This window comes from Sesamum indicum, linkage group LG8 (genome assembly GCF_026168435.1).
Source record: "Sesamum indicum cultivar Baizhima isolate 11 linkage group LG8, ASM2616843v1, whole genome shotgun sequence".
NCBI lineage: Eukaryota > Viridiplantae > Streptophyta > Magnoliopsida > Lamiales > Pedaliaceae > Sesamum > Sesamum indicum.
The window spans coordinates 12,077,210-12,221,388 of record NC_142664.1 but is presented as its reverse complement, the minus strand read 5'-3'; positions in this window follow the sequence as shown (position 1 = coordinate 12,221,388).

The following is a 144,179-nucleotide window of genomic DNA, read 5'->3' as shown; positions in this document are numbered from 1 at the left end:
CTATTTACCAGTTATTCCACCCACCAGGACCGAAAGTAGGCTGGTCTCCACTACTTTCGGGATCACTTAAAATCGCACGTCACATATTTATTCTATGGCTTGCCATCCAAGGCAAGCTGGCTACGACAGATAAACAATGGCTTGCTCACCTTGGCACATGTATCTTATGCAATGAAGGAATGACAGAGACACATGCACATTTATTCTTCCAATGCAGATTTAGTCGAAGATGTCTCATAGAAATTCGAAGAACAATACGGTTCGTGTGGCCCAATAGAGAGTGGAAAGATGACATTACATGGGCTTCACGGAGATGGAGGGGTAAACACATCATCAACATGTCTTATAGAGCACTACTTGCATCATGTGTATACCACATTTGGAAGGAAAGAAACCTTAGACGATTCGATCACACCGAGAGGACGCCTACCACCATAGCATTACTGATCATTGAGGACATTAGACAGCGAATCCATAGCATCACACTAACTAGATCAGTCAGCACACGTGCTTTATATCGATTATGGCGAATCCCTTGGCCTGTCGAGGGATAAACCATTTGGGGACCACATTGTTGTTGTACTGTACCATTTTTACTTAATGAAACTTACTTTTACCAAAAAAAAAAAAAACTGTGCAAAACAGCTAAATTTTGAACGTTTTCAGAATACGAAAAAACCTGTCCCAAACGTTGGTCTAGACCCAAGCATTTGTGTGGTAAATTTGCTAAGCGTAATAATAACTACAGGTTAGTATAAAAGGGAAACAAACTTGTTTTAATAAAACCGTGCACAACAGCTAAATTTTGAGCATTCTCAGAATTCGACGAAAATTGATCCAAACGTAGGTCTAGACCCAAGAATTTGTTTTTTAAATTTCCTAAATGTAATAATAACTACAAGTTAATATAAATGGGAAACAAACTTGTTTTAATAAAACCGTGTAAAACAGCTAACTTATGAACGTTCTCAGAATTCGATGAAACTTGACCCAGTCGCAAGTCTAGACCCAAGCATTTGTGTTGTAAATTTGCTAATCGTAATAATAACTACAAGTTAGTATAAAAGGAAAACAAACTTGTTTTAATAAACCCGTGCAAACCAGCTAAATTTTGAACGGTCTCAGAATTCGACGAAACTTGACCCAAACGTTGGTCTAGACCCAAACATCTATGTTGTAATTTGCTAAGCGTAATAATGACTCAAAGTTAGTATAAAAGGGAAACAAACTTGTTTTAATAAAACCGTGCAAAACAGCTAAATTTTGAGCATTCTCACAATTCGACAGAACTTGACCCAAACGTAGGTCTAGATCCAAGAATTTGTGTGTTAAATTTCTAAGCGTAATAATAATTACAAGTTAGTATAAAAGGGAAACAAAATTGCTTTAATAAACCGTGCAGAACAGCTAAATTTTGAACGTTCTCAAAATTTTACGAAATTTGACCCAAACATAGATCGAGACCCAAGCGTTTGTGTTATACATTTGCTAATCGTAATAATAAGTACAAGTTAGTATAAAAGGGAAACAAACTTGTTTTAATAAAACCGTGCAAAATAGCTAACTTTTGAAACGTTCTCAGGATTCGACGAAACTTTACCCAATCGTAGGTCTAGACCCAAGAATATATGTGGTAAAATTTCTAAGCGTAATAATACCTACAAGTTAGTATAATAGAGAAACAAACTTGATTTAATAAAGCCGTGCAAAACAGCTAAATTTTGAACGTTCTTAGAATTCGACGAAACCTGTCTCAAACGTTGGACTAGACCCAAGCATTTGTGTGGTAAATTTGCTAAGCGTAATAATAACAACAAGTTAGCGTAAAAGGGAAACAAACTTGTTTTAATAATGTCGTGCAAAACAGCTAATATTTGAACGTTCTCAGAATTCAACGAAACTTGACCCAATCCCAGGTCTAGACCCAAGCATTTTTATTGGAGAATTGCCAAACGTAATAATAACTACAAGTTAGTATAAAAAGGAAAAAAACTTGTTTCAATAAAACCGTCCAAAACAGCTAATTTTTGAACGTTCTCAAAATTCGACGATAAAAAGACCCAATCGTAGGTCTAGACCCTAGAATATCTGTGGTAAATTTTCTAAGCGTAATAATAACTACAAGTTAGTATAAAAGGGAAACAAACTTGTTTTAATAAAACCGTGCAAAACAGCTAAATTTTAAGCATTCTCAGAATTCGACTAAATTTGATCCAAACATAGGTCTAGACCCAAGAATTTGTGTGTTAAATTTCCTAAGTGTAATAATAACTACAAGTTAATATAAAAGGGAAACAAACTTGATTTAATAAAACCGTGCAAAACAGCTAAATTTTGGACGGTATCAGAATTCGACGAAACTTGACCCAAACGTTGGTCTAGACCAAAGCATTTGTGTTGTAAATTTGCTAAGCATAATAATAACTACAAGTTAGTATAAAAGGGAAACAAAATTGTTTTAATAAAACCGTTCAAAACAGCTAAATTTTGAGCATTCTCAGAATTCGACGAAACTTGACCCAAACGTAGGTCTAGATCCAAGAATTTGTGTGTTAAATTTCTAAGCATAATAATAAGAACAACTTAGTATAATAGGGAAACAAACTTACTTTAATAAAACCGTGCAGAACACCTAAATTTTGAACGTTCTCAAAATTTTACGAAACTTGAACCAAACATAGATCTAGACCCAAGCATTTCTGTTATACATTTGCTAAGCGTTATAATAACTACAAGTTAGTATAAAAGGAAAACAAACTTGCTTTAATAAAACCGTGCAAAACATCGATCTGGGTTGAATGGCTGTACCAGGGACGCCTACAATGCACCTCTATATGGACGATTACGGACCAAGGCGGCTCATGGGGATGGAGGAAAATCCTCCGATTACGGATGTTTCTCCGAACCATGGTGGACTACCGGATTGGAGATGGATGAATTTCTTCTTGTGGCATGATCCGTGGCACTACCTTGGCCCTCTTTGTGACTCTTTCCCACGAGGACCGAGGCTACTTGGACTAGATGAATCATCCAGACTCAGCACGGTGATTCATGAAGGAGTATGGCAATGGCCGCTTATCACAGATCTAGAGTGTTTGGAGATTACACATGTAGTACCCACTATTCTTGGAGGGGAAGACCGTATAATTTGGAGATTTGAAAATGGTCGACCAACAACACAGGCTATTTACCAGTTATTCCACCCACCAGGACCGAAAGTAGGCTGGTCTCCACTACTTTCGGGATCACTTAAAATCGCACGTCACATATTTATTCTATGGCTTGCCATCCAAGGCAAGCTGGCTACGACAGATAAACAATGGCTTGCTCACCTTGGCCCATGTATCTTATGCAATGAAGGAATGACAGAGACACATGCACATTTATTCTTCCAATGCAGATTTAGTCGAAGATGTCTCACAGAAATTCGAAGAACAATACGGTTCGTGTGGCCCAATAGAGAGTGGAAAGATGACATTACATGGGCTTCACGGAGATGGAGGGGTAAACACATCATCAACATGTCTTATAGAGCACTACTTGCATCATGTGTATACCACATTTGGAAGGAAAGAAACCTTAGACGATTCGATCACACCGAGAGGACGCCTACCACCATAGCATTACTGATCATTGAGGACATTAGACAGCGAATCCATAGCATCACACTAACTAGATCAGTCAGCACACGTGCTTTATATCGATTATGGCGAATCCCTTGGCCTGTCGAGGGATAAACCATTTGGGGACCACATTGTTGTTGTACTGTACCATTTTTACTTAATGAAACTTACTTTTACCAAAAAAAAAAAAAAACTGTGCAAAACAGCTAAATTTTGAACGTTTTCAGAATACGAAAAAACCTGTCCCAAACGTTGGTCTAGACCCAAGCATTTGTGTGGTAAATTTGCTAAGCGTAATAATAACTACAGGTTAGTATAAAAGGGAAACAAACTTGTTTTAATAAAACCGTGCACAACAGCTAAATTTTGAGCATTCTCAGAATTCGACGAAAATTGATCCAAACGTAGGTCTAGACCCAAGAATTTGTGTGTTAAATTTCCTAAATGTAATAATAACTACAAGTTAATATAAATGGGAAACAAACTTGTTTTAATAAAACCGTGTAAAACAGCTAACTTATGAACGTTCTCAGAATTCGATGAAACTTGACCCAGTCGCAAGTCTAGACCCAAGCATTTGTGTTGTAAATTTGCTAATCGTAATAATAACTACAAGTTAGTATAAAAGGAAAACAAACTTGTTTTAATAAACCCGTGCAAACCAGCTAAATTTTGAACGGTCTCAGAATTCGACGAAACTTGACCCAAACGTTGGTCTAGACCCAAACATCTATGTTGTAATTTGCTAAGCGTAATAATGACTCAAAGTTAGTATAAAAGGGAAACAAACTTGTTTTAATAAAACCGTGCAAAACAGCTAAATTTTGAGCATTCTCACAATTCGACAGAACTTGACCCAAACGTAGGTCTAGATCCAAGAATTTGTGTGTTAAATTTCTAAGCGTAATAATAATTACAAGTTAGTATAAAAGGGAAACAAAATTGCTTTAATAAACCGTGCAGAACAGCTAAATTTTGAACGTTCTCAAAATTTTACGAAACTTGACCCAAACATAGATCGAGACCCAAGCGTTTGTGTTATACATTTGCTAATCGTAATAATAAGTACAAGTTAGTATAAAAGGGAAACAAACTTGTTTTAATAAAACCGTGCAAAATAGCTAACTTTTGAAACGTTCTCAGGATTCGACGAAACTTTACCCAATCGTAGGTCTAGACCCAAGAATATATGTGGTAAAATTTCTAAGCGTAATAATACCTACAAGTTAGTATAATAGAGAAACAAACTTGCTTTAATAAAGCCGTGCAAAACAGCTAAATTTTGAACGTTCTTAGAATTCGACGAAACCTGTCTCAAACGTTGGACTAGACCCAAGCATTTGTGTGGTAAATTTGCTAAGCGTAATAATAACAACAAGTTAGCGTAAAAGGGAAACAAACTTGTTTTAATAATGTCGTGCAAAACAGCTAATATTTGAACGTTCTCAGAATTCAACGAAACTTGACCCAATCCCAGGTCTAGACCCAAGCATTTTTATTGGAAAATTGCCAAGCGTAATAATAACTTCAAGTTAGTATAAAAAGGAAAAAAACTTGTTTCAATAAAACCGTCCAAAACAGCTAATTTTTGAACGTTCTCAAAATTCGACGATAAAAAGACCCAATCGTAGGTCTAGACCCTAGAATATCTGTGGTAAATTTTCTAAGCGTAATAATAACTACAAGTTAGTATAAAAGGGAAACAAACTTGTTTTAATAAAACCGTGCAAAACAGCTAAATTTTGAGCATTCTCAGAATTCGACTAAATTTGATCCAAACATAGGTCTAGACCCAAGAATTTGTGTGTTAAATTTCCTAAGTGTAATAATAACTACAAGTTAATATAAAAGGGAAACAAACTTGATTTAATAAAACCGTGCAAAACAGCTAAATTTTGGACGGTATCAGAATTCGACGAAACTTGACCCAAACGTTGGTCTAGACCAAAGCATTTGTGTTGTAAATTTGCTAAGCATAATAATAACTACAAGTTAGTATAAAAGGGAAACAAAATTGTTTTAATAAAACCGTTCAAAACAGCTAAATTTTGAGCATTCTCAGAATTCGACGAAACTTGACCCAAACGTAGGTCTAGATCCAAGAATTTGTGTGTTAAATTTCTAAGCATAATAATAAGAACAACTTAGTATAATAGGGAAACAAACTTACTTTAATAAAACCGTGCAGAACACCTAAATTTTGAACGTTCTCAAAATTTTACGAAACTTTAACCAAACATAGATCTAGACCCAAGCATTTCTGTTATACATTTGCTAAGCGTTATAATAACTACAAGTTAGTATAAAAGGAAAACAAACTTGCTTTAATAAAACCGTGCAAAACATCGATCTGGGTTGAATGGCTGTACCAGGGACGCCTACAATGCACCTCTATATGGACGATTACGGACCAAGGCGGCTCATGGGGATGGAGGAAAATCCTCCGATTACGGATGTTTCTCCGAACCATGGTGGACTACCGGATTGGAGATGGAGGAATTTCTTCTTGTGGCATGATCCGTGGCACCACCTTGGCCCTCTTTGTGACTCTTACCCACGAGGACCGAGGCTACTTGGACTAGATGAATCATCCAGACTCAGCACGGTGATTCATGAAGGAGTATGGCAATGGCCGCTTATCACAGATCTAGAGTGTTTGGAGATTACACATGTAGTACCCACTATTCTTGGAGGGGAAGACCGTATAATTTGGAGATTTGAAAATGGTCGACCAACAACACAGGCTATTTACCAGTTATTCCACCCACCAGGACCGAAAGTAGGCTGGTCTCCACTACTTTCGGGATCACTTAAAATCGCACGTCACATATTTATTCTATGGCTTGCCATCCAAGGCAAGCTGGCTACGACAGATAAACAATGGCTTGCTCACCTTGGCCCATGTATCTTATGCAATGAAGGAATGACAGAGACACATGCACATTTATTCTTCCAATGCAGATTTAGTCGAAGATGTCTCACAGAAATTCGAAGAACAATACGGTTCGTGTGGCCCAATAGAGAGTGGAAAGATGACATTACATGGGCTTCACGGAGATGGAGGGGTAAACACATCATCAACATGTCTTATAGAGCACTACTTGCATCATGTGTATACCACATTTGGAAGGAAAGAAACCTTAGACGATTCGATCACACCGAGAGGACGCCTACCACCATAGCATTACTGATCATTGAGGACATTAGACAGCGAATCCATAGCATCACACTAACTAGATCAGTCAGCACACGTGCTTTATATCGATTATGGCGAATCCCTTGGCCTGTCGAGGGATAAACCATTTGGGGACCACATTGTTGTTGTACTGTACCATTTTTACTTAATGAAACTTACTTTTACCAAAAAAAAAAAAACTGTGCAAAACAGCTAAATTTTGAACGTTTTCAGAATACGAAAAAACCTGTCCCAAACGTTGGTCTAGACCCAAGCATTTGTGTGGTAAATTTGCTAAGCGTAATAATAACTACAGGTTAGTATAAAAGGGAAACAAACTTGTTTTAATAAAACCGTGCACAACAGCTAAATTTTGAGCATTCTCAGAATTCGACGAAAATTGATCCAAACATAGGTCTAGACCCAAGAATTTGTGTGTTAAATTTCCTAAATGTAATAATAACTACAAGTTAATATAAATGGGAAACAAACTTGTTTTAATAAAACCGTGTAAAACAGCTAACTTATGAACGTTCTCAGAATTCGATGAAACTTGACCCAGTCGCAAGTCTAGACCCAAGCATTTGTGTTGTAAATTTGCTAATCGTAATAATAACTACAAGTTAGTATAAAAGGGAAACAAACTTGTTTTAATAAAACCGTGCAAAACAGCTAACTTTTGAAACGTTCTCAGGATTCGACGAAACTTTACCCAATCGTAGGTCTAGACCCAACAATATATGTGGTAAAATTTCTAAGCGTAATAATACCTACAAGTTAGTATAAAAGAGAAACAAACTTGCTTTAATAAAGCCGTGCAAAACAGCTAAATTTTGAGCATTCTCACAATTCGACAGAACTTGACCCAAACGTAGGTCTAGATCCAAGAATTTGTGTGTTAAATTTCTAAGCGTAATAATAATTACAAGTTAGTATAAAAGGGAAACAAAATTGCTTTAATAAACCGTGCAGAACAGCTAAATTTTGAACGTTCTCAAAATTTTACGAAACTTGACCCAAACATAGATCGAGACCCAAGCGTTTGTGTTATACATTTGCTAATCGTAATAATAACTACAAGTTAGTATAAAAGGGAAACAAACTTGTTTTAATAAAACCGTGCAAAACAACTAACTTTTGAAACGTTCTCAGGATTCGACGAAACTTTACCCAATCGTAGGTCTAGACCCAAGAATATATGTGGTAAAATTTCTAAGCGTAATAATACCTACAAGTTAGTATAAAAGAGAAACAAACTTGCTTTAATAAAGCCGTGCAAAAGAGCTAAATTTTGAACGTTCTTAGAATTCGACGAAACCTGTCTCAAACGTTGGACTAGACCCAAGCATTTGTGTGGTAAATTTGCTAAGCGTAATAATAACAACAAGTTAGCGTAAAAGGGAAACAAACTTGTTTTAATAATGTCGTGCAAAACAGCTAATATTTGAACGTTCTCAGAATTCAACAAAACTTGACCCAATCCCAGGTCTAGACCCAAGCATTTTTATTGGAAAATTGCCAAGCGTAATAATAACTACAAGTTAGTATAAAAAGGAAAAAAACTTGTTTCAATAAAACCGTCCAAAACAGCTAATTTTTGAACGTTCTCAAAATTCGACGATAAAAAGACCCAATCGTAGGTCTAGACCCTAGAATATCTGTGGTAAATTTTCTAAGCATAATAATAACTACAAGTTAGTATAAAAGGGAAACAAACTTGTTTTAATAAAACCGTGCAAAACAGCTAAATTTTGAGCATTGTCAGAATTCGACTAAATTTGATCCAAACATAGGTCTAGACCCAAGAATTTGTGTGTTAAATTTCCTAAGTGTAATAATAACTACAAGTTAATATAAAAGGGAAACAAACTTGATTTAATAAAACCGTGCAAAACAGCTAAATTTTGGACGGTATCAGAATTCGACGAAACTTGACCCAAACGTTGGTCTAGACCAAAGCATTTGTGTTGTAAATTTGCTAAGCATAATAATAACTACAAGTTAGTATAAAAGGGAAACAAAATTGTTTTAATAAAACCGTTCAAAACAGCTAAATTTTGAGCATTCTCAGAATTCGACGAAACTTGACCCAAACGTAGGTCTAGATCCAAGAATTTGTGTGTTAAATTTCTAAGCATAATAATAAGAACAACTTAGTATAATAGGGAAACAAACTTACTTTAATGAAACCGTGCAGAACAGCTAAATTTTGAACGTTCTCAAAATTTTACGAAACTTGAACCAAACATAGATCTAGACCCAAGCATTTCTGTTATACATTTGCTAAGCGTTATAATAACTACAAGTTAGTATAAAAGGAAAACAAACTTGCTTTAATAAAACCGTGCAAAACATCGATCTGGGTTGAATGGCTGTACCAGGGACGCCTACAATGCACCTCTATATGGACGATTACGGACCAAGGCGGCTCATGGGAATGGAGAAAAATCCTCCGATTACGGATGTTTCTCCGAACCATGGTGGACTACCGGATTGGAGATGGAGGAATTTCTTCTTGTGGCATGATCCGTGGCACCACCTTGGCCCTCTTTGTGACTCTTTCCCACGAGGACCGAGGCTACTTGGACTAGATGAATCATCCAGACTCAGCACGGTGATTCATGAAGGAGTATGGCAATGGCCGCTTATCACAGATCTAGAGTGTTTGGAGATTACACATGTAGTACCCACTATTCTTGGAGGGGAAGACCGTATAATTTGGAGATTTGAAAATGGTCGACCAACAACACAGGCTATTTACCAGTTATTCCACCCACCAGGACCGAAAGTAGGCTGGTCTCCACTACTTTCGGGATGACTTAAAATCGCACGTCACATATTTATTCTATGGCTTGCCATCCAAGGCAAGCTGGCTACGACAGATAAACAATGGCTTGCTCACCTTGGCCCATGTATCTTATGCAATGAAGGAATGACAGAGACACATGCATATTTATTCTTCCAATGCAGATTTAGTCGAAGATGTCTCACAGAAATTCGAAGAACAATACGGTTCGTGTGGCCCAATAGAGAGTGGAAAGATGACATTACATGGGCTTCACGGAGATGGAGGGGTAAACACATCATCAACATGTCTTATAGAGCACTACTTGCATCATGTGTATACCACATTTGGAAGGAAAGAAACCTTAGACGATTCGATCACACCGAGAGGACGCCTACCACCATAGCATTACTGATCATTGAGGACATTAGACAGCGAATCCATAGCATCACCCTAACTAGATCAGTCAGCACACGTGCTTTATATCGATTCTGGCGAATCCCTTGGCCTGTCGAGGGATAAACCATTTGGGGACCACATTGTTGTTGTACTGTACCATTTTTACTTAATGAAACTTACTTTTACCAAATAAAAAAAAAAACTGTGCAAAACAGCTAAATTTTGAACGTTTTCAGAATACGAAAAAACCTGTCCCAAACGTTTGTCTAGACCCAAGCATTTGTGTGGTAAATTTGCTAAGCGTAATAATAACTACAGGTTAGTATAAAAGGGAAACAAACTTGTTTTAATAAAACCGTGCACAACAGCTAAATTTTGAGCATTCTCAGAATTCGACGAAAATTGATCCAAACGTAGGTATAGACCCAAGAATTTGTGTGTTAAATTTCCTAAATGTAATAATAACTACAAGTTAATATAAATGGGAAACAAACTTGTTTTAATAAAACCGTGTAAAACAACTAACTTATGAACGTTCTCAGAATTCGATGAAACTTGACCCAGTCGCAAGTCTAGACCCAAGCATTTGTGTTGTAAATTTGCTAATCGTAATAATAACTACAAGTTAGTATAAAAGGAAAACAAACTTGTTTTAATAAACCCGTGCAAACCAGCTAAATTTTGAACGGTCTCAGAATTCGACGAAACTTGACCCAAACGTTGGTCTAGACCCAAACATCTATGTTGTAATTTGCTAAGCGTAATAATGACTCAAAGTTAGTATAAAAGGGAAACAAACTTGTTTTAATAAAACCGTGCAAAACAGCTAAATTTTGAGCATTCTCACAATTCGACAGAACTTGACCCAAACGTAGGTCTAGATCCAAGAATTTGTGTGTTAAATTTCTAAGCGTAATAATAATTACAAGTTAGTATAAAAGGGAAACAAAATTGCTTTAATAAACCGTGCAGAACAGCTAAATTTTGAACGTTCTCAAAATTTTACGAAACTTGACCCAAACATAGATCGAGACCCAAGCGTTTGTGTTATACATTTGCTAATCGTAATAATAACTACAAGTTAGTATAAAAGGGAAACAAACTTGTTTTAATAAAACCGTGCAAAACAGCTAACTTTTGAAACGTTCTCAGGATTCGACGAAACTTTACCCAATCGTAGGTCTAGACCCAAGAATATATGTGGTAAAATTTCTAAGCGTAATAATACCTACAAGTTAGTATAAAAGAGAAACAAACTTGCTTTAATAAAGCCGTGCAAAAGAGCTAAATTTTGAACGTTCTTAGAATTCGACGAAACCTGTCTCAAACGTTGGACTAGACCCAAGCATTTGTGTGGTAAATTTGCTAAGCGTAATAATAACAACAAGTTAGCGTAAAAGGGAAACAAACTTGTTTTAATAATGTCGTGCAAAACAGCTAATATTTGAACGTTCTCAGAATTCAACAAAACTTGACCCAATCCCAGGTCTAGACCCAAGCATTTTTATTGGAAAATTGCCAAGCGTAATAATAACTACAAGTTAGTATAAAAAGGAAAAAAACTTGTTTCAATAAAACCGTCCAAAACAGCTAATTTTTGAACGTTCTCAAAATTCGACGATAAAAAGACCCAATCGTAGGTCTAGACCCTAGAATATCTGTGGTAAATTTTCTAAGCATAATAATAACTACAAGTTAGTATAAAAGGGAAACAAACTTGTTTTAATAAAACCGTGCAAAACAGCTAAATTTTGAGCATTGTCAGAATTCGACTAAATTTGATCCAAACATAGGTCTAGACCCAAGAATTTGTGTGTTAAATTTCCTAAGTGTAATAATAACTACAAGTTAATATAAAAGGGAAACAAACTTGATTTAATAAAACCGTGCAAAACAGCTAAATTTTGGACGGTATCAGAATTCGACGAAACTTGACCCAAACGTTGGTCTAGACCAAAGCATTTGTGTTGTAAATTTGCTAAGCATAATAATAACTACAAGTTAGTATAAAAGGGAAACAAAATTGTTTTAATAAAACCGTTCAAAACAGCTAAATTTTGAGCATTCTCAGAATTCGACGAAACTTGACCCAAACGTAGGTCTAGATCCAAGAATTTGTGTGTTAAATTTCTAAGCATAATAATAAGAACAACTTAGTATAATAGGGAAACAAACTTACTTTAATAAAACCGTGCAGAACACCTAAATTTTGAACGTTCTCAAAATTTTACGAAACTTGAACCAAACATAGATCTAGACCCAAGCATTTCTGTTATACATTTGCTAAGCGTTATAATAACTACAAGTTAGTATAAAAGGAAAACAAACTTGCTTTAATAAAACCGTGCAAAACATCGATCTGGGTTGAATGGCTGTACCAGGGACGCCTACAATGCACCTTTATATGGTCGATTACGGACCAAGGCGGCTCATGGGGATGGAGGAAAATCCTCTGATTACGGATGTTTCTCCGAACCATGGTGGACTACCGGATTGGAGATGGAGGAATTTCTTCTTGTGGCATGATCCGTGGCACCACCTTGGCCCACTTTGTGACTCTTTCCCACGAGGACCGAGGCTACTTGGACTAGATGAATCATCCAGACTCAGCACGGTGATTCATGAAGGAGTATGGCAATGGCCGCTTATCACAGATCTAGAGTGTTTGGAGATTACACATGTAGTACCCACTATTCTTGGAGGGGAAGACCGTATAATTTGGAGATTTAAAAATGGTCGACCAACAACACAGGCTATTTACCAGTTATTCGACCCACCAGGACCGAAAGTAGGCTGGTCTCCACTACTTTCGGGATCAATTAAAATCGCACGTCACATATTTATTCTATGGCTTGCCATCCAAGGCAAGCTGGCTACGACAGATAAACAATGGCTTGCTCACCTTGGCCCATGTATCTTATGCAATGAAGGAATGACAGAGACACATGCACATTTATTCTTCCAATGCAGATTTAGTCGAAGATGTCTCACAGAAATTCGAAGAACAATACGGTTCTTGTGGCCCAATAGAGAGTGGAAAGATGACATTACATGGGCTTCACGGAGATGGAGGGGTAAACACATCATCAACATGTCTTATAGAGCACTACTTGCATCATGTGTATACCACATTTGGAAGGAAAGAAACCTTAGACGATTCGATCACACCGAGAGGACGCCTACCACCATAGCATTACTGATCATTGAGGACATTAGACAGCGAATCCATAGCATCACACTAACTAGATCAGTCAGCACACGTGCTTTATATCGATTATGGCGAATCCCTTGGCCTGTCGAGGGATAAACCATTTGGGGACCACATTGTTGTTGTACTGTACCATTTTTACTTAATGAAACTTACTTTTACCAAAAAAAAAAAAACTGTGCAAAACAGCTAAATTTTGAACGTTTTCAGAATACGAAAAAACCTGTCCCAAACGTTGGTCTAGACCCAAGCATTTGTGTGGTAAATTTGCTAAGCGTAATAATAACTACAGGTTAGTATAAAAGGGAAACAAACTTGTTTTAATAAAACCGTGCACAACAGCTAAATTTTGAGCATTCTCAGAATTCGACGAAAATTGATCCAAACGTAGGTCTAGACCCAAGAATTTGTGTGTTAAATTTCCTAAATGTAATAATAACTACAAGTTAATATAAATGGGAAACAAACTTGTTTTAATAAAACCGTGTAAAACAGCTAACTTATGAACGTTCTCAGAATTCGATGAAACTTGACCCAGTCGCAAGTCTAGACCCAAGCATTTGTGTTGTAAATTTGCTAATCGTAATAATAACTACAAGTTAGTATAAAAGGAAAACAAACTTGTTTTAATAAACCCGTGCAAACCAGCTAAATTTTGAACGGTCTCAGAATTCGACGAAACTTGACCCAAACTTTGGTCTAGACCCAAACATCTATGTTGTAATTTGCTAAGCGTAATAATGACTCAAAGTTAGTATAAAAGGGAAACAAACTTGTTTTAATAAAACCGTGCAAAACAGCTAAATTTTGAGCATTCTCACAATTCGACAGAACTTGACCCAAACGTAGGTCTAGATCCAAGAATTTGTGTGTTAAATTTCTAAGCGTAATAATAATTACAAGTTAGTATAAAAGGGAAACAAAATTGCTTTAATAAACCGTGCAGAACAACTAAATTTTGAACGTTCTCAAAATTTTACGAAACTTGACCCAAACATAGATCGAGACCCAAGCGTTTGTGTTATACATTTGCTAATCGTAATAATAACTACAAGTTAGTATAAAAGGGAAACAAACTTGTTTTAATAAAACCGTGCAAAACAGCTAACTTTTGAAACGTTCTCAGGATTCGACGAAACTTTACCCAATCGTAGGTCTAGACCCAACAATATATGTGGTAAAATTTCTAAGCGTAATAATACCTACAAGTTAGTATAAAAGAGAAACAAACTTGCTTTAATAAAGCCGTGCAAAACAGCTAAATTTTGAGCATTCTCACAATTCGACAGAACTTGACCCAAACGTAGGTCTAGATCCAAGAATTTGTGTGTTAAATTTCTAAGCGTAATAATAATTACAAGTTAGTATAAAAGGGAAACAAAATTGCTTTAATAAACCGTGCAGAACAGCTAAATTTTGAACGTTCTCAAAATTTTACGAAACTTGACCCAAACATAGATCGAGACCCAAGCGTTTGTGTTATACATTTGCTAATCGTAATAATAACTACAAGTTAGTATAAAAGGGAAACAAACTTGTTTTAATAAAACCGTGCAAAACAGCTAACTTTTGAAACGTTCTCAGGATTCGACGAAACTTTACCCAATCGTAGGTCTAGACCCAAGAATATATGTGGTAAAATTTCTAAGCGTAATAATACCTACAAGTTAGTATAAAAGAGAAACAAACTTGCTTTAATAAAGCCGTGCAAAAGAGCTAAATTTTGAACGTTCTTAGAATTCGACGAAACCTGTCTCAAACGTTGGACTAGACCCAAGCATTTGTGTGGTAAATTTGCTAAGCGTAATAATAACAACAAGTTAGCGTAAAAGGGAAACAAACTTGTTTTAATAATGTCGTGCAAAACAGCTAATATTTGAACGTTCTCAGAATTCAACAAAACTTGACCCAATCCCAGGTCTAGACCCAAGCATTTTTATTGGAAAATTGCCAAGCGTAATAATAACTACAAGTTAGTATAAAAAGGAAAAAAACTTGTTTCAATAAAACCGTCCAAAACAGCTAATTTTTGAACGTTCTCAAAATTCGACGATAAAAAGACCCAATCGTAGGTCTAGACCCTAGAATATCTGTGGTAAATTTTCTAAGCATAATAATAACTACAAGTTAGTATAAAAGGGAAACAAACTTGTTTTAATAAAACCGTGCAAAACAGCTAAATTTTGAGCATTGTCAGAATTCGACTAAATTTGATCCAAACATAGGTCTAGACCCAAGAATTTGTGTGTTAAATTTCCTAAGTGTAATAATAACTACAAGTTAATATAAAAGGGAAACAAACTTGATTTAATAAAACCGTGCAAAACAGCTAAATTTTGGACGGTATCAGAATTCGACGAAACTTGACCCAAACGTTGGTCTAGACCAAAGCATTTGTGTTGTAAATTTGCTAAGCATAATAATAACTACAAGTTAGTATAAAAGGGAAACAAAATTGTTTTAATAAAACCGTTCAAAACAGCTAAATTTTGAGCATTCTCAGAATTCGACGAAACTTGACCCAAACGTAGGTCTAGATCCAAGAATTTGTGTGTTAAATTTCTAAGCATAATAATAAGAACAACTTAGTATAATAGGGAAACAAACTTACTTTAATAAAACCGTGCAGAACACCTAAATTTTGAACGTTCTCAAAATTTTACGAAACTTGAACCAAACATAGATCTAGACCCAAGCATTTCTGTTATACATTTGCTAAGCGTTATAATAACTACAAGTTAGTATAAAAGGAAAACAAACTTGCTTTAATAAAACCGTGCAAAACATCGATCTGGGTTGAATGGCTGTACCAGGGACGCCTACAATGCACCTTTATATGGTCGATTACGGACCAAGGCGGCTCATGGGGATGGAGGAAAATCCTCCGATTACGGATGTTTCTCCGAACCATGGTGGACTACCGGATTGGAGATGGAGGAATTTCTTCTTGTGGCATGATCCGTGGCACCACCTTGGCCCTCTTTGTGACTCTTTCCCACGAGGACCGAGGCTACTTGGACTAGATGAATCATCCAGACTCAGCACGGTGATTCATGAAGGAGTATGGCAATGGCCGCTTATCACAGATCTAGAGTGTTTGGAGATTACACATGTAGTACCCACTATTCTTGGAGGGGAAGACCGTATAATTTGGAGATTTGAAAATGGTCGACCAACAACACAGGCTATTTACCAGTTATTCGACCCACCAGGACCGAAAGTAGGCTGGTCTCCACTACTTTTGGGATCACTTAAAATCGCACGTCACATATTTATTCTATGGCTTGCCATCCAAGGCAAGCTGGCTACGACAGATAAACAATGGCTTGCTCACCTTGGCCCATGTATCTTATGCAATGAAGGAATGACAGAGACACATGCACATTTATTCTTCCAATGCAGATTTAGTCGAAGATGTCTCACAGAAATTCGAAGAACAATACGGTTCTTGTGGCCCAATAGAGAGTGGAAAGATGACATTACATGGGCTTCACGGAGATGGAGGGGTAAACACATCATCAACATGTCTTATAGAGCACTACTTGCATCATGTGTATACCACATTTGGAAGGAAAGAAACCTTAGACGATTCGATCACACCGAGAGGACGCCTACCACCATAGCATTACTGATCATTGAGGACATTAGACAGCGAATCCATAGCATCACACTAACTAGATCAGTCAGCACACGTGCTTTATATCGATTATGGCGAATCCCTTGGCCTGTCGAGGGATAAACCATTTGGGGACCACATTGTTGTTGTACTGTACCATTTTTACTTAATGAAACTTACTTTTACCAAAAAAAAAAAAACTGTGCAAAACAGCTAAATTTTGAACGTTTTCAGAATACGAAAAAACCTGTCCCAAACGTTGGTCTAGACCGAAGCATTTGTGTGGTAAATTTGCTAAGCGTAATAATAACTACAGGTTAGTATAAAAGGGAAACAAACTTGTTTTAATAAAACCGTGCACAACAGCTAAATTTTGAGCATTCTCAGAATTCGACGAAAATTGATCCAAACGTAGGTCTAGACCCAAGAATTTGTGTGTTAAATTTCCTAAATGTAATAATAACTACAAGTTAATATAAATGGGAAACAAACTTGTTTTAATAAAACCGTGTAAAACAGCTAACTTATGAACGTTCTCAGAATTCGATGAAATTTGACCCAGTCGCAAGTCTAGACCCAAGCATTTGTGTTGTAAATTTGCTAATCGTAATAATAACTACAAGTTAGTATAAAAGGAAAACAAACTTGTTTTAATAAACCCGTGCAAACCAGCTAAATTTTGAACGGTCTCAGAATTCGACGAAACTTGACCCAAACGTTGGTCTAGACCCAAACATCTATGTTGTAATTTGCTAAGCGTAATAATGACTCAAAGTTAGTATAAAAGGGAAACAAACTTGTTTTAATAAAACCGTGCAAAACAGCTAAATTTTGAGCATTCTCACAATTCGACAGAACTTGACCCAAACGTAGGTCTAGATCCAAGAATTTGTGTGTTAAATTTCTAAGCGTAATAATAATTACAAGTTAGTATAAAAGGGAAACAAAATTGCTTTAATAAACCGTGCAGAACAACTAAATTTTGAACGTTCTCAAAATTTTACGAAACTTGACCCAAACATAGATCGAGACCCAAGCGTTTGTGTTATACATTTGCTAATCGTAATAATAACTACAAGTTAGTATAAAAGGGAAACAAACTTGTTTTAATAAAACCGTGCAAAACAGCTAACTTTTGAAACGTTCTCAGGATTCGACGAAACTTTACCCAATCGTAGGTCTAGACCCAACAATATATGTGGTAAAATTTCTAAGCGTAATAATACCTACAAGTTAGTATAAAAGAGAAACAAACTTGCTTTAATAAAGCCGTGCAAAACAGCTAAATTTTGAACGTTCTTAGAATTCGACGAAACCTGTCTCAAACGTTGGACTAGACCCAAGCATTTGTGTGGCAAATTTGCTAAGCGTAATAATAACAACAAGTTAGCGTAAAAGGGAAACAAACTTGTTTTAATAATGTCGTGCAAAACAGCTAATATTTGAACGTTCTCAGAATTCAACAAAACTTGACCCAATCCCAGGTCTAGACCCAAGCATTTTTATTGGAAAATTGCCAAGCGTAATAATAACTTCAAGTTAGTATAAAAAGGAAAAAAACTTGTTTCAATAAAACCGTCCAAAACAGCTAATTTTTGAACGTTCTCAAAATTCGACGATAAAAAGACCCAATCGTAGGTCTAGACCCTAGAATATCTGTGGTAAATTTTCTAAGCGTAATAATAACTACAAGTTAGTATAAAAGGGAAACAAACTTGTTTTAATAAAACCGTGCAAAACAGCTAAATTTTGGACGGTATCAGAATTCGACGAAACTTGATCCAAACGTTGGTCTAGACCAAAGCATTTGTGTTGTAAATTTGCTAAGCATAATAATAACTACAAGTTAGTATATAAAAGGGAAATAAAATTGTTTTAATAAAACCGTTCAAAAATGCTAAATTTTGAGCATTCTCAGAATTCGACGAAACTTGACCCAAACGTAGGTCTAGATCCAAGAATTTGTGTGTTAAATTTCTAAGCATAATAATAAGAACAACTTAGTATAATAGGGAAACAAACTTACTTTAATGAAACCGTGCAGAACAGCTAAATTTTGAACGTTCTCAAAATTTTACGAAACTTGAACCAAACATAGATCTAGACCCAAGCATTTCTGTTATACATTTGCTAAGCGTTATAATAACTACAAGTTAGTATAAAAGGAAAACAAACTTGCTTTAATAAAACCGTGCAAAACATCGATCTGGGTTGAATGGCTGTACCAGGGACGCCTACAATGCACCTCTATATGGACGATTACGGACCAAGGCGGCTCATGGGGATGGAGGAAAATCCTCCGATTACGGATGTTTCTCCGAACCATGGTGGACTACCGGATTGGAGATGGAGGAATTTCTTCTTGTGGCATGATCCGTGGCACCACCTTGGCCCTCTTTGTGACTCTTTCCCACGAGGACCGAGGCTACTTGGACTAGATGAATCATCCAGACTCAGCATGGTGATTCATGAAGGAGTATGGCAATGGCCGCTTATCACAGATCTAGAGTGTTTGGAGATTACACATGTAGTACCCACTATTCTTGGAGGGGAAGACCGTATAATTTGGAGATTTGAAAATGGTCGACCAACAACACAGGCTATTTACCAGTTATTCCACCCACCAGGACCGAAAGTAGGCTGGTCTCCACTACTTTCGGGATGACTTAAAATCGCACGTCACATATTTATTCTATGGCTTGCCATCCAAGGCAAGCTGGCTACGACAGATAAACAATGGCTTGCTCACCTTGGCCCATGTATCTTATGCAATGAAGGAATGACAGAGACACATGCACATTTATTCTTCCAATGCAGATTTAGTCGAAGATGTCTCACAGAAATTCGAAGAACAATACGGTTCTTGTGGCCCAATAGAGAGTGGAAAGATGACATTACATGGGCTTCACGGAGATGGAGGGGTAAACACATCATCAACATGTCTTATAGAGCACTACTTGCATCATGTGTATACCACATTTGGAAGGAAAGAAACCTTAGACGATTCGATCACACCGAGAGGACGCCTACCACCATAGCATTACTGATCATTGAGGACATTAGACAGCGAATCCATAGCATCACACTAACTAGATCAGTCAGCACACGTGCTTTATATCGATTATGGCGAATCCCTTGGCCTGTCGAGGGATAAACCATTTGGGGACCACATTGTTGTTGTACTGTACCATTTTTACTTAATGAAACTTACTTTTACCAAAAAAAAAAAAAACTGTGCAAAACAGCTAAATTTTGAACGTTTTCAGAATACGAAAAAACCTGTCCCAAACGTTGGTCTAGACCCAAGCATTTGTGTGGTAAATTTGCTAAGCGTAATAATAACTACAGGTTAGTATAAAAGGGAAACAAACTTGTTTTAATAAAACCGTGCACAACAGCTAAATTTTGAGCATTGTCAGAATTCGACGAAAATTGATCCAAACGTAGGTCTAGACCCAAGAATTTGTGTGTTAAATTTCCTAAATGTAATAATAACTACAAGTTAATATAAATGGGAAACAAACTTGTTTTAATAAAACCGTGTAAAACAGCTAACTTATGAACGTTCTCAGAATTCGATGAAACTTGACCCAGTCGCAAGTCTAGACCCAAGCATTTGTGTTGTAAATTTGCTAATCGTAATAATAACTACAAGTTAGTATAAAAGGAAAACAAACTTGTTTTAATAAACCCGTGCAAACCAGCTAAATTTTGAACGGTCTCAGAATTCGACGAAACTTGACCCAAACGTTGGTCTAGACCCAAACATCTATGTTGTAATTTGCTAAGCGTAATAATGACTCAAAGTTAGTATAAAAGGGAAACAAACTTGTTTTAATAAAACCGTGCAAAACAGCTAAATTTTGAGCATTCTCACAATTCGACAGAACTTGACCCAAACGTAGGTCTAGATCCAAGAATTTGTGTGTTAAATTTCTAAGCGTAATAATAATTACAAGTTAGTATAAAAGGGAAACAAAATTGCTTTAATAAACCGTGCAGAACAACTAAATTTTGAACGTTCTCAAAATTTTACGAAACTTGACCCAAACATAGATCGAGACCCAAGCGTTTGTGTTATACATTTGCTAATCGTAATAATAACTACAAGTTAGTATAAAAGGGAAACAAACTTGTTTTAATAAAACCGTGCAAAACAGCTAACTTTTGAAACGTTCTCAGGATTCGACGAAACTTTACCCAATCGTAGGTCTAGACCCAACAATATATGTGGTAAAATTTCTAAGCGTAATAATACCTACAAGTTAGTATAAAAGAGAAACAAACTTGCTTTAATAAAGCCGTGCAAAACAGCTAAATTTTGAACGTTCTTAGAATTCGACGAAACCTGTCTCAAACGTTGGACTAGACCCAAGCATTTGTGTGGTAAATTTGCTAAGCGTAATAATAACAACAAGTTAGCGTAAAAGGGAAACAAACTTGTTTTAATAATGTCGTGCAAAACAGCTAATATTTGAACGTTCTCAGAATTCAACAAAACTTGACCCAATCCCAGGTCTAGACCCAAGCATTTTTATTGGAAAATTGCCAAGCGTAATAATAACTTCAAGTTAGTATAAAAAGGAAAAAAACTTGTTTCAATAAAACCGTCCAAAACAGCTAATTTTTGAACGTTCTCAAAATTCGATGATAAAAAGACCCAATCGTAGGTCTAGACCCTAGAATATCTGTGGTAAATTTTCTAAGCGTAATAATAACTACAAGTTAGTATAAAAGGGAAACAAACTTGTTTTAATAAAACCGTGCAAAACAGCTAAATTTTGAGCATTCTCAGAATTCGACTAAATTTGATCAAACATAGGTCTAGACCCAAGAATTTGTGTGTTAAATTTCCTAAGTGTAATAATAACTACAAGTTAATATAAAAGGGAAACAAACTTGATTTAATAAAACCGTGCAAAACAGCTAAATTTTGGACGGTATCAGAATTCGACGAAACTTGACCCAAACGTTGGTCTAGACCAAAGCATTTGTGTTGTAAATTTGCTAAGCATAATAATAACTACAAGTTAGTATATAAAAGGGAAACAAAATTGTTTTAATAAAACCGTTCAAAACAGCTAAATTTTGAGCATTCTCAGAATTCGACGAAACTTGACCCAAACGTAGGTCTAGATCCAAGAATTTGTGTGTTAAATTTCTAAGCATAATAATAAGAACAACTTAGTATAATAGGGAAACAAACTTACTTTAATGAAACCGTGCAGAACAGCTAAATTTTGAACGTTCTCAAAATTTTACGAAACTTGAACCAAACATAGATCTAGACCCAAGCATTTCTGTTATACATTTGCTAAGCGTTATAATAACTACAAGTTAGTATAAAAGGAAAACAAACTTGCTTTAATAAAACCGTGCAAAACATCGATCTGGGTTGAATGGCTGTACCAGGGACGCCTACAATGCACCTCTATATGGACGATTACGGACCAAGGCGGCTCATGGGGATGGAGGAAAATCCTCCGATTACGGATGTTTCTCCGAACCATGGTGGACTACCGGATTGGAGATGGAGGAATTTCTTCTTGTGGCATGATCCGTGGCACCACCTTGGCCCTCTTTGTGACTCTTTCCCACGAGGACCGAGGCTACTTGGACTAGATGAATCATCCAGACTCAGCACGGTGATTCATGAAGGAGTATGGCAATGGCCGCTTATCACAGATCTAGAGTGTTTGGAGATTACACATGTCGTACCCACTATTCTTGGAGGGGAAGACCGTATAATTTGGAGATTTGAAAATGGTCGACCAACAACACAGGCTATTTACCAGTTATTCCACCCACCAGGACCGAAAGTAGGCTGGTCTCCACTACTTTCGGGATCACTTAAAATCGCACGTCACATATTTATTCTATGGCTTGCCATCCAAGGCAAGCTGGCTACGACAGATAAACAATGGCTTGCTCACCTTGGCCCATGTATCTTATGCAATGAAGGAATGACAGAGACACATGCACATTTATTCTTCCAATGCAGATTTAGTCGAAGATGTCTCACAGAAATTCGAAGAACAATACGGTTCTTGTGGCCCAATAGAGAGTGGAAAGATGACATTACATGGGCTTCACGGAGATGGAGGGGTAAACACATCATCAACATGTCTTATAGAGCACTACTTGCATCATGTGTATACCACATTTGGAAGGAAAGAAACCTTAGACGATTCGATCACACCGAGAGGACGCCTACCACCATAGCATTACTGATCATTGAGGACATTAGACAGCGAATCCATAGCATCACACTAACTAGATCAGTCAGCACACGTGCTTTATATCGATTATGGCGAATCCCTTGGCCTGTCGAGGGATAAACCATTTGGGGACCACATTGTTGTTGTACTGTACCATTTTTACTTAATGAAACTTACTTTTACCAAAAAAAAAAAAAACTGTGCAAAACAGCTAAATTTTGAACGTTTTCAGAATACGAAAAAACCTGTCCCAAACGTTGGTCTAGACCCAAGCATTTGTGTGGTAAATTTGCTAAGCGTAATAATAACTACAGGTTAGTATAAAAGGGAAACAAACTTGTTTTAATAAAACCGTGCACAACAGCTAAATTTTGAGCATTCTCAGAATTCGACGAAAATTGATCCAAACGTAGGTCTAGACCCAAGAATTTGTGTGTTAAATTTTCTAAATGTAATAATAACTACAAGTTAATATAAATGGGAAACAAACTTGTTTTAATAAAACCGTGTAAAACAGCTAACTTATGAACGTTCTCAGAATTCGATGAAACTTGACCCAGTCGCAAGTCTAGACCCAAGCATTTGTGTTGTAAATTTGCTAATCGTAATAATAACTACAAGTTAGTATAAAAGGAAAACAAACTTGTTTTAATAAACCCGTGCAAACCAGCTAAATTTTGAACGGTCTCAGAATTCGACGAAACTTGACCCAAACGTTGGTCTAGACCCAAACATCTATGTTGTAATTTGCTAAGCGTAATAATGACTCAAAGTTAGTATAAAAGGGAAACAAACTTGTTTTAATAAAACCGTGCAAAACAGCTAAATTTTGAGCATTCTCACAATTCGACAGAACTTGACCCAAACGTAGGTCTAGATCCAAGAATTTGTGTGTTAAATTTCTAAGCGTAATAATAATTACAAGTTAGTATAAAAGGGAAACAAAATTGCTTTAATAAACCGTGCAGAACAACTAAATTTTGAACGTTCTCAAAATTTTACGAAACTTGACCCAAACAAAGATCGAGACCCAAGCGTTTGTGTTATACATTTGCTAATCGTAATAATAACTACAAGTTAGTATAAAAGGGAAACAAACTTGTTTTAATAAAACCGTGCAAAACAGCTAACTTTTGAAACGTTCTCAGGATTCGACGAAACTTTACCCAATCGTAGGTCTAGACCCAACAATATATGTGGTAAAATTTCTAAGCGTAATAATACCTACAAGTTAGTATAAAAGAGAAACAAACTTGCTTTAATAAAGCCGTGCAAAACAGCTAAATTTTGAACGTTCTTAGAATTCGACGAAACCTGTCTCAAACGTTGGACTAGACCCAAGCATTTGTGTGGTAAATTTGCTAAGCGTAATAATAACAACAAGTTAGCGTAAAAGGGAAACAAACTTGTTTTAATAATGTCGTGCAAAACAGCTAATATTTGAACGTTCTCAGAATTCAACAAAACTTGACCCAATCCCAGGTCTAGACCCAAGCATTTTTATTGGAAAATTGCCAAGCGTAATAATAACTTCAAGTTAGTATAAAAAGGAAAAAAACTTGTTTCAATAAAACCGTCCAAAACAGCTAATTTTTGAACGTTCTCAAAATTCGACGATAAAAAGACCCAATCGTAGGTCTAGACCCTAGAATATCTGTGGTAAATTTTCTAAGCGTAATAATAACTACAAGTTAGTATAAAAGGGAAACAAACTTGTTTTAATAAAACCGTGCAAAATAGCTAAATTTTGAGCATTCTCAGAATTCGACTAAATTTGATCCAAACATAGGTCTAGACCCAAGAATTTGTGTGTTAAATTTCCTAAGTGTAATAATAACTACAAGTTAATATAAAAGGGAAACAAACTTGATTTAATAAAACCGTGCAAAACAGCTAAATTTTGGACGGTATCAGAATTCGACGAAATTTGACCCAAACGTTGGTCTAGACCAAAGCATTTGTGTTGTAAATTTGCTAAGCATAATAATAACTACAAGTTAGTATAAAAGGGAAACAAAATTGTTTTAATAAAACCGTTCAAAACAGCTAAATTTTGAGCATTCTCAGAATTCGACGAAACTTGACCCAAACGTAGGTCTAGATCCAAGAATTTGTGTGTTAAATTTCTAAGCATAATAATAAGAACAACTTAGTATAATAGGGAAACAAACTTACTTTAATGAAACCGTGCAGAACAGCTAAATTTTGAACGTTCTCAAAATTTTACGAAACTTGAACCAAACATAGATCTAGACCCAAGCATTTCTGTTATACATTTGCTAAGCGTTATAATAACTACAAGTTAGTATAAAAGGAAACCATACTTGCTTTAATAAAACCGTGCAAAACATCGATCTGGGTTGAATGGCTGTACCAGGGACGCCTACAATGCACCTCTATATGGACGATTACGGACCAAGGCGGCTCATGGGGATGGAGGAAAATCCTCCGATTACGGATGTTTCTCCGAACCATGGTGGACTACCGGATTGGAGATGGAGGAATTTCTTCTTGTGGCATGATCCGTGGCACCACCTTGGCCCTCTTTGTGACTCTTTCCCACGAGGACCGAGGCTACTTGGAATAGATGAATCATCCAGACTCAGCACGGTGATTCATGAAGGAGTATGGCAATGGCCGCTTATCACAGATCTAGAGTGTTTGGAGATTACACATGTAGTACCCACTATTCTTGGAGGGGAACACCGTATAATTTGGAGATTTGAAAATGGTCGACCAACAACACAGGCTATTTACCAGTTATTCCACCCACCAGGACCGAAAGTAGGCTGGTCTCCACTACTTTCGGGATCACTTAAAATCGCACGTCACATATTTATTCTATGGCTTGCCATCCAAGGCAAGCTGGCTACGACAGATAAACAATGGCTTGCTCACATTGGCCCATGTATCTTATGCAATGAAGGAATGACAGAGACACATGCACATTTATTCTTCCAATGCAGATTTAGTCGAAGATGTCTCACAGAAATTCGAAGAACAATACGGTTCTTGTGGCCCAATAGAGAGTGGAAAGATGACATTACATGGGCTTCACGGAGATGGAGGGGTAAACACATCATCAACATGTCTTATAGAGCACTACTTGCATCATGCGTATACCACATTTGGAAGGAAAGAAACCTTAGACGATTCGATCACACCGAGAGGACGCCTACCTTCATAGCATTACTGATCATTGAGGACATTAGACAGCGAATCCATAGCATCACACTAACTAGATCAGTCAGCACACGTGCTTTATATCGATTATGGCGAATCCTTTGGCCTGTCGAGGGATAAACCATTTGGGGACCACATTGTTGTTGTACTGTACCATTTTTACTTAATGAAACTTACTTTTACCAAAAAAAAAAAAAACTGTGCAAAACAGCTAAATTTTGAACGTTTTCAGAATACGAAAAAACCTGTCCCAAACGTTGGTCTAGACCCAAGCATTTGTGTGGTAAATTTGCTAAGCGTAATAATAACTACAGGTTAGTATAAAAGGGAAACAAACTTGTTTTAATAAAACCGTGCACAACAGCTAAATTTTGAGCATTCTCAGAATTCGACGAAAATTGATCCAAACGTAGGTCTAGACCCAAGAATTTGTGTGTTAAATTTCCTAAATGTAATAATAACTACAAGTTAATATAAATGGGAAACAAACTTGTTTTAATAAAACCGTGTAAAACAGCTAACTTATGAACGTTCTCAGAATTCGATGAAACTTGACCCAGTCGCAAGTCTAGACCCAAGCATTTGTGTTGTAAATTTGCTAATCGTAATAATAACTACAAGTTAGTATAAAAGGAAAACAAACTTGTTTTAATAAACCCGTGCAAACCAGCTAAATTTTGAACGGTCTCAGAATTCGACGAAACTTGACCCAAACGTTGGTCTAGACCCAAACATCTATGTTGTAATTTGCTAAGCGTAATAATGACTCAAAGTTAGTATAAAAGGGAAACAAACTTGTTTTAATAAAACCGTGCAAAACAGCTAAATTTTGAGCATTCTCACAATTCGACAGAACTTGACCCAAACGTAGGTCTAGATCCAAGAATTTGTGTGTTAAATTTCTAAGCGTAATAATAATTACAAGTTAGTATAAAAGGGAAACAAAATTGCTTTAATAAACCTTGCAGAACAGCTAAATTTTGAACGTTCTCAAAATTTTACGAAACTTTACCGAAACATAGATCGAGACCCAAGCGTTTGTGTTATACATTTGCTAATCTTAATAATAACTACAAGTTAGTATAAAAGGGAAACAAACTTGTTTTAATAAAACCGTGCAAAACAGCTAACTTTTGAAACGTTCTCAGGATTCGACGAAACTTTACCCAATCGTAGGTCTAGACCCAAGAATATATGTGGTAAAATTTCTAAGCGTAATAATACCTACAAGTTAGTATAAAAGAGAAACAAACTTGCTTTAATAAAGCCGTGCAAAACAGCTAAATTTTGAACGTTCTTAGAATTCGACGAAACCTGTCTCAAACGTTGGACTAGACCCAAGCATTTGTGTGGTAAATTTGCTAAGCGTAATAATAACAACAAGTTAGCGTAAAAGGGAAACAAACTTGTTTTAATAATGTCGTGCAAAACAGCTAATATTTGAACGTTCTCAGAATTCAACAAAACTTGACCCAATCCCAGGTCTAGACCCAAGCATTTTTATTGGAAAATTGCCAAGCGTAATAATAACTTCAAGTTAGTATAAAAAGGAAAAAAACTTGTTTCAATAAAACCGTCCAAAACAGCTAATTTTTGAACGTTCTCAAAATTCGACGATAAAAAGACCCAATCGTAGGTCTAGACCCTAGAATATCTGTGGTAAATTTTCTAAGCGTAATAATAACTACAAGTTAGTATAAAAGGGAAACAAACTTGTTTTAATAAAACCGTGCAAAACAGCTAAATTTTGAGCATTCTCAGAATTCGACTAAATTTGATCCAAACATAGGTCTAGACCCAAGAATTTGTGTGTTAAATTTCTAAGTGTAATAATAACTACAAGTTAATATAAAAGTGAAACAAACTTGATTTAATAAAACCGTGCAAAACAGCTAAATTTTGGACGGTATCAGAATTCGACGAAACTTGACCCAAACGTTGGTCTAGACCAAAGCATTTGTGTTGTAAATTTGCTAAGCATAATAATAACTACAAGTTAGTATAAAAGGGAAACAAAATTGTTTTAATAAAACCGTTCAAAACAGCAAAATTTTGAGCATTCTCAGAATTCGACGAAAGTTGACCCAAACGTAGGTCTAGATCCAAGAATTTGTGTGTTAAATTTCTAAGCATAATAATAAGAACAACTTAGTATAATAGGGAAACAAACTTACTTTAATGAAACCGTGCAGAACAGCTAAATTTTGAACGTTCTCAAAATTTTACGAAACTTGAACCAAACATAGATCTAGACCCAAGCATTTCTGTTATACATTTGCTAAGCGTTATAATAACTACAAGTTAGTATAAAAGGAAAACAAACTTGCTTTAATAAAACCGTGCAAAACATCGATTTGGGTTGAATGGCTGTACCAGGGACGCCTACAATGCACCTCTATATGGACGATTACGGACCAAGGCGGCTCATGGGGATGGAGGAAAATCCTCCGATTACGGATGTTTCTCCGAACCATGGTGGACTACCGGATTGGAGATGGAGGAATTTCTTCTTGTGGCATGATCCGTGGCACCACCTTGGCCCTCTTTGTGACTCTTTCCCACGAGGACCGAGGCTACTTGGAATAGATGAATCATCCAGACTCAGCACGGTGATTCATGAAGGAGTATGGCAATGGCCGCTTATCACAGATCTAGAGTGTTTGGAGATTACACATGTAGTACCCACTATTCTTGGAGGGGAAGACCGTATAATTTGGAGATTTGAAAATGGTCGACCAACAACACAGGCTATTTACCAGTTATTCCACCCACCAGGACCGAAAGTAGGCTGGTCTCCACTACTTTCGGGATCACTTAAAATCGCACGTCACATATTTATTCTATGGCTTGCCATCCAAGGCAAGCTGGCTACGACAGATAAACAATGGCTTGCTCACCTTGGCCCATGTATCTTATGCAATGAAGGAATGACAGAGACACATGCACATTTATTCTTCCAATGCAGATTTAGTCGAAGATGTCTCACAGAAATTCGAAGAACAATACGGTTCTTGTGGCCCAATAGAGAGTGGAAAGATGACATTACATGGGCTTCACGGAGATGGAGGGGTAAACACATCATCAACATGTCTTATAGAGCACTACTTGCATCATGTGTATACCACATTTGGAAGAAAAGAAACCTTAGACGATTCGATCACACCGAGAGGACGCCTACCACCATAGCATTACTGATCATTGAGGACATTAGACAGCGAATCCATAGCATCACACTAACTAGATCAGTCAGCACACGTGCTTTATATCGATTATGGCGAATCCCTTGGCCTGTCGAGGGATAAACCATTTGGGGACCACATTGTTGTTGTACTGTACCATTTTTACTTAATGAAACTTACTTTTACCAAAAAAAAAAAAAAACTGTGCAAAACAGCTAAATTTTGAACGTTTTCAGAATACGAAAAAACCTGTCCCAAACGTTGGTCTAGACCCAAGCATTTGTGTAGTAAATTTGCTAAGCGTAATAATAACTACAGGTTAGTATAAAAGGGAAACAAACTTGTTTTAATAAAACCGTGCACAACAGCTAAATTTTGAGCATTCTCAGAATTCGACGAAAATTGATCCAAACGTAGGTCTAGACCCAAGAATTTGTGTGTTAAATTTCCTAAATGTAATAATAACTACAAGTTAATATAAATGGGAAACAAACTTGTTTTAATAAAACCGTGTAAAACAGCTAACTTATGAACGTTCTCAGAATTCGATGAAACTTGACCCAGTCGCAAGTCTAGACCCAAGCATTTGTGTTGTAAATTTGCTAATCGTAATAATAACTACAAGTTAGTATAAAAGGAAAACAAACTTGTTTTAATAAACCCGTGCAAACCAGCTAAATTTTGAACGGTCTCAGAATTCGACGAAACTTGACCCAAACGTTGGTCTAGACCCAAACATCTATGTTGTAATTTGCTAAGCGTAATAATGACTCAAAGTTAGTATAAAAGGGAAACAAACTTGTTTTAATAAAACCGTGCAAAACAGCTAAATTTTGAGCATTCTCACAATTCGACAGAACTTGACCCAAACGTAGGTCTAGATCCAAGAATTTGTGTGTTAAATTTCTAAGCGTAATAATAATTACAAGTTAGTATAAAAGGGAAACAAAATTGCTTTAATAAACCGTGCAGAACAGTTAAATTTTGAACGTTCTCAAAATTTTACGAAACGTGACCGAAACATAGATCGAGACCCAAGCGTTTGTGTTATACATTTGCTAATCTTAATAATAACTACAAGTTAGTATAAAAGGGAAACAAACTTGTTTTAATAAAACCGTGCAAAACAGCTAACTTTTGAAACGTTCTCAGGATTCGACGAAACTTTACCCAATCGTAGGTCTAGACCCAAGAATATATGTGGTAAAATTTCTAAGCGTAATAATACATACAAGTTAGTATAAAAGAGAAACAAACTTGCTTTAATAAAGCCGTGCAAAATAGCTAAATTTTGAACGTTCTTAGAATTCGACGAAACCTGTCTCAAACGTTGGACTAGACCCAAGCATTTGTGTGGTAAATTTGCTAAGCGTAATAATAACAACAAGTTAGCGTAAAAGGGAAACAAACTTGTTTTAATAATGTCGTGCAAAACAGCTAATATTTGAACGTTCTCAGAATTCAACAAAACTTGACCCAATCCCAGGTCTAGACCCAAGCATTTTTATTGGAAAATTGCCAAGCGTAATAATAACTTCAAGTTAGTATAAAAAGGAAAAAAACTTGTTTCAATAAAACCGTCCAAAACAGCTAATTTTTGAACGTTCTCAAAATTCGACGATAAAAAGACCCAATCGTAGGTCTAGACCCTAGAATATCTGTGGTAAATTTTCTAAGCGTAATAATAACTACAAGCTAGTATAAAAGGGAAACAAACTTGTTTTAATAAAACCGTGCAAAATAGCTAAATTTTGAGCATTCTCAGAATTCGACTAAATTTGATCCAAACATAGGTCTAGACCCAAGAATTTGTGTGTTAAATTTCCTAAGTGTAATAATAACTACAAGTTAATATAAAAGGGAAACAAACTTGATTTAATAAAACCGTGCAAAACAGCTAAATTTTGGACGGTATCAGAATTCGACGAAACTTGACCCAAACGTTGGTCTAGACCAAAGCATTTGTGTTGTAAATTTGCTAAGCATAATAATAACTACAAGTTAGTATAAAAGGGAAACAAAATTGTTTTAATAAAACCGTTCAAAACAGCTAAATTTTGAGCATTCTCAGAATTCGACGAAACTTGACCCAAACGTAGGTCTAGATCCAAGAATTTGTGTGTTAAATTTCTAAGCATAATAATAAGAACAACTTAGTATAATAGGGAAACAAACTTACTTTAATGAAACCGTGCAGAACAGCTAAATTTTGAACGTTCTCAAAATTTTACGAAACTTGAACCAAACATAGATCTAGACCCAAGCATTTCTGTTATACATTTGCTAAGCGTTATAATAACTACAAGTTAGTATAAAAGGAAAACAAACTTGCTTTAATAAAACCGTGCAAAACATCGATCTGGGTTGAATGGCTGTACCAGGGACGCCTACAATGCACCTCTATATGGACGATTACGGACCAAGGCGGCTCATGGGGATGGAGGAAAATCCTCCGATTACGGATGTTTCTCCGAACCATGGTGGACTACCGGATTGGAGATGGAGGAATTTCTTCTTGTGGCATGATCCGTGGCACCACCTTGGCCCTCTTTGTGACTCTTTCCCACGAGGACCGAGGCTACTTGGACTAGATGAATCATCCAGACTCAGCACGGTGATTCATGAAGGAGTATGGCAATGGCCGCTTATCACAGATCTAGAGTGTTTGGAGATTACACATGTAGTACCCACTATTCTTGGAGGGGAAGACCGTATAATTTGGAGATTTGAAAATGGTCGACCAACAACACAGGCTATTTACCAGTTATTCCACCCACCAGGACCGAAAGTAGGCTGGTCTCCACTACTTTCGGGATCACTTAAAATCGCACGTCACATATTTATTCTATGGCTTGCCATCCAAGGCAAGCTGGCTACGACAGATAAACAATGGCTTGCTCACCTTGGCCCATGTATCTTATGCAATGAAGGAATGACAGAGACACATGCACATTTATTCTTCCAATGCAGATTTAGTCGAAGATGTCTCACAGAAATTCGAAGAACAATACGGTTCTTGTGGCCCAATAGAGAGTGGAAAGATGACATTACATGGGCTTCACGGAGATGGAGGGGTAAACACATCATCAACATGTCTTATAGAGCACTACTTGCATCATGTGTATACCACATTTGGAAGGAAAGAAACCTTAGACGATTCGATCACACCGAGAGGACGCCTACCACCATAGCATTACTGATCATTGAGGACATTAGACAGCGAATCCATAGCATCACACTAACTAGATCAGTCAGCACACGTGCTTTATATCGATTATGGCGAATCCCTTGGCCTGTCGAGGGAAAAACCATTTGGGGACCACATTGTTGTTGTACTGTACCATTTTTACTTAATGAAACTTACTTTTACCAAAAAAAAAAAAAACTGTGCAAAACAGCTAAATTTTGAACGTTTTCAGAATACGAAAAAACCTGTCCCAAACGTTGGTCTAGACCCAAGCATTTGTGTGGTAAATTTGCTAAGCGTAATAATAACTACAGGTTAGTATAAAAGGGAAACAAACTTGTTTTAATAAAACCGTGCACAACAGCTAAATTTTGAGCATTCTCAGAATTCGACGAAAATTGATCCAAACGTAGGTCTAGACCCAAGAATTTGTGTGTTAAATTTCCTAAATGTAATAATAACTACAAGTTAATATAAATGGGAAACAAACTTGTTTTAATAAAACCGTGTAAAACAGCTAACTTATGAACGTTCTCAGAATTCGATGAAACTTGACCCAGTCGCAAGTCTAGACCCAAGCATTTGTGTTGTAAATTTGCTAATCGTAATAATAACTACAAGTTAGTATAAAAGGAAAACAAACTTGTTTTAATAAACCCGTGCAAACCAGCTAAATTTTGAACGGTCTCAGAATTCGACGAAACTTGACCCAAACGTTGGTCTAGACCCAAACATCTATGTTGTAATTTGCTAAGCGTAATAATGACTCAAAGTTAGTATAAAAGGGAAACAAACTTGTTTTAATAAAACCGTGCAAAACAGCTAAATTTTGAGCATTCTCACAATTCGACAGAACTTGACCCAAACGTAGGTCTAGATCCAAGAATTTGTGTGTTAAATTTCTAAGCGTAATAATAATTACAAGTTAGTATAAAAGGGAAACAAAATTGCTTTAATAAACCGTGCAGAACAGTTAAATTTTGAACGTTCTCAAAATTTTACGAAACGTGACCGAAACATAGATCGAGACCCAAGCGTTTGTGTTATACATTTGCTAATCTTAATAATAACTACAAGTTAGTATAAAAGGGAAACAAACTTGTTTTAATAAAACCGTGCAAAACAGCTAACTTTTGAAACGTTCTCAGGATTCGACGAAACTTTACCCAATCGTAGGTCTAGACCCAAGAATATATGTGGTAAAATTTCTAAGCGTAATAATACATACAAGTTAGTATAAAAGAGAAACAAACTTGCTTTAATAAAGCCGTGCAAAATAGCTAAATTTTGAACGTTCTTAGAATTCGACGAAACCTGTCTCAAACGTTGGACTAGACCCAAGCATTTGTGTGGTAAATTTGCTAAGCGTAATAATAACAACAAGTTAGCGTAAAAGGGAAACAAACTTGTTTTAATAATGTCGTGCAAAACAGCTAATATTTGAACGTTCTCAGAATTCAACAAAACTTGACCCAATCCCAGGTCTAGACCCAAGCATTTTTATTGGAAAATTGCCAAGCGTAATAATAACTTCAAGTTAGTATAAAAAGGAAAAAAACTTGTTTCAATAAAACCGTCCAAAACAGCTAATTTTTGAACGTTCTCAAAATTCGACGATAAAAAGACCCAATCGTAGGTCTAGACCCTAGAATATCTGTGGTAAATTTTCTAAGCGTAATAATAACTACAAGCTAGTATAAAAGGGAAACAAACTTGTTTTAATAAAACCGTGCAAAATAGCTAAATTTTGAGCATTCTCAGAATTCGACTAAATTTGATCCAAACATAGGTCTAGACCCAAGAATTTGTGTGTTAAATTTCCTAAGTGTAATAATAACTACAAGTTAATATAAAAGGGAAACAAACTTGATTTAATAAAACCGTGCAAAACAGCTAAATTTTGGACGGTATCAGAATTCGACGAAACTTGACCCAAACGTTGGTCTAGACCAAAGCATTTGTGTTGTAAATTTGCTAAGCATAATAATAACTACAAGTTAGTATAAAAGGGAAACAAAATTGTTTTAATAAAACCGTTCAAAACAGCTAAATTTTGAGCATTCTCAGAATTCGACGAAACTTGACCCAAACGTAGGTCTAGATCCAAGAATTTGTGTGTTAAATTTCTAAGCATAATAATAAGAACAACTTAGTATAATAGGGAAACAAACTTACTTTAATGAAACCGTGCAGAACAGCTAAATTTTGAACGTTCTCAAAATTTTACGAAACTTGAACCAAACATAGATCTAGACCCAAGCATTTCTGTTATACATTTGCTAAGCGTTATAATAACTACAAGTTAGTATAAAAGGAAAACAAACTTGCTTTAATAAAACCGTGCAAAACATCGATCTGGGTTGAATGGCTGTACCAGGGACGCCTACAATGCACCTCTATATGGACGATTACGGACCAAGGCGGCTCATGGGGATGGAGGAAAATCCTCCGATTACGGATGTTTCTCCGAACCATGGTGGACTACCGGATTGGAGATGGAGGAATTTCTTCTTGTGGCATGATCCGTGGCACCACCTTGGCCCTCTTTGTGACTCTTTCCCACGAGGACCGAGGCTACTTGGACTAGATGAATCATCCAGACTCAGCACGGTGATTCATGAAGGAGTATGGCAATGGCCGCTTATCACAGATCTAGAGTGTTTGGAGATTACACATGTAGTACCCACTATTCTTGGAGGGGAAGACCGTATAATTTGGAGATTTGAAAATGGTCGACCAACAACACAGGCTATTTACCAGTTATTCCACCCACCAGGACCGAAAGTAGGCTGGTCTCCACTACTTTCGGGATCACTTAAAATCGCACGTCACATATTTATTCTATGGCTTGCCATCCAAGGCAAGCTGGCTACGACAGATAAACAATGGCTTGCTCACCTTGGCCCATGTATCTTATGCAATGAAGGAATGACAGAGACACATGCACATTTATTCTTCCAATGCAGATTTAGTCGAAGATGTCTCACAGAAATTCGAAGAACAATACGGTTCTTGTGGCCCAATAGAGAGTGGAAAGATGACATTACATGGGCTTCACGGAGATGGAGGGGTAAACACATCATCAACATGTCTTATAGAGCACTACTTGCATCATGTGTATACCACATTTGGAAGGAAAGAAACCTTAGACGATTCGATCACACCGAGAGGACGCCTACCACCATAGCATTACTGATCATTGAGGACATTAGACAGCGAATCCATAGCATCACACTAACTAGATCAGTCAGCACACGTGCTTTATATCGATTATGGCGAATCCCTTGGCCTGTCGAGGGAAAAACCATTTGGGGACCACATTGTTGTTGTACTGTACCATTTTTACTTAATGAAACTTACTTTTACCAAAAAAAAAAAAAACTGTGCAAAACAGCTAAATTTTGAACGTTTTCAGAATACGAAAAAACCTGTCCCAAACGTTGGTCTAGACCCAAGCATTTGTGTGGTAAATTTGCTAAGCGTAATAATAACTACAGGTTAGTATAAAAGGGAAACAAACTTGTTTTAATAAAACCGTGCACAACAGCTAAATTTTGAGCATTCTCAGAATTCGACGAAAATTGATCCAAACGTAGGTCTAGACCCAAGAATTTGTGTGTTAAATTTCCTAAATGTAATAATAACTACAAGTTAATATAAATGGGAAACAAACTTATTTTAATAAAACCGTGTAAAACAGCTAACTTATGAACGTTCTCAGAATTCGATGAAACTTGACCCAGTCGCAAGTCTAGACCCAAGCATTTGTGTTGTAAATTTGCTAATCGTAATAATAACTACAAGTTAGTATAAAAGGAAAACAAACTTGTTTTAATAAACCCGTGCAAACCAGCTAAATTTTGAACGGTCTCAGAATTCGACGAAACTTGACCCAAACGTTGGTCTAGACCCAAACATCTATGTTGTAATTTGCTAAGCGTAATAATGACTCAAAGTTAGTATAAAAGGGAAACAAACTTGTTTTAATAAAACCGTGCAAAACAGCTAAATTTTGAGCATTCTCACAATTCGACAGAACTTGACCCAAACGTAGGTCTAGATCCAAGAATTTGTGTGTTAAGTTTCTAACGTAATAATAATTACAAGTTAGTATAAAAGGGAAACAAAATTGCTTTAATAAACCGTGCAGAACAGTTAAATTTTGAACGTTCTCAAAATTTTACGAAACTTGACCGAAACATAGATCGAGACCCAAGCGTTTGTGTTATACATTTGCTAATCTTAATAATAACTACAAGTTAGTATAAAAGGGAAACAAACTTGTTTTAATAAAACCGTGCAAAACAGCTAACTTTTGAAACGTTCTCAGGATTCGACGAAACTTTACCCAATCGTAGGTCTAGACCCAAGAATATATGTGGTAAAATTTCTAAGCGTAATAATACATACAAGTTAGTATAAAAGAGAAATAAACTTGCTTTAATAAAGCCGTGCAAAACAGCTAAATTTTGAACGTTCTTAGAATTCGACGAAACCTGTCTCAAACGTTGGACTAGACCCAAGCATTTGTGTGGTAAATTTGCTAAGCGTAATAATAACAACAAGTTAGCGTAAAAGGGAAACAAACTTGTTTTAATAATGTCGTGCAAAACAGCTAATATTTGAACGTTCTCAGAATTCAACAAAACTTGACCCAATCCCAGGTCTAGACCCAAGCATTTTTATTGGAAAATTGCCAAGCGTAATAATAACTTCAAGTTAGTATAAAAAGGAGAAAAACTTGTTTCAATAAAACCGTCCAAAACAGCTAATTTTTGAACGTTCTCAAAATTCGACGATAAAAAGACCCAATCGTAGGTCTAGACCCTAGAATATCTGTGGTAAATTTTCTAAGCGTAATAATAACTACAAGCTAGTATAAAAGGGAAACAAACTTGTTTTAATAAAACCGTGCAAAATAGCTAAATTTTGAGCATTCTCAGAATTCGACTAAATTTGATCCAAACATAGGTCTAGACCCAAGAATTTGTGTGTTAAATTTCCTAAGTGTAATAATAACTACAAGTTAATATAAAAGGGAAACAAACTTGATTTAATAAAACCGTGCAAAACAGCTAAATTTTGGACGGTATCAGAATTCGACGAAACTTGACCCAAACGTTGGTCTAGACCAAAGCATTTGTGTTGTAAATTTGCTAAGCATAATAATAACTACAAGTTAGTATAAAAGGGAAACAAAATTGTTTTAATAAAACCGTTCAAAACAGCTAAATTTTGAGCATTCTCAGAATTCGACGAAACTTGACCCAAACGTAGGTCTAGATCCAAGAATTTGTGTGTTAAATTTCTAAGCATAATAATAAGAACAACTTAGTATAATAGGGAAACAAACTTACTTTAATGAAACCGTGCAGAACAGCTAAATTTTGAACGTTCTCAAAATTTTACGAAACTTGAACCAAACATAGATCTAGACCCAAGCATTTCTGTTATACATTTGCTAAGCGTTATAATAACTACAAGTTAGTATAAAAGGAAAACAAACTTGCTTTAATAAAACCGTGCAAACCATCGATCTGGGTTGAATGGCTGTACCAGGGACGCCTACAATGCACCTCTATATGGACGATTACGGACCAAAGGCGGCTCATGGGGATGGAGGAAAATCCTCCGATTACGGATGTTTCTCCGAACCATGGTGGACTACCGGATTGGAGATGGAGGAATTTCTTCTTGTGGCATGATCCGTGGCACCACCTTGGCCCTCTTTGTGACTCTTTCCCACGAGGACCGAGGCTACTTGGACTAGATGAATCATCCAGACTCAGCACGGTGATTCATGAAGGAGTATGGCAATGGCCGCTTATCACAGATCTAGAGTGTTTGGAGATTACACATGTAGTACCCACTATTCTTGGAGGGGAAGACCGTATAATTTGGAGATTTGAAAATGGTCGACCAACAACACAGGCTATTTACCAGTTATTCGACCCACCAGGACCGAAAGTAGGCTGGTCTCCACTACTTTCGGGATCACTTAAAATCGCACGTCACATATTTATTCTATGGCTTGCCATCCAAGGCAAGCTGGCTACGACAGATAAACAATGGCTTGCTCACCTTGGCCCATGTATCTTATGCAATGAAGGAATGACAGAGACACATGCACATTTATTCTTCCAATGCAGATTTAGTCGAAGATGTCTCACAGAAATTCGAAGAACAATACGGTTCTTGTGGCCCAATAGAGAGTGGAAAGATGACATTACATGGGCTTCACGGAGATGGAGGGGTAAACACATCATCAACATGTCTTATAGAGCACTACTTGCATCATGTGTATACCACATTTGGAAGGAAAGAAACCTTAGACGATTCGATCACACCGAGAGGACGCCTACCACCATAGCATTACTGATCATTGAGGACATTAGACAGCGAATCCATAGCATCACACTAACTAGATCAGTCAGCACACGTGCTTTATATCGATTATGGCGAATCCCTTGGCCTGTCGAGGGAAAAACCATTTGGGGACCACATTGTTGTTGTACTGTACCATTTTTACTTAATGAAACTTACTTTTACCAAAAAAAAAAAAAACTGTGCAAAACAGCTAAATTTTGAACGTTTTCAGAATACGAAAAAACCTGTCCCAAACGTTGGTCTAGACCCAAGCATTTGTGTGGTAAATTTGCTAAGCGTAATAATAACTACAGGTTAGTATAAAAGGGAAACAAACTTGTTTTAATAAAACCGTGCACAACAGCTAAATTTTGAGCATTCTCAGAATTCGACGAAAATTGATCCAAACGTAGGTCTAGACCCAAGAATTTGTGTGTTAAATTTCCTAAATGTAATAATAACTACAAGTTAATATAAATGGGAAACAAACTTGTTTTAATAAAACCGTGTAAAACAGCTAACTTATGAACGTTCTCAGAATTCGATGAAACTTGACCCAGTCGCAAGTCTAGACCCAAGCATTTGTGTTGTAAATTTGCTAATCGTAATAATAACTACAAGTTAGTATAAAAGGAAAACAAACTTGTTTTAATAAACCCGTGCAAACCAGCTAAATTTTGAACGGTCTCAGAATTCGACGAAACTTGACCCAAACGTTGGTCTAGACCCAAACATCTATGTTGTAATTTGCTAAGCGTAATAATGACTCAAAGTTAGTATAAAAGGGAAACAAACTTGTTTTAATAAAACCGTGCAAAACAGCTAAATTTTGAGCATTCTCACAATTCGACAGAACTTGACCCAAACGTAGGTCTAGATCCAAGAATTTGTGTGTTAAGTTTCTAACGTAATAATAATTACAAGTTAGTATAAAAGGGAAACAAAATTGCTTTAATAAACCGTGCAGAACAGCTAAATTTTGAACGTTCTCAAAATTTTACGAAACTTGACCGAAACATAGATCGAGACCCAAGCGTTTGTGTTATACATTTGCTAATCTTAATAATAACTACAAGTTAGTATAAAAGGGAAACAAACTTGTTTTAATAAAACCGTGCAAAACAGCTAACTTTTGAAACGTTCTCAGGATTCGACGAAACTTTACCCAATCGTAGGTCTAGACCCAAGAATATATGTGGTAAAATTTCTAAGCGTAATAATACATACAAGTTAGTATAAAAGAGAAATAAACTTGCTTTAATAAAGCCGTGCAAAACAGCTAAATTTTGAACGTTCTTAGAATTCGACGAAACCTGTCTCAAACGTTGGACTAGACCCAAGCATTTGTGTGGTAAATTTGCTAAGCGTAATAATAACAACAAGTTAGCGTAAAAGGGAAACAAACTTGTTTTAATAATGTCGTGCAAAACAGCTAATATTTGAACGTTCTCAGAATTCAACAAAACTTGACCCAATCCCAGGTCTAGACCCAAGCATTTTTATTGGAAAATTGCCAAGCGTAATAATAACTTCAAGTTAGTATAAAAAGGAGAAAAACTTGTTTCAATAAAACCGTCCAAAACAGCTAATTTTTGAACGTTCTCAAAATTCGACGATAAAAAGACCCAATCGTAGGTCTAGACCCTAGAATATCTGTGGTAAATTTTCTAAGCGTAATAATAACTACAAGCTAGTATAAAAGGGAAACAAACTTGTTTTAATAAAACCGTGCAAAATAGCTAAATTTTGAGCATTCTCAGAATTCGACTAAATTTGATCCAAACATAGGTCTAGACCCAAGAATTTGTGTGTTAAATTTCCTAAGTGTAATAATAACTACAAGTTAATATAAAAGGGAAACAAACTTGATTTAATAAAACCGTGCAAAACAGCTAAATTTTGGACGGTATCAGAATTCGACGAAACTTGACCCAAACGTTGGTCTAGACCAAAGCATTTGTGTTGTAAATTTGCTAAGCATAATAATAACTACAAGTTAGTATAAAAGGGAAACAAAATTGTTTTAATAAAACCGTTCAAAACAGCTAAATTTTGAGCATTCTCAGAATTCGACGAAACTTGACCCAAACGTAGGTCTAGATCCAAGAATTTGTGTGTTAAATTTCTAAGCATAATAATAAGAACAACTTAGTATAATAGGGAAACAAACTTACTTTAATGAAACCGTGCAGAACAGCTAAATTTTGAACGTTCTCAAAATTTTACGAAACTTGAACCAAACATAGATCTAGACCCAAGCATTTCTGTTATACATTTGCTAAGCGTTATAATAACTACAAGTTAGTATAAAAGGAAAACAAACTTGCTTTAATAAAACCGTGCAAAACATCGATCTGGGTTGAATGGCTGTACCAGGGACGCCTACAATGCACCTCTATATGGACGATTACGGACCAAGGCGGCTCATGGGGATGGAGGAAAATCCTCCGATTACGGATGTTTCTCCGAACCATGGTGGACTACCGGATTGGAGATGGAGGAATTTCTTCTTGTGGCATGATCCGTGGCACCACCTTGGCCCTCTTTGTGACTCTTTCCCACGAGGACCGAGGCTACTTGGACTAGATGAATCATCCAGACTCAGCACGGTGATTCATGAAGGAGTATGGCAATGGCCGCTTATCACAGATCTAGAGTGTTTGGAGATTACACATGTAGTACCCACTATTCTTGGAGGGGAAGACCGTATAATTTGGAGATTTGAAAATGGTCGACCAACAACACAGGCTATTTACCAGTTATTCGACCCACCAGGACCGAAAGTAGGCTGGTCTCCACTACTTTCGGGATCACTTAAAATCGCACGTCACATATTTATTCTATGGCTTGCCATCCAAGGCAAGTTGGCTACGACAGATAAACAATGGCTTGCTCACCTTGGCCCATGTATCTTATGCAATGAAGGAATGACAGAGACACATGCACATTTATTCTTCCAATGTAGATTTAGTCGAAGATGTCTCACAGAAATTCGAAGAACAATACGGTTCTTGTGGCCCAATAGAGAGTGGAAAGATGACATTACATGGGCTTCACGGAGATGGAGGGGTAAACACATCATCAACATGTCTTATAGAGCACTACTTGCATCATGTGTATACCACATTTGGAAGGAAAGAAACCTTAGACGATTCGATCACACCGAGAGGACGCCTACCACCATAGCATTACTGATCATTGAGGACATTAGACAGCGAATCCATAGCATCACACAAACTAGATCAGTCAGCACACGTGCTTTATATCGATTATGGCGAATCCCTTGGCCTGTCGAGGGATAAACCATTTGGGGACCACATTGTTGTTGTACTGTACCATTTTTACTTAATGAAACTTACTTTTACCAAAAAAAAAAAAAACTGTGCAAAACAGCTAAATTTTGAACGTTTTCAGAATACGAAAAAACCTGTCCCAAACGTTGGTCTAGACCCAAGCATTTGTGTGGTAAATTTGCTAAGCGTAATAATAACTACAGGTTAGTATAAAAGGGAAACAAACTTGTTTTAATAAAACCGTGCACAACAGCTAAATTTTGAGCATTCTCAGAATTCGACGAAAATTGATCCAAACGTAGGTCTAGACCCAAGAATTTGTGTGTTAAATTTCCTAAATGTAATAATAACTACAAGTTAATATAAATGGGAAACAAACTTGTTTTAATAAAACCGTGTAAAACAGCTAACTTATGAACGTTCTCAGAATTCGATGAAACTTGACCCAGTCGCAAGTCTAGACCCAAGCATTTGTGTTGTAAATTTGCTAATCGTAATAATAACTACAAGTTAGTATAAAAGGAAAACAAACTTGTTTTAATAAACCCGTGCAAACCAGCTAAATTTTGAACGGTCTCAGAATTCGACGAAACTTGACCCAAACGTTGGTCTAGACCCAAACATCTATGTTGTAATTTGCTAAGCGTAATAATGACTCAAAGTTAGTATAAAAGGGAAACAAACTTGTTTTAATAAAACCGTGCAAAACAGCTAAATTTTGAGCATTCTCACAATTCGACAGAACTTGACCCAAACGTAGGTCTAGATCCAAGAATTTGTGTGTTAAATTTCTAAGCGTAATAATAATTACAAGTTAGTATAAAAGGGAAACAAAATTGCTTTAATAAACCGTGCAGAACAGCTAAATTTTGAACGTTCTCAAAATTTTACGAAACATGACCCAAACATAGATCGAGACCCAAGCGTTTGTGTTATACATTTGCTAATCGTAATAATAACTACAAGTTAGTATAAAAGGGAAACAAACTTGTTTAAATAAAACCGTGCAAAACAGCTAACTTTTGAAACGTTCTCAGGATTCGACGAAACTTTACCCAATCGTAGGTCTAGACCCAAGAATATATGTGGTAAAATTTCTAAGCGTAATAATACCTACAAGTTAGTATAAAAGAGAAACAAACCTGCTTTAATAAAGCCGTGCAAAACAGCTAAATTTTGAACGTTCTTAGAATTCGACGAAACCTGTCTCAAACGTTGGACTAGACCCAAGCATTTGTGTGGTAAATTTGCTAAGCGTAATAATAACAACAAGTTAGCGTAAAAGGGAAACAAACTTGTTTTAATAATGTCGTGCAAAACAGCTAATATTTGAACGTTCTCAGAATTCAACAAAACTTGACCCAATCACAGGTCTAGACCCAAGCATTTTTATTGGAAAATTGCCAAGCGTAATAATAACTTCAAGTTAGTATAAAAAGGAAAAAAACTTGTTTCAATAAAACCGTCCAAAACAGCTAATTTTTGAACGTTCTCAAAATTCGACGATAAAAAGACCCAATCGTAGGTCTAGACCCTAGAATATCTGTGGTAAATTTTCTAAGCGTAATAATAACTACAAGTTAGTATAAAAGGGAAACAAACTTGTTTTAATAAAACCGTGCAAAACAGCTAAATTTTGAGCATTCTCAGAATTCGACTAAATTTGATCCAAACATAGGTCTAGACCCAAGAATTTGTGTGTTAAATTTCCTAAGTGTAATAATAACTACAAGTTAATATAAAAGGGAAACAAACTTGATTTAATAAAACCGTGCAAAACAGCTAAATTTTGGACGGTATCAGAATTCGACGAAACTTGACCCAAACGTTGGTCTAGACCAAAGCATTTGTGTTGTAAATTTGCTAAGCATAATAATAACTACAAGTTAGTATAAAAGGGAAACAAAATTGTTTTAATAAAACCGTTCAAAACAGCTAAATTTTGAGCATTCTCAGAATTCGACGAAACTTGACCCAAACGTAGGTCTAGATCCAAGAATTTGTGTGTTAAATTTCTAAGCATAATAATAAGAACAACTTAGTATAATAGGGAAACAAACTTACTTTAATGAAACCGTGCAGAACAGCTAAATTTTGAACGTTCTCAAAATTTTACGAAACTTGAACCAAACATAGATCTAGACCCAAGCATTTCTGTTATACATTTGCTAAGCGTTATAATAACTACAAGTTAGTATAAAAGGAAAACAAACTTGCTTTGATAAAACCGTGCAAAACAAGTTAGGTGAGAATCTAAAAACAATGGAGGCAAAAAATTCTCTCTCTAAAAATTCTCTCGCTAGCTTGTCACTTGCAAATGCTTCATCTTCCTCACTCCCGGCCGGCGACGGGGAGACCGCCGGCGAAGCTCCGGCGGACAGTGACGGTGACGGAACAGTGGCTGGCTGTCGAACGAACAACCATGGACGAAGGGTTGGAAACCAAGCTGTGCGTGGTGAAGATGAGAGGTCGGGTTTTCCGCTGCCGGCTGAAACGGCCGTTGTTCCGCCGGCTGAGGGTAGCCCAAGGGTCCCTATGGGCGTAGAAGGACCGACGACGGAGAAAGGAGGGCGTTTGAGAGCTGAAATCGTGATTTCAGATCCGACCGTTGGAGGCGACGCGAGCTCGAATAACGTCAATGGCGGACCGTCTTCCTCGTCGTTCAACCTGGACGAGTTCTTGAATCTGGCCTGCCGCGTCATTGACCATGGAGATGAGGCAGCCATGGATGCGCTGAACGAGCTCAAAAACCGATGGAAAAAACGACTCGGAGACAACACGAAGCCGCGGCTAACGACGACAATGGAGGGCGGCCGTGAACGACCTGTCACCGGTGGTCTGCGCAAGGCCTTGCGATGCCTTATCCCACCAGATCCAGCGCAAGCCACGGGCAGAAATTCTGGTAAGGCTCCGGCGTCGCTCCAACTCCCCGCGACCGTGACTGTGCGAGCTCCAACGACGGCGAGTGGCGGAAATGGAGTTTCTTCTTGTCGTCCGGCCAACCTCGAGGGTCGGAAAGTTGCAGGGAACGCGTCCGCAGCTGCGAGACCCCCAGGCGCATTTTTCCGGCGGTTAGGTGAGCGGACAAAACCTCCTCCGGCGACCGGTGACGTGTGCCGGAAACCTGACGTGGATGCCGAGGTGGACACGCCTGGTGCCGATGTGGCGGCGGATGTGGGTGACAAGGAGGGTGAGGTGGAACATGAGAGGGCAGCTTACATCAGCCCTAGTAGGGCTGATGTCATCCTTGATGCATCCAGGGCTGATGTCACCCATGATGATAGGGCTGAGGTCATCCATGAGGCTAGGGTTGATGTCATCCTTGAAGCTAGGGCTGATGTCATCCATCCTAGGGCTGACATCACCAATTTTATGGGGGAAAAAAAGAGCAACCTGGGGAAAAAATCGACGCCAGTTCCCCTGTTTATTGGGAACATTCCGCTCCACACTGGTTCTAATGGGATTACTACTGACAAAATTGCTGATGCATTCAACAATTCGTCCCGGAAAACGCTATCTTTCATTGCCCCAACGATACAAAATGGGGAGGTTGTAGTTCGTCCTTCACTTGATACTGTGCGTGACGGAGCCAAATGATGGAAATCTACGGCAGTGGGATATTTTATGGGTAAGCGGCCGTTCTATCACCATTTAAAGGAGTTTGCCCATTCGATTTGGCCGGCGCTACAAGAAGTCACAGCAACTGCTAATGGATTCTTTTTCTTCCGATTCAAAACGGAAATCGATATGGAGGAGGTCATAGAAGGGGGGCCATGGCTATTTCAGGGACAACCAATTGTGTTGCAAAAGTGGGAACCGGGTATGGCTATGAGAAAGTTGAAGCATACACAAGTGCCGGTCTGGATAAAAATGCGACACCTTCCGTTGGAATTCTGGACGACGGAAGGATTGAGCACTGTGGCTAGCGGTGTGGGTAAGCCTCTATACCCTGATGCGATAACAAGGGCATGCACGAGACTGGACTTCGCTCGTGTATGCGTGATGATTGATGTTACTCAGAAATTGGAAAAACATATTATTATAATGACGCCAGATGAAGATGGTGGGGAAACCCCATGCAAGGTTGATATTGAGTATGAATGGCTTCCCCCTAAATGCACAGGATGCATGACGTTGGGTCACTCGGTGAAGGAGTGTTCGTTAACAAATCCTCAGAAACAGACAAAGCCTCCGGTGAAAGTGTATGTACCGAAAGCCAACGTCCCTCCCCCTCCACCAATTACCGAGGAGAGAGTAAAGAAACATAAGACCGTGGTTGTGGTGGAGGATAAAGAGAAAGGAGATGAAGGTACAAAACAGAATAAACGCTTCAACTCATCGCAGAAAGAGAAGGGAAAGGAAGTGGTTACTTTTAATCCTTTTGATGCTCTGAACTCACTGGACGACGCAGAAGAGAACACTAGGGGTCCTATCACATGCAGCCCCTCTAGTAGTGATCCATGTTGAATCTCGCAGTGTGGAATGTCCAGGGGCTGAATAAGAGAGACCATCAGCTCGCATTAAAGGACCTTATCTCGGAATACAGGTTAGACTTTATGGGCATCTTAGAAACTCGTGTGCGTTTTAACAACGTCATGCATATTCAGTCTGTTTTGCTTCCGCATTGGAAATGGTTTGTTGATTATGCAACTGTGGGCAATCGTATTTGGATAGCGTGGGATGATAATGTTGTGGACGTTCATATTCTTGATTTGGGGAACCAATTTATGCACTGTCGTGTCACTCATAGGACAGATAGTGAATCCCTCATAATCACTATTGTTTATGGTGCCTCTGAGATGATAGATCGTAGAAATTTATGGAATACCTTGGAATCATTAGCTCAAGAGCACTCGGATGAGCCCTGGCTGGTGGGGGGGGACTTCAACGCGGTCCGAGACATGAATGAGGTGTGTGGAGCTTCTGGGGATATAAGGATGGCCATGGAAGAATTCAATGCTGGTATTCAGGAGGCCGGGCTAATACCCATGCCTATGCAGGGGGAATGGTATACTTGGCACAACTGCAGCACGAACTCGCGAAGTCTATGGAAGAGATTGGATCGTTTCCTTATTAATGATAGATGGCTTGCGAGGTTCCCCTCCTCATACTATCATAGCCTTCTACCGCGGACTTCTGACCACTCGCCGCTCCTTCTGCATAGGGACAGGCAAAATCAAACAGGAGGTATGTTTCGATTTGACAACTACCTAACACTCTCACCTGAATTCATCCCCAGTGTGCAAAATATCTGGCAGAATACAATCGTTGGGGTGCCTATGTTTGCGGTAACACGTAAACTCAAGGCACTGAAACCGGTCTTCAGAGAGCAAAGGAGGAAGAAGGGGGATTTGACCCTCAACGTGCAATTAGCAAAAGGCTTTCTAGATGAGGCACAACAACTGGTGAGTTCAGATAGACAAAATGAGGCCTTTCTACTATTAGAACACTGTTGCCGCCTGGTTTATGCTAAAGCGGCAAAACTGGAACAAATCATGCTGCAACAGCGAGCCAAGATGCAATGGATGAAGGGGGGTGACCAATGCTCCCGAATTTTCTTTCGTAAAATTGCCAAGAGAAGGGTGGCAAGGAGGATACTGCAGATAAATGATGACAACGGGACCATCCACACTGAACCAGAAGAGATCATCAATGAATTTGTCTGTTACTATCAAAATCTTCTGGGCGGTAACCGACGTCAGATAGCGCTAGATATTGGCTTTCTCAGACCGTGGGCAAGACATATTCTTTCTAATGAAGAGGCTGGCCATCTTATATTGGCGTTTACACCGGATGATGTGAAGCAAGCAGTATTTGACATTGCAGATGACAAGGCCCCGGGACCTGATGGATACTCATCAGGATTCTTTAAAGCAGCCTGGCCAGTGGTGGGACAGGAAGTTACAAAGGCGGTACTGGAATTCTTTAGTACCGGTAAGCTACTCAAACAAGTCAACTCCACACTTTTGGCACTAATCCCAAAGGTACACACTCCTATGACTGTTGGTGACTTTAGACCTATTTCATGATGTAATGTGTTATACAAAATTATTGCAAAACTACTCGTCCAGCGGTTGAGTGTGGTTCTGGACAAGATTATTAGCCCCTGTCAGGGAGCATTTATCCCAGGGCGTAGCATTGGGGACAACATTTTGTTGGCACAGGAACTGCTCACGGGATACAACCAGGTGAGGCTCCCACCTCGTTGTACCCTAAAAGTTGATATCAGGAAGACATATGATACTGTTGAGTGGGATTTCCTACTTGCGGTCTTGCAACTATTTGGATTCCCCCAAACGTTCACCAGGTGGATTGAGGAGTGTGTAACGACGGCGGCTTTTTCGATTGGTCTGAATGGAAACCCTCACGGTTTCTTTGCAGGAGCACGTGGACTAAGACAGGGAGACCCTCTATCGCCCTATCTCTTTGTTCTTGTTATGGAAGTTTTGCATTTGGGATTACTGCAACTTATTGAGCAGGATTCGCAATTCTCTTTTCACTGGAAATGTGAGCCGGCCAAAGTCTTCCAGCTGGGATTCGCAGACGACCTCCTGCTCTTTTGTAGAGCTGACTTGAATTCACTCGGGACCCTCAAGAGGGGGTTGGACCGATTTGCTGAATGGTCGGGACTTCGGCTGAATGTACAAAAAAGTCATGTCATTATCTCTCGATCGGCACAAGCCTGGAAGGATCAGATTTTAACAATCATGGGTTTCCAAGAGGGCCAACTACCAATGAGGTACTTGGGTCTCCCTCTACTGTCCTCTAGATTGTCTATATCCGATTGCCAACCACTTCTATTGAAAATTGATGCTCGCATTAATGGCTGGGAAGGAATTTCACTATCATATGCTGGACGTATTCAAATCATTAAATCGGTACTTTCAGCAATGAGCATCTATTGGGCGTCTGCATTCATCTTACCAAAGGCTATCATTAAACAAATTGAGAAACGGCTCAGAACTTTTCTTTGGAAAGGCACTTCTACATCGGGATACGCCAAGGTAGCGTGGAAGGATGTGTGTAAACCTATTAATGAAGGAGGCCAAGGAATTAAGGATATTGGAATCCTTAACCGCTCATTAATGGCAAAGAAGTTATGTGATGTTATTAGATGTGACCGAACATCTATATGGGTTGAATGGTTGAAGCAGACTCGATTGCACAACACCTCAATTTGGACAATTAATGAGAAGGGAGGATCATGGGGATGGCGAAAACTACTCCGACTTTGCAGCTCTATACGACCTATGACAGAGTTCCTTATTGGAGATGGGAGGTCATTCTACTTGTGGAAGGACCCGTGGCACCACTTGGGCCCACTTATTACTAGATTCCCTAGGGGACCGAGCCTCTTAGGACTTGATGAATCCACCAAACTACAAGTGGTCATTAATGAGGGACAATGGCAGTGGCCCTTCATTACCGATTTGGAATGTATGGAGATTACTTACATATTACCCCAGATTCATGGAGGAGATGACAGGATAAACTGGCGGTTCTCAGAGGGACGACCCACCACACAATCCCTTTATAGATTTTTTTGCCCACCTGGACCGAAAGTAGGCTGGTCTTCACTACTTTCGGGTTCTTTGAAGATTCCCCGCCATAACTTCATTCTTTGGTTAGCAATTCAGGAGAAGCTACCGACAACTGATAAACCTTGGATGACACATCTAGGGGGATGTATACTCTGTGACGAGGGTGCAGCGGAGACACACAATCACATGTTCTTCAGATGTCGATATAGCAGAGGATGCCTTGCAGCTATACGACACCATATTCGATTTGCTTGGCCCAATCGTGAGTGGACAAGAGACGTGGAATGGGCATCGAGGAAGTGGAGGGGGAAGCATATTGTTAATGTCGCTTATCGAGCATTACTTAGTGCATGCATTTACCATATTTGGCGAGAGAGGAATCTGAGACGATTTGAGCACACTCATCGGCCGGAAGCTATATTAGCTACCTGCATCATTGAAGACGTCAGACAGAGGATAATTAGTATTAATCTTTCCAGTTCTATTAGTACATGTGCACTCTATAGACTTTGGCGTATCCCTTGGTCTGTTGGGGGTACCACCATTTAACCGTTTGATTGTTGTACTCTGTACTCTGTACTTGTACTCTGTACTCTTTACCTATTTTTTTAATGAAACTTACACTTACCCAAAAAAAAAACCGTGCAAAACATCGATCTGGGTTGAATGGCTGTACCAGGGACGCCTACAATGCACCTCTATATGGACGATTACGGACCAAGGCGGCTCATGGGGATGGAGGAAAATCCTCCGATTACGGATGTTTCTCCGAACCATGGTGGACTACCGGATTGGAGAATGAGGAATTTCTTCTTGTGGCATGATCCGTGGCACCACCTTGGCCCTCTTTGTGACTCTTTCCCACGAGGACCGAGGCTACTTGGACTAGATGAATCATCCAGACTCAGCACGGTGATTCATGAAGGAGTATGGCAATGGCCGCTTATCACAGATCTAGAGTGTTTGGAGATTACACATGTAGTACCCACTATTCTTGGAGGGGAAGACCGTATAATTTAGAGATTTGAAAATGGTCGACCAACAACACAGGCTATTTACCAGTTATTCGACCCACCAGGACCGAAAGTAGGCTGGTCTCCACTACTTTCGGGATCACTTAAAATCGCACGTCACATATTTATTCTATGGCTTGCCATCCAAGGCAAGCTGGCTACGACAGATAAACAATGGCTTGCTCACCTTGGCCCATGTATCTTATGCAATGAAGGAATGACAGAGACACATGCACATTTATTCTTCCAATGCAGATTTAGTCGAAGATGTCTCACAGAAATTCGAAGAACAATACGGTTCTTGTGGCCCAATAGAGAGTGGAAAGATGACATTACATGGGCTTCACGGAGATGGAGGGGTAAACACATCATCAACATGTCTTATAGAGCACTACTTGCATCATGTGTATACCACATTTGGAAGGAAAGAAACCTTAGACGATTCGATCACACCGAGAGGACGCCTACCACCATAGCATTACTGATCATTGAGGACATTAGACAGCGAATCCATAGCATCACACTAACTAGATCAGTCAGCACACGTGCTTTATATCGATTATGGCGAATCCCTTGGCCTGTCGAGGGATAAACCATTTGGGGACCACATTGTTGTTGTACTGTACCATTTTTACTTAATGAAACTTACTTTTACCAAAAAAAAAAAAAAAAACTGTGCAAAACAACTAAATTTTGAACGTTTTCAGAATTCGAAAAAACCTGTCCCAAACGTTGGTCTAGACCCAAGCATTTGTGTGGTAAATTTGCTAAGGGTAATAATAACTACAGGTTAGTATAAAAGGGAAACAAACTTGTTTTAATAAAACCGTGCACAACAGCTAAATTTTGAGCATTCTCAGAATTCGACGAAAATTGATCCAAACGTAGGTCCAGACCCAAGAATTTGTGTGTTAAATTTCCTAAATGTAATAATAACTACAAGTTAATATAAATGGGAAACAAACTTGTTTTAATAAAACCGTGTAAAACAGCTAACTTATGAACGTTCTCAGAATTCGATGAAACTTGACCCAGTCGGAAGTCTAGACCCAAGCATTTGTGTTGTAAATTTGCTAATCGTAATAATAACTACAAGTTAGTATAAAAGAAAAACAAACTTGTTTTAGTAAACCCGTGCAAACCAGCTAAATTTTGAACGGTCTCAGAATTCGACGAAACTTGACCCAAATGTTGGTCTAGACCCAAACATCTATGTTGTAATTTGCTAAGCGTAATAATGACTCAAAGTTAGTATAAAAGGGAAACAAACTTGTTTTAATAAAACCGTGCAAAACAGCTAAATTTTGAGCATTCTCACAATTCGACAAAACTTGACCCAAACGTAGGTCTAGATCCAAGAATTTGTGTGTTAAATTTCTAAGCGTAATAATAATTACAAGTTAGTATAAAAGGGATACAAAATTGCTTTAATAAACCGTGCAGAACAGCTAAATTTTGAACGTTCTAAAAATTTTAAGAAACTTGACCCAAACATAGATCGAGACCCAAGCGTTTGTGTTATACATTTTTTTTTCGGTAAATGTAAATTTCATTAATAAAGAGTAATGGTACAGTACAACATGGTACAACATGGGATTATCAACTGGTTTCTCCCTCTACCAAGGGATACGCCATAATCTATACAATGCTCGTGTACTGACTGACGATGCTAAGTCAACGCTAAGAATCCTCTGTCTGACGTCATTGATGATTAGTATGCTCAATGTGGCCGGTGTCCGCTCAGTATGATCAAATCTCCTCAAGTTCCTCTCCTTCCATATGTGGTAGACGCACGCTGCCAGTAGTGTACGGTAAGCTCTATTAATAATGTGCTCCCCTCTCCATTTCCGTGTCGCCCATTCAATATCAGTTGCCCAATCTCTATTGGGCCAGTGAAAGCGAATCCTTCTGCGAATCTCATAAAGGCACTGACGACTAAATCTGCATTGGAAGAATAAATGTGGATGAGTTTCCGTAGCGCCCTCATCGCACAGTATGCACACCCCCAGGTGGGATAGCCATGATTTGTCTGTGGTAGGAAGTTTGCCAAGGATTGCTAGCCATAAGATGAACGAATGGCGAGGAATCTTCAAGGAGCCCAAAAGTAGTGAAGACCATCCTACTTTCGGCTCGGGGTGAGTGAATAATCGGTAGAGGGCCTGAGTAGTAGGTTGCCCTTCGTCACATCTCCACACCACCCTATCCTCTCCTCCGAAAATAAGCGGTAGGTTATGTGTGATTTCCAAACATTCAAAGTCAGTGATGGTAGGCCATTGCCATTCTCCTGCTGAAATCACCAAGCTGAGTTTTGCTGATTCTTCAAGTCTAAGATGGCGGGGACCTTGAGGGAATCGCTCGATAAGTGGACCCAAGTGATGCCACGGGTCCTGCCAAACAAAGAATCTGTCTCCATTTCCAATCTGGTAATCCACGATAGCGCGAAGGAAAGGACGTAGCCTGAGTATTTTTCGCCATCCCCAAGAACCTCCATGTTCACGGATAGTCCAAATCGATCTCTCACGTAATCGGTCTTGGTAGAGCCACTGAACCCATATGGATGTCCTGTCACACTGGATAACATCACATAGTTTCTTGCTCATTAATGCGCGATTCAAGGTGGAGATATCCTTGAACCCAAGTCCCCCCTCATCCATCGGTCGACACACATCTTTCCAGGCTACCTTAGCGTACCCACTGGACGTCGTACCCTTCCATAGGAAAGTCCTCAACCTCTTCTCAATTTCATTGATGACTTTCTTAGGTAATATGAATGCAGAAGCCCAATATAAGCTCAATGCTGAAAGCACAGATTTGATGATTTGTACCCGCCCAGCATATGATAATGAAATCCCTTCCCATCCATTAATACGTGCATCAATTTTTGAGATAAGCGGTTGGCAATCAGAGATGGTCAGCCTAGACGAGATTAAGGGAAGACCCAGGTACCTCATTGGAAGGTGGCCCTCCTGAAAGCCCAAAATATCCAACATCTGGTCCTTCAAATTTTGAGCCGAACGTGAAATGATTAAGTGACTTTTTTGGACATTCAGCCGAAGGCCCTACAACTCCGCAAACCAGTCCAATCCCTCTTTGAAGACTCTGATGGAGTCTAAGTCAGCTTTGCACAGTAAGAGGAGGTCGTCTGCAAATCCCATCTGAAAAACCTTAGAACTCTCACACTTCCAATGATAAGTGAATTGGATGTCCTGTTCAATTCGTTGCAAGAATCCCAGATGTAAGGCTTCCATAACAAGAACAAACAGATAAGGAGAAAGTGGGTCTCCCTGTCGTAGTCCTCTCGCTCCAGCAAAGAACCCATGAGGTTTTCCATTGAGCCCAATCGAGAATGATGTCGTGGAAACACACTCCTCAATCCACCTTGTAAACGTAGGTGGAAACCCGAACAGCTGCAAAACTGCTAACAGGAAGTCCCACTCCACCGTATCATAGGCCTTCCTGATATCCACTTTAAGTGCGCATCTCGGGGGTAGACGCATCTGGTTATATCTGGAGAATAATTCCTGGGCTAACATAATGTTGTCCCCAATGCTTCTTCCCGGAATAAAAGCTGTCTGACATGGGCTAACTATCTTGTCTAGTAGCACACTAATTTTTTGGACAAGAAGTTTCGCAATGATCTTGTATAAAACATTGCAGCATGAAATTGGTCTAAAATCATTAACCGACATAGGCGTATGTACCTTTGGGATCAGGGCCAAGATCGTGGAGTTGATCTGCTTCAGAAGTTTTCCGGTAGAAAAGAAGTCTAGTACCGCCCTCGTAACTTCTTCCCCAACCACAGGCCAAGCCGCCTTGAAAAACCTTGACGAGTAGCCATCAGGTCCCGGTGCCTTGTCATCAGCAATATCGAACACTGCTTGCTTCACATCATCCACCGAGAGTGGAAGGAGTAATTGATTAGCTTCCTCATCAGTGATACAGTGCCTTGCCCACGGTCTAAGATAACGAATATCCACTGACAGCCGTCTTCTGGTGCCTCCTAAGAGGTTCTGATAGTATGAGACAAACTCATGGGCGATTTCCCCTAGATCCGTGTGTGTGAAACCATTCTCATCATTAATCTGTAAGATTCTCCTCATTACTCGTCTCTGTGCAATTTTACGAAAGAAAACCCGGGAACATTGGTCTCCGTCTTTCATCCACTGCATTTTGGCTCTCTGCTGCAGCATAATTTGTTCAAGTTTTTCCGCTTTAGCATAAACGACTCGACAACAATGCTCCAGAAGTAAATATAGCTCATTTTGTCTATCAGAGCTCACCAACTGTTGTGCCTCATCAAGAAAACCTTTGGCTAGTTGGACATTCATCGTCAGATCTCCCTTATTTCTCCTTTGTAGTCTAAAGACTTGTTTAAGTGCCTTTAGTTTACGTGTCACAGCATACATAGGAATACCCACAATCTCATGATGCCAAATATTCTGCACATTGTGGATAAACTCATGTGAATGGGCCAGATAGTTATCAAATCGAAACATGCCTCCATTATGTTGTTGTATATCCCCATGTAAAACCAGTGGAGAGTGGTCAGATGTCCGTGGAGTAAGGCTGTGATAATATGCGCTCGGGAACCTTGCCAGCCAGCGGTCATTAATAAGAATCCGATCCAGCCGCTTCCATAAACTCCTCATAGACGTACTGCAATTATGCCACGTGAACCATTCACCTTGCATAGGAAGTGGGATCAGCCCCGCCTCCAGAATACCAGCATTAAATTCTTCGGTGGCCATCCTTATATCTCCTGAGATGCCACATACTTCGTTAAGGTCACGTACTGCATTAAAATCCCCTCCCACCATCCACGGGATGTCAGAGCATTGCTGAGATAGCATCTCCAGTGCCGTCCATAAATTCCGACGATCAATCACCTCAGATGCCCCATAAACAACAGTGATAATAACAGATTCATTGTCAGCCATATTAGTAACCCGACAGTGAATAAATTGATCTGCCGAGTCTAAGATATGGACATCAACAATATTCTCGTCCCAAGCTATCCAGATGCGATTACCAACAGAAGAATGATCGACAAACCATTTCCAATGTGGAAGTAAAAACGATTGAATATGCATAACATTATTCAAACGAACACGAGTTTCAAGAATGCCTAGGAAGTGTAACCTGTATTCAGAGACCAAGTCCTTCAAAGCGAGCTGATGGTCTCGTTTGTTCAGCCCACGGACATTCCACACAGCGATGTTCAACATGGATCATCGACCATGGGGCTGCTTGTGTTAGGACCCCCTGAATGCTCACCTGCATCATCAATTAAATGCAAAGCGTCAAAAGCATTATAAATAACAATTGCCTTACCTCTCTCTTCTTGCTTGGAGTGGTTCTGGTCCACATGTCTATCTCCCGCATCTGCTTTGGGTATATCTTCAACCACTGGTTTCATCGTCTTACGTCCCTTAGTCAGAAGTTGCGGTTGTGCTACATTGACTTTCGGCACATACACGTTTACTGTTGGCTTCGTCGGTTTGCGGGTTTTGTTTAGTGCACAATCCTTGTTCGAATGTCCCAATGACATGCATGCTGTGCACTTTGGCGGTAGCCATTCATAGTCAATGTCAACTTTGCAAGGTGTCTCCCCTCCTTCTTCATCAGGTGCCATGACAATAATATGTTTATGCAACTTTTGTGTGGCATCAATCATCACACATACACGAGCAAAGTCCAGTCTCGTGCATGCTCTTGTAATCGCGTCGGGGTAAAGGGGCTTCCCCACACCACTTGCTACAGTGCTCAATCCTTCTGTCGTCCAAAATTCCATCGGAAGGTGTCGTAGTTTAATCCAGACGGGCACTTGTGTATGCTTCAGCTTTCTCATGGCCATCCCCGGTTCCCACTTTTGAAGAACTATCGGCTGCCCTTGGAACAACCACGGGCCTCCCTCAATTATCTCCTCCATATCAAAAACTGTTTTAAACTGAAAAAAGAAGAATCCGTTTGTGGTCGCTGTCACCTCCTTTAGTGCTGGCCAGACCGAATGTGCAAACTCCTTAAGGTGATGATAATATGGCCGTTTGCCCAAGAAATAGCCAACTGCAGTAGATTTCCAACGTTTAGACCCATTACGTACCGCATCTAAAGAAGGTCGCACGACAACCTCTCCGTTCTGCATTGTTGGGGCAATGAATGATAAGGTTTTCCGGGTCGAATGATTAAATGCATGCGCTATTTTGTCGTCGATAATTGTATCCGGGTATGCGTGCAACGGGATGTTTCCAACGTACAATCCTGTTGGAAGAGGAGCATCATGCATAGCTTGATTTCTTTCCACAGAATTGCTGACATCAGCCCTATTTTTGCATATGTCCGTGCTGATGTCAACCCTAGCTTTCCTTGTATCATCGATGATGTCAGCCCTAGATTTGATAGTGTAATTGCTGACATCAGCCCTAGATGCACCTGTGTCATCAGCCCTAGGAGCAGCGATGATGTCAGCCCTAGCAGCAGTGATGATGTCAGCCCTAGAAGCAGCGATGATGTCAGCCCTAGAAGCAGCGATGATGTCAGCCCTAGCTGCAGCGATGATGTCAGCCCTAGCAGCAGCGATGATGTCAGCCCTAGCATCAGTGATGATGTCAGCCCTAGCAGCAGCGATGATGTCAGCCCTACTAGGGCTGATGTCAGCATTATCTTCCAAGCAAGCCTCCATGTCACTCACCTTCCCCGCCACATCAGCTCCGACATTGTCCACCGTGGCGTCCATGTCAGCAATATTGCACACGTCATTCTTCGTCGGAATTCCAACGGTCGCCGGCGAGAGCTGGTTCTCGTCGCTGTTGTGCAAAGCCGCCGGCGAAGGCAGGTTCGCGATGCTGCTGTGCAAAGCCGCCGGCGAAGGCAGGTTCGCGTTGCTGCTGTGCAAAACCTCCGGCGAGGTCTGGTTCGTGTTACTCAAAGCCGCCGCCGAGAAATGGTTTAGGTTGTTGCTGTGCAAAGCCGCCGGCGGAGGAGGAGGAGGAGTGATTATTCTCCCACGCACAGCCGATCGACGCTGAAATGTCGCTGCCATTCCGGTTCCAAGACTCGTCGTCGCCTGTGTTGTGCGTCTCCGGCATACCTGTTTCAGCTCGCGAGCAAACGGGTGTTCATCCAAGCTTTCCGCCGGCAGCCGCGACTTCTCAATCCCGAATCGAGCCTCCCATCGTCGTTTCAGTTCGTTCAAAGCCTCCATGGCTTGTGGGTCGCCATGGTCGAGTACCTTGTGTGCGAGAGTGAGGAACTCGTCCAAGTTGAAGTCGCGTGGAGACGAAGACGAAGACCCATTTCCGCCATTGTTGACGGCGCGAGACCTCAGTTCCAGATCCGGCTGTTCACCGCCCATTTCTTCTCCATTTCTCGTCACCGACGTTCCTTCCACCTCCACAGGTGATGGGCTGCCATGGGAGACACCTTCAGTCGCCGGATCGGAGGCGGCCGGCTCTTCTTCTTCCATGGCGAGTTCTTCTTCGCGCAGCAACTTTTCATCTTCCTCCCCTCCATCTCCGGCCACCGGACGGCTGTCGTCGTCCTCACCACCAAAGTCGTCGCCGGCCGGCGCTTCTCCACCATCGCCGGTCGGAGTTTTCATGGGGAAGACAATAGTGTGTGTTATTGGTGGTGTAGTAGTGTGTGTAGTAGGGAGAGAATTTTTAGTGAGAGAATTTTTTTGTGTTATACATTTGCTAATCGTAATAATAAGTACAAGTTAGTATAAAAGGGAAACAAACTTGTTTTAATAAAACCGTGCAAAACAGCTAACTTTGAAACGTTCTCAGGATTCGACGAAACTTTACCCAATCGTAGGTCTAGACCCAAGAATATATGTGGTAAAATTTCTAAGCGTAATAATACCTACAAGTTAGTATAATAGAGAAACAAACTTGCTTTAATAAAGCCGTGCAAAACAGCTAAATTTTGAACGTTCTTAGAATTCGACGAAACCTGTCTCAAACGTTGGACTAGACCCAAGCATTTGTGTGGTAAATTTGCTAAGCGTAATAATAACAACAAGTTAGCGTAAAAGGGAAACAAACTTGTTTCAATAATGTCGTGCAAAACAGCTAATATTTGAACGTTCTCAGAATACAACGAAACTTGACCCAATCCCAGGTCTAGACCCAAGCATTTTTATTGGAAAATTGCCAAGCGTAATAATAACTACAAGTTAGTATAAAAAGGGAAAAAACTTGTTTCAATAAAACCGTCCAAAACAGCTAATTTTTGAACGTTCTCAAAATTCGACGATAAAAAGACCCAATCGTAGGTCTAGACCCTAGAATATCTGTGGTAAATTTTCTAAGCGTAATAATAACTACAAGTTAGTATAAAAGGGAAACAAACTTGTTTTAATAAAACCGTGCAAAACAGCTAAATTTTGAGCATTCTCAGAATTCGACTAAATTTGATCCAAACATAGGTCTAGACCCAAGAATTTGTGTGTTAAATTTCCTAAGTGTAATAATAACTACAAGTTAATATAAAAGGGAAACAAACTTGATTTAATAAAACCGTGCAAAACAGCTAAATTTTGGACGGTATCAGAATTCGACGAAACTTGACCCAAACGTTGGTCTAGACCAAAGCATTTGTGTTGTAAATTTGCTAAGCATAATAATAACTACAAGTTAGTATAAAAGGGAAACAAAATTGTTTTAATAAAACCGTTCAAAACAGCTAAATTTTGAGCATTCTCAGAATTCGACGAAACTTGACCCAAACGTAGGTCTAGATCCAAGAATTTGTGTGTTAAATTTCTAAGCATAATAATAAGAACAACTTAGTATAATAGGGAAACAAACTTACTTTAATAAAACCGTGCAGAACAGCTAAATTTTGAACGTTCTCAAAATTTTACGAAACTTGAACCAAACATAGATCTAGACCCAAGCATTTCTGTTATACATTTGCTAAGCGTTATAATAACTACAAGTTAGTATAAAAGGAAAACAAACTTGCTTTGATAAAACCGTGCAAAACATCGATCTGGGTTGAATGGCTGTACCAGGGACGCCTACAATGCACCTCTATATGGACGATTACGGACCAAGGCGGCTCATGGGGATGGAGGAAAATCCTCCGATTACGGATGTTTCTCCGAACCATGGTGGACTACCGGATTGGAGAATGAGGAATTTCTTCTTGTGGCATGATCCGTGGCACCACCTTGGCCCTCTTTGTGACTCTTTCCCACAAGGACCGAGGCTACTTGGACTAGATGAATCATCCAGACTCAGCACGGTGATTCATGAAGGAGTATGGGAATGGCCGCTTATCACAGATCTAGAGTGTTTGGAGATTACACATGTAGTACCCACTATTCTTGGAGGGGAAGACCGTATAATTTGGAGATTTGAAAATGGTCGACCAACAACACAGGCTATTTACCAGTTATTCGACCCACCAGGACCGAAAGTAGGCTGGTCTCCACTACTTTCGGGATCACTTAAAATCGCACGTCACATATTTATTCTATGGCTTGCCATCCAAGGCAAGCTGGCTACGACAGATAAACAATGGCTTGCTCACCTTGGCCCATGTATCTTATGCAATGAAGGAATGACAGAGACACATGCACATTTATTCTTCCAATGCAGATTTAGTCGAAGATGTCTCACAGAAATTCGAAGAACAATACGGTTCTTGTGGCCCAATAGAGAGTGGAAAGATGACATTACATGGGCTTCACGGAGATGGAGGGGTAAACACATCATCAACATGTCTTATAGAGCACTACTTGCATCATGTGTATACCACATTTGGAAGGAAAGAAACCTTAGACGATTCGATCACACCGAGAGGACGCCTACCACCATAGCATTACTGATCATTGAGGACATTAGACGGCGAATCCATAGCATCACACTAACTAGATCAGTCAGCACACGTGCTTTATATCGATTATGGCGAATCCCTTGGCCTGTCGAGGGATAAACCATTTGGAGACCACATTGTTGTTGTACTGTACCATTTTTACTTAATGAAACTTACTTTTACCAAAAAAAAAAAAAACTGTGCAAAACAGCTAAATTTTGAACGTTTTCAGAATTCGAAAAAACCTGTCCCAAACGTTGGTCTAGACCCAAGCATTTGTGTGGTAAATTTGCTAAGCGTAATAATAACTACAGGTTAGTATAAAAGGGAAACAAACTTGTTTTAATAAAACCGTGCACAACAGCTAAATTTTGAGAATTCTCAGAATTCGACGAAAATTGATCCAAACGTAGGTCTAGACCCAAGAATTTGTGTGTTAAATTTGCTAAATGTAATAATATCTACAAGTTAATATAAATGGGAAACAAACTTGTTTTAATAAAACCGTGTAAAACAGTTAACTTATGAACGTTCTCAGAATTCGATGAAACTTGACCCAGTCGCAAGTCTAGACCCAAGCATTTGTGTTGTAAATTTGCTAATCGTAATAATAACTACAAGTTAGTATAAAAGGAAAACAAACTTGTTTTAATAAACCCGTGCAAACCAGCTAAATTTTGAACGGTCTCAGAATTCGACGAAACTTGACCCAAACGTTGGTCTAGACCCAAACATCTATGTTGTAATTTGCTAAGCGTAATAATGACTCAAAGTTAGTATAAAAGGGAAACAAACTTGTTTTAATAAAACCGTGCAAAACAGCTAAATTTTGAGCATTCTCACAATTCGACAAAACTTGACCCAAACGTTGGTCTAGATCCAAGAATTTGTGTGTTAAATTTCTAAGCGTAATAATAATTACAAGTTAGTATAAAAGGGAAACAAAATTGCTTTAATAAACCGTGCAGAACAGCTAAATTTTGAACGTTCTAAAAATTTTACAAAACTTGACCCAAACATAGATCGAGACCCAGGCGTTTGTGTTATACATTTGCTAATCGTAATAATAAGTACAAATTAGTATAAAAGGGAAACAAACTTGTTTTAATAAAACCGTGCAAAACAGCTAACTTTGAAACGTTCTCAGGATTCGACGAAACTTTACCCAATCGTAGGTCTAGACCCAAGAATATATGTGGTAAAATTTCTAAGCGTAATAATACCTACAAGTTAGTATAATAGAGAAACAAACTTGCTTTAATAAAGCCGTGCAAAACAGCTAAATTTTGAACGTTCTTAGAATTCGACGAAACCTGTCTCAAACGTTGGACTAGACCCAAGCATTTGTGTGGTAAATTTGCTAAGCGTAATAATAACAACAAGTTAGCGTAAAAGGGAAACAAACTTGTTTTAATAATGTCGTGCAAAACAGCTAATATTTGAACGTTCTCAGAATTCAACGAAACTTGACCCAATCCCAGGTCTAGACCCAAGCATTTTTATTGGAAAATTGCCAAGCGTAATAATAACTACAAGTTAGTATAAAAAGGGAAAAAACTTGTTTCAATAAAACCGTCCAAAACAGCTAATTTTTGAACGTTCTCAAAATTCGACGATAAAAAGACCCAATCGTAGGTCTAGACCCTAGAATATCTGTGGTAAATTTTCTAAGCGTAATAATAACTACAAGTTAGTATAAAAGGGAAACAAACTTGTTTTAATAAAACCGTGCAAAACAGCTAAATTTTGAGCATTCTCAGAATTCGACTAAATTTGATCCAAACATAGGTCTAGACCCAAGAATTTGTGTGTTAAATTTCCTAAGTGTAATAATAACTACAAGTTAATATAAAAGGGAAACAAACTTGATTTAATAAAACCATGCAAAACAGCTAAATTTTGGACGGTATCAGAATTCGACGAAACTTGACCCAAACGTTGGTCTAGACCAAAGCATTTGTGTTGTAAATTTGCTAAGCATAATAATAACTACAAGTTAGTATAAAAGGGAAACAAAATTGTTTTAATAAAACCGTTCAAAACAGCTAAATTTTGAGCATTCTCAGAATTCGACGAAACTTGACCCAAACGTAGGTCTAGATCCAAGAATTTGTGTGTTAAATTTCTAAGCATAATAATAAGAACAACTTAGTATAATAGGGAAACAAACTTACTTTAATAAAACCGTGCAGAACAGCTAAATTTTGAACGTTCTCAAAATTTTACGAAACTTGAACCAAACATAGATCTAGACCCAAGCATTTCTGTTATACATTTGCTAAGCGTTATAATAACTACAAGTTAGTATAAAAGGAAAACAAACTTGCTTTGATAAAACCGTGCAAAACATCGATCTGGGTTGAATGGCTGTACCAGGGACACCTACAATGCACCTCTATATGGACGATTACGGACCAAGGCGGCTCATGGGGATGGAGGAAAATCCTCCGATTACGGATGTTTCTCCGAACCATGGTGGACTACCGGATTGGAGAATGAGGAATTTCTTCTTGTGGCATGATCCGTGGCACCACCTTGGCCCTCTTTGTGACTCTTTCCCACAAGGACCGAGGCTACTTGGACTAGATGAATCATCCAGACTCAGCACGGTGATTCATGAAGGAGTATGGCAATGGCCGCTTATCACAGATCTAGAGTGTTTGGAGATTACACATGTAGTACCCACTATTCTTGGAGGGGAAGACCGTATAATTTGGAGATTTGAAAATGGTCGACCAACAACACAGGCTATTTACCAGTTATTCGACCCACCAGGACCGAAAGTAGGCTGGTCTCCACTACTTTCGGGATCACTTAAAATCGCACGTCACATATTTATTCTATGGCTTGCCATCCAAGGCAAGCTGGCTACGACAGATAAACAATGGCTTGCTCACCTTGGCCCATGTATCTTATGCAATGAAGGAATGACAGAGACACATGCACATTTATTCTTCCAATGCAGATTTAGTCGAAGATGTCTCACAGAAATTCGAAGAACAATACGGTTCTTGTGGCCCAATAGAGAGTGGAAAGATGACATTACATGGGCTTCACGGAGATGGAGGGGTAAACACATCATCAACATGTCTTATAGAGCACTACTTGCATCATGTGTATACCACATTTGGAAGGAAAGAAACCTTAGACGATTCGATCACACCGAGAGGACGCCTACCACCATAGCATTACTGATCATTGAGGACATTAGACGGCGAATCCATAGCATCACACTAACTAGATCAGTCAGCACACGTGCTTTATATCGATTATGGCGAATCCCTTGGCCTGTCGAGGGATAAACCATTTGGGGACCACATTGTTGTTGTACTGTACCATTTTTACTTAATGAAACTTACTTTTACCAAAAAAAAAAAAAAACTGTGCAAAACAGCTAAATTTTGAACGTTTTCAGAATTCGAAAAAACCTGTCCCAAACGTTGGTCTAGACCCAAGCATTTGTGTGGTAAATTTGCTAAGCGTAATAATAACTACAGGTTAGTATAAAAGGGAAACAAACTTGTTTTAATAAAACCGTGCACAACAGCTAAATTTTGAGAATTCTCAGAATTCGACGAAAATTGATCCAAACGTAGGTCTAGACCCAAGAATTTGTGTGTTAAATTTGCTAAATGTAATAATATCTACAAGTTAATATAAATGGGAAACAAACTTGTTTTAATAAAACCGTGTAAAACAGCTAACTTATGAACGTTCTCAGAATTCGATGAAACTTGACCCAGTCGCAAGTCTAGACCCAAGCATTTGTGTTGTAAATTTGCTAATCGTAATAATAACTACAAGTTAGTATAAAAGGAAAACAAACTTGTTTTAATAAACCCGTGCAAACCAGCTAAATTTTGAACGGTCTCAGAATTCGACGAAACTTGACCCAAACGTTGGTCTAGACCCAAACATCTATGTTGTAATTTGCTAAGCGTAATAAAGACTCAAAGTTAGTATAAAAGGGAAACAAACTTGTTTTAATAAAACCGTGCAAAACAGCTAAATTTTGAGCATTCTCACAATTCGACAAAACTTGACCCAAACGTTGGTCTAGATCCAAGAATTTGTGTGTTAAATTTCTAAGCGTAATAATAATTACAAGTTAGTATAAAAGGGAAACAAAATTGCTTTAATAAACCGTGCAGAACAGCTAAATTTTGAACGTTCTAAAAATTTTACAAAACTTGACCCAAACATAGATCGAGACCCAGGCGTTTGTGTTATACATTTGCTAATCGTAATAATAAGTACAAGTTAGTATAAAAGGGAAACAAACTTGTTTTAATAAAACCGTGCAAAACAGCTAACTTTGAAACGTTCTAAGGATTCGACGAAACTTTACCCAATCGTAGGTCTAGACCCAAGAATATATGTGGTAAAATTTCTAAGCGTAATAATACCTACAAGTTAGTATAATAGAGAAACAAACTTGCTTTAATAAAGCCGTGCAAAACAGCTAAATTTTGAACGTTCTTAGAATTCGACGAAACCTGTCTCAAACGTTGGACTAGACCCAAGCATTTGTGTGGTAAATTTGCTAAGCGTAATAATAACAACAAGTTAGCGTAAAAGGGAAACAAACTTGTTTTAATAATGTCGTGCAAAACAGCTAATATTTGAACGTTCTCAGAATTCAACGAAACTTGACCCAATCCCAGGTCTAGACCCAAGCATTTTTATTGGAAAATTGCCAAGCGTAATAATAACTACAAGTTAGTATAAAAAGGGAAAAAACTTGTTTCAATAAAACCGTCCAAAACAGCTAATTTTTGAACGTTCTCAAAATTCGACGATAAAAAGACCCAATCGTAGGTCTAGACCCTAGAATATCTGTGGTAAATTTTCTAAGCGTAATAATAACTACAAGTTAGTATAAAAGGGAAACAAACTTGTTTTAATAAAACCGTGCAAAACAGCTAAATTTTGAGCATTCTCAGAATTCGACTAAATTTGATCCAAACATAGGTCTAGACCCAAGAATTTGTGTGTTAAATTTCCTAAGTGTAATAATAACTACAAGTTAATATAAAAGGGAAACAAACTTGATTTAATAAAACCGTGCAAAACAGCTAAATTTTGGACGGTATCAGAATTCGACGAAACTTGACCCAAACGTTGGTCTAGACCAAAGCATTTGTGTTGTAAATTTGCTAAGCATAATAATAACTACAAGTTAGTATAAAAGGGAAACAAAATTGTTTTAATAAAACCGTTCAAAACAGCTAAATTTTGAGCATTCTCAGAATTCGACGAAACTTGACCCAAACGTAGGTCTAGATCCAAGAATTTGTGTGTTAAATTTCTAAGCATAATAATAAGAACAACTTAGTATAATAGGGAAACAAACTTACTTTAATAAAACCGTGCAGAACAGCTAAATTTTGAACGTTCTCAAAATTTTACGAAACTTGAACCAAACATAGATCTAGACCCAAGCATTTCTGTTATACATTTGCTAAGCGTTATAATAACTACAAGTTAGTATAAAAGGAAAACAAACTTGCTTTGATAAAACCGTGCAAAACATCGATCTGGGTTGAATGGCTGTACCAGGGACGCCTACAATGCACCTCTATATGGACGATTACGGACCAAGGCGGCTCATGGGGATGGAGGAAAATCCTCCGATTACGGATGTTTCTCCGAACCATGGTGGACTACCGGATTGGAGAATGAGGAATTTCTTCTTGTGGCATGATCCGTGGCACCACCTTGGCCCTCTTTGTGACTCTTTCCCACGAGGACCGAGGCTACTTGGACTAGATGAATCATCCAGACTCAGCACGGTGATTCATGAAGGAGTATGGCAATGGCCGCTTATCACAGATCTAGAGTGTTTGGAGATTACACATGTAGTACCCACTATTCTTGGAGGGGAAGACAGTATAATTTGGAGATTTGAAAATGGTCGACCAACAACACAGGCTATTTACTAGTTATTCGACCCACCAGGACCGAAAGTAGGCTGGTCTCCACTACTTTCGGGATCACTTAAAATCGCACGTCACATATTTATCTATGGCTTGCCATCCAAGGCAAGCTGGCTACGACAGATAAACAATGGCTTGCTCACCTTGGCCCATGTATCTTATGCAATGAAGGAATGACAGAGACACATGCACATTTATTCTTCCAATGCAGATTTAGTCGAAGATGTCTCACAGAAATTCGAAGAACAATACGGTTCTTGTGGCCCAATAGAGAGTGGAAAGATGACATTACATGGGCTTCACGGAGATGGAGGGGTAAACACATCATCAACATGTCTTATAGAGCACTACTTGCATCATGTGTATACCACATTTGGAAGGAAAGAAACCTTAGACGATTCGATCACACCGAGAGGACGCCTACCACCATAGCATTACTGATCATTGAGGACATTAGACAGCGAATCCATAGCATCACACTAACTAGATCAGTCAGCACACGTGCTTTATATCGATTATGGCGAATCCCTTGGCCTGTCGAGGGATAAACCATTTGGGGACCACATTGTTGTTGTACTGTACCATTTTTACTTAATGAAACTTACTTTTACCAAAAAAAAAAAAAAACTGTGCAAAACAGCTAAATTTTGAACGTTTTCAGAATTCGAAAAAACCTGTCCCAAACGTTGGTCTAGACCCAAGCATTTGTGTGGTAAATTTGCTAAGCGTAATAATAACTACAGGTTAGTATAAAAGGGAAACAAACTTGTTTTAATAAAACCGTGCACAACAGCTAAATTTTGAGCATTCTTAGAATTTGACGAAAATTGATCCAAACGTAGGTCTAGACCCAAGAATTTGTGTGTTAAATTTCCTAAATGTAATAATAACTACAAGTTAATATAAATGGAAAACAAACTTGTTTTAATAAAACCGTGTAAAACAGCTAACTTATGAACGTTCTCAGAATTCGATGAAACTTGACCCAGTCGCAAGTCTAGACCCAAGCATTTGTGTTGTAAATTTGCTAATCGTAATAATAACTACAAGTTAGTATAAAAGGAAAACAAACTTGTTTTAATAAACCCGTGCAAACCAGCTAAATTTTGAACGGTCTCAGAATTCGACGAAACTTGACCCAAACGTTGGTCTAGACCCAAACATCTATGTTGTAATTTGCTAAGCGTAATAATGACTCAAAGTTAGTATAAAAGGGAAACAAACTTGTTTTAATAAAACCGTGCAAAACAGCTAAATTTTGAGCATTCTCACAATTCGACAAAACTTGACCCAAACGTTGGTCTAGATCCAAGAATTTGTGTGTTAAATTTCTAAGCGTAATAATAATTACAAGTTAGTATAAAAGGGAAACAAAATTGCTTTAATAAACCGTGCAGAACAGCTAAATTTTGAACGTTCTAAAAATTTTACAAAACTTGACCTAAACATAGATCGAGACCCAAGCGTTTGTGTTATACATTTGCTAATCGTAATAATAAGTACAAGTTAGTATAAAAGGGAAACAAACTTGTTTTAATAAAACCGTGCAAAACAGCTAACTTTGAAACGTTCTCAGGATTCGACGAAACTTTACCCAATCGTAGGTCTAGACCCAAGAATATATGTGGTAAAATTTCTAAGCGTAATAATACCTACAAGTTAGTATAATAGAGAAACAAACTTGCTTTAATAAAGCCGTGCAAAACAGCTAAATTTTGAACGTTCTTAGAATTCGACGAAACCTGTCTCAAACGTTGGACTAGACCCAAGCATTTGTGTGGTAAATTTGCTAAGCGTAATAATAACAACAAGTTAGCGTAAAAGGGAAACAAACTTGTTTTAATAATGTCGTGCAAAACAGCTAATATTTGAACGTTCTCAGAATTCAACGAAACTTGACCCAATCCCAGGTCTAGACCCAAGCATTTTTATTGGAAAATTGCCAAGCGTAATAATAACTACAAGTTAGTATAAAAAGGGAAAAAACTTGTTTCAATAAAACCGTCCAAAACAGCTAATTTTTGAACGTTCTCAAAATTCGACGATAAAAAGACCCAATCGTAGGTCTAGACCCTAGAATATCTGTGGTAAATTTTCTAAGCGTAATAATAACTACAAGTTAGTATAAAAGGGAAACAAACTTGTTTTAATAAAACCGTGCAAAACAGCTAAATTTTGAGCATTCTCAGAATTCGACTAAATTTGATCCAAACATAGGTCTAGACCCAAGAATTTGTGTGTTAAATTTCCTAAGTGTAATAATAACTACAAGTTAATATAAAAGGGAAACAAACTTGATTTAATAAAACCGTGCAAAACAGCTAAATTTTGGACGGTATCAGAATTCGACGAAACTTGACCCAAACGTTGGTCTAGACCAAAGCATTTGTGTTGTAAATTTGCTAAGCATAATAATAACTACAAGTTAGTATAAAAGGGAAACAAAATTGTTTTAATAAAACCGTTCAAAACAGCTAAATTTTGAGCATTCTCAGAATTCGACGAAACTTGACCCAAACGTAGGTCTAGATCCAAGAATTTGTGTTAAATTTCTAAGCATAATAATAAGAACAACTTAGTATAATAGGGAAACAAACTTACTTTAATAAAACCGTGCAGAACAGCTAAATTTTGAACGTTCTCAAAATTTTACGAAACTTGAACCAAACATAGATCTAGACCCAAGCATTTTTGTTATACATTTGCTAAACGTTATAATAACTACAAGTTAGTATAAAAGGAAAACAAACTTGCTTTGATAAAACCGTGCAAAACATCGATCTGGGTTGAATGGCTGTACCAGGGACGCCTACAATGCACCTCTATATGGACGATTACGGACCAAGGCGGCTCATGGGGATGGAGGAAAATCCTCCGATTACGGATGTTTCTCCGAACCATGGTGGACTACCGGATTGGAGATGGAGGAATTTCTTCTTGTGGCATGATCCGTGGCACCACCTTGGCCCTCTTTGTGACTCTTTCCCACGAGGACCGAGGCTACTTGGACTAGATGAATCATCCAGACTCAGCACGGTGATTCATGAAGGAGTATGGCAATGGCCGCTTATCACAGATCTAGAGTGTTTGGAGATTACACATGTAGTACCCACTATTCTTGGAGGGGAAGACCGTATAATTTGGAGATTTGAAAATGGTCGACCAACAACACAGGCTATTTACCAGTTATTTGACCCACCAGGACCGAAAGTAGGCTGGTCTCCACTACTTTCGGGATCACTTAAAATCGCACGTCACATATTTATTCTATGGCTTGCCATCCAAGGCAAGCTGGCTACGACAGATAAACAATGGCTTGCTAACCTTGGCCCATGTATCTTATGCAATGAAGGAATGACAGAGACACATGCATATTTATTCTTCCAATGCAGATTTAGTCGAAGATGTCTCACAAAAATTCGAAGAACAATACGGTTCTTGTGGCCCAATAGAGAGTGGAAAGATGACATTACATGGGCTTCACGGAGATGGAGGGGTAAACACATCATCAACATGTCTTATAGAGCACTACTTGCATCATGTGTATACCACATTTGGAAGGAAAGAAACCTTAGACGATTCGATCACACCGAGAGGACGCCTACCACCATAGCATTACTGATCATTGAGGACATTAGACAGCGAATCCATAGCATCACACTAACTAGATCAGTCAGCACACGTGCTTTATATCGATTATGGCGAATCCCTTGGCCTGTCGAGGGATAAACCATTTGGGGACCACATTGTTGTTGTACTGTACCATTTTTACTTAATGAAACTTACTTTTACCAAAAAAAAAAAAAAAACTGTGCAAAACAGCTAAATTTTGAACGTTTTCAGAATTCGAAAAAACCTGTCCCAAACGTTGGTCTAGACCCAAGCATTTGTGTGGTAAATTTGCTAAGCGTAATAATAACTACAGGTTAGTATAAAAGGGAAACAAACTTGTTTTAATAAAACCGTGCACAACAGCTAAATTTTGAGCATTCTTAGAATTTGACGAAAATTGATCCAAACGTAGGTCTAGACCCAAGAATTTGTGTGTTAAATTTCCTAAATGTAATAATAACTACAAGTTAATATAAATGGGAAACAAACTTGTTTTAATAAAACCGTGTAAAACAGCTAACTTATGAACGTTCTCAGAATTCGATGAAACTTGACCCAGTCGCAAGTCTAGACCCAAGCATTTGTGTTGTAAATTTGCTAATCGTAATAATAACTACAAGTTAGTATAAAAGGAAAACAAACTTGTTTTAATAAACCCGTGCAAACCAGCTAAATTTTGAACGGTCTCAGAATTCGACGAAACTTGACCCAAATGTTGGTCTAGACCCAAACATCTATGTTGTAATTTGCTAAGCGTAATAATGACTCAAAGTTAGTATAAAAGGGAAACAAACTTGTTTTAATAATGTCGTGCAAAACAGCTAATATTTGAACGTTCTCAGAATTCAACGAAACTTGACCCAATCCCAGGTCTAGACCCAAGCATTTTTATTGGAAAATTGCCAAGCGTAATAATAACTACAAGTTAGTATAAAAAGGGAAAAAACTTGTTTCAATAAAACCGTCCAAAACAGCTAATTTTTGAACGTTCTCAAAATTCGACGATAAAAAGACCCAATCGTAGGTCTAGACCCTAGAATATCTGTGGTAAATTTTCTAAGTGTAATAATAACTACAAGTTAGTATAAAAGGGACACAAACTTGTTTTAATAAAACAGTGCAAAACAGCTAAATTTTGAGCATTTTCAGAATTCGACTAAACTTGATCCAAACATAGGTCTAGACCCAAGAATTTGTGTGTTAAATTTCCTAAGTGTAATAATAACTACAAGTTAATATAAAAGGGAAACAAACTTGATTTAATAAAACCGTGCAAAACAGCTAAATTTTGGACGGTATCAGAATTCGACGAAACTTGACCCAAACGTTGGTCTAGACCAAAGCATTTGTGTTGTAAATTTGCTAAGCATAATAATAACTACAAGTTAGTATAAAAGGGAAACAAAATTGTTTTAATAAAACCGTTCAAAACAGCTAAATTTTGAGCATTCTCAGAATTCGACGAAACTTGACCCAAACGTAGGTCTAGATCCAAGAATTTGTGTGTTAAATTTCTAAGCATAATAATAAGAACAACTTAGTATAATAGGGAAACAAACTTACTTTAATAAAACCGTGCAGAACAGCTAAATTTTGAACGTTCTCAAAATTTTACGAAACTTGAACCAAACATAGATCTAGACCCAAACATTTCTGTTATACATTTGCTAAGCGTTATAATAACTACAAGTTAGTATAAAAGGAAAACAAACTTGCTTTAATAAAACCGTGCAAAACATCGATCTGGGTTGAATGGCTGTACCAGGGACGCCTACAATGCACCTCTATATGGACGATTACGGACCAAGGCGGCTCATGGGGATGGAGGAAAATCCTCCGATTACGGATGTTTCTCCGAACCATGGTGGACTACCGGATTGGAGAATGAGGAATTTCTTCTTGTGGCATGATCCGTGGCATCACCTTGGCCCTCTTTGTGACTCTTTCCCACGAGGACCGAGGCTACTTGGACTAGATGAATCATCCAGACTCAGCACGGTGATTCATGAAGGAGTATGGCAATGGCCGCTTATCACAGATCTAGAGTGTTTGGAGATTACACATGTAGTACCCACTATTCTTGGAGGGGAAGACCGTATAATTTGGAGATTTGAAAATGGTCGACCAACAACACAGGCTATTTACCAGTTATTCGACCCACCAGGACCGAAAGTAGGCTGGTCTCCACTACTTTCGGGATCACTTAAAATCGCACGTCACATATTTATTCTATGGCTTGCCATCCAAGGCAAGCTGGCTACGACAGATAAACAATGGCTTGCTCACCTTGGCCCATGTATCTTATGCAATGAAGGAATGACAGAGACACATGCACATTTATTCTTCCAATGCAGATTTAGTCGAAGATGTCTCACAGAAATTCGAAGAACAATACGGTTCTTGTGGCCCAATAGAGAGTGGAAAGATGACATTACATGGGCTTCACGGAGATGGAGGGGTAAACACATCATCAACATGTCATATAGAGCACTACTTGCATCATGTGTATACCACATTTGGAAGGAAAGAAACCTTAGACGATTCGATCACACCGAGAGGACGCCTACCACCATAGCATTACGGATCATTGAGGACATTAGACGGCGAATCCATAGCATCACACTAACTAGATCAGTCAGCACACGTGCTTTATATCGATTATGGCGAATCCCTTGGCCTGTCGAGGGATAAACCATTTGGGGACCACATTGTTGTTGTACTGTACCATTTTTACTTAATGAAACTTACTTTTACCAAAAAAAAAAAACTGTGCAAAACAGCTAAATTTTGAACGTTTTCAGAATTCGAAAAAACCTGTCCCAAACGTTGGTCTAGACCCAACCATTTGTGTGGTAAATTTGCTACGCGTAATAATAACTACAGGTTAGTATAAAAGGGAAACAAACTTGTTTTAATAAAACCGTGCACAACAGCTAAATTTTGAGCATTCTCAGAATTCGACGAAAATTGATCCAAACGTGGGTCTAGACCCAAGAATTTGTGTGTTAAATTTCCTAAATGTAATAATAACTACAAGTTAATATAAATGGGAAACAAACTTGTTTTAATAAAACCGTGTAAAACAGCTAACTTATGAACGTTCTCAGAATTCGATGAAACTTGACCCAGTCGCAAGTCTAGACCCAAGCATTTGTGTTGTAAATTTGCTAATCGTAATAATAACTACAAGTTAGTATAAAAGGAAAACAAACTTGTTTTAATAAACCTGTGCAAACCAGCTAAATTTTGAACGGTCTCAGAATTCGACGAAACTTGACCCAAACGTTGGTCTAGACCCAAACATCTATGTTGTAATTTGCTAAGCGTAATAATGACTCAAAGTTAGTATAAAAGGGAAACAAACTTGTTTTAATAAAACCGTGCAAAACAGCTAAATTTTGAGCATTCTCACAATTCGACAAAACTTGACCCAAACGTAGGTCTAGATCCAAGAATTTGTGTGTTAAATTTCTAAGCGTAATAATAATTACAAGTTACTATAAAAGGGAAACAATATTGCTTTAATAAACCGTGCAGAACAGCTAAATTTTGAACGTTCTAAAAATTTTACGAAACTTGACCCAAACATAGATCGAGACCCAAGCGTTTGTGTTATACATTTGCTAATCGTAATAATAAGTACAAGTTAGTATAAAAGGGAAACAAACTTGTTTTAATAAAACCGTGCAAAACAGCTAACTTTTGAACGTTCTCAGGATTCGACGAAAATTTACCCAATCGTAGGTCTAGACCCAAGAATATATGTGGTAAAATTTCTAAGCGTAATAATACCTACAAGTTAGTATAATAGAGAAACAAACTTGCTTTAATAAAGCCGTGCAAAACAGCTAAATTTTGAACGTTCTTAGAATTCGACGAAACCTGTCTCAAACGTTGGACTAGACCCAAGCATTTGTGTGGTAAATTTGCTAAGCGTAATAATAACAACAAGTTAGCGTAAAAGGGAAACAAACTTGTTTTAATAATGTCGTGCAAAACAGCTAATATTTGAACGTTCTCAGAATTCAACGAAACTTGACCCAATCCCAGGTCTAGACCCAAGCATTTTTATTGGAAAATTGCCAAGCGTAATAATAACTACAAGTTAGTATAAAAAGGGAAAAAACTTGTTTCAATAAAACCGTCCAAAACAGCTAATTTTTGAACGTTCTCAAAATTCGACGATAAAAAGACCCAATCGTAGGTCTAGACCCTAGAATATCTGTGGTAAATTTTCTAAGCGTAATAATAACTACAAGTTAGTATAAAAGGGAAACAAACTTGTTTTAATAAAACCGTGCAAAACAGCTAAATTTTGAGCATTCTCAGAATTCGACTAAATTTGATCCAAACATAGGTCTAGACCCAAGAATTTGTGTGTTAAATTTCCTAAGTGTAATAATAACTACAAGTTAATATAAAAGGGAAACAAACTTGATTTAATAAAACCGTGCAAAACAGCTAAATTTTGGACGGTATCAGAATTCGACGAAACTTGACCCAAACGTTGGTCTAGACCAAAGCATTTGTGTTGTAAATTTGCTAAGCATAATAATAACTACAAGTTAGTATAAAAGGGAAACAAAATTGTTTTAATAAAACCGTTCAAAACAGCTAAATTTTGAGCATTCTCAGAATTCGACGAAACTTGACCCAAACGTAGGTCTAGATCCAAGAATTTGTGTGTTAAATTTCTAAACATAATAATAAGAACAACTTAGTATAATAGGGAAACAAACTTACTTTAATAAAACCGTGCAGAACAGCTAAATTTTGAACGTTCTCAAAATTTTACGAAACTTGAACCAAACATAGATCTAGACCCAAGCATTTCTGTTATACATTTGCTAAGCGTTATAATAACTACAAGTTAGTATAAAAGGAAAACAAACTTGCTTTAATAAAACCGTGCAAAACATCGATCTGGGTTGAATGGCTGTACCAGGGACGCCTACAATGCACCTCTATATGGACGATTACGGACCAAGGCGGCTCATGGGGATGGAGGAAAATCCTCCGATTACGGATGTTTCTCCGAACCATGGTGGACTACCGGATTGGAGAATGAGGAATTTCTTCTTGTGGCATGATCCGTGGCACCACCTTGGCCCTCTTTGTGACTCTTTCCCACGAGGACCGAGGCTACTTGGACTAGATGAATCATCCAGACTCAGCACGGTGATTCATGAAGGAGTATGGCAATGGCCGCTTATCACAGATCTAGAGTGTTTGGAGATTACACATGTAGTACCCACTATTCTTGGAGGGGAAGACCGTATAATTTGGAGATTTGAAAATGGTCGACCAACAACACAGGCTATTTACCAGTTATTCGACCCACCAGGACCGAAAGTAGGCTGGTCTCCACTACTTTCGGGATCACTTAAAATCGCACGTCACATATTTATTCTATGGCTTGCCATCCAAGGCAAGCTGGCTACGACAGATAAACAATGGCTTGCTCACCTTGGCCCATGTATCTTATGCAATGAAGGAATGACAGAGACACATGCACATTTATTCTTCCAATGCAGATTTAGTCGAAGATGTCTCACCGAAATTCGAAGAACAATACGGTTCTTGTGGCCCAATAGAGAGTGGAAAGATGACATTACATGGGCTTCACGGAGATGGAGGGGTAAACACATCATCAACATGTCTTATAGAGCACTACTTGCATCATGTGTATACCACATTTGGAAGGAAAGAAACCTTAGACGATTCGATCACACCGAGAGGACGCCTACCACCATAGCATTACTGATCATTGAGGACATTAGACGGCGAATCCATAGCATCACACTAACTAGATCAGTCAGCACACGTGCTTTATATCGATTATGGCGAATCCCTTGGCCTGTCGAGGGTTAAACCATTTGGGGACCACATTGTTGTTGTACTGTACCATTTTTACTTAATGAAACTTACTTTTACCAAAAAAAAAAAAACTGTGCAAAACAGCTAAATTTTGAACGTTTTCAGAATTCGAAAAAACCTGTCCCAAACGTTGGTCTAGACCCAACCATTTGTGTGGTAAATTTGCTAAGCGTAATAATAACTACAGGTTAGTATAAAAGGGAAACAAACTTGTTTTAATAAAACCGTGCACAACAGCTAAATTTTGAGCATTCTCAGAATTCGACGAAAATTGATCCAAACGTGGGTCTAGACCCAAGAATTTGTGTGTTAAATTTCCTAAATGTAATAATAACTACAAGTTAATATAAATGGGAAACAAACTTGTTTTAATAAAACCGTGTAAAACAGCTAACTTATGAACGTTCTCAGAATTCGATGAAACTTGACCCAGTCGCAAGTCTAGACCCAAGCATTTGTGTTGTAAATTTGCTAATCGTAATAATAACTACAAGTTAGTATAAAAGGAAAACAAACTTGTTTTAATAAACCCGTGCAAACCAGCTAAATTTTGAACGGTCTCAGAATTCGACGAAACTTGACCCAAACGTTGGTCTAGACCCAAACATCTATGTTGTAATTTGCTAAGCGTAATAATGACTCAAAGTTAGTATAAAAGGGAAACAAACTTGTTTTAATAAAACCGTGCAAAACAGCTAAATTTGAGCATTCTCACAATTCGACAAAACTTGACTCAAATGTAGGTCTAGATCCAAGAATTTGTGTGTTAAATTTCTAAGCGTAATAATAATTACAAGTTAGTATAAAAGGGAAACAAAATTGCTTTAATAAACCGTGCAGAACAGCTAAATTTTGAACGTTCTAAAAATTTTACGAAACTTGACCCAAACATAGATCGAGACCCAAGCGTTTGTGTTATACATTTGCTAATCGTAATAATAAGTACAAGTTAGTATAAAAGGGAAACAAACTTGTTTTAATAAAACCGTGCAAAACAGCTAACTTTGAAACGTTCTCAGGATTCGACGAAAATTTACCCAATCGTAGGTCTAGACCCAAGAATATATGTGGTAAAATTTCTAAGCGTAATAATACCTACAAGTTAGTATAATAGAGAAACAAACTTGCTTTAATAAAGCCGTGCAAAACAGCTAAATTTTGAACGTTCTTAGAATTCGACGAAACCTGTCTCAAACGTTGGACTAGACCCAAGCATTTGTGTGGTAAATTTGCTAAGCGTAATAATAACAACAAGTTAGCATAAAAGGGAAACAAACTTGTTTTAATAATGTCGTGCAAAACAGCTAGTATTTGAACGTTCTCAGAATTCAACGAAACTTGACCCAATCCCAGGTCTAGACCCAAGCATTTTTATTGGAAAATTGCCAAGCGTAATAATAACTACAAGTTAGTATAAAAAGGGAAAAAACTTGTTTCAATAAAACCGTCCAAAACAGCTAATTTTTGAACGTTCTCAAAATTCGACGATGAAAAGACCCAATCGTAGGTCTAGACCCTAGAATATCTGTGGTAAATTTTCTAAGCGTAATAATAACTACAAGTTAGTATAAAAGGGAAACAAACTTGTTTTAATAAAACCGTGCAAAACAGCTAAATTTTGAGCATTCTCAGAATTCGACTAAATTTGATCCAAACATAGGTCTAGACCCAAGAATTTGTGTGTTAAATTTCCTAAGTGTAATAATAACTACAAGTTAATATAAAAGGGAAACAAACTTGATTTAATAAAACCGTGCAAAACAGCTAAATTTTGGACGGTATCAGAATTCGACGAAACTTGACCCAAACGTTGGTCTAGACCAAAGCATTTGTGTTGTAAATTTGCTAAGCATAATAATAACTACAAGTTAGTATAAAAGGGAAACAAAATTCTTTTAATAAAACCGTTCAAAACAGCTAAATTTTGAGCATTCTCAGAATTCGACGAAACTTGACCCAAACGTAGGTCTAGATCCAAGAATTTGTGTGTTAAATTTCTAAGCATAATAATAAGAACAACTTAGTATAATAGGGAAACAAACTTACTTTAATAAAACCGTGCAGAACAGCTAAATTTTGAACGTTCTCAAAATTTTACGAAACTTGAACCAAACATAGATCTAGACCCAAGCATTTCTGTTATACATTTGCTAAGCGTTATAATAACTACAAGTTAGTATAAAAGGAAAACAAACTTGCTTTAATAAAATCGTGCAAAACATCGATCTGGGTTGAATGGCTGTACCAGGGACGCCTACAATGCACCTCTATATGGACGATTACGGACCAAGGCGGCTCATGGGGATGGAGGAAAATCCTCCGATTACGGATGTTTCTCCGAACCATGGTGGACTACCGGATTGGAGAATGAGGAATTTCTTCTTGTGGCATGATCCGTGGCACCACCTTGGCCCTCTTTGTGACTCTTTCCCACGAGGACCGAGGCTACTTGGACTAGATGAATCATCCAGACTCAGCACGGTGATTCATGAAGGAGTATGGCAATGGCCGCTTATCACAGATCTAGAGTGTTTGGAGATTACACATGTAGTACCCACTATTCTTGGAGGGGAAGACCGTATAATTTGGAGATTTGAAAATGGTCGACCAACAACACAGGCTATTTACCAGTTATTCGACCCATCAGGATCGAAAGTAGGCTGGTCTCCACTACTTTCGGGATCACTTAAAATCGCACGTCACATATTTATTCTATGGCTTGCCATCCAAGGCAAGCTGGCTACGACAGATAAACAATGTCTTGCTCACCTTGGCCCATGTATCTTATGCAATGAAGGAATGATAGAGACACATGCACATTTATTCTTCCAATGCAGATTTAGTCGAAGATGTCTCACAGAAATTCGAAGAACAATACGGTTCTTGTGGCCCAATAGAGAGTGGAAAGATGACATTACATGGGCTTCACGGAGATGGAGGGGTAAACACATCATCAACATGTCTTATAGAGCACTACTTGCATCATGTGTATACCACATTTGGAAGGAAAGAAACCTTAGACGATTCGATCACACCGAGAGGACGCCTACCACCATAGCATTACTGATCATTGAGGACATTAGACGGCGAATCCATAGCATCACACTAACTAGATCAGTCAGCACACGTGCTTTATATCGATTATGGCGAATCCCTTGGCCTGTCGAGGGATAAACCATTTGGGGACCACATTGTTGTTGTACTGTACCATTTTTACTTAATGAAACTTACTTTTACCAAAAAAAAAAACTGTGCAAAACAGCTAAATTTTGAACGTTTTCAGAATTCGAAAAAACCTGTCCCAAACGTTGGTCTAGACCCAACCATTTGTGTGGTAAATTTGCTAAGCGTAATAATAACTACAGGTTAGTATAAAAGGGAAACAAACTTGTTTTAATAAAACCGTGCACAACAGCTAAATTTTGAGCATTCTCAGAATTTGACGAAAATTGATCCAAACGTGGGTCTAGACCCAAGAATTTGTGTGTTAAATTTCCTAAATGTAATAATAACTACAAGTTAATATAAATGGGAAACAAACTTGTTTTAATAAAACCGTGTAAAACAGCTAACTTATGAACGTTCTCAGAATTCGATGAAACTTGACCCAGTCGCAAGTCTAGACCCAAGCATTTGTGTTGTAAATTTGCTAATCGTAATAATAACTACAAGTTAGTATAAAAGGAAAACAAACTTGTTTTAATAAACCCGTGCAAACCAGCTAAATTTTGAACGGTCTCAGAATTCGACGAAACTTGACCCAAACATTGGTCTAGACCCAAACATCTATGTTGTAATTTGCTAAGCGTAATAATGACTCAAAGTTAGTATAAAAGGGAAACAAACTTGTTTTAATAAAACCGTGCAAAACAGCTAAATTTTGAGCATTCTCACAATTCGACAAAACTTGACCCAAACGTAGGTCTAGATCCAAGAATTTGTGTGTTAAATTTCTAAGCGTAATAATAATTACAAGTTAGTATAAAAGGGAAACAAAATTGCTTTAATAAACCGTGCAGAACAGCTAAATTTTGAACGTTCTAAAAATTTTACGAAACTTAACCCAAACATAGATCGAGACCCAAGCGTTTGTGTTATACATTTGCTAATCGTAATAATAACTACAAGTTAGTATAAAAGGGAAACAAACTTGTTTAAATAAAACCGTGCAAAACAGCTAACTTTTGAACGTTCTCAGGATTCGACGAAACTTTACCCAATCGTAGGTCTAGACCCAAGAATATATGTGGTAAAATTTCTAAGCGTAATAATACCTACAAGTTAGTATAATAGAGAAACAAACTTGCTTTAATAAAGCCGTGCAAAACAGCTAAATTTTGAACGTTCTTAGAATTCGACGAAACCTGTCTCAAACGTTGGACTAGACCCAAGCATTTGTGTGGTAAATTTGCTAAGCGTAATAATAACAACAAGTTAGCGTAAAAGGGAAACAAACTTGTTTTAATAATGTCGTGCAAAACAGCTAATATCTGAACATTCTCAGAATTCAACGAACCTTGACCCAATCCCAGGTCTAGACCCAAGCATTTTTATTGGAAAATTGCCAAGCGTAATAATAACTACAAGTTAGTATAAAAAGGGAAAAAACTTGTTTCAATAAAACCGTCCAAAACAGCTAATTTTTGAACGTTCTCAAAATTCGACGATAAAAAGACCCAATCGTAGGTCTAGACCCTAGAATATCTGTGGTAAATTTTCTAAGCGTAATAATAACTACAAGTTAGTATAAAAGGGAAACAAACTTGTTTTAATAAAACCGTGCAAAACAGCTAAATTTTGAGCATTCTCAGAATTCGACTAAATTTGATCCAAACATAGGTCTAGACCCAAGAATTTGTGTGTTAAATTTTCTAAGTGTAATAATAACTACAAGTTAATATAAAAGGAAAACAAACTTGATTTAATAAAACCGTGCAAAACAGCTAAATTTTGGACGGTATCAGAATTCGACGAAACTTGACCCAAACGTTGGTCTAGACCAAAGCATTTGTGTTGTAAATTTGCTAAGCATAATAATAACTACAAGTTAGTATAAAAGGGAAACAAAATTCTTTTAATAAAACCGTTCAAAACAGGTAAATTTTGAGCATTCTCAGAATTCGACGAAACTTGACCCAAACGTAGGTCTAGATCCAAGAATTTGTGTGTTAAATTTCTAAGCATAATAATAAGAACAACTTAGTATAATAGGGAAACAAACTTACTTTAATAAAACCGTGCAGAACAGCTAAATTTTGAACGTTCTCAAAATTTTACGAAACTTGAACCAAACATAGATCTATACCCAAGCATTTCTGTTATACATTTGCTAAGCGTTATAATAACTACAAGTTAGTATAAAAGGAAAACAAACTTGCTTTAATAAAACCGTGCAAAACATCGATCTGGGTTGAATGGCTGTACCAGGGACGCCTACAATGCACCTCTATATGGACGATTACGGACCAAGGCGGCTCATGGGGATGGAGGAAAATCCTCCGATTACGGATGTTTCTCCGAACCATGGTGGACTATCGGATTGGAGAATGAGGAATTTCTTCTTGTGGCATGATCCGTGGCACCACCTTGGCCCTCTTTGTGACTCTTTCCCACGAGGACCGAGGCTACTTGGACTAGATGAATCATCCAGACTCAGCACGGTGATTCATGAAGGAGTATGGCAATGGCCGCTTATCACAGATCTAGAGTGTTTGGAGATTACACATGTAGTACCCACTATTCTTGGAGGGAAAGACCGTTTAATTTGGAGATTTGAAAATGGTCGACCAACAACACAGGCTATTTACCAGTTATTCGACCCACCAGGACCGAAAGTAGGCTGGTCTCCACTACTTTCGGGATCACTTAAAATCATACGTCACATATTTATTCTATGGCTTGCCATCCAAGGCAAGCTGGCTACGACAGATAAACAATGGCTTGCTCACCTTGGCCCATGTATCTTATGCAATGAAGGAATGACAGAGACACATGCACATTTATTCTTCCAATGCAGATTTAGTCGAAGATGTCTCACAGAAATTCGAAGAACAATACGGTTCTTGTGGCCCAATAGAGAGTGGAAAGATGACATTACATGGGCTTCACGGAGATGGAGGGGTAAACACATCATCAACATGTCTTATAGAGCACTACTTGCATCATGTGTATACCACATTTGGAAGGAAAGAAACCTTAGACGATTCGATCACACCGAGAGGACGCCTACCACCATAGCATTACTGATCATTGAGGACATTAGACGGCGAATCCATAGCATCACACTAACTAGATTAGTCAGCACACGTGCTTTATATCGATTATGGCGAATCCCTTGGCCTGTCGAGGGATAAACCATTTGGGGACCACATTGTTGTTGTACTGTACCATTTTTACTTAATGAAACTTACTTTTACCAAAAAAAAAAAAACTGTGCAAAACAATTTTGAACGTTTTCAGAATTCGAAAAAACCTGTCCCAAACGTTGGTCTAGACCCAACCATTTGTGTGGTAAATTTGCTACGCGTAATAATAACTACAGGTTAGTATAAAGGAGAAACAAACTTGTTTTAATAAAATCGTGCACAACAGCTAAATTTTGAGCATTCTCAGAATTCGACGAAAATTGATCCAAACGTGGGTCTAGACCCAAGAATTTGTGTGTTAAATTTCCTAAATGTAATAATAACTACAAGTTAATATAAATGGGAAACAAACTTGTTTTAATAAAACCGTGTAAAACAGCTAACTTATGAATGTTCTCAGAATTCGATGAAACTTGACCCAGTCGCAAGTCTAGACCCAAGCATTTGTGTTGTAAATTTGCTAATCGTAATAATAACTACAAGTTAGTATAAAAGGAAAACAAACTTGTTTTAATAAACCTGTGCAAACCAGCTAAATTTTGAACGGTCTCAGAATTCGACGAAACTTGACCCAAACGTTGGTCTAGACCCAAACATCTATGTTGTAATTTGCTAAGCGTAATAATGACTCAAAGTTAGTATAAAAGGGAAACAAACTTGTTTTAATAAAACCGTGCAAAACAGCTAAATTTTGAGCATTCTCACAATTCGACAAAACTTGACCCAAACGTAGGTCTAGATCCAAGAATTTGTGTGTTAAATTTCTAAGCGTAATAATAATTACAAGTTAGTATAAAAGGGAAACAAAATTGCTTTAATAAACCGTGCAGAACAGCTAAATTTTGAACGTTCTAAAAATTTTACGAAACTTGACCCAAACATAGATCGAGACCCAAGCGTTTGTGTTATACATTTGCTAATCGTAATAATAAGTACAAGTTAGTATAAAAGGGAAACAAACTTGTTTTATTAAAACCGTGCAAAACAGCTAACTTTTGAACGTTCTCAGGATTCGACGAAACTTTACCCAATCGTAGGTCTAGACCCAAGAATATATGTGGTAAAATTTCTAAGCGTAATAATACCTACAAGTTAGTATAATAGAGAAACAAACTTGCTTTAATAAAGCCGTGCAAAACAGCTAAATTTTGAACGTTCTTAGAATTCGACGAAACCTGTCTCAAACGTTGGACTAGACCCAAGCATTTGTGTGGTAAATTTGCTAAGCGTAATAATAACAACAAGTTAGCGTAAAAGGGAAACAAACTTGTTTTAATAATGTCGTGCAAAACAGCTAATATTTGAACGTTCTCAGAATTCAACGAAACTTGACCCAATCCCAGGTCTAGACCCAAGCATTTTTATTGGAAAATTGCCAAGCGTAATAATAACTACAAGTTAGTATAAAAAGGGAAAAAACTTGTTTCAATAAAACCGTCCAAAACAGCTAATTTTTGAACGTTCTCAAAATTCGACGATAAAAAGACCCAATCGTAGGTCTAGACCCTAGAATATCTGTGGTAAATTTTCTAAGCGTAATAATAACTACAAGTTAGTATAAAAGGGAAACAAACTTGTTTTAATAAAACCGTGCAAAACAGCTAAATTTTGAGCATTCTCAGAATTCGACTAAATTTGATCCAAACATAGGTCTAGACCCAAGAATTTGTGTGTTAAATTTCCTAAGTGTAATAATAACTACAAGTTAATATAAAAGGGAAACAAACTTGATTTAATAAAACCGTGCAAAACAGCTAAATTTTGGACGGTATCAGAATTCGACAAAACTTGACCCAAACGTTGGTCTAGACCAAAGCATTTGTGTTGTAAATTTGCTAAGCATAATAATAACTACAAGTTAGTATAAAAGGGAAACAAAATTGTTTTAATAAAACCGTTCAAAACAGCTAAATTTTGAGCATTCTCAGAATTCGACGAAACTTGACCCAAACGTAGGTCTAGATCCAAGAATTTGTGTGTTAAATTTCTAAGCATAATAATAAGAACAACTTAGTATAATAGGGAAACAAACTTACTTTAATAAAACCGTGCAGAACAGCTAAATTTTGAACGTTCTCAAAATTTTACGAAACTTGAACCAAACATAGATCTAGACCCAAGCATTTCTGTTATACATTTGCTAAGCGTTATAATAACTACAAGTTAGTATAAAAGGAAAACAAACTTGCTTTAATAAAACCGTGCAAAACATCGATCTGGGTTGAATGGCTGTACCAGGGACGCCTACAATGCACCTCTATATGGACGATTACGGACCAAGGCGGCTCATGGGGATGGAGGAAAATCCTCCGATTACGGATGTTTCTCCGAACCATGGTGGACTATCGGATTGGAGAATGAGGAATTTCTTCTTGTGGCATGATCCGTGGCACCACCTTGGCCCTCTTTGTGACTCTTTCCCACGAGGACCGAGGCTACTTGGACTAGATGAATCATCCAGACTCAGCACGGTGATTCATGAAGGAGTATGGCAATGGCCGCTTATCACAGATCTAGAGTGTTTGGAGATTACACATGTAGTACCCACTATTCTTGGAGGGGAAGACCGTATAATTTGGAGATTTGAAAATGGTCGACCAACAACACAGGCTATTTACCAGTTATTCGACCCACCAGGACCGAAAGTAGGCTGGTCTCCACTACTTTCGGGATCACTTAAAATCATACGTCACATATTTATTCTATGGCTTGCCATCCAAGGCAAGCTGGCTACGACAGATAAACAATGGCTTGCTCACCTTGGCCCATGTATCTTATGCAATGAAGGAATGACAGAGACACATGCACATTTATTCTTCCAATGCAGATTTAGTCGAAGATGTCTCACAGAAATTCGAAGAACAATACGGTTCTTGTGGCCCAATAGAGAGTGGAAAGATGACATTACATGGGCTTCACGGAGATGGAGGGGTAAACACATCATCAACATGTCTTATAGAGCACTACTTGCATCATGTGTATACCACATTTGGAAGGAAAGAAACCTTAGACGATTCGATCACACCGAGAGGACGCCTACCACCATAGCATTACTGATCATTGAGGACATTAGACGGCGAATCCATAGCATCACACTAACTAGATCAGTCAGCACACGTGCTTTATATCGATTATGGCGAATCCCTTGGCCTGTCGAGGGATAAACCATTTGGGGACCACATTGTTGTTGTACTGTACCATTTTTACTTAATGAAACTTACTTTTACCAAAAAAAAAAAAACTGTGCAAAACAATTTTGAACGTTTTCAGAATTCGAAAAAACCTGTCCCAAACGTTGGTCTAGACCCAACCATTTGTGTGGTAAATTTGCTAAGCGTAATAATAACTACAGATTAGTATAAAAGGGAAACAAACTTGTTTTAATAAAACCGTGCACAACAGCTAAATTTTGAGCATTCTCAGAATTCGACGAAAATTGATCCAAACGTGGGTCTAGACCCAAGAATTTGTGTGTTAAATTTCCTAAATGTAATAATAACTACAAGTTAATATAAATGGGAAACAAACTTGTTTTAATAAAACCGTGTAAAACAGCTAACTTATGAACGTTCTCAGAATTCGATGAAACTTGACCCAGTCGCAAGTCTAGACCCAAGCATTTGTGTTGTAAATTTGCTAATCGTAATAATAACTACAAGTTAGTATAAAAGGAAAACAAACTTGTTTTAATAAACCCGTGCAAACCAGCTAAATTTTGAACGGTCTCAGAATTCGACGAAACTTGACCCAAACGTTGGTCTAGACCCAAACATCTATGTTGTAATTTGCTAAGCGTAATAATGACTCAAAGTTAGTATAAAAGGGAAACAAACTTGTTTTAATAAAACCGTGCAAAACAGCTAAATTTTGAGCATTCTCACAATTCGACAAAACTTGACCCAAACGTAGGTCTAGATCCAAGAATTTGTGTGTTAAATTTCTAAGCGTAATAATAATTACAAGTTAGTATAAAAGGGAAACAAAATTGCTTTAATAAACCGTGCAGAACAGCTAAATTTTGAACGTTCTAAAAATTTTACGAAACTTGACCCAAACATAGATCGAGACCCAAGCGTTTGTGTTATACATTTGCTAATCGTAATAATAAGTACAAGTTAGTATAAAAGGGAAACAAACTTGTTTTAATAAAACCGTGCAAAACAGCTAACTTTTGAACGTTCTCAGGATTCGACGAAACTTTACCCAATCGTAGGTCTAGACCCAAGAATATATGTGGTAAAATTTCTAAGCGTAATAATACCTACAAGTTAGTATAATAGAGAAACAAACTTGCTTTAATAAAGCCGTGCAAAACAGCTAAATTTTGAACGTTCTTAGAATTCGACGAAACCTGTCTCAAACGTTGGACTAGACCCAAGCATTTGTGTGGTAAATTTGCTAAGCGTAATAATAACAACAAGTTAGCGTAAAAGGGAAACAAACTTGTTTTAATAATGTCGTGCAAAACAGCTAATATTTGAACGTTCTCAGAATTCAACGAAACTTGACCCAATCCCAGGTCTAGACCCAAGCATTTTTATTGGAAAATTGCCAAGCGTAATAATAACTACAAGTTAGTATAAAAAGGGAAAAAACTTGTTTCAATAAAACCGTCCAAAACAGCTAATTTTTGAACGTTCTCAAAATTCGACGATAAAAAGACCCAATCGTAGGTCTAGACCCTAGAATATCTGTGGTAAATTTTCTAAGCGTAATAATAACTACAAGTTAGTATAAAAGGGAAACAAACTTGTTTTAATAAAACCGTGCAAAACAGCTAAATTTTGAGCATTCTCAGAATTCGACTAAATTTGATCCAAACATAGGTCTAGACCCAAGAATTTGTGTGTTAAATTTCCTAAGTGTAATAATAACTACAAGTTAATATAAAAGGGAAACAAACTTGATTTAATAAAACCGTGCAAAACAGCTAAATTTTGGACGGTATCAGAATTCGACGAAACTTGACCCAAACGTTGGTCTAGACCAAAGCATTTGTGTTGTAAATTTGCTAAGCATAATAATAACTACAAGTTAGTATAAAAGGGAAACAAAATTGTTTCAATAAAACCGTTCAAAACAGCTAAATTTTGAGCATTCTCAGAATTCGACGAAACTTGACCCAAACGTAGGTCTAGATCCAAGAATTTGTGTGTTAAATTTCTAAGCATAATAATAAGAACAACTTAGTATAATAGGGAAACAAACTTACTTTAATAAAACCGTGCAGAACAGCTAAATTTTGAACGTTCTCAAAATTTTACGAACTTGAACCAAACATAGATCTAGACCCAAGCATTTCTGTTATACATTTGCTAAGCGTTATAATAACTACAAGTTAGTATAAAAGGAAAACAAACTTGCTTTAATAAAACCGTGCAAAACATCGATCTGGGTTGAATGGCTGTACCAGGGACGCCTACAATGCACCTCTATATGGACGATTACGGACCAAGGCGGCTCATGGGGATGGAGGAAAATCCTCCGATTACGGATGTTTCTCCGAACCATGGTGGACTATCGGATTGGAGAATGAGGAATTTCTTCTTGTGGCATGATCCGTGGCACCACCTTGGCCCTCTTTGTGACTCTTTCCCACGAGGACCGAGGCTACTTGGACTAGATGAATCATCCAGACTCAGCACGGTGATTCATGAAGGAGTATGGCAATGGCCGCTTATCACAAATCTAGAGTGTTTGGAGATTACACATGTAGTACCCACTATTCTTGGAGGGGAAGACCGTATAATTTGGAGATTCGAAAATGGTCGACCAACAACACAGGCTATTTACCAGTTATTCGACCCACCAGGACCGAAAGTAGGCTGGTCTCCACTACTTTCGGGATCACTTAAAATCATACGTCACATATTTATTCTATGGCTTGCCATCCAAGGCAAGCTGGCTACGACAGATAAACAATGGCTTGCTCACCTTGGCCCATGTATCTTATGCAATGAAGGAATGACAGAGACACATGCACATTTATTCTTCCAATGCAGATTTAGTCGAAGATGTCTCACAGAAATTCGAAGAACAATACGGTTCTTGTGGCCCAATAGAGAGTGGAAAGATGACATTACATGGGCTTCACGGAGATGGAGGGGTAAACACATCATCAACATGTCTTATAGAGCACTACTTGCATCATGTGTATACCACATTTGGAAGGAAAGAAACCTTAGACGATTCGATCACACCGAGAGGACGCCTACCACCATAGCATTACTGATCATTGAGGACATTAGACGGCGAATCCATAGCATCACACTAACTAGATCAGTCAGCACACGTGCTTTATATCGATTATGGCGAATCCCTTGGCCTGTCGAGGGATAAACCATTTGGGGACCACATTGTTGTTGTACTGTACCATTTTTACTTAATGAAACTTACTTTTACCAAAAAAAAAAAAACTGTGCAAAACAATTTTGAACGTTTTCAGAATTCGAAAAAACCTGTCCCAAACGTTGGTCTAGACCCAACCATTTGTGTGGTAAATTTGCTAAGCGTAATAATAACTACAGGTTAGTATAAAAGGGAAACAAACTTGTTTTAATAAAACCGTGCACAACAGCTAAATTTTGAGCATTCTCAGAATTCGACGAAAATTGATCCAAACGTGGGTCTAGACCCAAGAATTTGTGTGTTAAATTTCCTAAATGTAATAATAACTACAAGTTAATATAAATGGGAAACAAACTTGTTTTAATAAAACCGTGTAAAACAGCTAACTTATGAACGTTCTCAGAATTCGATGAAACTTGACCCAGTCGCAAGTCTAGACCCAAGCATTTGTGTTGTAAATTTGCTAATCGTAATAATAACTACAAGTTAGTATAAAAGGAAAACAAACTTGTTTTAATAAACCCGTGCAAACCAGCTAAATTTTGAACGGTCTCAGAATTCGACGAAACTTGACCCAAACGTTGGTCTAGACCCAAACATCTATGTTGTAATTTGCTAAGCGTAATAATGACTCAAAGTTAGTATAAAAGGGAAACAAACTTGTTTTAATAAAACCGTGCAAAACAGCTAAATTTTGAGCATTCTCACAATTCGACAAAACTTGACCCAAACGTAGGTCTAGATCCAAGAATTTGTGTGTTAAATTTCTAAGCGTAATAATAATTACAAGTTAGTATAAAAGGGAAACAAAATTGCTTTAATAAACCGTGCAGAACAGCTAAATTTTGAACGTTCTAAAAATTTTACGAAACTTGACCCAAACATAGATCGAGACCCAAGCGTTTGTGTTATACATTTGCTAATCGTAATAATAAGTACAAGTTAGTATAAAAGGGAAACAAACTTGTTTTAATAAAACCGTGCAAAACAGCTAACTTTTGAACGTTCTCAGGATTCGACGAAACTTTACCCAATCGTAGGTCTAGACCCAAGAATATATGTGGTAAAATTTCTAAGCGTAATAATACCTACAAGTTAGTATAATAGAGAAACAAACTTGCTTTAATAAAGCCGTGCAAAACAGCTAAATTTTGAACGTTCTTAGAATTCGACGAAACCTGTCTCAAACGTTGGACTAGACCCAAGCATTTGTGTGGTAAATTTGCTAAGCGTAATAATAACAACAAGTTAGCGTAAAAGGGAAACAAACTTGTTTTAATAATGTCGTGCAAAACAGCTAATATTTGAACGTTCTCAGAATTCAACGAAACTTGACCCAATCCCAGGTCTAGACCCAAGCATTTTTATTGGAAAATTGCCAAGCGTAATAATAACTACAAGTTAGTATAAAAAGGGAAAAAACTTGTTTCAATAAAACCGTCCAAAACAGCTAATTTTTGAACGTTCTCAAAATTCGACGATAAAAAGACCCAATCGTAGGTCTAGACCCTAGAATATCTGTGGTAAATTTTCTAAGCGTAATAATAACTACAAGTTAGTATAAAAGGGAAACAAACTTATTTTAATAAAACCGTGCAAAACAGCTAAATTTTGAGCATTCTCAGAATTCGACTAAATTTGATCCAAACATAGGTCTAGACCCAAGAATTTGTGTGTTAAATTTCCTAAGTGTAATAATAACTACAAGTTAATATAAAAGGGAAACAAACTTGATTTAATAAAACCGTGCAAAACAGCTAAATTTTGGACGGTATCAGAATTCGACGAAACTTGACCCAAACGTTGGTCTAGACCAAAGCATTTGTGTTGTAAATTTGCTAAGCATAATAATACTACAAGTTAGTATAAAAGGGAAACAAAATTGTTTTAATAAAACCGTTCAAAACAGCTAAATTTTGAGCATTCTCAGAATTCGACGAAACTTGACCCAAACGTAGGTCTAGATCCAAGAATTCGTGTATTAAATTTCTAAGCATAATAATAAGAACAACTTAGTATAATAGGGAAACAAACTTACTTTAATAAAACCGTGCAGAACAGCTAAATTTTGAACGTTCTCAAAATTTTACGAAACTTGAACCAAACATAGATCTAGACCCAAGCATTTCTGTTATACATTTGCTAAGCGTTATAATAACTACAAGTTAGTATAAAAGGAAAACAAACTTGCTTTAATAAAACCGTGCAAAACATCGATCTGGGTTGAATGGCTGTACCAGGGACGCCTACAATGCACCTCTATATGGACGATTGCGGACCAAGGCGGCTCATGGGGATGGAGGAAAATCCTCCGATTACGGATGTTTCTCCGAACCATGGTGGACTACCGGATTGGAGAATGAGGAATTTCTTCTTGTGGCATGATCCGTGGCACCACCTTGGCCCTCTTTGTGACTCTTTCCCACGAGGACCGAGGCTACTTGGACTAGATGAATCATCCAGACTCAGCACGGTGATTCATGAAGGAGTATGGCAATGGCCGCTTATCACAGATCTAGAGTGTTTGGAGATTACACATGTAGTACCCACTATTCTTGGAGGGGAAGACCGTATAATTTGGAGATTTGAAAATGGTCGACCAACAACACAGGCTATTTACCAGTTATTCGACCCACCAGGACCGAAAGTAGGCTGGTCTCCACTACTTTCGGGATCACTTAAAATCGCACGTCACATATTTATTCTATGGCTTGCCATCCAAGGCAAGCTGGCTACGACAGATAAACAATGGCTTGCTCACCTTGGCCCATGTATCTTATGCAATGAAGGAATGACAAAGACACATGCACATTTATTCTTCCAATGCAGATTTAGTCGAAGATGTCTCACAGAAATTCGAAGAACAATACGGTTCTTGTGGCCCAATAGAGAGTGGAAAGATGACATTACATGGGCTTCACGGAGATGGAGGGGTAAACACATCATCAACATGTCTTATAGAGCACTACTTGCATCATGTGTATACCACATTTGGAAGGAAAGAAACCTTAGACGATTCGATCACACCGAGAGGACGCCTACCACCATAGCATTACTGATCATTGAGGACATTAGACGGCGAATCCATAGCATCACACTAACTAGATCAGTCAGCACACGTGCTTTATATCGATTATGGCGAATCCCTTGGCCTGTCGAGGGATAAACCATTTGGGGACCACATTGTTGTTGTACTGTACCATTTTTACTTAATGAAACTTACTTTTACCAAAAAAAAAAAAAACTGTGCAAAACAGCTAAATTTTGAACGTTTTCAGAATTCGAAAAAACCTGTCCCAAACGTTGGTCTAGACCCAACCATTTGTGTGGTAAATTTGCTAAGCGTAATAATAACTACAGGTTAGTATAAAAGGGAAACAAACTTGTTTTAATAAAACCGTGCACAACAGCTAAATTTTGAGCATTCTCAGAATTCGACGAAAATTGATCCAAACGTGGGTCTAGACCCAAGAATTTGTGTGTTAAATTTCCTAAATGTAATAATAACTACAAGTTAATATAAATGGGAAACAAACTTGTTTTAATAAAACCGTGTAAAACAGCTAACTTATGAACGTTCTCAGAATTCGATGAAACTTGACCCAGTCGCAAGTCTAGACCCAAGCATTTGTGTTGTAAATTTGCTAATCGTAATAATAACTACAAGTTAGTATAAAAGGAAAACAAACTTGTTTTAATAAACCCGTGCAAACCAGCTAAATTTTGAACGGTCTCAGAATTCGACGAAACTTGACCCAAACGTTGGTCTAGACCCAAACATCTATGTTGTAATTTGCTAAGCGTAATAATGATTCAAAGTTAGTATAAAAGGGAAACAAACTTGTTTTAATAAAACCGTGCAAAACAGCTAAATTTTGAGCATTCTCACAATTCGACAAAACTTGACCCAAACGTAGGTCTAGATCCAAGAATTTGTGTGTTAAATTTCTAAGCGTAATAATAATTACAAGTTAGTATAAAAGGGAAACAAAATTGCTTTAATAAACCGTGCAGAACAGCTAAATTTTGAACGTTCTAAAAATTTTACGAAACTTGACCCAAACATAGATCGAGACCCAAGCGTTTGTGTTATACATTTGCTAATCGTAATAATAAGTACAAGTTAGTATAAAAGGGAAACAAACTTGTTTTAATAAAACCGTGCAAAACAGCTAACTTTTGAACGTTCTCAGGATTCGACGAAACTTTACCCAATCGTAGGTCTAGACCCAAGAATATATGTGGTAAAATTTCTAAGCGTAATAATACCTACAAGTTAGTATAATAGAGAAACAAACTTGCTTTAATAAAGCCGTGCAAAACAGCTAAATTTTGAACGTTCTTAGAATTCGACGAAACCTATCTCAAACGTTGGACTAGACCCAAGCATTTGTGTGGTAAATTTGCTAAGCGTAATAATAACAACAAGTTAGCGTAAAAGGGAAACAAACTTGTTTTAATAATGTCGTGCAAAACAGCTAATATTTGAACGTTCTCAGAATTCAACGAAACTTGACCCAATCCCAGGTCTAGACCCAAGCATTTTTATTGGAAAATTGCCAAGCGTAATAATAACTACAAGTTAGTATAAAAAGGGAAAAAACTTGTTTCAATAAAACCGTCCAAAACAGCTAATTTTTGAACGTTCTCAAAATTCGACGATAAAAAGACCCAATCGTAGGTCTAGACCCTAGAATATCTGTGGTAAATTTTCTAAGCGTAATAATAACTACAAGTTAGTATAAAAGGGAAACAAACTTGTTTTAATAAAACCGTGCAAAACAGCTAAATTTTGAGCATTCTCAGAATTCGACTAAATTTGATCCAAACATAGGTCTAGACCCAAGAATTTGTGTGTTAAATTTCCTAAGTGTAATAATAACTACAAGTTAATATAAAAGGGAAACAAACTTGATTTAATAAAACCGTGCAAAACAGCTAAATTTTGGACGGTATCAGAATTCGACGAAACTTGACCCAAACGTTGGTCTAGACCAAAGCATTTGTGTTGTAAATTTGCTAAGCATAATAATAACTACAAGTTAGTATAAAAGAGAAACAAAATTGTTTTAATAAAACCGTTCAAAACAGCTAAATTTTGAGCATTCTCAGAATTCGACGAAACTTGACCCAAACGTAGGTCTAGATCCAAGAATTCGTGTGTTAAATTTCTAAGCATAATAATAAGAACAACTTAGTATAATAGGGAAACAAACTTTAATAAAACCGTGTAGAACAGCTAAATTTTGAACGTTCTCAAAATTTTACGAAACTTGAACCAAACATAGATCTAGACCCAAGCATTTCTGTTATACATTTGCTAAGCGTTATAATAACTACAAGTTAGTATAAAAGGAAAACAAACTTGCTTTAATAAAACCGTGCAAAACATCGATCTAGGTTGAATGGCTGTACCAGGGACGCCTACAATGCACCTCTATATGGACGATTGCGGACCAAGGCGGCTCATGGGGATGGAGGAAAATCCTCCGATTACGGATGTTTCTCCGAACCATGGTGGACTACCGGATTGGAGAATGAGGAATTTCTTCTTGTGGCATGATCCGTGGCACCACCTTGGCCCTCTTTGTGATTCTTTCCCACGAGGACCGAGGCTACTTGGACTAGATGAATCATCCAGACTCAGCACGGTGATTCATGAAGGAGTATGGCAATGGCCGCTTATCACAGATCTAGAGTGTTTGGAGATTACACATGTAGTACCCACTATTCTTGGAGGGGAAGACCGTATAATTTGGAGATTTGAAAATGGTCGACCAACAACACAGGCTATTTACCAGTTATTCGACCCACCAGGACCGAAAGTAGGCTGGTCTCCACTACTTTCGGGATCACTTAAAATCATACGTCACATATTTATTCTATGGCTTGCCATCCAAGGCAAGCTGGCTACGACAGATAAACAATGGCTTGCTCACCTTGGCCCATGTATCTTATGCAATGAAGGAATGACAGAGACACATGCACATTTATTCTTCCAATGCAGATTTAGTCGAAGATGTCTCACAGAAATTCGAAGAACAATACGGTTCTTGTGGCCCAATAGAGAGTGGAAAGATGACATTACATGGGCTTCACGGAGATAGAGGGGTAAACACATCATCAACATGTCTTATAGAGCACTACTTGCATCATGTGTATACCACATTTGGAAGGAAAGAAACCTTAGACGATTCGATCACACCGAGAGGACGCCTACCACCATAGCATTACTGATCATTGAGGACATTAGACGGCGAATCCATAGCATCACACTAACTAGATCAGTCAGCACACGTGCTTTATATCGATTATGGCGAATCCCTTGGCCTGTCGAGGGATAAACCATTTGGGGACCACATTGTTGTTGTACTGTACCATTTTTACTTAATGAAACTTACTTTTACCAAAAAAAAAAAAACTGTGCAAAACAATTTTGAACGTTTTCAGAATTCGAAAAAACCTGTCCCAAACGTTGGTCTAGACCCAACCATTTGTGTGGTAAATTTGCTAAGCGTAATAATAACTACAGGTTAGTATAAAAGGGAAACAAACTTGTTTTAATAAAACCGTGCACAACAGCTAAATTTTGAGCATTCTCAGAATTCGACGAAAATTGATCCAAACGTGGGTCTAGACCCAAGAATTTGTGTGTTAAATTTCCTAAATGTAATAATAACTACAAGTTAATATAAATGGGAAACAAACTTGTTTTAATAAAACCGTGTAAAACAGCTAACTTATGAACGTTCTCAGAATTCGATGAAACTTGACCCAGTCGCAAGTCTAGACCCAAGCATTTGTGTTGTAAATTTGCTAATCGTAATAATAACTACAAGTTAGTATAAAAGGAAAACAAACTTGTTTTAATAAACCCGTGCAAACCAGCTAAATTTTGAACGGTCTCAAAATTCGACGAAACTTGACCCAAACGTTGGTCTAGACCCAAACATCTATGTTGTAATTTGCTAAGCGTAATAATGACTCAAAGTTAGTATAAAAGGGAAACAAACTTGTTTTAATAAAACCGTGCAAAACAGCTAAATTTTGAGCATTCTCACAATTCGACAAAACTTGACCCAAACGTAGGTCTAGATCCAAGAATTTGTGTGTTAAATTTCTAAGCGTAATAATAATTACAAGTTAGTATAAAAGGGAAACAAAATTGCTTTAATAAACCGTGCAGAACAGCTAAATTTTGAACGTTCTAAAAATTTTACGAAACTTGACCCAAACATAGATCGAGACCCAAGCGTTTGTGTTATACATTTGCTAATCGTAATAATAAGTACAAGTTAGTATAAAAGGGAAACAAACTTGTTTTAATAAAACCGTGCAAAACAGCTAACTTTTGAACGTTCTCAGGATTCGACGAAACTTTACCCAATCGTAGGTCTAGACCCAAGAATATATGTGGTAAAATTTCTAAGCGTAATAATACCTACAAGTTAGTATAATAGAGAAACAAACTTGCTTTAATAAAGCCGTGCAAAACAGCTAAATTTTGAACGTTCTTAGAATTCGACGAAACCTGTCTCAAACGTTGGACTAGACCCAAGCATTTGTGTGGTAAATTTGCTAAGCGTAATAATAACAACAAGTTAGCGTAAAAGGGAAACAAACTTGTTTTAATAATGTCGTGCAAAACAGCTAATATTTGAACGTTCTCAGAATTCAACGAAACTTGACCCAATCCCAGGTCTAGACCCAAGCATTTTTATTGGAAAATTGCCAAGCGTAATAATAACTACAAGTTAGTATAAAAAGGGAAAAAACTTGTTTCAATAAAACCGTCCAAAACAGCTAATTTTTGAACGTTCTCAAAATTCGACGATAAAAAGACCCAATCGTAGGTCTAGACCCTAGAATATCTGTGGTAAATTTTCTAAGCGTAATAATAACTACAAGTTAGTATAAAAGGGAAACAAACTTGTTTTAATAAAACCGTGCAAAACAGCTAAATTTTGAGCATTCTCAGAATTCGACTAAATTTGATCCAAACATAGGTCTAGACCCAAGAATTTGTGTGTTAAATTTCCTAAGTGTAATAATAACTACAAGTTAATATAAAAGGGAAACAAACTTGATTTAATAAAACCGTGCAAAACAGCTAAATTTTGGACGGTATCAGAATTCGACAAAACTTGACCCAAACGTTGGTCTAGACCAAAGCATTTGTGTTGTAAATTTGCTAAGCATAATAATAACTACAAGTTAGTATAAAAGGGAAACAAAATTGTTTTAATAAAACCGTTCAAAACAGCTAAATTTTGAGCATTCTCAGAATTCGACGAAACTTGACCCAAACGTAGGTCTAGATCCAAGAATTTGTGTGTTAAATTTCTAAACATAATAATAAGAACAACTTAGTATAATAGGGAAACAAACTTACTTTAATAAAACCGTGCAGAACAACTAAATTTTGAACGTTCTCAAAATTTTACGAAACTTGAACCAAACATAGATCTAGACCCAAGCATTTCTGTTATACATTTGCTAAGCGTTATAATAACTACAAGTTAGTATAAAAGGAAAACAAACTTGCTTTAATAAAACCGTGCAAAACATCGATCTGGGTTGAATGGCTGTACCAGGGACGCCTACAATGCACCTCTATATGGACGATTACGGACCAAGGCGGCTCATGGGGATGGAGGAAAATCCTCCGATTACGGATGTTTCTCCGAACCATGGTGGACTACCGGATTGGAGAATGAGGAATTTCTTCTTGTGGCATGATCCGTGGCACCACCTTGGCCCTCTTTGTGACTCTTTCCCACGAGGACCGAGGCTACTTGGACTAGATGAATCATCCAGACTCAGCACGGTGATTCATGAAGGAGTATGGCAATGGCCGCTTATCACAGATCTAGAGTGTTTGGAGATTACACATGTAGTACCCACTATTCTTGGAGGGGAAGACCGTATAATTTGGAGATTTGAAAATGGTCGACCAACAACACAGGCTATTTACCAGTTATTCGACCCACCAGGACCGAAAGTAGGCTGGTCTCTACTACTTTCGGGATCACTTAAATCGCACGTCACATATTTATTCTATGGCTTGCCATCCAAGGCAAGCTGGCTACGACAGATAAACAATGGCTTGCTCACCTTGGCCCATGTATCTTATGCAATGAAGGAATGACAGAGACACATGCACATTTATTCTTCCAATGCAGATTTAGTCCTAGATGTATCACAGAAATTCGAAGAACAATACGGTTCTTATGGCCCAATAGAGAGTGGAAAGATGACATTACATGGGCTTCACGGAGATGGAGGGGTAAACATATCATCAACATGTCTTATAGAGCACTACTTGCATCATGTGTATACCACATTTGGAAGGAAAGAAACCTTAGACGATTCGATCACACCGAGAGGACGCCTACCACCATAGCATTACTGATCATTGAGGACATTAGACGGCGAATCCATAGCATCACACTAACTAGATCAGTCAGCACACGTGCTTTATATCGATTATGGCGAATCCCTTGGCCAGTCGAGGGATAAACCATTTGGGGACCACATTGTTGTTGTACTGTACCATTTTTACTTAATGAAACTTACTTTTACCAAAAAAAAAAAAAACTGTGCAAAACAGCTAAATTTTGAACGTTTTCAGAATTCGAAAAAACCTGTCCCAAACGTTGGTCTAGACCCAACCATTTGTGTGGTAAATTTGCTAAGCGTAATAATAACTACAGGTTAGTATAAAAGGGAAACAAACTTGTTTTAATAAAACCGTGCACAACAGCTAAATTTTGAGCATTCTCAGAATTCGACGAAAATTGATCCAAACGTGGGTCTAGACCCAAGAATTTGTGTGTTAAATTTCCTAAATGTAATAATAACTACAAGTTAATATAAATGGGAAACAAACTTGTTTTAATAAAACCGTGTAAACAGCTAACTTATGAACGTTCTCAGAATTCGATGAAACTTGACCCAGTCGCAAGTCTAGACCCAAGCATTTGTGTTGTAAATTTGCTAATCGTAATAATAACTACAAGTTAGTATAAAAGGAAAACAAACTTGTTTTAATAAACCCGTGCAAACCAGCTAAATTTTGAACGGTCTCAGAATTCGACGAAACTTGACCCAAACGTTGGTCTAGACCCAAACATCTATGTTGTAATTTGCTAAGCGTAATAATGACTCAAAGTTAGTATAAAAGGGAAACAAACTTGTTTTAATAAAACCGTGCAAAACAGCTAAATTTTGAGCATTCTCACAATTCGACAAAACTTGACCCAAACGTAGGTCTAGATCCAAGAATTTGTGTGTTAAATTTCTAAGCGTAATAATAATTACAAGTTAGTATAAAAGGGAAACAAAATTGCTTTAATAAACCGTGCAGAACAGCTAAATTTTGAACGTTCTAAAAATTTTACGAAACTTGACCCAAACGTAGATCGAGACCCAAGCGTTTGTGTTATACATTTGCTAATCGTAATAATAAGTACAAGTTAGTATAAAAGGGAAACAAACTTGTTTTAATAAAACCGTGCAAAACAGCTAACTTTGAAACGTTCTCAGGATTCGACGAAACTTTACCCAATCGTAGGTCTAGACCCAAGAATATATGTGGTAAAATTTCTAAGCGTAATAATACCTACAAGTTAGTATAATAGAGAAACAAACTTGCTTTAATAAAGCCGTGCAAAACAGCTAAATTTTGAACGTTCTTAGAATTCGACGAAACCTGTCTCAAACGTTGGACTAGACCCAAGCATTTGTGTGGTAAATTTACTAAGCGTAATAATAACAACAAGTTAGCGTAAAAGGGAAACAAACTTGTTTTAATAATGTCGTGCAAAACAGCTAATATTTGAACGTTCTCAGAATTCAACGAAACTTGACCCAATCCCAGGTCTAGACCCAAGCATTTTTATTGGAAAATTGCCAAGCGTAATAATAACTACAAGTTAGTATAAAAAGGGAAAAAACTTGTTTCAATAAAACCGTCCAAAACAGCTAATTTTTGAACGTTCTCAAAATTCGACGATAAAAAGACCCAATCGTAGGTCTAGACCCTAGAATATCTGTGGTAAATTTTCTAAGCGTAATAATAACTACAAGTTAGTATAAAAGGGAAACAAACTTGTTTTAATAAAATCGTGCAAAACAGCTAAATTTTGAGCATTCTCAGAATTCGACTAAATTTGATCCAAACATAGGTCTAGACCCAAGAATTTGTGTGTTAAATTTCCTAAGTGTAATAATAACTACAAGTTAATATAAAAGGGAAACAAACTTCATTTAATAAAACCGTGCAAAACAGCTAAATTTTGGACGGTATCAGAATTCGACGAAACTTGACCCAAACGTTGGTCTAGACCAAAGCATTTGTGTTGTAAATTTGCTAAGCATAATAATAACTACAAGTTAGTATAAAAGGGAAACAAAATTGTTTTAATAAAACCGTTCAAAACAGCTAAATTTTGAGCATTCTCAGAATTCGACGAAACTTGACCCAAACGTAGGTCTAGATCCAAGAATTTGTGTGTTAAATTTCTAAGCATAATAATAAGAACAACTTAGTATAATAGGGAAACAAACTTACTTTAATAAAACCGTGCAGAACAGCTAAATTTTGAACGTTCTCAAAATTTTACGAAACTTGAACCAAACATAGATCTAGACCCAAGCATTTCTGTTATACATTTGCTAAGCGTTATAATAACTACAAGTTAGTATAAAAGGAAAACAAACTTGCTTTAATAAAACCGTGCAAAACATCGATCTGGGTTGAATGGCTGTACCAGGGACGCCTACAATGCACCTCTATATGGACGATTGCGGACCAAGGCGGCTCATGGGGATGGAGGAAAATCCTCCGATTACGGATGTTTCTCCGAACCATGGTGGACTACCGGATTGGAGAATGAGGAATTTCTTCTTGTGGCATGATCCGTGGCACCACCTTGGCCCTCTTTGTGACTCTTTCCCACGAGGACCGAGGCTACTTGGACTAGATGAATCATCCAGACTCAGCACGGTGATTCATGAAGGAGTATGGCAATGGCCGCTTATCACAGATCTAGAGTGTTTGGAGATTACACATGTAGTACCCACTATTCTTGGAGGGGAAGACCGTATAATTTGGAGATTTGAAAATGGTCGACCAACAACACAGGCTATTTACCAGTTATTCGACCCACCAGGACCGAAAGTAGGCTGGTCTCCACTACTTTCGGGATCACTTAAAATCGCACGTCACATATTTATTCTATGGCTTGCCATCCAAGGCAAGCTGGCTACGACAGATAAACAATGGCTTGCTCACCTTGGCCCATGTATCTTATGCAATGAAGGAATGACAGAGACACATGCACATTTATTCTTCCAATGCAGATTTAGTCGAAGATGTCTCACAGAAATTCGAAGAACAATACGGTTCTTGTGGCCCAATAGAGAGTGGAAAGATGACATTACATGGGCTTCACGGAGATGGAGGGGTAAACACATCATCAACATGTCTTATAGAGCACTACTTGCATCATGTGTATACCACATTTGGAAGGAAAGAAACCTTAGACGATTCGATCACACCGAGAGGACGCCTACCACCATAGCATTACTGATCATTGAGGACATTAGACGGTGAATCCATAGCATCACACTAACTAGATCAGTCAGCACACGTGCTTTATATCGATTATGGCGAATCCCTTGGCCTGTCGAGGGATAAACCATTTGGGGACCACATTGTTGTTGTACTGTACCATTTTTACTTAATGAAACTTACTTTTACCAAAAAAAAAAAAACTGTGCAAAACAGCTAAATTTTGAACGTTTTCAGAATTCGAAAAAACCTGTCCCAAACGTTGGTCTAGACCCAACCATTTGTGTGGTAAATTTGCTAAGCGTAATAATAACTACAGGTTAGTATAAAAGGGAAACAAACTTGTTTTAATAAAACCGTGCACAACAGCTAAATTTTGAGCATTCTCAGAATTCGACGAAAATTGATCCAAACGTGGGTCTAGACCCAAGAATTTGTGTGTTAAATTTCCTAAATGTAATAATAACTACAAGTTAATATAAATGGGAAACAAACTTGTTTTAATAAAATCGTGTAAACAGCTAACTTATGAACGTTCTCAGAATTCGATGAAACTTGACCCAGTCGCAAGTCTAGACCCAAGCATTTGTGTTGTAAATTTGCTAATCGTAATAATAACTACAAGTTAGTATAAAAGGAAAACAAACTTGTTTTAATAAACCCGTGCAAACCAGCTAAATTTTGAACGGTCTCAGAATTCGACGAAACTTGACCCAAACGTTGGTCTAGACCCAAACATCTATGTTGTAATTTGCTAAGCGTAATAATGACTCAAAGTTAGTATAAAAGGGAAACAAACTTGTTTTAATAAAACCGTGCAAAACAGCTAAATTTTGAGCATTCTCACAATTCGACAAAACTTGACCCAAACGTAGGTCTAGATCCAAGAATTTGTGTGTTAAATTTCTAAGCGTAATAATAATTACAAGTTAGTATAAAAGGGAAACAAAATTGCTTTAATAAACCGTGCAGAACAGCTAAATTTTGAACGTTCTAAAAATTTTACGAAACTTGACCCAAACGTAGATCGAGACCCAAGCGTTTGTGTTATACATTTGCTAATCGTAATAATAAGTACAAGTTAGTATAAAAGGGAAACAAACTTGTTTTAATAAAACCGTGCAAAACAGCTAACTTTGAAACGTTCTCAGGATTCGACGAAACTTTACCCAATCGTAGGTCTAGACCCAAGAATATATGTGGTAAAATTTCTAAGCGTAATAATACCTACAAGTTAGTATAATAGAGAAACAAACTTGCTTTAATAAAGCCGTGCAAAACAGCTAAATTTTGAACGTTCTTAGAATTCGACGAAACCTGTCTCAACCGTTGGACTAGACCCAAGCATTTGTGTGGTAAATTTACTAAGCGTAATAATAACAACAAGTTAGCGTAAAAGGGAAACAAACTTGTTTTAATAATGTCGTGCAAAATAGCTAATATTTGAACGTTCTCAGAATTCAACGAAACTTGACCCAATCCCAGGTCTAGACCCAAGCATTTTTATTGGAAAATTGCCAAGCGTAATAATAACTACAAGTTAGTATAAAAAGGGAAAAAACTTGTTTCAATAAAACCGTCCAAAATAGCTAATTTTTGAACGTTCTCAAAATTCGACGATAAAAAGACCCAATCGTAGGTCTAGACCCTAGAATATCTGTGGTAAATTTTCTAAGCGTAATAATAACTACAAGTTAGTATAAAAGGGAAACAAACTTGTTTTAATAAAATCGTGCAAAACAGCTAAATTTTAAGCATTCTCAGAATTCGACTAAATTTGATCCAAACATAGGTCTAGACCCAAGAATTTGTGTGTTAAATTTCCTAAGTGTAATAATAACTACAAGTTAATATAAAAGGGAAACAAACTTGATTTAATAAAACCGTGCAAAACAGCTAAATTTTGGACGGTATCAGAATTCGACGAAACTTGACCCAAACGTTGGTCTAGACCAAAGCATTTGTGTTGTAAATTTGCTAAGCATAATAATAACTACAAGTTAGTATAAAAGGGAAACAAAATTGTTTTAATAAAACCGTTCAAAACAGCTAAATTTTGAGCATTCTCAGAATTCGACGAAAATTGACCCAAACGTAGGTCTAGATCCAAGAATTTGTGTGTTAAATTTCTAAGCATAATAATAAGAACAACTTAGTATAATAGGGAAACAAACTTACTTTAATAAAACCGTGCAGAACAGCTAAATTTTGAACGTTCTCAAAATTTTACGAAACTTGAACCAAACATAGATCTAGACCCAAGCATTTCTGTTATACATTTGCTAAGCGTTATAATAACTACAAGTTAGTATAAAAGGAAAACAAACTTGCTTTAATAAAACCGTGCAAAACATCGATCTGGGTTGAATGGCTGTACCAGGGACGCCTACAATGCACCTCTATATGGACGATTGCGGACCAAGGCGGCTCATGGGGATGGAGGAAAATCCTCCGATTACGGATGTTTCTCCGAACCATGGTGGACTACCGGATTGGAGAATGAGGAATTTCTTCTTGTGGCATGATCCGTGGCACCACCTTGGCCCTCTTTGTGACTCTTTCCCACGAGGACCGAGGCTACTTGGACTAGATGAATCATCCAGACTCAGCACGGTGATTCATGAAGGAGTATGGCAATGGCCGCTTATCAGAGATCTAGAGTGTTTGGAGATTACACATGTAGTACCCACTATTCTTGGAGGGGAAGACCGTATAATTTGGAGATTTGAAAATGGTCGACCAACAACACAGGCTATTTACCAGTTATTCGACCCACCAGGACCGAAAGTAGGCTGGTCTCCACTACTTTCGGGATCACTTAAAATCGCACGTCACATATTTATTCTATGGCTTGCCATCCAAGGCAAGCTGGCTACGACAGATAAACAATGGCTTGCTCACCTTGGCCCATGTATCTTATGCAATGAAGGAATGACAGAGACACATGCACATTTATTCTTCCAATGCAGATTTAGTCGAAGATGTCTCACAGAAATTCGAAGAACAATACGGTTCTTGTGGCCCAATAGAGAGTGGAAAGATGACATTACATGGGCTTCACGGAGATGGAGGGGTAAACACATCATCAACATGTCTTATAGAGCACTACTTGCATCATGTGTATACCACATTTGGAAGGAAAGAAACCTTAGACGATTCGATCACACCGAGAGGACGCCTACCACCATAGCATTACTGATCATTGAGGACATTAGACGGTGAATCCATAGCATCACACTAACTAGATCAGTCAGCACACGTGCTTTATATCGATTATGGCGAATCCCTTGGCCTGTCGAGGGATAAACCATTTGGGGACCACATTGTTGTTGTACTGTACCATTTTTACTTAATGAAACTTACTTTTACCAAAAAAAAAAAAACTGTGCAAAACAGCTAAATTTTGAACGTTTTCAGAATTCGAAAAAACCTGTCCCAAACGTTGGTCTAGACCCAACCATTTGTGTGGTAAATTTGCTAAGCGTAATAATAACTACAGGTTAGTATAAAAGGGAAACAAACTTGTTTTAATAAAACCGTGCACAACAGCTAAATTTTGAGCATTCTCAGAATTCGACGAAAATTGATCCAAACGTGGGTCTAGACCCAAGAATTTGTGTGTTAAATTTCCTAAATGTAATAATAACTACAAGTTAATATAAATGGGAAACAAACTTGTTTTAATAAAACCGTGTAAACAGCTAACTTATGAACGTTCTCAGAATTCGATGAAACTTGACCCAGTCGCAAGTCTAGACCCAAGCATTTGTGTTGTAAATTTGCTAATCGTAATAATAACTACAAGTTAGTATAAAAGGAAAACAAACTTGTTTTAATAAACCCGTGCAAACCAGCTAAATTTTGAACGGTCTCAGAATTCGACGAAACTTGACCCAAACGTTGGTCTAGACCCAAACATCTATGTTGTAATTTGCTAAGCGTAATAATGACTCAAAGTTAGTATAAAAGGGAAACAAACTTGTTTTAATAAAACCGTGCAAAACAGCTAAATTTTGAACATTCTCACAATTCGACAAAACTTGACCCAAACGTAGGTCTAGATCCAAGAATTTGTGTGTTAAATTTCTAAGCGTAATAATAATTACAAGTTAGTATAAAAGGGAAACAAAATTGCTTTAATAAACCGTGCAGAACAGCTAAATTTTGAACGTTCTAAAAATTTTACGAAACTTGACCCAAACGTAGATCGAGACCCAAGCGTTTGTGTTATACATTTGCTAATCGTAATAATAAGTACAAGTTAGTATAAAAGGGAAACAAACTTGTTTTAATAAAACCGTGCAAAACAGCTAACTTTGAAACGTTCTCAGGATTCGACGAAACTTTACCCAATCGTAGGTCTAGACCCAAGAATATATGTGGTAAAATTTCTAAGCGTAATAATACCTACAAGTTAGTATAATAGAGAAACAAACTTGCTTTAATAAAGCCGTGCAAAACAGCTAAATTTTGAACGTTCTTAGAATTCGACGAAACCTGTCTCAAACGTTGGACTAGACCCAAGCATTTGTGTGGTAAATTTACTAAGCGTAATAATAACAACAAGTTAGCGTAAAAGGGAAACAAACTTGTTTTAATAATGTCGTGCAAAATAGCTAATATTTGAACGTTCTCAGAATTCAACGAAACTTGACCCAATCCCAGGTCTAGACCCAAGCATTTTTATTGGAAAATTGCCAAGCGTAATAATAACTACAAGTTAGTATAAGAAGGGAAAAAACTTGTTTCAATAAAACCGTCCAAAATAGCTAATTTTTGAACGTTCTCAAAATTCGACGATAAAAAGACCCAATCGTAGGTCTAGACCCTAGAATATCTGTGGTAAATTTTCTAAGCGTAATAATAACTACAAGTTAGTATAAAAGGGAAACAAACTTGTTTTAATAAAACCGTGCAAAACAGATAAATTTTGAGCATTCTCAGAATTCGACTAAATTTGATCCAAACATAGGTCTAGACCCAAGAATTTGTGTGTTAAATTTCCTAAGTGTAATAATAACTACAAGATAATATAAAAGGGAAACAAACTTGATTTAATAAAACCGTGCAAAACAGCTAAATTTTGGACGGTATCAGAATTCGACGAAACTTGACCCAAACGTTGGTCTAGACCAAAGCATTTGTGTTGTAAATTTGCTAAGCATAATAATAACTACAAGTTAGTATAAAAGGGAAACAAAATTGTTTTAATAAAACCGTTCAAAACAGCTAAATTTTGAGCATTCTCAGAATTCGACGAAACTTGACCCAAACGTAGGTCTAGATCCAAGAATTTGTGTGTTAAATTTCTAAGCATAATAATAAGAACAACTTAGTATAATAGGGAAACAAACTTACTTTAATAAAACCGTGCAGAACAGCTAAATTTTGAACGTTCTCAAAATTTTACGAAACTTGAACCAAACATAGATCTAGACCCAAGCATTTCTGTTATACATTTGCTAAGCGTTATAATAACTACAAGTTAGTATAAAAGGAAAACAAACTTGCTTTAATAAAACCGTGCAAAACATCGATCTGGGTTGAATGGCTGTACCAGGGACGCCTACAATGCACCTCTATATGGACGATTACGGACCAAGGCGGCTCATGGGGATGGAGGAAAATCCTCCGATTACGGATGTTTCTCCGAACCATGGTGGACTATCGGATTGGAGAATGAGGAATTTCTTCTTGTGGCATGATCCGTGGCACCACCTTGGCCCTCTTTGTGACTCTTTTCCACGAGGACCGAGGCTACTTGGACTAGATGAATCATCCAGACTCAGCACGGTGATTCATGAAGGAGTATGGCAATGGCCGCTTATCACAGATCTAGAGTGTTTGGAGATTACACAAGTAGTACCCACTATTCTTGGAGGGGAAGACCGTATAATTTGGAGATTTGAAAATGGTCGACCAACAACACAGGCTATTTACCAGTTATTCGACCCACCAGGACCGAAAGTAGGCTGGTCTCCACTACTTTCGGGATCACTTAAAATCGCACGTCACATATTTATTCTATGGCCTTGCCATCCAAGGCAAGCTGGCTACGACAGATAAACAATGGCTTGCTCACCTTGGCCCATGTATCTTATGCAATGAAGGAATGACAGAGACACATGCACATTTATTCTTCCAATGCAGATTTAGTCGAAGATGTCTCACAGAAATTCGAAGAACAATACGGTTCTTGTGGCCCAATAGAGAGTGGAAAGATGACATTACATGGGCTTCACGGAGATGGAGGGGTAAACACATCATCAACATGTCTTATAGAGCACTACTTGCATCATGTGTATACCACATTTGGTAGGAAAGAAACCTTAGACGATTCGATCACACCGAGAGGACGCCTACCACCATAGCATTACTGATCATTGAGGACATTAGACGGCGAATCCATAGCATCACACTAACTAGATCAGTCAGCACACGTGCTTTATATCGATTATGGCGAATCCCTTGGCCTGTCGAGGGATAAACCATTTGGGGACCACATTGTTGTTGTACTGTACCATTTTTACTTAATGAAACTTACTTTTACCAAAAAAAAAATACTGTGCAAAACAGCTAAATTTTGAACGTTTTCAGAATTCGAAAAAACCTGTCCCAAACGTTGGTCTAGACCCAACCATTTGTGTGGTAAATTTGCTAAGCGTAATAATAACTATAGGTTAGTATAAAAGGGAAACAAACTTGTTTTAATAAAACCGTGCACAACAGCTAAATTTTGAGCATTCTCAGAATTCGACGAAAATTGATCCAAACGTAGCTCTAGACCCAAGAATTTGTGTGTTAAATTTCCTAAATGTAATAATAACTACAAGTTAATATAAATGGGAAACAAACTTGTTTTAATAAAACCGTGTAAAACAGCTAACTTATGAACGTTCTCAGAATTCGATGAAACTTGACCCAGTCGCAAGTCTAGACCCAAGCATTTGTGTTGTAAATTTGCTAATCGTAATAATAACTACAAGTTAGTATAAAAGGAAAACAAACTTGTTTTAATAAACCCGTGCAAACCAGCTAAATTTTGAACGGTCTCAGAATTCGACGAAACTTGACCCAAACGTTGGTCTAGACCCAAACATCTATGTTGTAATTTGCTAAGCGTAATAATGACTCAAAGTTAGTATAAAAGGGAAACAAACTTGTTTTAATAAAACCGTGCAAAACAGCTAAATTTTGAGCATTCTCACAATTCGACAAAACTTGACCCAAACGTAGGTCTAGATCCAAGAATTTGTGTGTTAAATTTCTAAGCGTAATAATAATTACAAGTTAGTATAAAAGGGAAACAAAATTGCTTTAATAAACCGTGCAGAACAGCTAAATTTTGAACGTTCTAAAAATTTTACGAAACTTGACCCAAACGTAGATCGAGACCCAAGCGTTTGTGTTATACATTTGCTAATCGTAATAATAAGTACAAGTTAGTATAAAAGGGAAACAAACTTGTTTTAATAAAACCGTGCAAAACAGCTAACTTTGAAACGTTCTCAGGATTCGACGAAACTTTACCCAATCGTAGGTCTAGACCCAAGAATATATGTGGTAAAATTTCTAAGCGTAATAATACCTACAAGTTAGTATAATAGAGAAACAAACTTGCTTTAATAAAGCCGTGCAAAACAGCTAAATTTTGAACGTTCTTAGAATTCGACGAAACCTGTCTCAAACGTTGGACTAGACCCAAGCATTTGTGTGGTAAATTTACTAAGCGTAATAATAACAACAAGTTAGCGTAAAAGGGAAACAAACTTGTTTTAATAATGTCGTGCAAAACACCTAATATTTGAACGTTCTCAGAATTCAACGAAACTTGACCCAATCCCAGGTCTAGACCCAAGCATTTTTATTGGAAAATTGCCAAGCGTAATAATAACTACAAGTTAGTATAAAAAGGGAAAAAACTTGTTTCAATAAAACCGTCCAAAACAGCTAATTTTTGAACGTTCTCAAAATTCGACGATAAAAAGACCCAATCGTAGGTCTAGACCCTAGAATATCTGTGGTAAATTTTCTAAGCGTAATAATAACTACAAGTTAGTATAAAAGGGAAACAAACTTGTTTTAATAAAATCGTGCAAAACAGCTAAATTTTGAGCATTCTCAGAAATCGACTAAATTTGATCCAAACATAGGTCTAGACCCAAGAATTTGTGTGTTAAATTTCCTAAGTGTAATAATAACTACAAGTTAATATAAAAGGGAAACAAACTTGATTTAATAAAACCGTGCAAAACAGCTAAATTTTGGACGGTATCAGAATTCGACGAAACTTGACCCAAACGTTGGTCTAGACCAAAGCATTTGTGTTGTAAATTTGCTAAGCATAATAATAACTACAAGTTAGTATAAAAGGGAAACAAAATTGTTTTAATAAAACCGTTCAAAACAGCTAAATTTTGAGCATTCTCAGAATTCGACGAAACTTGACCCAAACGTAGGTCTAGATCCAAGAATTTGTGTGTTAAATTTCTAAGCATAATAATAAGAACAACTTAGTATAATAGGGAAACAAACTTACTTTAATAAAACCGTGCAGAACAGCTAAATTTTGAACGTTCTCAAAATTTTACGAAACTTGAACCAAACATAGATCTAGACCCAAGCATTTCTGTTATACATTTGCTATGCGTTATAATAACTACAAGTTAGTATAAAAGGAAAACAAACTTGCTTTAATAAAACCGTGCAAAACATCGATCTGGGTTGAATGGCTGTACCAGGGACGCCTACAATGCACCTCTATATGGACGATTACGGACCAAGGCGGCTCATGGGGATGGAGGAAAATCCTCCGATTACGGATGTTTCTCCGAACCATGGTGGACTACCGGATTGGAGAATGAGGAATTTCTTCTTGTGGCATGATCCGTGGCACCACCTTGGCCCTCTTTGTGACTCTTTCCCACGAGGACCGAGGCTACTTGGACTAGATGAATCATCCAGACTCAGCACGGTGATTCATGAAGGAGTATGGCAATGGCCGCTTATCACAGATCTAGAGTGTTTGGAGATTACACATGTAGTACCCACTATTCTTGGAGGGGAAGACCGTATAATTTGGAGATTTGAAAATGGTCGACCAACAACACAGGCTATTTACCAGTTATTCGACCCACCAGGACCGAAAGTAGGCTGGTCTCCACTACTTTCGGGATCACTTAAAATCGCACGTCACATATCTATTCTATGGCTTGCCATCCAAGGCAAGCTGGCTACGACAGATAAACAATGGCTTGCTCACCTTGGCCCATGTATCTTATGCAATGAAGGAATGACAGAGACACATGCACATTTATTCTTCCAATGCAGATTTAGTCGAAGATGTCTCACAGAAATTCGAAGAACAATACGGTTCTTGTGGCCCAATAGAGAGTGGAAAGATGACATTACATGGGCTTCACGGAGATGGAGGGGTAAACACATCATCAACATGTCTTATAGAGCACTACTTGCATCATGTGTATACCACATTTGGAAGGAAAGAAACCTTAGACGATTCGATCACACCGAGAGGACGCCTACCACCATAGCATTACTGATCATTGAGGACATTAGACGGCGAATCCATAGCATCACACTAACTAGATCAGTCAGCACACGTGCTTTATATCGATTATGGCGAATCCCTTGGCCTGTCGAGGGATAAACCATTTGGGGACCACATTGTTGTTGTACTGTACCATTTTTACTTAATGAAACTTACTTTTACCAAAAAAAAAAAAACTGTTCAAAACAGCTAAATTTTGAACGTTTTCAGAATTCGAAAAAACCTGTCCCAAACGTTGGTCTAGACCCAACCATTTGTGTGGTAAATTTGCTAAGCGTAATAATAACTACAGGTTAGTATAAAAGGGAAACAAACTTGTTTTAATAAAACCGTGCACAACAGCTAAATTTTGAGCATTCTCAGAATTCGACGAAAATTGATCCAAACGTGGGTCTAGACCCAAGAATTTGTGTGTTAAATTTCCTAAATGTAATAATAACTACAAGTTAATATAAATGGGAAACAAACTTGTTTTAATAAAACCGTGTAAACAGCTAACTTATGAACGTTCTCAGAATTCGATGAAACTTGACCCAGTCGCAAGTCTAGACCCAAGCATTTGTGTTGTAAATTTGCTAATCGTAATAATAACTACAAGTTAGTATAAAAGGAAAACAAACTTGTTTTAATAAACCCGTTCAAACCAGCTAAATTTTGAACGGTCTCAGAATTCGACGAAACTTGACCCAAACGTTGGTCTAGACCCAAACATCTATGTTGTAATTTGCTAAGCGTAATAATGACTCAAAGTTAGTATAAAAGGGAAACAAACTTGTTTTAATAAAACCGTGCAAAACAGCTAAATTTTGAGCATTCTCACAATTCGACAAAACTTGACCCAAACATAGGTCTAGATCCAAGAATTTGTGTGTTAAATTTCTAAGCGTAATAATAATTACAAGTTAGTATAAAAGGGAAACAAAATTGCTTTAATAAACCGTGCAGAACAGCTAAATTTTGAACGTTCTAAAAATTTTACGAAACTTGACCCAAACGTAGATCGAGACCCAAGCGTTTGTGTTATACATTTGCTAATCGTAATAATAAGTACAAGTTAGTATAAAAGGGAAACAAACTTGTTTTAATAAAACCGTGCAAAACAGCTAACTTTGAAACGTTCTCAGGATTCGACGAAACTTTACCCAATCGTAGGTCTAGACCCAAGAATATATGTGGTAAAATTTCTAAGCGTAATAATACCTACAAGTTAGTATAATAGAGAAACAAACTTGCTTTAATAAAGCCGTGCAAAACAGCTAAATTTTGAACGTTCTTAGAATTCGACGAAACCTGTCTCAAACGTTGGACTAGACCCAAGCATTTGTGTGGTAAATTTACTAAGCGTAATAATAACAACAAGTTAGCGTAAAAGGGAAACAAACTTGTTTTAATAATGTCGTGCAAAATAGCTAATATTTGAACGTTCTCAGAATTCAACGAAACTTGACCCAATCCCAGGTCTAGACCCAAGCATTTTTATTGGAAAATTGCCAAGCGTAATAATAACTACAAGTTAGTATAAAAAGGGAAAAAACTTGTTTCAATAAAACCGTCCAAAACAGCTAATTTTTGAACGTTCTCAAAATTCGACGATAAAAAGACCCAATCGTAGGTCTAGACCCTAGAATATCTGTGGTAAATTTTCTAAGCGTAATAATAACTACAAGTTAGTATAAAAGGGAAACAAACTTGTTTTAATAAAACCGTGCAAAACAGCTAAATTTTGAGCATTCTCAGAATTCGACTAAATTTGATCCAAACATAGGTCTAGACCCAAGAATTTGTGTGTTAAATTTCCTAAGTGTAATAATAACTACAAGTTAATATAAAAGGGAAACAAACTTGATTTAATAAAACCGTGCAAAACAGCTAAATTTTGGACGGTATCAGAATTCGACGAAACTTGACCCAAACGTTGGTCTAGACCAAAGCATTTGTGTTGTAAATTTGCTAAGCATAATAATAACTACAAGTTAGTATAAAAGGGAAACAAAATTGTTTTAATAAAACCGTTCAAAACAGCTAAATTTTGAGCATTCTCAGAATTCGACGAAACTTGACCCAAACGTAGGTCTAGATCCAAGAATTTGTGTGTTAAATTTCTAAGCATAATAATAAGAACAACTTAGTATAATAGGGAAACAAACTTACTTTAATAAAACCGTGCAGAACAGCTAAATTTTGAACGTTCTCAAAATTTTACGAAACTTGAACCAAACATAGATCTAGACCCAAGCATTTCTGTTATACATTTGCTAAGCGTTATAATAACTACAAGTTAGTATAAAAGGAAAACAAACTTGCTTTAATAAAACCGTGCAAAACATCGATCTGGGTTGAATGGCTGTACCAGGGACGCCTACAATGCACCTCTATATGGACGATTACGGACCAAGGCGGCTCATGGGGATGGAGGAAAATCCTCCGATTACGGATGTTTCTCCGAACCATGGTGGACTACCGGATTGGAGATGGAGGAATTTCTTCTTGTGGCATGATCCGTGGCACCACCTTGGCCCTCTTTGTGACTCTTTCCCACGAGGACCGAGGCTACTTGGACTAGATGAATCATCCAGACTCAGCACGGTGATTCATGAAGGAGTATGGCAATGGCCGCTTATCACAGACCTAGAGTGTTTGGAGATTACACATGTAGTACCCACTATTCTTGGAGGGGAAGACCGTCTAATTTGGAGATTTGAAAATGGTCGACCAACAACACAGGCTATTTACCAGTTATTCAACCCACCAGGACCGAAAGTAGGCTGGTCTCCACTACTTTCGGGATCACTTAAAATCGCACGTCACATATTTATTCTATGGCTTGCCATCCAAGGCAAGCTGGCTACGACAGATAAACAATGGCTTGCTCACCTTGGCCCATGTATCTTATGCAATGAAGGAATGACAGAGACACATGCACATTTATTCTTCCAATGCAGATTTAGTCGAAGATGTCTCACAAAAATTCGAAGAACAATACGGTTCTTGGGGCCCAATAGAGAGTGGAAAGATGACATTACATGGGCTTCACGGAGATGGAGGGGTAAACACATCATCAACATGTCTTATAGAGCACTACTTGAATCATGTGTATACCACATTTGGAAGGAAAGAAACCTTAGACGATTCGATCACACCGAGAGGACGCCTACCACCATAGCATTACTGATCATTGAGGACATTAGACAGCGAATCCATAGCATCACACTAACTAGATCAGTCAGCACACGTGCTTTATATCGATTATGGCGAATCCCTTGGCCTGTTGAGGGATAAACCATTTGGGGACCACATTGTTGTTGTACTGTACCATTTTTACTTAATGAAACTTACTTTTACCAAAAAAAAAAAACTGTGCAAAACAGCTAAATTTTGAACGTTTTCAGAATTCGAAAAAACCTGTCCCAAACGTTGGTCTAGACCCAACCATTTGTGTGGTAAATTTGCTAAGCGTAATAATAACTACAGGTTAGTATAAAAGGGAAACAAACTTGTTTTAATAAAACCGTGCACAACAGCTAAATTTTGAGCATTCTCAGAATTCGACGAAAATTGATCCAAACGTAGGTCTAGACCCAAGAATTTGTGTGTTAAATTTCCTAAATGTAATAATAACTACAAGTTAATATAAAAGGGAAGCAAACTTGTTTTAATAAAACCGTGTAAAACAGCTAACTTATGAATGTTCTCAGAATTCGATGAAACTTGACCCAGTCGCAAGTTTAGACGCAAGCATTTGTGTTGTAAATTTGCTAATCGTAATAATAACTACAAGTTAGTATAAAAGGAAAACAAACTTGTTTTAATAAACCCGTGCATACCAGCTAAATTTTGAACGGTCTCAGAATTCGACGAAACTTGACCCAAACGTTGGTCTAGACCCAAACATCTATGTTGTAATTTGCTAAGCGTAATAATGACTCAAAGTTAGTATAAAAGGGAAACAAACTTGTTTTAATAAAACCGTGCAAAACAGCTAAATTTTGAGCATTCTCACAATTCGACAAAACTTGACCCAAACGTAGGTCTAGATCCAAGAATTTGTGTGTTAAATTTCTAAGCGTAATAATAATTACAAGTTAGTATAAAAGGGAAACAAAATTGCTTTAATAAACCGTGCAGAACAGCTAAATTTTGAACGTTCTAAAAATTTTACGAAACTTGACCCAAACGTAGATCGAGACCCAAGCGTTTGTGTTATACATTTGCTAATCGTAATAATAAGTACAAGTTAGTATAAAAGGGAAACAAACTTGTTTTAATAAAACCGTGTAAAACAGCTAACTTTGAAACGTTCTCAGGATTCGACGAAACTTTACCCAATCGTAGGTCTAGACCCAAGAATATATGTGGTAAAATTTCTAAGCGTAATAATACCTACAAGTTAGTATAATAGAGAAACAAACTTGCTTTAATAAAGCCGTGCAAAACAGCTAAATTTTGAACGTTCTTAGAATTCGACGAAACCTGTCTCAAACGTTGGACTAGACCCAAGCATTTGTGTGGTAAATTTACTAAGCGTAATAATAACAACAAGTTAGCGTAAAAGGGAAACAAACTTGTTTTAATAATGTCGTGCAAAATAGCTAATATTTGAACGTTCTCAGAATTCAACGAAACTTGACCCAATCCCAAGTCTAGACCCAAGCATTTTTATTGGAAAATTGCCAAGCGTAATAATAACTACAAGTTAGTATAAGAAGGGAAAAAACTTGTTTCAATAAAACCGTCCAAAATAGCTAATTTTTGAACGTTCTCAAAATTCGACGATAAAAAGACCCAATCGTAGGTCTAGACCCTAGAATATCTGTGGTAAATTTTCTAAGCGTAATAATAACTACAAGTTAGTATAAAAGGGAAACAAACTTGTTTTAATAAAACCGTGCAAAACAGCTAAATTTTGAGCATTCTCAGAATTCGACTAAATTTGATCCAAACATAGGTCTAGACCCAAGAATTTGTGTGTTAAATTTCCTAAGTGTAATAATAACTACAAGATAATATAAAAGGGAAACAAACTTGATTTAATAAAACCGTGCAAAACAGCTAAATTTTGGACGGTATCAGAATTCGACGAAACTTGACCCAAACGTTGGTCTAGACCAAAGCATTTGTGTTGTAAATTTGCTAAGCATAATAATAACTACAAGTTAGTATAAAAGGGAAACAAAATTGTTTTAATAAAACCGTTCAAAACAGCTAAATTTTGAGCATTCTCAGAATTCGACGAAACTTGACCCAAACGTAGGTCTAGATCCAAGAATTTGTGTGTTAAATTTCTAAGCATAATAATAAGAACAACTTAGTATAATAGGGAAACAAACTTACTTTAATAAAACCGTGCAGAACAGCTAAATTTTGAACGTTCTCAAAATTTTACGAAACTTGAACCAAACATAGATCTAGACCCAAGCATTTCTGTTATACATTTGCTAAGCGTTATAATAACTACAAGTTAGTATAAAAGGAAAACAAACTTGCTTTAATAAAACCGTGCAAAACATCGATCTGGGTTGAATGGCTGTACCAGGGACGCCTACAATGCACCTCTATATGGACGATTACGGACCAAGGCGGCTCATGGGGATGGAGGAAAATCCTCCGATTACGGATGTTTCTCCGAACCATGGTGGACTACCGGATTGGAGATGGAGGAATTTCTTCTTGTGGCATGATCCGTGGCACCACCTTGGCCCTCTTTGTGACTCTTTCCCACGAGGACCGAGGCTACTTGGACTAGATGAATCATCCAGACTCAGCACGGTGATTCATGAAGGAGTATGGCAATGGCCGCTTATCACAGACCTAGAGTGTTTGGAGATTACACATGTAGTACCCACTATTCTTGGAGGGGAAGACCGTCTAATTTGGAGATTTGAAAATGGTCGACCAACAACACAGGCTATTTACCAGTTATTCAACCCACCAGGACCGAAAGTAGGCTGGTCTCCACTACTTTCGGGATCACTTAAAATCGCACGTCACATATTTATTCTATGGCTTGCCATCCAAGGCAAGCTGGCTACGACAGATAAACAATGGCTTGCTCACCTTGACCCATGTATCTTATGCAATGAAGGAATGACAGAGACACATGCACATTTATTCTTCCAATGCAGATTTAGTCGAAGATGTCTCACAAAAATTCGAAGAACAATACGGTTCTTGGGGCCCAATAGAGAGTGGAAAGATGACATTACATGGGCTTCACGGAGATGGAGGGGTAAACACATCATCAACATGTCTTATAGAGCACTACTTGAATCATGTGTATACCACATTTGGAAGGAAAGAAACCTTAGACGATTCGATCACACCGAGAGGACGCCTACCACCATAGCATTACTGATCATTGAGGACATTAGACAGCGAATCCATAGCATCACACTAACTAGATCAGTCAGCACACGTGCTTTATATCGATTATGGCGAATCCCTTGGCCTGTTGAGGGATAAACCATTTGGGGACCACATTGTTGTTGTACTGTACCATTTTTACTTAATGAAACTTACTTTTACCAAAAAAAAAAAACTGTGCAAAACAGCTAAATTTTGAACGTTTTCAGAATTCGAAAAAACCTGTCCCAAACGTTGGTCTAGACCCAACCATTTGTGTGGTAAATTTGCTAAGCGTAATAATAACTACAGGTTAGTATAAAAGGGAAACAAACTTGTTTTAATAAAACCGTGCACAACAGCTAAATTTTGAGCATTCTCAGAATTCGACGAAAATTGATCCAAACGTAGGTCTAGACCCAAGAATTTGTGTGTTAAATTTCCTAAATGTAATAATAACTACAAGTTAATATAAAAGGGAAGCAAACTTGTTTTAATAAAACCGTGTAAAACAGCTAACTTATGAATGTTCTCAGAATTCGATGAAACTTGACCCAGTCGCAAGTTTAGACGCAAGCATTTGTGTTGTAAATTTGCTAATCGTAATAATAACTACAAGTTAGTATAAAAGGAAAACAAACTTGTTTTAATAAACCCGTGCATACCAGCTAAATTTTGAACGGTCTCAGAATTCGACGAAACTTGACCCAAACGTTGGTCTAGACCCAAACATCTATGTTGTAATTTGCTAAGCGTAATAATGACTCAAAGTTAGTATAAAAGGGAAACAAACTTGTTTTAATAAAACCGTGCAAAACAGCTAAATTTTGAGCATTCTCACAATTCGACAAAACTTGACCCAAACGTAGGTCTAGATCCAAGAATTTGTGTGTTAAATTTCTAAGCGTAATAATAATTACAAGTTAGTATAAAAGGGAAACAAAATTGCTTTAATAAACCGTGCAGAACAGCTAAATTTTGAACGTTCTAAAAATTTTACGAAACTTGACCCAAACGTAGATCGAGACCCAAGCGTTTGTGTTATACATTTGCTAATCGTAATAATAAGTACAAGTTAGTATAAAAGGGAAACAAACTTGTTTTAATAAAACCGTGTAAAACAGCTAACTTTGAAACGTTCTCAGGATTCGACGAAACTTTACCCAATCGTAGGTCTAGACCCAAGAATATATGTGGTAAAATTTCTAAGCGTAATAATACCTACAAGTTAGTATAATAGAGAAACAAACTTGCTTTAATAAAGCCGTGCAAAACAGCTAAATTTTGAACGTTCTTAGAATTCGACGAAACCTGTCTCAAACGTTGGACTAGACCCAAGCATTTGTGTGGTAAATTTACTAAGCGTAATAATAACAACAAGTTAGCGTAAAAGAGAAACAAACTTGTTTTAATAATGTCGTGCAAAACACCTAATATTTGAACGTTCTCAGAATTCAACGAAACTTGACCCAATCCCAGGTCTAGACCCAAGCATTTTTATTGGAAAATTGCCAAGCGTAATAATAACTACAAGTTAGTATAAAAAGGGAAAAAACTTGTTTCAATAAAACCGTCCAAAACAGCTAATTTTTGAACGTTCTCAAAATTCGACGATAAAAAGACCCAATCGTAGGTCTAGACCCTAGAATATCTGTGGTAAATTTTCTAAGCGTAATAATAACTACAAGTTAGTATAAAAGGGAAACAAACTTGTTTTAATAAAATCGTGCAAAACAGCTAAATTTTGAGCATTCTCAGAAATCGACTAAATTTGATCCAAACATAGGTCTAGACCCAAGAATTTGTGTGTTAAATTTCCTAAGTGTAATAATAACTACAAGTTAATATAAAAGGGAAACAAACTTGATTTAATAAAACCGTGCAAAACAGCTAAATTTTGGACGGTATCAGAATTCGACGAAACTTGACCCAAACGTTGGTCTAGACCAAAGCATTTGTGTTGTAAATTTGCTAAGCATAATAATAACTACAAGTTAGTATAAAAGGGAAACAAAATTGTTTTAATAAAACCGTTCAAAACAGCTAAATTTTGAGCATTCTCAGAATTCGACGAAACTTGACCCAAACGTAGGTCTAGATCCAAGAATTTGTGTGTTAAATTTCTAAGCATAATAATAAGAACAACTTAGTATAATAGGGAAACAAACTTACTTTAATAAAACCGTGCAGAACAGCTAAATTTTGAACGTTCTCAAAATTTTACGAAACTTGAACCAAACATAGATCTAGACCCAAGCATTTCTGTTATACATTTGCTATGCGTTATAATAACTACAAGTTAGTATAAAAGGAAAACAAACTTGCTTTAATAAAACCGTGCAAAACATTGATCTGGGTTGAATGGCTGTACCAGGGACGCCTACAATGCACCTCTATATGGACGATTACGGACCAAGGCGGCTCATGGGGATGGAGGAAAATCCTCCGATTACGGATGTTTCTCCGAACCATGGTGGACTACCGGATTGGAGAATGAGGAATTTCTTCTTGTGGCATGATCCGTGGCACCACCTTGGCCCTCTTTGTGACTCTTTCCCACGAGGACCGAGGCTACTTGGACTAGATGAATCATCCAGACTCAGCACGGTGATTCATGAAGGAGTATGGCAATGGCCGCTTATCACAGATCTAGAGTGTTTGGAGATTACACATGTAGTACCCACTATTCTTGGAGGGGAAGACCGTATAATTTGGAGATTTGAAAATGGTCGACCAACAACACAGGCTATTTACCAGTTATTCGACCCACCAGGACCGAAAGTAGGCTGGTCTCCACTACTTTCGGGATCACTTAAAATCGCACGTCACATATCTATTCTATGGCTTGCCATCCAAGGCAAGCTGGCTACGACAGATAAACAATGGCTTGCTCACCTTGGCCCATGTATCTTATGCAATGAAGGAATGACAGAGACACATGCACATTTATTCTTCCAATGCAGATTTAGTCGAAGATGTCTCACAGAAATTCGAAGAACAATACGGTTCTTGTGGCCCAATAGAGAGTGGAAAGATGACATTACATGGGCTTCACGGAGATGGAGGGGTAAACACATCATCAACATGTCTTATAGAGCACTACTTGCATCATGTGTATACCACATTTGGAAGGAAAGAAACCTTAGACGATTCGATCACACCGAGAGGACGCCTACCACCATAGCATTACTGATCATTGAGGACATTAGACGGCGAATCCATAGCATCACACTAACTAGATCAGTCAGCACACGTGCTTTATATCGATTATGGCGAATCCCTTGGCCTGTCGAGGGATAAACCATTTGGGGACCACATTGTTGTTGTACTGTACCATTTTTACTTAATGAAACTTACTTTTACCAAAAAAAAAAAACTGTTCAAAACAGCTAAATTTTGAACGTTTTCAGAATTCGAAAAAACCTGTCCCAAACGTTGGTCTAGACCCAACCATTTGTGTGGTAAATTTGCTAAGCGTAATAATAACTACAGGTTAGTATAAAAGGGAAACAAACTTGTTTTAATAAAACCGTGCACAATAGCTAAATTTTGAGCATTCTCAGAATTCGTCGAAAATTGATCCAAACGTGGGTCTAGACCCAAGAATTTGTGTGTTAAATTTCCTAAATGTAATAATAACTACAAGTTAATATAAATGGGAAACAAACTTGTTTTAATAAAACCGTGTAAACAGCTAACTTATGAACGTTCTCAGAATTCGATGAAACTTGACCCAGTCGCAAGTCTAGACCCAAGCATTTGTGTTGTAAATTTGCTAATCGTAATAATAACTACAAGTTAGTATAAAAGGAAAACAAACTTGTTTTAATAAACCCGTTCAAACCAGCTAAATTTTGAACGGTCTCAGAATTCGACGAAACTTGACCCAAACGTTGGTCTAGACCCAAACATCTATGTTGTAATTTGCTAAGCGTAATAATGACTCAAAGTTAGTATAAAAGGGAAACAAACTTGTTTTAATAAAACCGTGCAAAACAGCTAAATTTTGAGCATTCTCACAATTCGACAAAACTTGACCCAAACATAGGTCTAGATCCAAGAATTTGTGTGTTAAATTTCTAAGCGTAATAATAATTACAAGTTAGTATAAAAGGGAAACAAAATTGCTTTAATAAACCGTGCAGAACAGCTAAATTTTGAACGTTCTAAAAATTTTACGAAACTTGACCCAAACGTAGATCGAGACCCAAGCGTTTGTGTTATACATTTGCTAATCGTAATAATAAGTACAAGTTAGTATAAAAGGGAAACAAACTTGTTTTAATAAAACCGTGCAAAACAGCTAACTTTGAAACGTTCTCAGGATTCGACGAAACTTTACCCAATCGTAGGTCTAGACCCAAGAATATATGTGGTAAAATTTCTAAGCGTAATAATACCTACAAGTTAGTATAATAGAGAAACAAACTTGCTTTAATAAAGCCGTGCAAAACAGCTAAATTTTGAACGTTCTTAGAATTCGACGAAACCTGTCTCAAACGTTGGACTAGACCCAAGCATTTGTGTGGTAAATTTACTAAGCGTAATAATAACAACAAGTTAGCGTAAAAGGGAAACAAACTTGTTTTAATAATGTCGTGCAAAATAGCTAATATTTGAACGTTCTCAGAATTCAACGAAACTTGACCCAATCCCAGGTCTAGACCCAAGCATTTTTATTGGAAAATTGCCAAGCGTAATAATAACTACAAGTTAGTATAAAAAGGGAAAAAACTTGTTTCAATAAAACCGTCCAAAACAGCTAATTTTTGAACGTTCTCAAAATTCGACGATAAAAAGACCCAATCGTAGGTCTAGACCCTAGAATATCTGTGGTAAATTTTCTAAGCGTAATAATAACTACAAGTTAGTATAAAAGGGAAACAAACTTGTTTTAATAAAACCGTGCAAAACAGCTAAATTTTGAGCATTCTCAGAATTCGACTAAATTTGATCCAAACATAGGTCTAGACCCAAGAATTTGTGTGTTAAATTTCCTAAGTGTAATAATAACTACAAGTTAATATAAAAGGGAAACAAACTTGATTTAATAAAACCGTGCAAAACAGCTAAATTTTGGACGGTATCAGAATTCGACGAAACTTGACCCAAACGTTGGTCTAGACCAAAGCATTTGTGTTGTAAATTTGCTAAGCATAATAATAACTACAAGTTAGTATAAAAGGGAAACAAAATTGTTTTAATAAAACCGTTCAAAACAGCTAAATTTTGAGCATTCTCAGAATTCGACGAAACTTGACCCAAACGTAGGTCTAGATCCAAGAATTTGTGTGTTAAATTTCTAAGCATAATAATAAGAACAACTTAGTATAATAGGGAAACAAACTTACTTTAATAAAACCGTGCAGAACAGCTAAATTTTGAACGTTCTCAAAATTTTACGAAACTTGAACCAAACATAGATCTAGACCCAAGCATTTCTGTTATACATTTGCTAAGCGTTATAATAACTACAAGTTAGTATAAAAGGAAAACAAACTTGCTTTAATAAAACCGTGCAAAACATCGATCTGGGTTGAATGGCTGTACCAGGGACGCCTACAATGCACCTCTATATGGACGATTACGGACCAAGGCGGCTCATGGGGATGGAGGAAAATCCTCCGATTACGGATGTTTCTCCGAACCATGGTGGACTACCGGATTGGAGATGGAGGAATTTCTTCTTGTGGCATGATCCGTGGCACCACCTTGGCCCTCTTTGTGACTCTTTCCCACGAGGACCGAGGCTACTTGGACTAGATGAATCATCCAGACTCAGCACGGTGATTCATGAAGGAGTATGGCAATGGCCGCTTATCACAGACCTAGAGTGTTTGGAGATTACACATGTAGTACCCACTATTCTTGGAGGGGAAGACCGTCTAATTTGGAGATTTGAAAATGGTCGACCAACAACACAGGCTATTTACCAGTTATTCAACCCACCAGGACCGAAAGTAGGCTGGTCTCCACTACTTTCGGGATCACTTAAAATCGCACGTCACATATTTATTCTATGGCTTGCCATCCAAGGCAAGCTGGCTACGACAGATAAACAATGGCTTGCTCACCTTGGCCCATGTATCTTATGCAATGAAGGAATGACAGAGACACATGCACATTTATTCTTCCAATGCAGATTTAGTCGAAGATGTCTCACAAAAATTCGAAGAACAATACGGTTCTTGGGGCCCAATAGAGAGTGGAAAGATGACATTACATGGGCTTCACGGAGATGGAGGGGTAAACACATCATCAACATGTCTTATAGAGCACTACTTGAATCATGTGTATACCACATTTGGAAGGAAAGAAACCTTAGACGATTCGATCACACCGAGAGGACGCCTACCACCATAGCATTACTGATCATTGAGGACATTAGACAGCGAATCCATAGCATCACACTAACTAGATCAGTCAGCACACGTGCTTTATATCGATTATGGCGAATCCCTTGGCCTGTTGAGGGATAAACCATTTGGGGACCACATTGTTGTTGTACTGTACCATTTTTACTTAATGAAACTTACTTTTACCAAAAAAAAAAAAACTGTGCAAAACAGCTAAATTTTGAACGTTTTCAGAATTCGAAAAAACCTGTCCCAAACGTTGGTCTAGACCCAACCATTTGTGTGGTAAATTTGCTAAGCGTAATAATAACTACAGGTTAGTATAAAAGGGAAACAAACTTGTTTTAATAAAACCGTGCACAACAGCTAAATTTTGAGCATTCTCAGAATTCGACGAAAATTGATCCAAACGTAGGTCTAGACCCAAGAATTTGTGTGTTAAATTTCCTAAATGTAATAATAACTACAAGTTAATATAAAAGGGAAGCAAACTTGTTTTAATAAAACCGTGTAAAACAGCTAACTTATGAATGTTCTCAGAATTCGATGAAACTTGACCCAGTCGCAAGTTTAGACGCAAGCATTTGTGTTGTAAATTTGCTAATCGTAATAATAACTACAAGTTAGTATAAAAGGAAAACAAACTTGTTTTAATAAACCCGTGCATACCAGCTAAATTTTGAACGGTCTCAGAATTCGACGAAACTTGACCCAAACGTTGGTCTAGACCCAAACATCTATGTTGTAATTTGCTAAGCGTAATAATGACTCAAAGTTAGTATAAAAGGGAAACAAACTTGTTTTAATAAAACCGTGCAAAACAGCTAAATTTTGAGCATTCTCACAATTCGACAAAACTTGACCCAAACGTAGGTCTAGATCCAAGAATTTGTGTGTTAAATTTCTAAGCGTAATAATAATTACAAGTTAGTATAAAAGGGAAACAAAATTGCTTTAATAAACCGTGCAGAACAGCTAAATTTTGAACGTTCTAAAAATTTTACGAAACTTGACCCAAACATAGATCGAGACCCAAGCGTTTGTGTTATACATTTGCAAATCGTAATAATAACTACAAGTTAGTATAAAAGGGAAACAAACTTGTTTTAATAAAACCGTGCAAAACAGCTAACTTTTGAAACGTTCTCAGGATTCGACGAAACTTTACCCAATCGTAGGTCTAGACCCAAGAATATATGTGGTAAAATTTCTAAGCGTAATAATACCTACAAGTTAGTATAATAGAGAAACAAACTTGCTTTAATAAAGCCGTGCAAAACAGCTAAATTTTGAACGTTCTTAGAATTCGACGAAACCTGTCTCAAACGTTGGACTAGACCCAAGCATTTGTGTGGTAAATTTGCTAAGCGTAATAATAACAACAAGTTAGCGTAAAAGGGAAACAAACTTGTTTTAATAATGTCGTGCAAAACAGCTAATATTTGAACGTTCTCAGAATTCAACGAAACTTGACCCAATCCCAGGTCTAGACCCAAGCATTTTTATTGGAAAATTGCCAAGCGTAATAATAACTACAAGTTAGTATAAAAAGGGAAAAAACTTGTTTCAATAAAACCGTCCAAAACAGCTAATTTTTGAACGTTATCAAAATTCGACGATAAAAAGACCCAATCGTAGGTCTAGACCCTAGAATATCTGTGGTAAATTTTCTAAGCGTAATAATAACTACAAGTTAGTATAAAAGGGAAACAAACTTGTTTTAATAAAACCGTGCAAAACAGCTAAATTTTGAGCATTCTCAGAATTCGACTAAATTTGATCCGAACATAGGTCTAGACCCAAGAATTTTTGTGTTAAATTTCCTAAGTGTAATAATAACTACAAGTTAATATAAAAGGGAAACAAACTTGATTTAATAAAACCGTGCAAAACAGCTAAATTTTGGACGGTATCAGAATTCGACGAAACTTGACCCAAACGTTGGTCTAGACCAAAGCATTTGTGTTGTAAATTTGCTAAGCATAATAATAACTACAAGTTAGTATAAAAGGGAAACAAAATTGTTTTAATAAAACCGTTCAAAACAGCTAAATTTTGAGCATTCTCAGAATTCGACGAAACTTGACCCAAACGTAGGTCTAGATCCAAGAATTTGTGTGTTAAATTTCTAAGCATAATAATAAGAACAACTTAGTATAATAGGGAAACAAACTTACTTTAATAAAACCGTGCAGAACAGCTAAATTTTGAACGTTCTCAAAATTTTACGAAACTTGAACCAAACATTGATCTAGACCCAAGCATTTCTGTTATACATTTGCTAAGCGTTATAATAACTACAAGTTAGTATAAAAGGAAAACAAACCTGCTTTAATAAAACCGTGCAAAACATCGATCTGGGTTGAATGGCTGTACCAGGGACGCCTACAATGCACCTCTATATGGACGATTACGGACCAAGGCGGCTCATGGGGATGGAGGAAAATCCTCCGATTACGGATGTTTCTCCGAACCATGGTGGACTACCGGATTGGAGATGGAGGAATTTCTTCTTGTGGCATGATCCGTGGCACCACCTGGCCCTCTTTGTGACTCTTTCCCACGAGGACCGAGGCTACTTGGACTAGATGAATCATCCAGACTCAGCACGGTGATTCATGAAGGAGTATGGCAATGGCCGCTTATCACAGACCTAGAGTGTTTGGAGATTACACATGTAGTACCCACTATTCTTGGAGGGGAAGACCGTCTAATTTGGAGATTTGAAAATGGTCGACCAACAACACAGGCTATTTACCAGTTATTCGACCCACCAGGACCGAAAGTAGGCTGGTCTCCACTACTTTCGGGATCACTTAAAATCGCACGTCACATATTTATTCTATGGCTTGCCATCCAAGGCAAGCTGGCTACGACAGATAAACAATGGCTTGCTCACCTTGGCCCATGTATCTTATGCAATGAAGGAATGACAGAGACACATGCACATTTATTCTTCCAATGCAGATTTAGTCGAAGATGTCTCACAAAAATTCGAAGAACAATACGGTTCTTGGGGCCCAATAGAGAGTGGAAAGATGACATTACATGGGCTTCACGGAGATGGAGGGGTAAACACATCATCAACATGTCTTATAGAGCACTACTTGCATCATGTGTATACCACATTTGGAAGGAAAGAAACCTTAGACGATTCGATCACACCGAGAGGACGCCTACCACCATAGCATTACTGATCATTGAGGACATTAGACAGCGAATCCATAGCATCACACTAACTAGATCAGTCAGCACACGTGCTTTATATCGATTATGGCGAATCCCTTGGCCTGTCGAGGGATAAACCATTTGGGGACCACATTGTTGTTGTACTGTACCATTTTTACTTAATGAAACTTACTTTTACCAAAAAAAAAAAAACTGTGCAAAACAGCTAAATTTTGAACGTTTTCAGAATTCGAAAAAACCTGTCCCAAACGTTGGTCTAGACCCAAACATTTGTGTGGTAAATTTGCTAAGCGTAATAATAACTACAGGTTAGTATAAAAGGGAAACAAACTTGTTTTAATAAAACCGTGCACAACAGCTAAATTTTGAGCATTCTCAGAATTCGACGAAAATTGATCCAAACGTAGGTCTAGACCCAAGAATTTGTGTGTTAAATTTCCTAAATGTAATAATAACTACAAGTTAATATAAAAGGGAAACAAACTTGTTTTAATAAAACCGTGTAAAACAGCTAACTTATGAATGTTCTCAGAATTCGATGAAACTTGACCCAGTCGCAAGTTTAGACGCAAGCATTTGTGTTGTAAATTTGCTAATCGTAATAATAACTACAAGTTAGTATAAAAGGAAAACAAACTTGTTTTAATAAACCCGTGCAAACCAGCTAAATTTTGAACGGTCTCAGAATTCGACGAAACTTGACCCAAACGTTGGTCTAGACCCAAACATCTATGTTGTAATTTGCTAAGCGTAATAATGACTCAAAGTTAGTATAAAAGGGAAACAAACTTGTTTTAATAAAACCGTGCAAAACAGCTAAATTTTGAGCATTCTCACAATTCGACAAAACTTGACCCAAACGTAGGTCTAGATCCAAGAATTTGTGTGTTAAATTTCTAAGCGTAATAATAATTACAAGTTAGTATAAAAGGGAAACAAAATTGCGTTAATAAACCGTGCAGAACAGCTAAATTTTGAACGTTCTAAAAATTTTACGAAACTTGACCCAAACATAGATCGAGACCCAAGCGTTTGTGTTATACATTTGCTAATCGTAATAATAAGTACAAGTTAGTATAAAAGGGAAACAAACTTGTTTTAATAAAACCGTGCAAAACAGCTAACTTTTGAAACGTTCTCAGGATTTGACGAAACTTTACCCAATCGTAGGTCTAGACCCAAGAATATATGTGGTAAAATTTCTAAGCGTAATAATACCTACAAGTTAGTATAATAGAGAAACAAACTTGCTTTAATAAAGCCGTGCAAAACAGCTAAATTTTGAACGTTCTTAGAATTCGACGAAACCTGTCTCAAACGTTTGACTAGACCCAAGCATTTGTGTGGTAAATTTGCTAAGCATAATAATAACAACAAGTTAGCGTAAAAGGGAAACAAACTTGTTTTAATAATGTCGTGCAAAACAGCTAATATTTGAACGTTCTCAGAATTCAACGAAACTTGACCCAATCCCAGGTCTAGACCCAAGCATTTTTATTGGAAAATTGCCAAGCGTAATAATAACTACAAGTTAGTATAAAAAGGGAAAAAACTTGTTTCAATAAAACCGTCCAAAACAGCTAATTTTTGAACGTTCTCAAAATTTGACGATAAAAAGACCCAATCGTAGGTCTAGACCCTAGAATATCTGTGGTAAATTTTCTAACCGTAATAATAACTACAAGTTAGTATAAAAGGGAAACAAAATTGTTTTAATAAAACCGTGCAAAACAGCTAAATTTTGAGCATTCTCAGAATTCGACTAAATTTGATCCGAACATAGGTCTAGACCCAAGAATTTTTGTGTTAAATTTCCTAAGTGTAATAATAACTACAAGTTAATATAAAAGGGAAACAAACTTGATTTAATAAAACCGTGCAAAATAGCTAAATTTTGGACGGTATCAGAATTCGACGAAACTTGACCCAAACGTTGGTCTAGACCAAAGCATTTGTGTTGTAAATTTGCTAAGCATAATAATAACTACAAGTTAGTATAAAAGGGAAACAAAATTGTTTTAATAAAACCGTTCAAAACAGCTAAATTTTGAGCATTCTCAGAATTCGACGAAACTTGACCCAAACGTAGGTCTAGATCCAAGAATTTGTGTGTTAAATTTCTAAGCATAATAATAAGAACAACTTAGTATAATAGGGAAACAAACTTACTTTAATAAAACCGTGCAGAACAGCTAAATTTTGAACGTTCTCAAAATTTTACGAAACTTGAACCAAACATTGATCTAGACCCAAGCATTTCTGTTATACATTTGCTAAGCGTTATAATAACTACAAGTTAGTATAAAAGGAAAACAAACTTGCTTTAATAAAACCGTGCAAAACATCGATCTGGGTTGAATGGCTGTACCAGGGACGCCTACAATGCACCTCTATATGGACGATTACGGACCAAGGCGGCTCATGGGGATGGAGGAAAATCCTCCGATTACGGATGTTTCTCCGAACCATGGTGGACTACCGGATTGGAGATGGAGGAATTTCTTCTTGTGGCATGATCCGTGGCACCACCTGGCCCTCTTTGTAACTCTTTCCCACGAGGACCGAGGCTACTTGGACTAGATGAATCATCCAGACTCAGCACGGTGATTCATGAAGGAGTATGGCAATGGCCGCTTATCACAGACCTAGAGTGTTTGGAGATTACACATGTAGTACCCACTATTCTTGGAGGGGAAGACCGTCTAATTTGGAGATTTGAAAATGGTCGACCAACAACACAGGCTATTTACCAGTTATTCGACCCACCAGGACCGAAAGTAGGCTGGTCTCCACTACTTTCGGGATCACTTAAAATCGCACGTCACATATTTATTCTATGGCTTGCCATCCAAGGCAAGCTGGCTACGACAGATAAACAATGGCTTGCTCACCTTGGCCCATGTATCTTATGCAATGAAGGAATGACAGAGACACATGCACATTTATTCTTCCAATGCAGATTTAGTCGAAGATGTCTCACAAAAATTCGAAGAACAATACGGTTCTTGGGGCCCAATAGAGAGTGGAAAGATGACATTACATGGGCTTCACGGAGATGGAGGGGTAAACACATCATCAACATGTCTTATAGAGCACTACTTACATCATGTGTATACCACATTTGGAAGGAAAGAAACCTTAGACGATTCGATCACACCGAGAGGACGCCTACCACCATAGCATTACTGATCATTGAGGACATTAGACAGCGAATCCATAGCATCACACTAACTAGATCAGTCAGCACACGTGCTTTATATCGATTATGGCGAATCCCTTGGCCTGTTGAGGGATAAACCATTTGGGGACCACATTGTTGTTGTACTGTACCATTTTTACTTAATGAAACTTACTTTTACCAAAAAAAAAAAACTGTGCAAAACAGCTAAATTTTGAACGTTTTCAGAATTCGAAAAAACCTGTCCCAAACGTTGGTCTAGACCCAACCATTTGTGTGGTAAATTTGCTAAGCGTAATAATAACTACAGGTTAGTATAAAAGGGAAACAAACTTGTTTTAATAAAACCGTGCACAACAGCTAAATTTTGAGCATTCTCAGAATTCGACGAAAATTGATCCAAACGTAGGTCTAGACCCAAGAATTTGTGTGTTAAATTTTCTAAATGTAATAATAACTACAAGTTAATATAAATGGGAAGCAAACTTGTTTTAATAAAACCGTGTAAAACAGCTAACTTATGAACGTTCTCAGAATTCGATGAAACTTGACCCAGTCGCAAGTCTAGACCCAAGCATTTGTGTTGTAAATTTGCTAATCATAATAATAACTACAAGTTAGTATAAAAGGAAAACAAACTTGTTTTAATAAACCCGTGCAAACCAGCTAAATTTTGAACGGTCTCAGAATTCGACGAAACTTGACACAAACGTTGGTCTAGACCCAAACATCTATGTTGTAATTTGCTAAGCGTAATAATGACTCAAAGTTAGTATAAAAGGGAAACAAACTTGTTTTAATAAAACCGTGCAAAACAGCTAAATTTTGAGCATTCTCACAATTCGACAAAACTTGACCCAAACGTAGGTCTAGATCCAAGAATTTGTGTGTTAAATTTCTAAGCGTAATAATAATTACAAGTTAGTATAAAAGGGAAACAAAATTGCTTTAATAAACCGTGCCGAACAGCTAAATTTTGAACGTTCTAAAAATTTTACGAAACTTGACCCAAACATAGATCGAGACCCAAGCGTTTGTGTTATACATTTGCAAATCGTAATAATAACTACAAGTTAGTATAAAAGGGAAACAAACTTGTTTTAATAAAACCGTGCAAAACAGCTAACTTTTGAAACGTTCTCAGGATTCGACGAAACTTTACCCAATCGTAGGTCTAGACCCAAGAATATATGTGGTAAAATTTCTAAGCGTAATAATACCTACAAGTTAGTATAATAGAGAAACAAACTTGCTTTAATAAAGCCGTGCAAAACAGCTAAATTTTGAACGTTCTTAGAATTCGACGAAACCTGTCTCAAACGTTGGACTAGACCCAAGCATTTGTGTGGTAAATTTGCTAAGCGTAATAATAACAACAAGTTAGCGTAAAAGGGAAACAAACTTGTTTTAATAATGTCGTGCAAAACAGCTAATATTTGAACGTTCTCAGAATTCAACGAAACTTGACCCAATCCCAGGTCTAGACCCAAGCATTTTTATTGGAAAATTGCCAAGCGTAATAATAACTACAAGTTAGTATAAAAAGGGAAAAAACTTGTTTCAATAAAACCGTCCAAAACAGCTAATTTTTGAACGTTCTCAAAATTCGACGATAAAAAGACCCAATCGTAGGTCTAGACCCTAGAATATCTGTGGTAAATTTTCTAAGCGTAATAATAACTACAAGTTAGTATAAAAGGGAAACAAACTTGTTTTAATAAAACAGTGCAAAACAGCTAAATTTTGAGCATTCTCAGAATTCGACTAAATTTGATCCAAACATAGGTCTAGACCCAAGAATTTGTGTGTTAAATTTCCTAAGTGTAATAATAACTACAAGTTAATATAAAAGGGAAACAAACTTGATTTAATAAAACCGTGCAAAACAGCTAAATTTTGGACGGTATCAGAATTCGACGAAACTTGACCCAAACGTTGGTCTAGACCAAAGCATTTGTGTTGTAAATTTGCTAAGCATAATAATAACTACAAGTTAGTATAAAAGGGAAACAAAATTGTTTTAATAAAACCGTTCAAAACAGCTAAATTTTGAGCATTCTCAGAATTCGACGAAACTTGACCCAAACGTAGGTCTAGATCCAAGAATTTGTGTGTTAAATTTCTAAGCATAATAATAAGAACAACTTAGTATAATAGGGAAACAAACTTACTTTAATAAAACCGTGCAGAACAGCTAAATTTTGAACGTTCTCAAAATTTTACGAAACTTGAACCAAACATTGATCTAGACCCAAGCATTTCTGTTATACATTTGCTAAGCGTTATAATAACTACAAGTTAGTATAAAAGGAAAACAAACTTGCTTTAATAAAACCGTGCAAAACATCGATCTGGGTTGAATGGCTGTACCAGGGACGCCTACAATGCACCTCTATATGGACGATTACGGACCAAGGCGGCTCATGGGGATGGAGGAAAATCCTCCGATTACGGATGTTTCTCCGAACCATGGTGGACTACCGGATTGGAGATGGAGGAATTTCTTCTTGTGGCATGATCCGTGGCACCACCTGGCCCTCTTTGTAACTCTTTCCCACGAGGACCGAGGCTACTTGGACTAGATGAATCATCCAGACTCAGCACGGTGATTCATGAAGGAGTATGGCAATGGCCGCTTATCACAGACCTAGAGTGTTTGGAGATTACACATGTAGTACCCACTATTCTTGGAGGGGAAGACCGTCTAATTTGGAGATTTGAAAATGGTCGACCAACAACACAGGCTATTTACCAGTTATTCGACCCACCAGGACCGAAAGTAGGCTGGTCTCCACTACTTTCGGGATCACTTAAAATCGCACGTCACATATTTATTCTATGGCTTGCCATCCAAGGCAAGCTGGCTACGACAGATAAACAATGGCTTCCTCACCTTGGCCCATGTATCTTATGCAATGAAGGAATGACAGAGACACATGCACATTTATTCTTCCAATGCAGATTTAGTCGAAGATGTCTCACAAAAATTCGAAGAACAATACGGTTCTTGGGGCCCAATAGAGAGTGGAAAGATGACATTACATGGGCTTCACGGAGATGGAGGGGTAAACACATCATCAACATGTCTTATAGAGCACTACTTACATCATGTGTATACCACATTTGGAAGGAAAGAAACCTTAGACGATTCGATCACACCGAGAGGACGCCTACCACCATAGCATTACTGATCATTGAGGACATTAGACAGCGAATCCATAGCATCACACTAACTAGATCAGTCAGCACACGTGCTTTATATCGATTATGGCGAATCCCTTGGCCTGTTGAGGGATAAACCATTTGGGGACCACATTGTTGTTGTACTGTACCATTTTTACTTAATGAAACTTACTTTTACCAAAAAAAAAAAACTGTGCAAAACAGCTAAATTTTGAACGTTTTCAGAATTCGAAAAAACCTGTCCCAAACGTTGGTCTAGACCCAACCATTTGTGTGGTAAATTTGCTAAGCGTAATAATAACTACAGGTTAGTATAAAAGGGAAACAAACTTGTTTTAATAAAACCGTGCACAACAGCTAAATTTTGAGCATTCTCAGAATTCGACGAAAATTGATCCAAACGTAGGTCTAGACCCAAGAATTTGTGTGTTAAATTTTCTAAATGTAATAATAACTACAAGTTAATATAAATGGGAAGCAAACTTGTTTTAATAAAACCGTGTAAAACAGCTAACTTATGAACGTTCTCAGAATTCGATGAAACTTGACCCAGTCGCAAGTCTAGACCCAAGCATTTGTGTTGTAAATTTGCTAATCATAATAATAACTACAAGTTAGTATAAAAGGAAAACAAACTTGTTTTAATAAACCCGTGCAAACCAGCTAAATTTTGAACGGTCTCAGAATTCGACGAAACTTGACCCAAACGTTGGTCTAGACCCAAACATCTATGTTGTAATTTGCTAAGCGTAATAATGACTCAAAGTTAGTATAAAAGGGAAACAAACTTGTTTTAATAAAACCGTGCAAAACAGCTAAATTTTGAGCATTCTCACAATTCGACAAAACTTGACCCAAACGTAGGTCTAGATCCAAGAATTTGTGTGTTAAATTTCTAAGCGTAATAATAATTACAAGTTAGTATAAAAGGGAAACAAAATTGCTTTAATAAACCGTGCCGAACAGCTAAATTTTGAACGTTCTAAAAATTTTACGAAACTTGACCCAAACATAGATCGAGACCCAAGCGTTTGTGTTATACATTTGCAAATCGTAATAATAACTACAAGTTAGTATAAAAGGGAAACAAACTTGTTTTAATAAAACCGTGCAAAACAGCTAACTTTTGAAACGTTCTCAGGATTCGACGAAACTTTACCCAATCGTAGGTCTAGACCCAAGAATATATGTGGTAAAATTTCTAAGCGTAATAATACCTACAAGTTAGTATAATAGAGAAACAAACTTGCTTTAATAAAGCCGTGCAAAACAGCTAAATTTTGAACGTTCTTAGAATTCGACGAAACCTGTCTCAAACGTTGGACTAGACCCAAGCATTTGTGTGGTAAATTTGCTAAGCGTAATAATAACAACAAGTTAGCGTAAAAGGGAAACAAACTTGTTTTAATAATGTCGTGCAAAACAGCTAATATTTGAACGTTCTCAGAATTCAACGAAACTTGACCCAATCCCAGGTCTAGACCCAAGCATTTTTATTGGAAAATTGCCAAGCGTAATAATAACTACAAGTTAGTATAAAAAGGGAAAAAACTTGTTTCAATAAAATCGTCCAAAACAGCTAATTTTTGAACGTTCTCAAAATTCGACGATAAAAAGACCCAATCGTAGGTCTAGACCCTAGAATATCTGTGGTAAATTTTCTAAGCGTAATAATAACTACAAGTTAGTATAAAAGGGAAACAAACTTGTTTTAATAAAACCGTGCAAAACAGCTAAATTTTGAGCATTCTCAGAATTCGACTAAATTTGATCCAAACATAGGTCTAGACCCAAGAATTTGTGTGTTAAATTTCCTAAGTGTAATAATAACTACAAGTTAATATAAAAGGGAAACAAACTTGATTTAATAAAACCGTGCAAAACAGCTAAATTTTGGACGGTATCAGAATTCGACGAAACTTGACCCAAACGTTGGTCTAGACCAAAGCATTTGTGTTGTAAATTTGCTAAGCATAATAATAACTACAAGTTAGTATAAAAGGGAAACAAAATTGTTTTAATAAAACCGTTCAAAACAGCTAAATTTTGAGCATTCTCAGAATTCGACGAAACTTGACCCAAACGTAGGTCTAGATCCAAGAATTTGTGTGTTAAATTTCTAAGCATAATAATAAGAACAACTTAGTATAATAGGGAAACAAACTTACTTTAATAAAACCGTGCAGAACAGCTAAATTTTGAACGTTCTCAAAATTTTACGAAACTTGAACCAAACATAGATCTAGACCCAAGCATTTCTGTTATACATTTGCTAAGCGTTATAATAACACAAAGTTAGTCTAAAAGGAAAACAAACTTGCTTTAATAAAACCGTGCAAAACATCGATCTGGGTTGAATGGCTGTACCAGGGACGCCTACAATGCACCTCTATATGGACGATTACGGACCAAGGCGGCTCATGGGGATGGAGGAAAATCCTCCGATTACGGATGTTTCTCCGAACCATGGTGGACTACCGGATTGGAGATGGAGGAATTTCTTCTTGTGGCATGATCCGTGGCACCACCTGGCCCTCTTTGTGACTCTTTCCCACGAGGACCGAGGCTACTTGGACTAGATGAATCATCCAGACTCAGCACGGTGATTCATGAAGGAGTATGGCAATGGCCGCTTATCACAGACCTAGAGTGTTTGGAGATTACACATGTAGTACCCACTATTCTTGGAGGGGAAGACCGTCTAATTTGGAGATTTGAAAATGGTCGACCAACAACACAGGCTATTTACCAGTTATTCGACCCACCAGGACCGAAAGTAGGCTGGTCTCCACTACTTTCGGGATCACTTAAAATCGCACGTCACATATTTATTCTATGGCTTGCTATCCAAGGCAAGCTGGCTACGACAGATAAACAATGGCTTGCTCACCTTGGCCCATGTATCTTATGCAATGAAGGAATGACAGAGACACATGCACATTTATTCTTCCAATGCAGATTTAGTCGAAGATGTCTCACAAAAATTCGAAGAACAATACGGTTCTTGTGGCCCAATAGAGAGTGGAAAGATGACATTATATGGGCTTCACGGAGATGGAGGGGTAAACACATCATCAACATGTCTTATAGAGCACTACTTGCATCATGTGTATACCACATTTGGAAGGAAAGAAACCTTAGACGATTCGATCACACCGAGAGGACGCCTACCACCATAGCATTACTGATCATTGAGGACATTAGACAGCGAATCCATAGCATCACACTAACTAGATCAGTCAGCACACGTCCTTTATATCGATTATGGCGAATCCCTTGGCCTGTCGAGGGATAAACCATTTGGGGACCACATTGTTGTTGTACTGTACCATTTTTACTTAATGAAACTTACTTTTACCAAAAAAAAAAAAACTGTGCAAAACAGCTAAATTTTGAACGTTTTCAGAATTCGAAAAAACCTGTCCCAAACGTTGGTCTAGACCCAAACATTTGTGTGGTAAATTTGCTAAGCGTAATAATAACTACAGGTTAGTATAAAAGGGAAACAAACTTGTTTTAATAAAACCGTGCACAACAGCTAAATTTTGAGCATTCTCAGAATTCGACGAAAATTGATCCAAACGTAGGTCTAGACCCAAGAATTTGTGTGTTAAATTTCCTAAATGTAATAATAACTACAAGTTAATATAAAAGGGAAACAAACTTGTTTTAATAAAACCGTGTAAAACAGCTAACTTATGAATGTTCTCAGAATTCGATGAAACTTGACCCAGTCGCAAGTTTAGACGCAAGCATTTGTGTTGTAAATTTGCTAATCGTAATAATAACTACAAGTTAGTATAAAAGGAAAACAAACTTGTTTTAATAAACCCGTGCAAACCAGCTAAATTTTGAACGGTCTCAGAATTCGACGAAACTTGACCCAAACGTTGGTCTAGACCCAAACATCTATGTTGTAATTTGCTAAGCGTAATAATGACTCAAAGTTAGTATAAAAGGGAAACAAACTTGTTTTAATAAAACCGTGCAAAACAGCTAAATTTTGAGCATTCTCACAATTCGACAAAACTTGACCCAAACGTAGGTCTAGATCCAAGAATTTGTGTGTTAAATTTCTAAGCGTAATAATAATTACAAGTTAGTATAAAAGGGAAACAAAATTGCTTTAATAAACCGTGCAGAACAGCTAAATTTTGAACGTTCTAAAAATTTTACGAAACTTGACCCAAACATAGATCGAGACCCAAGCGTTTGTGTTATACATTTGCTAATCGTAATAATAAGTACAAGTTAGTATAAAAGGGAAACAAACTTGTTTTAATAAAACCGTGCAAAACAGCTAACTTTTGAAACGTTCTCAGGATTCGACGAAACTTTACCCAATCGTAGGTCTAGACCCAAGAATATATGTGGTAAAATTTCTAAGCGTAATAATACCTACAAGTTAGTATAATAGAGAAACAAACTTGCTTTAATAAAGCCGTGCAAAACAGCTAAATTTTGAACGTTCTTAGAATTCGACGAAACCTGTCTCAAACGTTGGACTAGACCCAAGCATTTGTGTGGTAAATTTGCTAAGCGTAATAATAACAACAAGTTAGCGTAAAAGGGAAACAAACTTGTTTTAATAATGTCGTGCAAAACAGCTAATATTTGAACGTTCTCAGAATTCAACGAAACTTGACCCAATCCCAGGTCTAGACCCAAGCATTTTTATTGGAAAATTGCCAAGCGTAATAATAACTACAAGTTAGTATAAAAAGGGAAAAAACTTGTTTCCATAAAATCGTCCAAAACAGCTAATTTTTGAACGTTCTCAAAATTCGACGATAAAAAGACCCAATCGTAGGTCTAGACCCTAGAATATCTGTGGTAAATTTTCTAAGCGTAATAATAACTACAAGTTAGTATAAAAGAGAAACAAACTTGTTTTAATAAAACCGTGCAAAACAGCTAAATTTTGAGCATTCTCAGAATTCGACTAAATTTGATCCGAACATAGGTCTAGACCCAATAATTTTTGTGTTAAATTTCCTAAGTGTAATAATAACTACAAGTTAATATAAAAGGGAAACAAACTTGATTTAATAAAACCGTGCAAAACAGCTAAATTTTGGACGGTATCAGAATTCGACGAAACTTGACCCAAACGTTGGTCTAGACCAAAGCATTTGTGTTGTAAATTTGCTAAGCATAATAATAACTACAAGTTAGTATAAAAGGGAAACAAAATTGTTTTAATAAAACCGTTCAAAACAGCTAAATTTTGAGCATTCTCAGAATTCGACGAAACTTGACCCAAACGTAGGTCTAGATCCAAGAATTTGTGTGTTAAATTTCTAAGCATAATAATAAGAACAACTTAGTATAATAGGGAAACAAACTTACTTTAATAAAACCGTGCAGAACAGCTAAATTTTGAACGTTCTCAAAATTTTACGAAACTTGAACCAAACATAGATCTAGACCCAAGCATTTCTGTTATACATTTGCTAAGCGTTATAATAACTACAAGTTAGTATAAAAGGAAAACAAACTTGCTTTAATAAAACCGTGCAAAACATCGATCTGGGTTGAATGGCTGTACCAGGGACGCCTACAATGCACCTCTATATGGACGATTACGGACCAAGGCGGCTCATGGGGATGGAGGAAAATCCTCCGATTACGGATGTTTCTCCGAACCATGGTGGACTACCGGATTGGAGATGGAGGAATTTCTTCTTGTGGCATGATCCGTGGCACCACCTGGCCCTCTTTGTGACTCTTTCCCACGAGGACCGAGGCTACTTGGACTAGATGAATCATCCAGACTCAGCACGGTGATTCATGAAGGAGTATGGCAATGGCCGCTTATCACAGACCTAGAGTGTTTGGAGATTACACATGTAGTACCCACTATTCTTGGAGGGGAAGACCGTCTAATTTGGAGATTTGAAAATGGTCGACCAACAACACAGGCTATTTACCAGTTATTCGACCCACCAGGACCGAAAGTAGGCTGGTCTCCACTACTTTCGGGATCACTTAAAATCGCACGTCACATATTTATTCTATGGCTTGCCATCCAAGGCAAGCTGGCTACGACAGATAAACAATGGCTTGCTCACCTTGGCCCATGTATCTTATGCAATGAAGGAATGACAGAGACACATGCACATTTATTCTTCCAATGCAGATTTAGTCGAAGATGTCTCACAAAATTTCGAAGAACAATACGGTTCTTGGGGCCCAATAGAGAGTGGAAAGATGACATTACATGGGCTTCACGGAGATGGAGGGGTAAACACATCATCAACATGTCTTATAGAGCACTACTTGCATCATGTGTATACCACATTTGGAAGGAAAGAAACCTTAGACGATTCGATCACACCGAGAGGACGCCTACCACCATAGCATTACTGATCATTGAGGACATTAGACAGCGAATCCATAGCATCACACTAACTAGATCAGTCAGCACACGTGCTTTATATCGATTATGGCGAATCCCTTGGCCTGTTGAGGGATAAACCATTTGGGGACCACATTGTTGTTGTACTGTACCATTTTTACTTAATGAAACTTACTTTTACCAAAAAAAAAAAACTGTGCAAAACAGCTAAATTTTGAACGTTTTCAGAATTCGAAAAAACCTGTCCCAAACGTTGGTCTAGACCCAACCATTTGTGTGGTAAATTTGCTAAGCGTAATAATAACTACAGGTTAGTATAAAAGGGAAACAAACTTGTTTTAATAAAACCGTGCACAACAGCTAAATTTTGAGCATTCTCAGAATTCGACGAAAATTGATCCAAACGTAGGTCTAGACCCAAGAATTTGTGTGTTAAATTTCCTAAATGTAATAATAACTACAAGTTAATATAAATGGGAAGCAAACTTGTTTTAATAAAACCGTGCAAAACAGCTAACTTATGAACGTTCTCAGAATTCGATGAAACTTGACCCAGTCGCAAGTCTAGACCCAAGCATTTGTGTTGTAAATTTGCTAATCATAATAATAACTACAAGTTAGTATAAAAGGAAAACAAACTTGTTTTAATAAACCCGTGCAAACCAGCTAAATTTTGAACGGTCTCAGAATTCGACGAAACTTGACCCAAACGTTGGTCTAGACCCAAACATCTATGTTGTAATTTGCTAAGCGTAATAATGACTCAAAGTTAGTATAAAAGGGAAACAAACTTGTTTTAATAAAACCGTGCAAAATTGCTAAATTTTGAGCATTCTCACAATTCGACAAAACTTGACCCAAACGTACGTCTAGATCCAAGAATTTGTGTGTTAAATTTCTAAGCGTAATAATAATTACAAGTTAGTATAAAAGGGAAACAAAATTGCTTTAATAAACCGTGCCGAACAGCTAAATTTTGAACGTTCTAAAAATTTTACGAAACTTGACCCAAACATAGATCGAGACCCAAGCGTTTGTGTTATACATTTGCAAATCGTAATAATAACTACAAGTTAGTATAAAAGGGAAACAAACTTGTTTTAATAAAACCGTGCAAAACAGCTAACTTTTGAAACGTTCTCAGGATTCGACGAAACTTTACCCAATCGTAGGTCTAGACCCAAGAATATATGTGGTAAAATTTCTAAGCGTAATAATACCTACAAGTTAGTATAATAGAGAAACAAACTTGCTTTAATAAAGCCGTGCAAAACAGCTAAATTTTGAACGTTCTTAGAATTCGACGAAACCTGTCTCAAACGTTGGACTAGACCCAAGCATTTGTGTGGTAAATTTGCTAAGCGTAATAATAACAACAAGTTAGCGTAAAAGGGAAACAAACTTGTTTTAATAATGTCGTGCAAAACAGCTAATATTTGAACGTTCTCAGAATTCAACGAAACTTGACCCAATCCCAGGTCTAGACCCAAGCATTTTTATTGGAAAATTGCCAAGCGTAATAATAACTACAAGTTAGTATAAAAAGGGAAAAAACTTGTTTCAATAAAACCGTCCAAAACAGCTAATTTTTGAACGTTCTCAAAATTCGACGATAAAAAGACCCAATCGTAGGTCTAGACCCTAGAATATCTGTGGTAAATTTTCTAAGCGTAATAATAACTACAAGTTAGTATAAAAGGGAAACAAACTTGTTTTAATAAAACCGTGCAAAACAGCTAAATTTTGAGCATTCTCAGAATTCGACTAAATTTGATCCAAACATAGGTCTAGACCCAAGAATTTGTGTGTTAAATTTCCTAAGTGTAATAATAACTACAAGTTAATATAAAAGGGAAACAAACTTGATTTAATAAAACCGTGCAAAACAGCTAAATTTTGGACGGTATCAGAATTCGACGAAACTTGACCCAAACGTTGGTCTAGACCAAAGCATTTGTGTTGTAAATTTGCTAAGCATAATAATAACTACAAGTTAGTATAAAAGGGAAACAAAATTGTTTTAATAAAACCGTTCAAAACAGCTAAATTTTGAGCATTTTCAGAATTCGACGAAACTTGACCCAAACGTAGGTCTAGATCCAAGAATTTGTGTGTTAAATTTCTAAGCATAATAATAAGAACAACTTAGTATAATAGGGAAACAAACTTACTTTAATAAAACCGTGCAGAACAGCTAAATTTTGAACGTTCTCAAAATTTTACGAAACTTGAACCAAACATAGATCTAGACCCAAGCATTTCTGTTATACATTTGCTAAGCGTTATAATAACTACAAGTTAGTATAAAGGGAAAACAAACTTGCTTTAATAAAACCGTGCAAAACATCGATCTGGGTTGAATGGCTGTACCAGGGACGCCTACAATGCACCTCTATATGGACGATTACGGACCAAGGCGGCTCATGGGGATGGAGGAAAATCCTCCGATTACGGATGTTTCTCCGAACCATGGTGGACTACCGGATTGGAGATGGAGGAATTTCTTCTTGTGGCATGATCCGTGGCACCACCTGGCCCTCTTTGTGACTCTTTCCCACGAGGACCGAGGCTACTTGGACTAGATGAATCATCCAGACTCAGCACGGTGATTCATGAAGGAGTATGGCAATGGCCGCTTATCACAGACCTAGAGTGTTTGGAGATTACACATGTAGTACCCACTATTCTTGGAGGGGAAGACCGTCTAATTTGGAGATTTGAAAATGGTCGACCAACAACACAGGCTATTTACCAGTTATTCGACCCACCAGGACCGAAAGTAGGCTGGTCTCCACTACTTTCGGGATCACTTAAAATCGCACGTCACATATTTATTCTATGGCTTGCCATCCAAGGCAAGCTGGCTACGACAGATAAACAATGGCTTGCTCACCTTGGCCCATGTATCTTATGCAATGAAGGAATGACAGAGACACATGCACATTTATTCTTCCAATGCAGATTTAGTCGAAGATGTCTCACAAAAATTCGAAGAACAATACGGTTCTTGGGGCCCAATAGAGAGTGGAAAGATGACATTACATGGGCTTCACGGAGATGGAGGGGTAAACACATCATCAACATGTCTTATAGAGCACTACTTGCATCATGTGTATACCACATTTGGAAGGAAAGAAACCTTAGACGATTCGATCACACCGAGAGGACGCCTACCACCATAGCATTACTGATCATTGAGGACATTAGACAGCGAATCCATAGCATCACACTAACTAGATCAGTCAGCACACGTGCTTTATATCGATTATGGCGAATCCCTTGGCCTGTTGAGGGATAAACCATTTGGGGACCACATTGTTGTTGTACTGTACCATTTTTACTTAATGAAACTTACTTTTACCAAAAAAAAAAAACTGTGCAAAACAGCTAAATTTTGAACGTTTTCAGAATTCGAAAAAACCTGTCCCAAACGTTGGTCTAGACCCAACCATTTGTGTGGTAAATTTGCTAAGCGTAATAATAACTACAGGTTAGTATAAAAGGGAAACAAACTTGTTTTAATAAAACCGTGCACAACAGCTAAATTTTGAGCATTCTCAGAATTCGACGAAAATTGATCCAAACGTAGGTCTAGACCCAAGAATTTGTGTGTTAAATTTCCTAAATGTAATAATAACTACAAGTTAATATAAATGGGAAGCAAACTTGTTTTAATAAAACCGTGTAAAACAGCTAACTTATGAACGTTCTCAGAATTCGATGAAACTTGACCCAGTCGCAAGTCTAGACCCAAGCATTTGTGTTGTAAATTTGCTAATCATAATAATAACTATAAGTTAGTATAAAAGGAAAACAAACTTGTTTTAATAAACCCGTGCAAACCAGCTAAATTTTGAACGGTCTCAGAATTCGACGAAACTTGACCCAAACGTTGGTCTAGACCCAAACATCTATGTTGTAATTTGCTAAGCGTAATAATGACTCAAAGTTAGTATAAAAGGGAAACAAACTTGTTTTAATAAAACCGTGCAAAATAGCTAAATTTTGAGCATTCTCACAATTCGACAAAACTTGACCCAAACGTAGGTCTAGATCCAAGAATTTGTGTGTTAAATTTCTAAGCGTAATAATAATTACAAGTTAGTATAAAAGGGAAACAAAATTGCTTTAATAAACCGTGCCGAACAGCTAAATTTTGAACGTTCTAAAAATTTTACGAAACTTGACCCAAACATAGATCGAGACCCAAGCGTTTGTGTTATACATTTGCAAATCGTAATAATAACTACAAGTTAGTATAAAAGGGAAACAAACTTGTTTTAATAAAACCGTGCAAAACAGCTAACTTTTGAAACGTTCTCAGGATTCGACGAAACTTTTCCCAATCGTAGGTCTAGACCCAAGAATATATGTGGTAAAATTTCTAAGCGTAATAATACCTACAAGTTAGTATAATAGAGAAACAAACTTGCTTTAATAAAGCCGTGCAAAACAGCTAAATTTTGAACGTTCTTAGAATTCGACGAAACCTGTCTCAAACGTTGGACTAGACCCAAGCATTTGTGTGGTAAATTTGCTAAGCGTAATAATAACAACAAGTTAGCGTAAAAGGGAAACAAACTTGTTTTAATAATGTCGTGCAAAACAGCTAATATTTGAACGTTCTCAGAATTCAACGAAACTTGACCCAATCCCAGGTCTAGACCCAAGCATTTTTATTGGAAAATTGC